This window comes from Mus caroli, unplaced genomic scaffold (assembly GCF_978045245.1).
Source record: "Mus caroli unplaced genomic scaffold, Mus_caroli_1 scaffold_7, whole genome shotgun sequence".
In the NCBI taxonomy this organism is placed as follows: Eukaryota; Metazoa; Chordata; class Mammalia; order Rodentia; family Muridae; genus Mus; species Mus caroli.
The window spans coordinates 24,364,551-24,502,012 of record NW_028227262.1 but is presented as its reverse complement, the minus strand read 5'-3'; the positions used below and the strand labels follow the sequence as shown (position 1 = coordinate 24,502,012).

The window sequence follows — 137,462 nt, the reverse complement described above, 5'->3', positions numbered from 1 at the left end:
TTTTTTAACCTTTATTTTTATTTCTGTGTGAGTTTTATTTATTTATGCCTTACCTTACTACATACCATGCGCGTGCAGTGTCGGGAAATGCCAGAAGGCGGCAGCAGATTCCGTGGGAGTTAAATGGCCTGTTGTGAGCCTCCTTGTGGGTGCAGGGGAATTGAACCTGTTCCCCTGGAAGGGAACCATTGCTCCTAACAGCTGAGCCATCTCTCTGGCCCATTGGACAGGCATTCTTTCCAGGTATTTCAGATATGCATCTCTTTTATGACTCCTACCATTGACTTTCATGAAATCACTGTTTTAAAGCATTTTCCTCCTAGGGCAGAAAGGCTTTCTCTTGGACCTCATGTTGTTGGGTCGAAAAAGTCACCAAACAGGTACTTTTTGTTTTCGTTCTAAGACAGGTTCACATTTATTCCAGGCTAACTTCAAACTCACTATGCAGGAAAGGCTCGAAAACCCTTGAAATTCTGATTCTCCTGCATCTTCTATTGGGTGCTGGGATTATAGGTACCACCACACCAGACTCTATTCTGCTTTTTAATTTCAGTCACTAACTATCATGACTTTAAGATCCTGAATGAGTCACTTGAATCCCAGGTCAGGCCTTCTCCTTTTTCTTCTGTGATCCTGTGTGTACGGTGGAATTTGCCAACCCAGCACACCACAGCTATGCCTTGCACTCACAAATAAGAGCTGGACTGCTCTGCTGCTCATGTGATGCCTGTAGGAAGTAAGTTCTATAATGAAACATTATTAGAAAAAAAAAACAGTCAGACCTGTTCCAGGCTTGCTCACCAGCCCATGGCACGCCTGAGAGACACTAAAGCAATGGTTCTCAACTTTCCCAAGGCCACGACCCGTTAATACACTTCCTCGGGTTGTGGAGACCACCACCTGAGCCAGAAAATTATTTTCATTGTTACTTCATAACTGTAATTTTGCTGCTGTTATGAGTTGCAATGTACATAATTTGGAGCTAGAGGCTTGCGATCCACAGGTTGAGAACCTCTATATGGGAGCCTTCTGACACCAGATCTTATAAGACAAAGTTGGATCGTGGGGCATGCTCTTCTGCTCTTTGCTCCAAGTGGGACAAGCAGCCTCTGCCACCACACACTGTAGCCATGATGTGCTGTGTTGTCACAGGTCCAAAACAACAGGGAGAAGTGACTGTTGCCTGGAATCTATGAGACCATGAGACAAAATCAACCCTTCCTTTAGATTAGTTGTTTATCTTGGGTATTTGGATTTTTTCCCTACCCTAAAGAATTGAAGCTTGAAAGGGGACTTAGAACGGCCAGCATTTCCACAGCGGGTGGGCCAAACCCTGTTTTCAAGATCCAAGCTAACCCCTTTTTCGTCTCATCATCCCTGGGTTTATCCTACCCCAGTTGAGAAATACATCTTCCTTGACATCAGCCCTACACATTTCTGAAACTAAGATGCTCATCAGAGCCAGATCCGAGGTGGTGGTTTCTCCAAATATCTTACAACTCACAAGCGGGGCTCCCTTACTCTAGTGACTGCTTATTGTGGCCTCCAGGGTGGGGAACACAGCCTGATGGGTAGAGTACCGTCCTGGCATGCCCCAGGTCCCGAGGTCAATCCCTATTACCACAGAGAAAGGAAAACAGAAACCTTTAATATGTCTTCATGATTCATTTATCTAACAAACAAGGTTCGTGATACTTCAGACTGAACCTAGGCTGCTCTGCCAAGCCCTGGACCACTGAGCACCTCCCTAGCCCTCTTTTTAATAGTTTGGAGTTTTTTAAGATGTTTTTATAGGGCTGGTGAGATGGCTCAGCATGTGAAGGCGCTCACTACCAAGCCTGATGACCAGAGTTAAATCCCCAGGACCTACTTGATAGAAGGAGAGAACTGACTCACATGGGTGTCCTCTGCCCTCTGCACATTCACACACATCTTGTACAGACAGACAGACACACACACACACACACACACACACACATAAATAATAAAATTTTTAAATTAACTTAAAAGGAATTTCTTTGCATTTTTATGTTAACTATGTGTGTCTGTATACATACCATATGTGTGCAGGTGCCGATGGAAGCCAGAAGAGGATGTCAGATGCCCTGGATCTGGAGTTATGGGCGGTTGTGAGCTACCCCATCTGAATGCTGGGAATTTGTTTTGCAAAATAATAAGTGTTCCTTACCTGCTAAGCCATCTCTTCAGCTGTCCCCCCTGCCCTCTTGTCTCCCGTCCCCTGATCCTATCCCTAGAGCCTTCTCCACACCCACATCCCATGGACTTTGTTGTTGTGTAGACAGAGTTTTTTGAGCTGCCAGGCTGGCCTTGAATTTATAGTCTCATGCCCTGGCCTCAGTAGCTATGATTATAGGCCCACTGCACCTACACTGTACACAGACATACACTGAGTGTCTCCTCTATACTGAGAATACAAACACAGGCAAAGATCTTCATTTGTTCCCTGCACTGTGTGCCCCCTCCTTCCCCAGCCTTATACTCAGAAGCAAAGAAAGCAAGCCAGATTAATGGTGCATCCCAGTACCCAACACTGAACAGGGACAAGGCACGGAAAAAGCACCAAGCCACCAGGACTACAGACACAGTCAGACCCCGCCTCAAAAAATACATTTTTTAAACGAAAAGAAACTTACTTTCTAGTGGGGAAAAAAGACAAAAAAAAAAATTGTGTGAAAGTTTAATGATAACACAGTGGGTTTTATTTTTCTGTGTATATGTGATTAGCTTTTCAATTTATTATCTTCTGGAGACGTAACCATCTGGTTTGCTTCTAAAAGTGAACATATTAGTCAGTTTTTTATTTATTAATTTATTTTGCTAGCCAGCTTTTCTTTTGAATGCACAAAACAAGATGACATATATAGTTGATTTTTTTTTTAAGTTGGGGGCAGGCTGGGTTGAAAAGATGCCTTAATGGTTAAGAGCACTAACTGCTCTTCTAATGAAGAGCTGAGTTCAATTCCCAGCAACCACACAGTGGCTCACACTCATCTGTAATGGGATCTGATGCCTTCTTCTGGTGTGTCTGAAGACAGCTACAGTGCACTCATATGAATATATATTTTTTAAAAATTTTTTGAGCTAGGTGGGGTTTTATTTTTGTTAGATGATATTGTTTTGAAATAAGATCTCACTCTGTAGCCCAGGTTAGCCACCAATTCCATGGCAATTCTACCATCAGCCACTTGAACACTGGGATACAGGTGTGTCGCCACACCCAGCAGTTTTTTTTTTTTTTGTATCATTTTGTTTTGTTTTATTGTGTTTGATTGGGTGGTTTGGTTTGGTTTTGGGTTTTTTAGTTTGGTTGGTTTGTTTTGGCTTGGTTTGGTTGTGTGTTTGCTGGTTTGTTTGGTTGCTTGCTTGTTTGGGACGTTGTTTGTTTGTTTGTTTGTTTGTTTGTTTGTTTGAAACCCTGGCTGTCCTGGAAGAACTCACTCTGTAGACCAGGCTGGCCTTGAACTCAGAGATCTGCCTGATGAGTACTGAGATTAAATGCTTGTTGTACCACCCCCACAAGGCCCTCATCCTCTGTGCACACCTGTGTGTGTGTGTGTGTGTGTGTGTGTGTGTGTGTGTGTGCGCGCACACACACACACACACACACACAACCTGCAGGAGTGGGCCCTCTCCTTCTACCATGTGGGTCCCAGAGACCGAACTCAAACAATCACTCTTTGCAGCAGGAGCCTTTCTCTATGAAGCCATGGCACAGGTCCAGGGGCTGCTCCACCCCAGCCTTCCTGCTTCCACCTAAAGGATGACCCTGCTGTAGTGATCAAGCTTTAACTCCCTTGGTATAAAACAGGGGCTTTCCAGGTTGTCTCTAGGGACCAGGGATGCATTGTACAAGCAGTGTTGAACTCCATTTTGAGTTCAAATGCAGAAGCAACATAACTCTGCACCTGGCTATGCATATAGACATCGCCACCTGCCCAGCACCAACCATGAGGCACAGGCTGATAAATTCATTCCTCAGAATTAAAAAGGCACTACTCTATAATCTTATCAAAATCAATGGGACCATATGAACATATCAAGAAAAACAGGCTAAGGAACTGAGCAAACACACCAGCCCTAAAAAGAGTGCCACACCCTCATCTGGCACCCATAAGGAAAAGGACTCCCAACCTCTAGGCCAATGGCCCTAAAGGACCTGTCATCTGATTAGCTGGGGACCAACAGGCAGACAACTGACTGTCCCCTTGGCTTCTGCTCAGTTGTGCCTATGGTTGACATGGCCGAATCAAATTTCCACCCATCCATTTGTCCATCTGCGCAATTGTTTGTCCTTCTGGAATGGTCCTATGCTTTGTCTCTGCTGGGTGACTCAACCCTGATGCTCAGCTGAACTGTAAACCTGCAAACTGCAGGCTTGGCTCTTTAGTAACCCAACAGTTGGTCATGTAATTGCCAACCATTGAAATTCTTGTCATATTACTAGGGTAGGGCTAAATACGTATGAGTGTGTGTGTGTGTGTGTGTGTGTGTGAGAGAGAGAGAGAGAGAGAGAGAGAGAGAGAGAGAGAGAGAGAGTGCATGCAAGTACTAAGGCATGCATTTGCACATCTATATAAAAACCAGAAGTCAATGTCAGATGTTTTCCTCTATTTATTTCTACCTTTTTTGTTTGTTTGATCATTGGTTGGTTGGGTTTTGGTTTTGGTGGTGGTAGTGGTGATTTTGGTGGTGGTAGCAGTGTTTTTGATGGTAATGGAGGTGGTGGTGATGATAGTTTTGGTAGTGGTAGTGTGGTGATTATGATGGTGGTAATGGTGTGGTGGTAGTGGTGGTGGCCTTGGTAACCACAGTTTGGTTTTGAGACAGAGTCTCTCACTGAGACCAGAGCTTGCTGATTTGGCCAGACTGGCTGTCCTGCAAGCTCCCAGGATCTCCCTGCCTGAGACCATGTCAAAAGTACTAAGATTAAAGAGGAACACCACAGCCAGGCATAGTGACACATGCTTTTAATCCCAGCACTCTGGAGGCAGAGGCTGCTGGACCTCTGTGAGTTCCAGGCTAGTCTGGTCCACAGAGCTATTTCCAGGACAGCCAGGGTTACACAGAGAAACCCTGTCTCAAAAAAAAAAAAAAAAAAAAAAAACCAAAAAACAAAAAATGTGCACCACCACCCTATTTTTTTACATGGGTGCTGGAGATCCAAACTCAGGTCCTCTTGCTTGTACAGCAAGCCTTTTACTGACTTACTGGCCTCCCTGGCCCTCTTTAGCATTTTTGTGTCCTTATCAAAGTAAATTGGAACCATATGGCATATTAAAATCATATCAAGAAAACCAGGCCAGAGAAATGATCAAACATTCTATACCTAATTAGAGTGTCATGCCTTCATCTGTATCCCATAAAGAAAAGGTCCTCAACATTGTGATGGCAATGACCCACCACAATGAACCTGTCATCTTCCCTCCTTCCTTCCTTCCTTCCTTCCTTCCTTCCTTCCTTCCTCCCTTCCTTCCTTCCCTCCTTCCTCCCTCCCCTCCTTCCTCCCTCCCCTCCTTCCTTTCTCTCTTCCTTTATACAGGGTCCTATATATCCTGAGAACTCACCATGCAGTAGCAGATAGTGTTAAACTTCTAATCCTAGCCTCTCCCTTCCAAATGCTGGGACTCCAGGCATACACAGGGAAATCAGGCCCATTCTCAAGTGCTTACCAAACACTGTACGATCTGAATTACACCCCCAGGCCCACTGTTTGGAGCCATTTTATAACTTACATATATACATATACATCTGCAATGACCATCAGGTACTGTGTGATCACAAAGTTAATGTAGTAATTAAGACTGAGTTCAGGGTTTTTATTGTTCTCTCTCTCTCTCTCTCTCTCTCTCTCTCTCTCTCTCTCTCTCTCTCTCTCTTTCTTTCTTTCTTTCTTTCCTTGACACAGGCTTTGTTTCTATACAGACGTGGCTGGCCTGAAACTCACTGTGTAGACCAGACTGGCTCTGAACTCACAGAGATCCCTCTGCCTCTGCCTCTTGGCCTCTCGGCCTAGAGTTCAGGAATTTAAGGTGTGGGACACCGTGCTCAGTCATATGATCAGAATAAAAGTGCCTGTGTGTTTTACAGTACCTATCTATCAAGGAAAATTGGGACTACTTGGCAAATGGCAGCCAACCAAACCCAAGTAGCTTGTAACTTTAGTGTTAACAAATATATGGTGAAGTTGTTCACATTAAAACATGTCTGTTCTGGTGTAGCCCCACTCAGGACACCTGCCTTGTTTAAGGAAATGTGAACAACCTCCAAGAAGCAGTTGCCGGGCAAAACAATAACTAGCTCCGCCAAGTCACTCCATCACTTCTCTCTGTGGCTAAATCTATATAACTCTAGTCCCAGCAGTCCTAAAAGGCAACGTCCAAAGGAAAACCAAAGAGAAGATACTCCATAGTCCACAAGACCTGAAATCCCAGAAATAAAGGAGGCTAAGCAGCATGACCCCGGGAATTGGAACCAGTACAGACAACATGGTGTGACTCAGTATCAAAACTAAAGAGAGGGGGTTGCTTGATGTCTAACCTATATGAACAGGAAATCAAAGCATCATGTGCAGAAATAGATATTGAGAGTATAGGTTAACAGCAAGAGACACATGAAGGGAATCAAGCCACCTGTATGCTGTAGGCCCACTAGGAATTCTCTGCTCCATGCTTCAGGGTGTTGCAAGTACTCCAGCAGTTGAATGAAACCTGGGCCACACAGTGTCCCTTAGGGAGTAAATCAGTGCTGGGTATGATGCTGCTGTGGATGTGAAGACTGCAAGTTCCAGCCTTTACTTCCCTGCAATGACTACAGACTGGCATCATGAACTAAAATCAATTCTTTGTCCCTGTCTTAGTTAGGGAGAATGCTAAGACTTCTGTTGCCAAGATAAGATGTCATGACCAAAAGCAACTTGAGGAAAAAGGGTTTATTTGGCTTACATGTTCTGAACACAGTCCATGGAGGGAAGCCAAAGCAGGAACTCAAACAAGGCAGGAAACTGGAGGCAAAGGCTGATGCAGAAGATATGGAGTGGGGCTACTTACCAGCTTGCTCCCCATGGCTTGCTCAGGCTGCTTTCTTATAGAACCCAGGACACCCAGCTCAGGGATGGTGCCACCCACAATGGCCTGAGCCCTTCGCTATCAATCACTAATTAAGAAAGTGTCCTCCAGAGTTGCCTACAGCCAGATCTTCTAGAGGCATTTTCTCTGTTAGGCTCCCTCCTCTCCAAGCTTGTGTCAAGTTGCCATAAAACTAGCCACACTCCCCTAAGTTGCTTTTTGTCAGGGTATTTGCTTACAGTGACAGAAACAAAACTAGAACACATGGCCTCAGACCACCCTCATCCAGATAATTTTGCACTGAGACCTCTTTCCCAATGACAAGAGATTGTACCAAGTGGACAATTAGACCTACCCATCACAGTAAATCACCTTGAGTATTCCTCCTTGCAGACACATATAGAAATATATCTGTTAAATATATGTACTTGTTGTCTCCCCACCCACTTTCCCAAGTTGGGAGTGTACATCCCAGGCACATGCCTATAATCCCAGAAAACTCAGGGAAGGTAGAGTCAGGGGAATCAGGAGTTTAAGATCATCAGTGAGTTTGAGGCCAGAGTAGGCTACATGAGATGCTGTCTCAAAATACAATATAGGAGCTAAGGAGATGCATCACAGGTTAAGAGCACTGGTTGTTCTTCCAAAGCCCCCAGGTTCAGCACCCACAAGACAACTTACAACATCAGTAACAATAGTCCCATCGAATCCAATGCCCTCTTCTGACCTCCCTGGCCACCAGGCATGCACTTGATAAACAGACATGCTTACAGGTTATTCATACACATGAAATAAAAATCAAACAAATCTTTAAAATATAAATATGAGTTATGAGGGGGTGGCACACAACTTTAATCCTAGCACCTAGGCAGATTTCTGTTAGTTCAAGGACAGCCTGGTCTACAGAGCAAGTTCCAGGACAGCAAGGGATACACAGAGAGTTTCCTGTCTCAAAAACACAAAACAAACAAACAAATTATACATATACATATAATACACCTGTGTGTGTTTGTGTGTGTGTGTGTGTACAAAAGCTTCTAGAAAGAACCACACCTTCCACTGACTTAGCTTTTTCGCCAGGCTGATTAACTGACTAGAACGTCAGTGGTTGTGGAGAGGGTGAGCATGGAGTTAGGAGAACCTAATTACAGTTTGTCTAGGACAATCCTAACACACACACACACACACTTCCTTCAAAAGCCATTCCTGGCTGACTGTGTCTGACTTAACATCCTTGTACCTACCTATCAGGGGAAACCTTTTGGAGAGTATTGACAGGCCACTAACTTCTACCAGCCAAAAATGCCAAGCATGTCATCAGACAGAATCTAAGGCCTCGAGCAGAGATTCCCCTTGTGGTGGTTTGAATATGCTTGCCCCAGGGGATGGCACTATTAGGAGATGTGTGGCCTTCTTAGAGGAAGTGTGTCATTGTGAGGGTGATGAATAAAACCCTCCTTCTAACTTCATAGAAGCCAGTCTTCTAGTGGTCTTCAGATGAAGATGTAGAACACTCAGCCCCTCTTGCACCCTGCCTGCCAGGATACTACCTTGCTCCTGCCTTGATGATAATGGACTGAACCTCTGAACCTGTAAGCCCTCCCAATTAAATGTTGTCATTTATTAGAGTTGCCTTGGTCATGGTGTCTGATCATAGTAGTAAAACCCTAAGCCACCCTTGCTTTGCTGTAGCCCACCTAGCTGATGTTCCCATTCCTGTCTTTAAAAAGTACTTTCATTTGTGGCTTTCTTTGTTCTATAACTATGAAGACCCACGAAACTGATACCTCTCATTGGAGCATGGCATTGTGGATAACCTGCATCAGTGTTCCTGGGCCATGGTCGCTCTTATTTGGTTCCAGAATAGAGTATCTCTTATTCCCCGTGAGGTGAGAGTTGTATTTGTGTGTCTGCAGTTATGGAATGAACCACTGCACACTGGAGCAATCACCCTGACCGGAGCAGGTTCCAGCATAAGCTCTTTGTGTCCAAACCTGACAGCATTATCTCCTTGGGTAGATTCTTCGAGAGTCTTTTCTGGAATTCAGACTTCCCTTGCTCAGTTGGCAGTCTGTTGTCTATTCTGAACTTCCTGTTTTAAATCCTACTTGTTGGTTACCTTTTTTTGAGAGTATGCTTTCCAAACACGCATAAGGTATGCTTTATTTATTTGGAAGCATTTTGGTTACTATCCATTCCTCTTTGTTTTGTTTTGGGGAAGGGTGTTTGTTTGCTTGTTTGTTTGTTTTGTTTTGTTTTTATTTGTTTTCAGGGCTCTGAAGTCATTTTGGTTTCTGACTGTTTGGTTTGTTAATTTGCTTCCATTTGGTCCACTTTGCCTTGGACACGCCTCCCAGATTTAAGGAAGGGGGGAAATGTTTGAAGGAAAAGATGATTTGGTTTAATGCTCGATGAGTATGTGAATTCAACCTGCCAGTGTTAAAAGGAGGAGCTTAACTAAAGGTAACTTGGCTCCACACCTTCCCCCAGTGGGAACATTTACATCTCGATTGCTTTGTTTTGGTGCTTTTACCAACAAATACCTTTAAAACATAAATTTCAAATCACTAAAAATATAAATACAAAAGAAAAGGAAAAAAGGAAGGAAGGAAGGAAGGAAGGAAGGAAGGAAGGAAGGAAGGAAGGGAGGGAGGGAGGGAGGGAGGGAGGGAGGGAGGGAGGGAGGGAGGGAGAAAGGGTAATACATAAGTATCAGAAAACTCCAGAAGATGGACAGACCTTCCATGCTTATGGATTGGGAGAACTAAGATTGTGAAAGTACCCTACCATCCTACCGAAAACAATCTACAGATCCAGTGCAACCCCAGAAGCAATTTCAGAGCCATTCTTTGAAGGCATAGGAAAAAACAATCTCAAATTTTACATGGAACACAAAAAGTCACAGCTAGCCAAAGTTGTTATATTGCCTAGTTCCTGTCAGCCCTTATGTGTGCATTCCTCTATTCTGTGTAAAGAGTCATTAAGCATCTGGTAACCTCAATGTACCTTGGCTGATGTGTCACCTAATTTCTTTGTTTTCTTCTGTATTATAAGTCTGATGTTTGCTTTGAGAAATTAAATCAGATCAACAACAACAAAAAAGAATGCTATGGAGGAGTCACCTCACCAGATTTCAGAGTCACTGTACTAAAAACACCATGGCGCTGGTACAAAAGCAGACATGGGATCAGAGGAAGCAAGAGATGACTCTGCTACTCGTCCACACATACAGCATACATAAAACTCAACTCCTAGCCGGGCGTGGTGGCGCACGCCTTTAATCCCAGCACTTGGGAGGCAGAGGCAGGCGGATTTCTGAGTTCGAGGCCAGCCTGGTCTACAAGGTGAGTGCCAGCACAGCCAAGGCTACACAGAGAAACCCTGTCTCGAAAAACCAAAAAAAAAAAAAAAAAAAAACTCAACTCCTAATAGTCCAAGGAGGACCTCGACTTAAGACCTGAAACTCTGCAACTGTAAGAGGTTCTAGTAGAGAGTGTCCCTCAGCTTATAGGCACAGATGGACTGTACAGGAGTATGAATAGGATTCCTGGATTGCAGGACGACCAACAATCTACACATGGGATCTCACTAAGGAAAGAAGCTTCTGTATGGCCAAGGAGACTGTCAATCAAATGAAGAGACAGCCCACAAAATGGAAGAATCTCTCGGCCGAGTATTGGTGTCTAGAATATACAATGAACTCTAAAAGCTAAATACCAAGAAAACAAACCGCCCAATTAAAAAAATGGGCTGTAGCAGATGGAAAGCTGGCTTGGAGACTGAGAGAGAGGACCAGAGTTCAGTTCCCAGCAGCAGGATGAGAGCTCAGCTCTATATCCTGTATCTATCAGACACCTATAGCTCAAGCTCCAGGAGGTCTAATGCCCTCCCCTGACACATGTGGTATATACATGGACAAAAATATATATTAAGAAATAAAAAAGGAATGGCTGCTTCCATACTTTCTCTAAGTCTGAAATCTAATGGTGATGTTTCTTTCCTTTCCTGCCTGTCTCTGCTAGGTTAGCTAGTTTTGTCTCAAGCTGACACAAGCTGGGGGATTCTCAGCTGAAAAAATGCCTCCATCGGATTGGCCCAAAGGTAAATCTATAGTGCCTTGTCTTACTTAAAGAGTGAGTGAGAGTCCATTCACTGTGGATGACACTACTCTTGGTCAGGGGGTCCTGGGGGTTGAGCAACCCATGAGGAGCAAGCCAGTAAGTAGCACCTGCCCATGGCCTCTGTACCAGCTCCTGCTCTGACTTCCATTGTGACAAAGTGTGACCAGGACATGTAAACCGAAATAAGACCTTCCTTCCCCAACCCACATTGCTTTGGATCATGGTGATTTTTTTGTCTTTGTTTTGTTTTTTATCACAGCAATAGGAACTCTAAGACATCTGCTCTCTGTAAATCAAATGCTTAGACAACTAGAATTCTGCTGGCTCCTCCCCTAAGATGCTCTGATAAAGCAGCTAGCTCTATTGACTTTAAAGGCCAAAATAGGGGAGTTTAGACTGGAAGTGTTTTCATTCTGTGAGAGGTTAAAAGCCCAGCTGCTGTAGGCTCCTAAGGCTACTCTAGCGTTTACTGCATGGAAATGGTGCTGAGCAGGCTCGCTAATTTCATCTACAAATTTATCCTGTGAAGAAAAAAAATTTAACAGCGGCTGCAAGTAAAGGTGCTTGCTGCCAAGCCTAACAAACTCCGTTCAATCCCTGGGACCCGTACGGTGGAAGGAGAAAACTGGCACCTGCCAGTCATCCTCTGACCTCCCATCTGTGAGCTAGGGTATGCATATGCCTGCCAGCATATACACAAGTATGATCAATAAATGAAATATAATAATTTAATGCGCTTAGATATCGCTTAGAGTAGAGCTTATCCCTATAGAATGTATGAGGACATCGATTCCATCTCTAGTCTCTCTCTCTCTCACACACACACATGCACTCACATACATAGTCACACACACACTCATATACACTCACATACATATTACACAGTCACACATACACACACACTCACACAGTCACACACATAAACACTCACACATTTGGGAGCACATGCACACTCACACACACACACACACACTTCTTAAGAAGCTAGAAGAGTGGGTAGCCCGGCATGGTGCTGCATGCCTGTATTTCTACCACTCAAGAGGAAGAGGCTGAGGTAAAGGAACCCCTGCAAATATGAGATCAGCCTGGTATACAGAGTGACTTTAAAGAACCTGTCTCAAAAAGTTTTTTTTTTAATGCCAGGGATGGTGATGCTGGCATTTGGGAGGCAAATGCAGGAGGATCAGGAGTTCATGGCTATCCTGGGCTACATAGTAAGCTTGAGGCCAACCTGCTGAACTACGTGAGACCCTGCACCCAAACCAAAGAAAAAACAGAGTCGTATTAGGTTATTTACGCAGTAGCCTTGACCTCCGGGGTTTTAAAACCCTGAAGGTTTATTTGTTGTTCAAGATAAGTCTGATGCCAGCTGGGTGTTTTGTCCCTCTTACAGCTGCGCCACACAAACCAGGTGGCTTTTGTAAGGTGAGAGGAGACAGAAAGTGGAAAGCACACTGACCCTTTACCATAAGCTTGGCTTAGAAACAATACACTTCAGTCTTGCTTACAGTCACGGCCAGAACTGGTTACCTGGCCTAACCACAAGGACGCAGAGGACATGTGTGGAAAGAAGAGAACAGCTGTCCCAGAGATTGTATTTCAGAAGTCTGATAGGGAGGAAAAGAAGAAGGCAGTAACTTGAGAGGTAGGGGGAGGGGGTGTCTTCCAGGATAGAAGCCCCTGAAGATGATACCAGAGAACAAAGCGTCAGTTGAGCTGATGTTCTTCGGTTTAACTGCGTTTCCCCGAGACTCATATGTTAATATGTAATGATCAGTGTGCTCATATTAAGAGGCTGGAGGCTGAAGATGTGGCTCATTTGACGGGGTGCTTGCCTCACAAACAGGAAGCCCTGGGTCCAGTCCTCACCACCAACCAGGCATGGTGTTACAGGGCTGTAATCCTAGCAGTGAGGAAGAAGTAGAGGCTTAGGGATCAGGAGTTGAAGGTTATCCTGGGCCATGGTATATTGAGTTCTAGGCCAGTGTGGGCTGCAAGAGACTCTCTCGGGTCGGACCTGTTGGGGATGATTAAATCCTGAAGTGGAACACAGAACTGTAGCTCAGTTTGCTTGTCCAAGATGTATAAAGCTCTAGATTCAATTGCCAACATCACATAAAACCAAGCGTAGTCTCACCCCCCCTCCCTCTCTTTGTCTCTCACTCTCTCCCTCTTTCCCTTTCCTTCTCCTCTCCCCCTTCTTCTCTCCCTCTATCTCTATCTCCCTACTTTCCACACCCACCACTCCTTCCTTCCTTCCTTCCTTCCTTCCTTCCTTCCTTCCTTCTCCTTCTTCACCGTGCTTAGATGTTTGGAGAACGTCCCGGAGTAGCCCAGGCTGGTCTGGAATCCACAGCCCTCATCCTGCCTAAGGCCTGACATGTACAGGAGCCTGGTTTGCTTTTTTCTGTATCAACTGTATGTAGCCCATGCTGGCCCTTCAGCCTCTATTTCACCAGTGCTTGAACTACAGGATTTTTGCCACCGTAACAAGCTCTAGTTTTATTAATATTTTTAAGATGTATTTATTTCATGTATATGAGTACACTGCCACTGTCAGACACACTAGAAGAGGGCATAGGATCCCATTACAGATGGTTGTGAGCCACCATGTGGTTGCTAGGAATTGAACTCAAGACCTCTGAAAGGGTAGTCAGTGCTCTTAGCCTCTGAGCCATCTCTCCAGCCTTAGTTTTATTAATTTTAAGATTTATTTTTTATTTTTATTTGTGTGTACGGGTGTCTGTTCCATACGGTGCCGACAGAAGCCAGATAGGGCCTAAGATCCTCTCAAGCTGGAGTTACAGGGGACTGACTGTGAGCAGCTTGACTAGGTTCTGGGAATAGAACTTGAATCCTCTGCCAAAGAAGGAAATGGTCATAGCCCTGGCTGTCCTGGAACTTGACCTGTAGACCAGGCTGGCCTCAAACTCAGAGATCGACCTGCCTCTGCCTCCTGGGTGCTGACAGTTTTATAGGCATGTTACCACCACTGTCCTAGAAGCAAATGGTCTATCTGCTGGACCATCTCTCCACAATCCTTAATTTTTTTTAATTTAACTTAATTTTATTTATCTGGGTTTTGGTTTTGTTTTGTTTAGGAACTTGAGACAAGTTTCCATGTATATCCCAAGCTGGACTTGAACTCAGCATAAGCTAGTTCCAAACTCTCAGCAATCCTCCTGTCTCGGCCTTCCAAATGCTGGAATTAAGGACATGTATCAACACACTTAACTTCCATCTTTGTATTTTAAGGGTCAATATCTAACGTAGTAAGTTCTTTTTTGTTTTTTAAAGATTTATTTATTTATTACATGTAAGTACACTGTAGCTGTCTTCAGACACTCCAGAAGAGGGCGCCAGATCTCCTTATGGATGGTTGTGAGCCACCATGTGGTTGCTGGGATTAGAGCTCTGGACCTTCGGAAGAGCAGTCGGGTGCTCTTACCCACTGAGCCATCTCACCAGCCCCCGTAGTAAGTTCTTAATGAAGGTGTTTAATTATAAGGTAAAATATATAACCAGCTGCTTGCTCTGGGGAGCACTCTCTTAAAATAAAGAAGGTGATCACACACACACACACACACACACACACACACACACACATTAGGAATCCCACAGGAACACCAAGCTACTCAGCCGTAACTCTGACTCTTTTGCCAACTTGTGAGACCCTTTTCCTCCCACTGGGTTGACTCATCCAGCCTTGATGTGACAATATGTGCCTGGTCTTACTTATTTAGCTTGTTATATAGTATTTAGTTGAAGTCCCTGGGAGGAGCAGAGGTGGATCTGAGGAAGAGGGGACATGAGGGAGAAAGACCGGGACAGGGCTGCAGCCAAGATGTAATATATAAGAAAAGCGGTTTTTGTTTTGTTTTTGTTTTTGTTTTTTTAAGGAAAAGAGGCCGGGTGGTGGTGGTGCATGCCTTTAATCCCAGAACTTGAGAGGCAGAGGGGGAAGCTCTCAAGCTCTCATTCTCTCTCTCTCTCTCTCTCTCTCTCTCTCTCTCTCTCTCTCTCTCTCTCTCTCTCTCTCTCTCTCTAAGTTTGAGGCCAGTGAAACCAATGAAGAAGAAGAAGAAGAAGAAGAAGAAGAAGAAGAAGAAGAAGAAGAAGAAGAAGAAGAAGAAGAAGAAGAAGAAGAAGGAGAGGAGGAGGAAGAAGGGAGGAGTGAGGAGGGGGAGGAAAAGGAGAAGGAGAAGGAAGAGGAAGAGAAGAGGGAGGGAGAGGAGGAGAGAGGACATGAAACATAAAATCAGTTATAGTGTCTTGACCAGCAATTTTTTAAAGATATATTTATTTATTTTATGTATGAGTACACTGTAGCTGTCTTCAGACACACCAGAAGAGGGCATCAGATTCCATTACAGATGGTTGTAAGCTACCATGTGGTTGCTGTGAATTGAACTCAGGATCTCTGGAAGAGCAGTCAGTGCTCTTAACCTCTGAGCCATCTCTCCAGCTGGTCAGAGGACATGTAGTCTGTGTTGCACATATGTTGAGTGTAAATAGATATGGTCAGAGGACATGTAGTCTGTATTGCATGTATGTATGAGTAGCACATGTTCTATTGTCTCAATATATTTGTACAGTAGATCTCAGTTAAGTTTTCAAAAAATATATTTTATGTAAATGGGTGCTTATTTTGAATGTATCACGGTATACTACTTGTGTGCCTGGTACCCTGAGAGGCCAGAAGAGGGCATCGGATCCCCCTGGAACTGTAGTTAACACATGGGTGCTGAAAATCAAACTGGGGTCTTCTGGAAAACAGTAGCCAGTTCTCCTAACTGCTGAGCCATCTCTCCAGTCCTGCACTTAAGCTCTTATAAAGTTTGGAAGCCCAAGTCCAAGAGAAACTCTTATTGTTGGTTAAGGAAGCAGCCCACTGTGGTACTGGTCTGCTGAGGAGACACAGGGAAACCTTGTCTCAAAAGAAAAACAAACAAAGAGAGTAGTACCTCACTCCTGCTTTCAGAGCCATTGCAACACACTGAACTCCACAGGCAGAGCCACGCAAGGGAAATCTGGCCAGACCCTGGGTGACTCCAGCCCTCCCTGAGGAAAAAGACCAAACACTGACACGGGAGAGGCTAAAATGCCAAAGTGGCGTCCTTTGCACACTTTGTGCAAACTCCCAAAGGAGGCTCCAGCAGCAGCACCTGAACTTCAGTCAGTGCCTCAGAGTTCTCCAAAAAGTACCTGGAGACGTGGGGGATCACCTCTGCCAAAGAGGGCGGGCGTGGCAAAAGAGGGCCAGCCGGCTTTGTTCTGCATGCTGCTACCAAATCAAAGAACAGTCCGGCCTATCCACTGTGGGTGAGGAACTGGGGGAGGTAGAATGCCCACCACAGGAACTCCAGGAAGCTAAGGATACTACTGTCTACAGAGGTAAAGTAATTGTTGGTGCCTCAGAAAAGAAAAGCACCAAGTGTGAAACAAATAAGAAAAGGAAGAAAGACCAACAGGAGAAGAAGGTGTGGTGGTGGTGGCGGCAGTGATGGACATGCTCAGTTCTTTTTTTTCACTTTTTTGGGTTTTTTGGTTTTTCGAGACAGGGTTTCTCTGTATAGCCCTGGCTGTCCTAGAACTCACTTTGTAGACCAGGCTGACCTTGAACTCAGAAATCTGCCTGCCTCTGCCTCCCAAGTGCTGGGATAAAAGGCGTGCGCCACCACGCCCAGCTCGGACACATTCAGTTCTAACACAGTTATTTCTTCTTTTCTATAGAGTACATAATTCCTCTCTACACAACTCATAAAAAAAGAATTGAAATGATTTTTTTTTTCTCTGTGTGTAGCCCCGGCTGTCCTGGAACTGGCTCTGTAGACCAGGCTGGTCTTGCCCGAGTGCTGCAACTAAAAATGTGTGCCACCACTGTCTGGCAAATGACTTTTTAAAATATGTGTCTTAATTAGGGTTTCTATTGTTGTGATAAAACAAAACAACCCAAACAAAAAACGGCCATGACCAGAGCAGCTTGAAGGGGAAAGGAGTTGTTTGTCTTCCACGTCCAAGAAACTCAAGTCAGGGCAGGAACTCAAGGTAGGAACCTGAGGCAAAATACAGCAGCAGAGGCTCAACCTGCCTTCTTCTGTAATCCAGAACCACCTGCCCACGCATGTTCCTTTAATCCCAGCACTCAGGAGGCAGCCACCGGAAGATCTTTTGAGTGCCAGGCCAACATGTTCTACATAGAGAGTTCCAGACCAGCCAGGACTACACAGTGACACCCTGCCTTAAACCAAATAATAATAAAGTTAAAAAGCCAGATATGAGAACTCACTTCCATAATCCTAGCATTCCTATGTCGGAATGGGATGTAGAGACAGAGGGATTGGCCGGAAGCTCACATATGCAGCCCTTGGGAGTCTGAGTCAGGAGAATCAAAGTTCAAAGCCAGCCTGAGCTGCAGAGTTCCAAAGTTCCAAGTCATCCTGGACTAGACCAGGTTGGCCTTAAACTCACAGAAATCTTCCTACCGCAGCTTCTGTAGTGCTGGAATTAAAGGCTTACACCACCATGTCCTGCTCACCTTTAAAAAAAATTATTAGTGTACGTGGATGAGTGTGTGTGTGTGTGTGTGTGTGTGTGGTGTGTGTGTGTGTGTGTGTGTGTGTGTGTGTGATGTATGTATGTTTGAATGTGGGGACAGGCATGTCATGATACATGTATAAAACTCAGAGGACAACTTTTGGGAACTGGTTCTCTCTTTCTATCTTGAGTCCCAGCAATCAAAGTCCAGAGTCAGCCAGGCATTTACAGCAAGCACCACCCCACCCCCCAACCTGCTGTGCCATCCCACTGCTGTGCCCAGAACCACACCTTTAAACAGAACTACCTGGTGATGAATATTCACATCAGTCAAGTGATTGTCTAAGATCTTCAGTCTCACATGAAGAAGGGGATGACATCAGAAAGGGATACATTTGGCTCTCTGTGCAGGCCAGTGGTTCTCAACCCATGGCTCTCGACCTCTCTAGCAACCCTCTATCTCCAAAAATATTTGCATGATGATGCATAACAGTAGCAAGATTACAGTTATGAAGTAGTAACAAATATAATTTTAGGGTTGGGGGATCACTACAGCATGAGGAACTATATTAAAGGGTTGCAGCATTAGGCTGAGAGCCACTGGTCTAGATTATGCCTTTTCTTAATCCAGGGAGGTTGTAGTCTGCACTTTTCAGTAGGAGTAAAGCAGTTCATATTTAAAAAGAATGGCAGTGCTGGCGGGCTGGCTCAGTGGTTAAGAAAGAGAATATTGCTCTTGCAGAGGGCCTGCATTCAATTCCCAGCACCCATATCGCACCATTCACAACTTCCTGTAACACCCAGACACCAGGGATAGGAAATCTTCATCTACACACCACCCACAGAGGCACAACCCTATAATTAAAAATAAAGTAAATCATTTTAAATTAAAATTTAATTAAAATAATTGCGAACCAGAGAGATAGCTCAGCGCGTTACAGCACTTGCCAGCACTAAGTTCAATCGTCAAAATCCACATGGCAAAAGACAGAACGGTCTCCTGCAAGCTGTCTTCTGGCCTTCATGTGTGTTCTGTGGCAAAAACTAGCCCTTCCTCCAACATACCCCAATATATACACAAATAAATGTAAAAAAAAAAAATGCTTTTAAGTAAAAATAAAAGGACATATGAAAAGGCAGGAGACATAGCTCAGTGGTTCAATGCTTCCTTAGCACATGTAAAACCTACGTTCAATTTCCCAGTTTAAAAAAAATGGGTGGGGGGGCTGGAAAAAAGTATAAAATGCCATGGAAGTGTAAACCATAGCTGAACTCTTTAGGACAAGAACTTGTGAACCCCCTTGTTACACACCCCATAGACTGTCACTTTCCCTGGGGTCATCAGTGGGAAGTGACACTGCATAGGAGGAAAGGGCTCATACTTTGCTTCATGCCTCTAGTGCTTGAACTTTCATCAGGAACATACATTACTTAAGCCGTGACAAAACTAGCCTAACTGTTAATTAAAACGGCAAGTGTTAAGTAGGTTCTTTTTAATATAAATAGGCATATCCTAATTTCATTGCCTCCGGAGAGAAGGTCCATTTTACTATAGAAAGGGAACTCTCCATAAGGACTAGGGTTGTAGCTCCGGCAGGAGAGCGTGCACGCGGCACCGGTTCGAGCCCCAGTACTTGAACAACCGAAAAGGACCCGCATCGGGAAGAGCTACGTAGCATTAAAGGGTATTCTTGGGTCCCTGGGCTCCCCCAGAGCCTCCAGGAAAGGGCTGGGAATGCAGGACCCCCGCTCTCCCCCCGCCTCCCCCGCCCCCGAGGAGGCACCGTTAGGGGGCGCTCGCGGGGTGGCAGCAGACATTCGCGCCGCTCCGTTACATGCCCCAGTAACCCCAGCGCCGGCGACCGAGAGTAACCTCGCGGTCTGGTGACGCCCCCGCCCCCCCCCCCCGCCCCGACTCTCGCCTGCTCCTGTCTCAACCAATGGGAAGGCAGCGAGCAAGCCGGCCGAACACCCGTCCGACCCACTCCCGCCCGGAGCCGTCCGGACCCAGTTGTACTGTCACCTCGCCTCGCGCTCCCGCCTGCTCCAATAGCAGCTGGGTCGCGATCGCAAGCCCCGCCCCGCCCCGCCGGCCCGGCCCGTTTCCCTTCCTCACGGGAGTCACCTTTGCCTTACAAACGCTCGGCCCCGCCCTCTTCCTACCTTGCTGCGCTCGGCCCCGCCCCCGGCTCGCTCGACCAATAATCGGGTGGGTCTAGAGGCTCTGGGCGGGCCCGCAGCCAATGCGCACGCCGTGGGCGGGCCCCCGGCCGGAATTGGGGGTGAAGCCACCGCGTTCTGCCCACATTCGGGGCGCGGAGCTGGGGGTCCCCGGGGGGCGCCCGCAGTTAAGATGGCGTCTACAGCGGACGGGGACATGGGAGAGACGCTGGAGCAGATGCGGGGGCTGTGGCCGGGTGTCGAGGATCTGAGCCTTAACAAGTTGGCGACGTCTCTGGGCGCGTCGGAACAGGCGCTGCGGCTCATCTTCTCCATCTTCCTGGGTAAGGACCCTCCTGCCTGTCTCTGCCCCCTTGTGGAGTCCCAGGGAAATGGGCAGAATGGGGTCTGGGGACAGGACCTGTCTGTCTGCCCCGAACCTGGGACCTAGGAGGGCTTGGGGGTGCGAGTCATCAAGCACACCAGCCAGCTATCGAAGAGAAGACAAGTCTGGTCTCGAGTCTGGGGGCCCGTACCCTCTGAACCTCTTCCCATTTTCTTTGGCCCATACTGTGCCCTTTGGCTCCTCAGTCACCTCCCGCCTTGTCATCGATATGCCGGACTGTGCCCTTGCGACCTATGTCTGACTGTGGCCATGAGTACTACTTATTTGTTATTAACAGCTCCCATCATGCGCTCTCCTTACGAGAGGCATAGGCCCGCGAACTTAGGATATTTTAGCCCTACGGGCCTCCTCTGCCCGATTATTTCATACTTGTGTCTTCTCGGTCTGTTTTGCGTATTGCCAACGTATAGTGTACTTTCATCACTTTTCTGTCCACTTTCTAGTATTTTCTTGTACCATATTGCTTTCCCCCTTAGCCGCCCACCTGTCATTTACTCCGGAATACATTCTTACCCTGGACTTGGGAAACAGCACTATTAACAACCTTTAAAACTCCATGCTTGTTCCAAGGGACTATTATTCATATGGTTCAAAGGATGTGATGTACCTGAGTTTATGTCGCAACAAGCAGTGTTATATATTATATATGTATTTTATAGTCTTTTTAAAAACCACACTCTTCGAGGTTTTTTAATACATGAGGTAACGTGGTATGATGGAAAAAGTGTGGACTTTGAAGTTAAAGGAGTCCCAGTCTTTACCGTTTGTGAGTAGTGACCACTCTTGTCGCTACTCACAAACGGTAGGACCCCCAGGCAAGCCATTTAACTGTTCTGCATCTAATTCTCTTATGAGACGAAGACAGCCGTGCTTAGCATTGGATCGCTATAAAGTCCGGTAAGAATTCATAGGTCAAGATCAGAGATCAGAGACTCGATTCAGTAGGTTTTTAAGTCGTTGGAACTTTTGGGGAAGACTGTATAACTTTAACCTGAGAGAGGCGTAAGTAGAGGGTTAACTGTAGGAAGTTTGAGATAAATTGGGTGTGGTGACTTATGCCTTTGAGGCTCAGTGCCCTGAGACTAAGGCAAGAGAACTGTGAGTTTGAGCCTGGGTTAATGGTTTGAGACCCTATCTAAAAAAAAAAAAAAAAGTTTGAGACGATTGGGCTGGGAAGAGTTTAAATTCGAGAAAGAAATGTGGAAGTTATCCAGGAGTCAGCTGAGACATGGACACATAATCACCAGAGGGTGTGGATCCAATCTACAGGATGACTGGAACTTTAATCCATACTGAAACCACCTTGGCTAATACCATTGTTATTTCATATCATACCAAGGTGATCTTCCTTTGCTCTGATAAAAGTTTTGCTCTTCCTTGGTAGGATCCTAAGATTTTAGAGATGGAGGGACCTTAGGTTCCGTGGCTGGCTCAATACGGTGTCACTCAAACATCACCCAAATTTATCAGCATCCCACATCTCTGGCTTTATGTACCACCGCAGCTTTGAGCTTGTGACTCTTTGAACCTTGCTTCTGACCCAGTTTGTTGGCGTTGGCGTTGGGGTTGGCAATTAGGAATGCTTGCTGTTCATTAGGTAGGAGGTTTCACATCTGTGTACTGGAAGTCTAAGACGGGACGCAGTGCGTCGTCAGGTCGGCCTGTTAAGTGGAAGGAAGGAAGGTTGGAATTAGGACTTGGAATTGTCTTTTGTGTGCTGACATCAAAGACCACCCGGCACTGCTGCTATGCGATGTCACAAAAGTAAGCCTGACTAGGAAATCATCTTCCCCATGTCCCATCCCCCTCCTTTTCTCTTCTGCCATGGCGACACATAATCAGAGTAATAAGTACATGGAACAACAGTCCCTTTTCCAAGCCTTCTGGCCTGTTCACACTAGCATTCCCATGGCTGCCTTCTCCATCACACGATGCTGTTCCCTCTGGTCCTTTGTAGGATTTCCCATTTTCAAATCAGTTCTGGGCTCCTCTTCCTTCTCCTTCCAGTACTGGGAGTTAAACTCAGGACCTACCTCATGCTAGGCAAGCCCTGGACCACTGAACTGCATTCCAACACAATTATATATCTATATAGGATGCCATTTCTGGGCCTGGGTTAAATATATACATGTAAATACAAACGCATACGGTTGGCCTGACTTGGAAAGTATGTTTTGCTGGTAAATACATTTTCCTTGAAGTGGTATTAGCCTGTGTAACTCCAGCCCTTGGGAGTGGAGGCAGGGGCAGCATGAGTTCAAGGTCATCCTTTCCTACACAGCACATGTGAGCCCAACCTGGACTGCCCAGTACCTGCCTGGAAGAACCAAAGAAAAACAAACAAAATTAGGGCTAAAGAGGTAACTCAAAGGTTAAGAGTTACCTTCCGGGGCTGGTGAGATGGCTCAGTGGGTAAGAGCACCCGACTGCTCTTCCGAAGGTCCAGAGTTCAAATCCCAGCAACCACATGGTGGCTCACAACCATCCGTAACTGACTCCCTCTTCTGGAGTGTCTGAAGACAGCTACAGTGTACTTACATATAATCAATAAATAAATCTTAAAGAAAAAAAAAGTTGCCTTCCAGAGGATGCAGGTTCAGTCCCCAGCATCCAAATCATGAGGCTCACAACTGCCTGTAATGCCAGGTTTAGGGGTTCTGGCACATCTGGCCTCTGTAAGCACATGCTCTCACCTACACAAACCCACACACAAGTACACAGAAATTTTTATTTTATTTTATTTTACTTTGGTTTTGCGAGACAGGGTTTCTCTGTGTAGCCCTGGCTATCCTGGAACTCACTCTGTAGACCAGGCTGTCCTGGAACTCAGAAATCCACCTGCCTCTGCCTCCAAGGTGCTGGGATTAAAGGCGTGCGCCACCACTGCCCTGCATACCAAGTACACAGAATTAAAAATAATAAAAGATAAGTCTTAAAGAAATCAGTGGTACTGCCCTGCAGTGGTGGCCGTGCACACCTTAAACCCCAGCACTCAGGCAAAGGCAGGGGGATCTCGGAGTTTGAGGCCAGCCTGGTCTCCAGTGGGAGTTCTGGGACTGCCAAGGCTACACTGAGAAACCCTGTGTCACAAGATCAAAAACAAAAGAAGAGAAAGCAGTGATAAGGCGCTGGGAACTGAACTCTAGCCTGGTTTTCTGCTTTCTCTCCTTAAGCTCTATGGGTTCAGCGTATTAAAACACTGGCTTTCTGATCTCCTTGCTAAAGACCTACGATAAGAGATCTTTCCATACTGTATACTTTCCATAATGTATAAATGTATTAGAAACATGTTTAGGGAAACAACATTGGCCCTTGCTATGTTATTTTTCATACCATTTATGTCCCATGTCCTATTAATGAGTTACAGGAAGCAATCTGGAAAGTCAAATGATAATTCAGAGATTATCATTTGAGAGAGGAAGGTAGGGAGCGTTGGGTGAACCAGGGTTTCACACATGAAACAAGCACTCTGTCACAGGGTCTTACTGTGTAGCCCTGGCTGCCCTGAGACTCGTTTGATAGACCAGACAGGCCCCAAACTCACTGAGATCTGCCTGCATCTAATTCCCAGTGCTGGGATTAAAGTGTGTGCCACCACCACCCAGCTCACCATCTTTAGTATTTAGTACCTAAGTTATGTTGCGTGCTGAGTACTTCCGACAGCCAGAAGACTGTGGATGTAGACATGTGTGTTGCGTGTGATTTCGAGGATGATAAAGATGAGTCTTGCTGTGAGCCCCAGTGCTGACAAGTGCCCCTGGGAAGCACCTCCCCCTTAACAGCTTGGGTTTTATCATTCCTTAACGTAATGTACAACATGGATTCTTTATAGAATCAACAAGGTATACCCGTTATGACAAGGACAAGCAGTGTTCTTTATGCCGCAAGGGCAGGAGCAGTAAGACTCTGTGTGTGTGTGTGTGTGTGTGTGTGTGTGTGTGTGTGTAATAAAGCCGAGCACTCGGACATTATGGGCTGTCAGTTTCGATAGGGATCTCATGTGACATCAATGGGCTGACCCCAGTAAAAGCCAGAAACCCAAATGACTACAAGAAGTCCCACGCATTATGAGGTTTAAAGATGAAGCATTCATACATAATGCACTTTGGAACCACAGTAAGTTTCCTTCTTTCGGCTTAGGAAGGACGCGAGCACTTAGGAGCCTGATGTAACGGGTAGGATCGTGGATCTGGGTCCTTATGGCTTGTAGGCAAGGTGGGTCCATTGAGGGGAGAGACAACTTTGAGACTTGAGGAATGCGGAATTGTTTGAAAGGCGGACTTTGAAAGTACCTTCGTCAACAAAGCCGGTGGAAACCAAAGACTCCACCTTGTCTCTTCGAGGTCACTCGAAGGGCTTCTGTAATCCCTGGCTGGTGAGCCCTTGTCTGCTCCAGCCTTGTTTCAAACAAGTGCATAGCCTCAAGCCTCACAGCCTTTCTTCCCTTCCTCTGGGAGGCTGGAATCCCTTCCTGCCCCTGAGCCTTTGTGCACACTAACCCAGCAAGTTCTTTGCTCAGTTAGACACCTGACGCGCCAAGCCACCTTTTGGGTCTCTCATCAAATTGTTGCTTCCTGTGAGCATTCTTTGCTGACTCCATCTGAAATCATGCCCCTGTCACGGTCCTATGCTGAATGAAGTCTTCTAACCATATATTACGTCTAGTTCATTATGTGTACCCAGAGTTCAGAGCACTTGACTCTGTAAATAATTGTTGATTAAATGAATGTATGAATGAATGATTTGGGAAAACAAAAGGAATTCCCCTTGAGAAAAAGACGAGTGGCGCATGCCTGTAATTCTAGCATCAAAACAATCATGAGTTCAAGGCCAGCCTAGACCCTAAACAAAGGACTGGGTATGTAGCTCAGTGAGAGAGCAGCAGTCCTAAAACTACACCTGCTTAAGGTGCACATGGTCTTCAGCTCCATCCTCAGCATAGCAGGGTAGACAAGAGAGGGACGGCCAGGACCCAACTTCCATCTTCTGCCTAGATAGCCCGGCACAGAGATAGAGAAAGTCCGGGACTGTTGAGTGCTGCTTTGTGATCTAGTTTGAGTCTTACTTTAAGTTCCAAGGAAATTTTAAGACCTGAGCTTGCAATCGGGTTTAGGCAGGGCTGGGGGGGTTGTGGGTCAGTTGATTTGAGCCTTGGATTTGAGCTCCAGGGGTGGTCGTTCACACTGTAATCCCAGCACCCAGGAAGTGGAGGAAGAAGATGCAGGATGGGCCTCAGCTACTGGGCAAGTTTGAGTCCAGCCTGTGCTGTGTTAAGAGCCAGGTGGAAGGGGGTTACTTATTAGTAACAGAAATAACTACCACTGTTTTCCTGTTTGGTTTTGGTGAGATGGTGTCCTTGGTAGCCTAGGCTGGCCTTGATCCGTCTACCTCTATCTCCCCCCAGTGATGGGATTACAAGTGAACACCACCACACTGGCTTTGTAGCTGCTTCACACTGGACATTGCCCCAAATGGTCCTCAGGCGATTCTCTGAAGCCTGCTAGTTATCAACAGATGATTACAGCACTGTTGTAATTTCCCCTGTTGAGTTTCTGACAGCTGGGGACTAGAAAGGCTAAGTTACTTAAGACCTCTGCCCTTATCTACCAGGAGTCTGAGCTCACGGCCATAGGGGATTGAGTGGAGCCTTATCGAGCTGTAAAATAAAATTCCTTCTATAATCCTTTCTGTCAACTTGGTGGTTAACCAAGGTGCAATCAGCACACGGCTACCTCAGTATCCAAAGTCAGAGCTGGCCAAATGGAACAGATGGCCACTCTGCCTACCGCAGGGTTCTGTGGGTGTGGTCATGGCCGAAGACTGCTTGCCTGGCTGCTCAAAAATTGCAGTTAGGAGTGAGCATTAGTTTCACTAATGTTAGTGACTTGAAAAATAAAAATCAAAAAAAAAAAAAAAAGGCGGGCGTGGTGGCACACGCCTTTAATCCCAGCACTCAGTAGGCAAAGGCAGGCGGATTTCTGAGTTCGAGGCCAGCCTGGTCTACAAAGTGAGTTCCAGGACAGCCAGGGCTATACAGAGAAACCCTGTCTCGAAAAAACAAAAGAAAAAAGAAAAATCAACCAAGCCCGTGGGTCAGCTCCTTTCACAGTCGGCCCTTCAGGGGAAAGGCTGTTCGTTGTCCAGCGCCGTCTTTCTTAGGGTGGCATTGACATCAACGATAACTAAATGGAACTTAAAATTGAATCACACTAACTAAACAGCTGGGGCTTCTGACTATGACCCACACTATAAAACAGGGACGTGTCCTGAATGACTTTCACGGGCCCTTCCAATTGTAAAAGTCTAGGAATAGTCTATTATGTCTGTGTTCTTGAACTTTACACTAATTCATAGCCACAGATTTTCCTCAGCGTCTGAAGCTTCTGGTCGGAGTGTGTTTGTAAGTGGCCCAGGGTGACCTTGATCTCCTGATCCTCCAGCCTCCACTTCCCAGGTGTTGGGACTGCTGGTGTGTGCTACCCCCAGACCTCGACTAGTTTGATATATGGGCTGATTAGATATTCCCCCGTATCTCAGGCCAGCCTGAAATCCACCTGCAGCCCAGGCTGACATCAGACGCACAGGGATCTGCCCTCAGCCACCTGTCACACCTAGCCTGCCACTTGCCACTTTTTGTTTAGTTTGAAACCAGCCTTGCTCTCTAGGCACTAGGTTATATGCATATCATTTGGAAGGCTTTGAATTGGTTCTTTTCTTGCCTCGGCCTCCAGAGGATCTGGCATCCCAGGCCCCGCAGCACCAAGACCAGTTGAGTAATCTGCTAGCCTTTGAGATTAGGTTTTATCTTCAGCCCAAGAAGTGTGTGGAGTGACTCTTGCCTCAGCCTCCAGGTGCTGGGATCCAGGCTTCCTCCCCACGCCCTGCTGTGATCACCTGTTCAGACACCTTCAGGTTACACTTGCTGCCCTACAGCTCAGGACTGTTAAAATCCTTTCATCATTTCTGTTATCGTACTTGATGTCTGCGTGCTCTCAAACTTTTTGAAACATCAGTGTATGCTTGGATCTTTGGCAGAGCAACTCTCTTGGATTCTTTAGGCTTAGTGTCCTCCACTGGCCAGCTAGTGTGCCTTGCCATTCTCTGTTAGTCATTTTGCTAAAAGATTATGAGCATAAGTGTTGTAACCATTACCATCACAGGAGCTCCAGATGACAGGGTCAGCCGCAGAGCTTCCTCATAACAGCATGGGACCAATGCTGCCTGCCAACTTTGCTTTTTGTGTCAGCTCGGCCATCTCGAGCAGTGTAGCATTTCCTTTTCCTTTGTCTGTCTGTTTTTCTAAGGCAGAGTCTCTGTGTAGTCCAAGCTGGCCTGGAACTCATGTGGCCTATAGGCTTGCCGTGAACTCAGAGCAGTGCCTTGTCGTTCTTCAAATCTCAGATTATTGAGTTGTCACTCAACTCATAACTTAACCGATGTCCCATTTATTAATACAGTTACAAAACTGACCTGTGGCTATGACAAGAACTAGGTCCCAGCTGCACCTGCCTAGGAAAGTTCTGTTGTTTGTTCTCATGCCTAAAGGTTTTAAATTGTGTGGGTGTCTGTGTGTCTGTCTGTCTCTCTCTCTCTGTGTCTCTCTCTGTGTCTCTCTGTGTGTGGTCTATCTGTCTGTCTGTCTGTGTCTGTTTCCAGCAGTTAAGAAATTAAAGACTAGAATGTTTAAGGCCCAGGAGGAGTTCTCTAGGTGAAGCAGAAGTAGCTCCTTAGAGAACATGAAAGCGTATCTGTTTGTTGTTGTTATGAGACAGGAGTTCATATGTAACCCAGGCTAGCCTGGAACTCACTGTTGTAGCCCAGGATAGCCTCAAACTCAACTCTCTTAGCTTCAGCTGGAATAGCAAGCATAAGACACTACACTTGCCCTGTCTCTTGTTTATTCAGAAAGTGTCATATGTGTTCTTTCCCTGTTTTAAAAACAAGAAAGGGATATGGAGAACAAAAGTAGAAAAACAGTAATTTCTAGGTGAAGGTTTTCTTTGGCTTGAAATGCACTGTTTGTAAGATCTCACTTCCTCCCCATTCAAATCATAGCTTTGAAGATCTGTCAGAAGAATGCGCTATGGGCACCTTGCATGTACTGTCCTATATAAGAATCACATAAGAGTAAATGCTAATAAAGGCATTGGGTCCCTGTGACATTGCAGAAGGAGAGGGAAGGCTCGTCAGAGGGGCCTAACTAAGTGCTCAGGTTTTAGTTTGGGCTCAACATGTGAAGGCTTTTTGGAGACAGGGTCTCACAAAGTAGCCCTGTCTGGCCTGAAATTCAGAGATCCTCCTGCCTTTAGCTCCAAAATGCTAGAATTAAAGGAAGGCCTGTGTCACCACACCCAGCAAATAAGATTGTCTTATCCTAGGTTCCCGAGGTTCCACCCAGCCTCGAACTTCTGCTTTCTACGGTAGAGGGACTTAACGAGCTTCTTGCTGTTAACGCCCCTTTACACACAAATCATTTAGGAATCAGATCAGGGATCAGAGGCCCCAAATCCTTGTGGCATCTCTGGCCTCTGGCAAGGAAGAGGCTGCCAAGAGGACGACAAAGGATGTTTTGGCTTTTAGCCAAAAGAGAAACTGGTTCCTTTGGAGGGTGAGGTGTCTTTTGACTGTCTACCAGTTGTTACCTCCTGCTTCTCTCATTCCTTCATCTGTGTGTGCAGTGTATGCGCGTGTGTACTGGCAAGTACCCTCAGGGGTCATGGGGTCCCCTAGAGCTGGGGTTGCAGGTGGTTGTGAGCTTCTGCGTGGATGCTGGGAATTGAACTTGGCTCCTCTGCGAGAGCAGCAAAGGATCTCAAGCACTAATCCATATCTTCAGCCCTGACAGAAAAAGGTGATTTTGTTTTCTTTTTGTTTGATTTTTCAAGATAGGGCCTCTCTCTGTAACCCCGTCTCTTCTAAAACTCTAGACCAGGCTGGTCTCAAACTCGCTCAGAGAGCCACCTGACTCTCTGCTCTAGAGGGTTGCGATTAAAGGTGTGTGCCCATGTGCCACCGTTATCTGATTTGAAAAATCTTGGCTTGAAAAGTCTAAAGTGGACTATTTAAATGTCTCATTCTATCTGCATGCTAAACTTAAATTAAGATTAAAAAGTCAAAGGGTGGTAGAGCTGGCCTTTAATCCCCACACTTGGGACGCAGAGGCACTCAGATCTCATAAATTGAAGGCCAGCCAGGGCTACACACACACACACACACACACACACACACACACACATACCCTGTCTCAAAACACCAAAATGACTAGACTAGAATAAAAAGGGTATGCCAGATATGGTGGTCCATGCCTTTAATTCTAGCACTTGGGATGCAGAGGAATGCAGAGGGTAGCCTGGTCTTCATCTGATTTCCAGGACAATGAGAGCTACATAATGAGACCCTATCTCAGAGAGAGAGAGAAAGAGAGAGAGAGAAAGAGAGAGAGAGAGACTAGAAAGCTTTTATCAATTAAAGGTGTTTACATTACCAAATAATCATGTTGTTATGGCATTTTCATAAGAAAACCATAAATGGCAGGGGGAGTGGTGATGTAACACATGCCTTGGGAGTCAGCGGCAGGCAAGATCAATGTGAATTTGAAGCTAGCCTGTTGAGTTCCAGGCCAGCCAGGGCTACACAGTGAGACCCTGTCTCAAAACAAACAAACCCATATGTGGCCCTGACTGCGCCATAAAATGTATGTAAAGTGGGATAGTAATTTTGGAAGTAATAAAGAATTCCCTATAAAAATAAAGGATTCGTCCACATGCAGATCTTGGTGTTCTACTGGCTCTCTGTTGCCATGCTGCTTTGAGAAGTGGCAGACCTGTAGCTGTGGGGAATGCTTTCTAGCTCCCGAGGTTCTCCCTTTGCTGTGACAGCAGTTCTAAACTAAGAACGCTGGACACCGCTCTAGATTACTGTCCATAAATAGGAAACTCCTGTTTCCAAGCCAGCAAGCAGAAGCCAACTGGAATGGTGCCCCTTAAGGCTCCTGGCACACACCTCCATCAAAAGCCGACAATATTGGGTCAAGTTAGAGTGTAGACGTGAAACCTTATCAAAACTACAGACCTGTGAGGCCCCCTAGAAGTGTTCATTCCTGTTTTTAGTCCACATTCGGTAGTTAGAGGACAGTCTGTCTCGCTTTGTTTTGATGTGGATTTTCTTTTAAGACAGGGTCTTACTAAGTTCCCCAGGCTGACCTGGAACTTACTGTCTTGCCCAGTCTATCCTCAAACATGCAGTGATCCTCCTGCATCAGCCTTCCAAGTAGCTGGGATTATAGGTAAGCATCAACAAACCTGATTGACTCCATTTTTAAAATTCTTCATTGATTACCTGTGGCAGCTTGAATATAAATGGCCCCCAAAGGCCCATAGGGAGTGGCACTTTAGGAGGTGTGGCCTTCTTGGAAGAGAGTGTGTCTCAGCCTGCAGATCCAGATGTAGAACTGTCAGTTCCTTCTCTAGCACCTTGTCTGCCTGCCTGCCTGCCACCATGCTTCCCACCATGGACTTCCCCCAATGAACTAAACCTCTAAACTGTAAGCCAACCCCAATTAAATGGTTTCCTTTAGGAGTTGCTGTGGTCATGGTTGGTGTCTCTTCACAGCAATAAGACCTGAACTAAGACATTGCCCATCTGGAAATCTAGGAAATGAACGGAAGCGCAGGGAGCCCCTGGGTAGTGAATGGTATTTCGCTTTGATTTTGTGACGCAGACAAACAGAACCCAGGGTCTTGTGGTGGACAAGCTCTCTACTTCTGCTCCATGCCCAGTCCACGTGGGTTTTGTTGACATAAGACAGTTTTGTTTTGCAGCCCAAGCTGACCTTAACCGCCCAGTGAAGTTTTGGAGCATTCGGCCTCACTAATGCCCTCAGTTCTGACCTGAACACTGGGAATGCAAGCACCATGCTCCCAGCCATGTGACAGCCCAAGGCACCTGTATGTCCTTTATTCGTTTATGCTGTCAGACAGCAGATGTACTGTAGGCCAGAGCTTGTCTCTCCCTAAGATCCTAAGGTTGTCAGGGGTCCCCAAGTCACCTTGTAAGAAGCCCCAGAGCTTTGAGTCTGAAGTTTTGCTGTTTTGTTTTGGGATTGGGACCTTTCTGGTATAGGGTGCAGAGTCTTGTGTGTGCCAGACAAGAGCGTGTCCTCTGTGACTGAGCTCTATCCCCAACCTTCTTGCTTATATCAAAATGTTATTTTTATTAATTTCTAAAAGGATTTTCTTAACATTTTCAAATTTTCTAGCCAAACTAAGTAAAATTGAAATGCCAGCATGGAAAGTAGCAAGTCATTGCTGACTGGAGCAGTCAGCAATCAGGTTAACTAACGAGCCTAATTAATAACTCTTGCACATCACAGGGTAGTGTCCTGAGAATGAAAAAAAGAGCACAAAATAGGAGAAAATATTTGTAAGTCATGTGTTTCGTGTCTAGTATACAGGTGTTGGGGGGGGGGAGGGGGTTCGTCTATGTATTCGGAAGACTTTACAACACAACTAAGCTTATAACTTACTGAACATCTATTGTGTACAACTGTGGAGTTCCACTAAGCTCTACAGTTAAAAAGCTGGGCCTGGCAGAAGCTGATTATCCAGTATGGGAGAGACAATCTGGAAAAAGATTCATCTTGACAAAATGTAGCAGAATGTCAGCTATATACAACTACACAGTGTGCATGTATATATACACACACACAAGCACACAATATTCTTAATAATAGAAAGAATCCAAGTGTCCAGGCACCACAAGAACACAGCCGACAGAAACAACTAAGCAGGGCTCATAGTGAATCACAGGCCCTGTACAGGTCAAAGCCAGGTTGTCTGATCTGAATATACGTTATGGTTGGGTAGCTTGGTCTTCTTCTGGGACTCCCAACAGTGGGAATGGGGAGTGTCTTTGACTCTTTTGCCTGCTCTTGTGACCCTTTTCCTCCTACTGGGTTACAGTCCAGCTATGATATGAGGGTTTGTGCCCAGTCTTACCGTATCTTGTTAGACAGTGTTTGTTGGATATTCCTAGGATGGCTGCTTTTTTTTTTTTCTTTTTAGAGAAACAGGAGGAGTCAGTCGGGGAGAGGGGTTGGTGGGAGAGGCTGTAATATATGAGAAAAGAATAAAAGTTAAAAGAAGAAAAATGCAAGTGAAGAATAGACAAAAGCTGCAGGTGCAGGGGCTCACACCTGCAGTCCCAGCACTTGAGAGGCTGAGACAGCAGGATTATCCCAGTCTGAGTGAGATCATGTGTCCAGAAAGCGGGAGAGGAGGAAGTTGCAGGCTGGTGGCACACACCTGAAACCCCAGAACTCAAGAAATTGAGACCAGAGAATCACCTCAAGTTCTAGTCCAGCCTTTGGGCATGTGGTGAAATTCTATCAAAAAAAAAAAAAGAACCTGGCAAGAGTGGTGTGTTGTGCATCCTCAGCTAGCCACCGAGTTCAAAGTCAACCTAGGGACTTGAGACTGTCTCAAAAGGCTGAACAGCAGGGTGTGTTAGCACACACCTTTAGACCCATCTAGGAGGCAGAGTCAGGCAGATCTGTGAGTTCAAGGCCAGACTTGTCTATGGAGGGAGTCAAGGACAGCCAGGGCTATTACACAGAGAAACCCTGTCTCAAAAAGAGAAAAAAAAAAAAAGTGTTACTGGCTCCTTTTCCAGAGGACAGGGTTCAATCCCAGCACCCACATGGTGGCTCGCACTTGACTGTAACTGCAGTCCCATGAGCTCCAGCGCACTCTTCTGGCCTCCGCAGGCGCCAGACACACATAAAATACAATACAGTAAAAGAAGGGATGACTCTGACAGTTGTGCTTCCCTTACTCTGAGATGTGAGGAAGAGAGAACCAGTCAGTAACGTGTATCCATGGCGTAAGAAGGAACAGTGTCTGAGCTCAGTAGGGTAAAGAACTAGAAACACCCTCCAACCTCTATGCACCACGAACAACACTACGGGGAAAGAAAGGACGGTTGATGCCACCTTAGAATCTTGTAAAACTGCAGTTGGTAGACTCTCTCGAGCCCAGTCCCCACACTTGTTTTAAGTCTGATTTTTCTCCTGAACCCTGCTCCCCTAACCCGTGTACTTAAGCCTATATTTAAAGACCTTAGTAAGATCGCCAACTCTCCTTCGTTAAACAAACACATTTAATGAAAATATTGAATTGGGAAATGCTTACTGCTGGTGTGCACTGGTTTTTAATTAGGCCAGTTTCATGTTTGTTATTTTAGGCAGGGCCTTGCTATGTAGTTCAAGATGGCCCAGAACTCAGGAAAATCCTCCTGGTTCAGCCTCCAAGAGCTGGGACTACAGATGTGTACCTCTGTCATACCCACTGTTTCTTTTTTTTTTTTTTTTTTTTTTTTTTTTAAAGATTTATTTATTTATTATATGTAAGTACACTGTAGCTGTCTTCAGACACTCCAGAAGAGGGTGCCAGATCTCGTTACGGATGGTTGTGAGCCACCATGTGGTTGCTGGGATTTGAACTCTGGACCTTCGGAAGAGCAGTCGGGTGCTCTTACCCACCGAGCCATCTCACCAGCCCCCACTGTTTCTTTAAAAGAGAGACACATTGTAAGGTTTTTTCCCTATAATTTTTTTACACTTATGGAATGTCTGTGTGGGTGTGGCGGTCAGGATGGGTTGTGGGAGTCGGTTCTCTCCTCCCACCCTGTGGGTTCTCCAGGCTTGTCCAGCAAGCACCAACTCACCAGTCCCAGATGTTTTTTAAAGATTAAATAATAATAAATTATATAATGTAATATGATATGATAATAAATAAGAAAATGATTACGTTGATTTATTTGTGCTTGTTTATGTGTGCACACGTGTGCCATGGCACCTGTGGGGGTCAGAGGACATCTTTGTAGACTTCCACTACGGAGGTCCTGAGGATTGAGCTCAGGTCGCCGGGCTTGGCCATATGTGTCTTTGCCTGCTGTGCCATCTCACTTGCCCAAGATTTTTTTCTTGAACTTCTTATTTATATGCATGTTTTAAATAATTTACTTATTTCCTGTGCTTTGGTTGTTCTGCCTGCGTGTGTGTCTGTGTGAGGGTTTCTGAGCCCCTGGGACCGGAATTACAGACGGTTGTGAGTTTTCATGTGGGTGCTAGGAATTGAACCAGGATCCTCTGGAAAAGCGACCAGTGTTCTTAACTGAGCTGAGCCATCTCTCCAGCTCTTATGTGCATGTTCGTATCAGCATGCAGGTGCCACGGAGACCAGAAGATGCTGTCGGATCCTTTGGAGCTGGAGGGGGTCATAGGTGGTTGTGAGCCACCTGATAAGGGTTCTGGGAACCAAACTTGGATCTTTCACAAGATCAGCAAGCACTCCTAACTGCTGAGCCATCTCTTCAGCCCAAAGTGTTTGTTTGTTTTATTGAAGTCCGTAGTGTGTTCATATTTCTCTGTTGTACCTTTTAATTTTTCCTTTTAAACAGGATCTCACAGTACCCCAGGCTGGTCTAGAGCTCACTGGTAGGCAAGGCTGGCCTTGTACTGCTCTACTGCCTTCATTGCTTGGATTACAGGCAGGAGCTGTCCTGCCATTGTAGGCAGTGCTGGGGATTGAGTCTAGGGCAGGCAAATGCTCTGCTATCCGAACTGAAGCCCCCCACTTGGAAGGTACTTTTATAGAACTCAAGCTCCTGAATTTACACTCGAAATCCTCCTGCCTCGGGCCTCCCTAATACTATGATTACAGGCCTGTACACCACACCACCCAGCTCCTCTTTATATATATAATTTTTTTTTTTTTTTTGAGACAGGGTTTCTCTGTGTAGCCCTGGCTATTCTGAAACACTCTGTAGAGCAGGCTGGCCTTGAACTCACAAGATCTGCCTGCCTCTGCCTCCCGAGGGCTGGGATTAAACACATGCACTGCCAGCACCACCACTGGCTCTCTTTGTGTTTTCTCTTAAAGACAGACAGAGGAGCAGAGTCCAACAGTTACGGATGCTCAGATTGATAAGGACCATTTGGATACCTTTTCTCCTGCTGGCATCACAGCTAGGCAGCACACAGCCTATTTTATTTGCTGAGACACCTGTTGAACAAAGAGGTGTCACCTGCCTTGTTTATATTTACAGCAGTTAGGTTTGACCCCAGTAATGGCAAGGAATCAGTAGAAGGGAAGGTTGGGAAGAAACCAGGTAAATCACAAGGCAGCGAGATCAAGCAAGCCTTGAGCAATCCTTGCCCGGAGCAGAGCAGATAAGACAGGAATGGACTTTCTCTCCCCTGGGAGCGAGGCCCACGTTAGACTTCTATGAGAGACTGCCATAGACATTCTGATAAGCAAGCCTTGGACATAGGGCAGAGGTGGTTCAGAGTCCTTCTTGCTCTTCCAGAGATCACAAGTTCAATTCCCAGCACCCACGCCAGGCAGCTGGCCAGTGCCTCCTCTGGCACCTGCACTTGGAGAAACATTCCCACACAAGCACACACATATACACACAATTAGAAATAATAAAGTAAATCTTTTGAAAATGGAATATAGCTGTTCCGAGAGAAAGACGAGGTGGTGCCATAAGATGTGGGAGAAAGATGAGCAAGGGGATGTAGACCTGCTTCCACCCACGTGGAGGTCCCCTTCTCCCAGGTGAGCAAGCTCGGGCTGCATGATCTCTACCACTATTTCCACCCCTGGCCATTCCCAGCCCCTGGCTGCTGAAATACATAGCATTAGTCTAAGAATTGTAGGGTCCCTAGACTCCTGCATCCCAGTGCCTTCTCCCTGCCTGCTGAAATTCTGGCTGCATTCTGGCCTCTGATATCTGGATGTGCCCTGAAACTTGAACACTACATATAAACATGTTAATGACCAAAGAGGAACCAAAGTTCCCTATTCTATGGAACGTTCCCGTGCTAAGCCCGGTGAGCTGGAAGTGACTGTTTATTCCAAAGTCCAGACAAACCATCCCTCAGATTTTCTTGGGAGGTGCCACCCACATCCCAGCTGGCTTCTCTGGGAGTCACAGTCCTGGCAATTTTCTCAGCCTGGCCTCTCCTAGGGCCTGATGCTGGCACAGGCAGCCAGCATCCTTCCCCACCTGACAGTACAGATTTGTTGTCTTGTGGGTGATTTTTTTATTTTTTTAATACTTGAAGGCTATACATGACAGTCTTGGGGCTTTTTGTTTGTTTTGTTTTTTAAGAAAAAGTGCCACCTGGCACGGTAGTGCACACCTTGATCCCAGCGCTCAAGCGGCAGAGGCTGGAGAAGTTGCTCTGTGGGTAAGAACATGTGCTGTTGTTGCAGAGGGTAGGTCTGGTCCCCAGCACATACATCAGGCAGTTAAGAAATGCCTGGAGCTTCAGCTCCAGGGAGTCTGATGCTCCTCTGACCTTCTCCACCTCCTCCTTACACACACACACACACACACATACACATGAATAATTAAAATTTAAAAAAGAAAATGGCTTTTTAAAAAGGAGCCATGGGCAGGCAGATTTCTCTGAGTTTGACATCAGGCCTGGTTTACAGAGCAAGCTCCAGACAGCTAAGGCTACAAAGAGAAAACCTGTCTTTAGAACCAGACAGACAAAAGCCAGGCATGCAACAAACGAATATTTTTTTAAACCCACAAACAAACAAACAAAAAAACTCACAAAATACAATGCAAGTGTGGTTGTGAATGCCTGAAATCCCAGCATTCTGCAAAGTGAGCAGGAGAGCCACCAGGAGCTTAAAGCAGCTCAGAGACTACCTGCTTCTTAAGAAGTTTGGCATCAGTATGAAATAAATATCTAGTATTTAAGAGTAGACATCTTCAAGTTGTTTAAAGTATAATCTCATATTCATCCATAGGGTTGCAGTTCAAGACTGAGTGAATTCCACCAAGCCTTCTATGTACTTATGTCCCCTACATACACGCTGGTAATAAAGTTTAATTGCTAAATTAGGTACATAAGGATCAGCAGTAATTTATAATAAAGGCACAATTATAAGATTGAACTATGATAACAGTTATACCATACGTGTGATAGATACGTACAAAGTTTGGATAGATAATATGCATGCATGCAAACAGAAACATCTTATTATACTCTAACTTTTTTTCAGCCACCCATAGTGGCTCTCACCTGTAATCCCAGCACTTGGAAGACCAACAGGAGGCTTTCCATGAGTTAGTTATAGACAGCCTTGGCTACATAGTGCATTCTAGACCAACCAGAGCTACAGCTTCAGGCAGACAGACAGACAGATAACAAAACAAGCCTTGCACCTAAAGGAAGCACTTGGCTTTTCTGGCACGGCTGAGTTGCTAGCATCCCTGCCCTCACTTTGGGGCCGTGACTGAGTAAAACAAAATTACTCTCGGGCTGGAGAGAAGTCTCAGTGGTTAAGAGCACTGACTGCTCTTCCGGAGGTCCTGAGTTCAATTCCCAGCACCCACATGGTGGCTCACAGCCATCTGTAATGGGATCAGATGCCCTCTTCTAATGTGTCTAAAGACAGCTACAGTGTACTCACATACATTAAGTAAATACATACATACATACATACATACAGATTACTCCCATGTGCAGACACTAATGTGGATCTGCCTGTGTGATGGCCAAGTGTTGAGTGATGAGCAGGCAGGTTGTGTGTCCAGCATGGATCCCCTGTGTCTGTGCAAGACTCATCCACAGCCCTCAGAATGCTGGATGAATTTTAGGACTTGTTTAGTCCTGAAGTTCTCCATTCAGTATTTTTGATGGCAAAATTTCCTTTAGTAACTGAAAGCAGTAAACACTGATTTTTTTATTTATTTATTTATTATTGGGGGCGGGTGCATAGCAGGCATGTGAGGGTCAAAGGACAATCTTGTGGAGCCTGGTCGCCCGCCACCTTTATGTAGGTTCTGGAGACTGTACTTAGGCCGTCAAGCTAGTGCAGCAAGGGCCTTTACTCACCAAACCATCTCTGCAGCTATTAGTCAGCAGGATGGCTGCCATCTTCCCTAGTTCAGAAATGGATAAGGTAAGGTACAAAGCTTTGACTTTCTCGGGCTGTAGATCTAAATCCTGACTGGACCACTCCAGTTCCAGAGCCCAGATAATCTGACTACCACATGCTGTAGTAATTTGCAGAAAATTAAAATGTGATTAAATGCCATTAGTAGCACCAGGTGGAACATTTACCTTTGTCAGGATGCAGATAGGGTCTCTCAGTGATGCCTCAAAATCAGTCCGAATGTCTGTTGTCGCTCCCCTACTGAAATGGAGAGATGATGTTGTGTCGCCCCTTGTATGTAGGGAATACTAAGGTCTGGATGTCAGGCACAAGGACACGTTCTTGGCATTGCTTTTGCCATCTGATTAGCTAGGAAGTGCTCCTGAGGGGGCATTCAGGATGACTTTCCCTGAACAAATAATAATAGTAAGAAGTTGGTGTTGGCCGGGCGTGGTGGCGCACGCCTTTAATCCCAGCACTCGGGAGGCAGAGGCAGGAGGACTTCTGAGTTCGAGGCCAGCCTGGTCTACAAAGTGAGTTCCAGGACAGCCAGGGCTATACAGAGAAACCCTGTCTCAAAAAACCAAAAAAAAAAAAAGAAGAAGAAGAAGTTGGTGTTGGGAGAGCTCGACTCCAGAGTCCACTAGTTCCTCATTCAGCAGTCCTAGCATTCATTCAGCTTTTGTTGATACTGGTTAGGCCGCCACATTCCTAGATCAGCCATTAGCATTGAAGTGGAAAGGCTGGCTTCCTAAGAGCACTTGGCTTCAATGGAGCAAGTAAAGCAACACTCTTGGCGGGGCTTTGAGAAAATCAGGGTTTAAGTTGTTTTGATACATTGAGGAACTAAAAACTAAAACAGGTCTCATGTCCCCTGGGCTGTTGTCAAAGGCTGTCCTGAAACATCTGATCCTCCTGCCTCTCCTCCAAAGCGCTGTAATTTACAGATGTACACTATCCATCTCTGGTGTTAAAAAATACTTCCTAAAATTCTTAGAAATGCTTTTCTTTTTCCGCTGTCCATCACTTCATCTGCTGGTACCCCACAGCACCAGGTGTGGTGGTCACCCCAGTAATCCCACAGTCCTGGCACTAGAGCGGCAGGAGGATCTGGACTCTATGAGTTGAGGGATAGCCTTGGCTTATAAGTTCCAAGCTCTACATACCAAGATCCTGTCTCTAAAATGAATAAGACAAGTCACTGTCAAATCCTCCAGCCCAGAGCTGTAGCTTAGTTACCACTAACTTGCTTGCTGCTGGCCGATTATGCCCTCGTTGCAATCCCCGATACTGTGAAATAGTCGTGATAAGACTATCTCCCTCTGCCCTTCATCCCTGGTCACTTTTGGACATTTGTCCTAGTCCTTAGTCCCTTATCACTGTCATCAAAATGCTAAAGAGACTCAAGCCCAGGACATTACTATAGAGTAGAGAAGGACTAGAGTCCAGTATTAGACAGACAGGGTGCAGGGAGATGCTTATGTGCAGCATTAAAATGAAATCATCCGGTTTAAGATTCACTATATATGTTACCCAAGCTGACCTTAAATTCCTGGGTTCAAACCATTCATATTCCCAGCTGGCTGGGACTACAGGCACGTGCCACCCACACTTCATCCACCCTAAAAGAAGATTTTTTTTTAAACATTTTTAAACAGGGAGTTAAGCATAAAAATGCATGAGCGTGTGCATTTGAACAAGAGCTGGATTTAGATTGTTGTCTAAAGACCAAGAACATAGCTGCAGCTTTACAGAGGAACAGTTAGTTATTAATGACTCCACTCCCAGGACACTGCAAAGTTCCAAGGCCAGTGGCGAAAGGAGTAGAACAGAATCAATCAGGCGCAGTGGAGTCTAATGTGAGCCCTGCTCTGTTAACTTCAGCACACCAGTCATCCCCTTTGGGGCCTAATGAAGGCTTTGAGTATTTGATCTCTAAGGTTTCTTCAGTTCCAGGAATCTATGACTCAGCTGAAGATATGCAAGGTTACCAGAGTGTAGAAGCTAGGGTGGCACCCTGCCCAGACTTCCAGGCAGGTTTAATCTAGACCATCAGAAGGAACCTGCCTTGGGCAGATCCAGAGATAAGCTACACCACTCCCAAACGTCCCTGGTCTACAGGCCTTGCAGCTATAGAGTGCACCAGTAATGAAGCCCAGCACTGAGCACTTAGCAGTAACTCATTTCGACACTTCAGCAGGTCCAGCCGGCCTTCCCACCTCATTTTGTGTGTCTGCCTTTTCTATCAGGTCTCTTACACGGGGAATTCCCATTGCTGGTGAATGAATGGAAGGGGGAAATGAAAGACTTTAAGTGACAAATCTTCAGAGTAAAGAAAAAAATGCTAAAATTACCATATGAAAATATTTGACAAAAGCAAACTGAAAATAAGTCATATCTGAATGTTGTGCATCTGTGCATGTGTGCACGTGTGGTGGTGCACACCTATGATGCCAACATTTAGGAGACAAATGCAGGAGAATGGCTGATCATTTAAAAAAGAAAAAGCTAGCCGGGCGTGGTGGTGCACGCCTTTAATCCCAGCACTTGGGAGGCAGAGGCAGGCGAATTTCTGAGTTCAAGGCCAGCCTGGTCTACAGAGTGAGTTCCAGGACAGCCTGGGCTACATGGAGAGACCCAGTCTCAATCCCCACCCCAAAAAATTTTATTTAAAAAAGACTGAATGTATATTTATCATGAGTTCAGGAATCCATAGCATAATAAAGATAGAATGGCTGACAGTTTGAGGCCAGCCTAGGCTACATATTGAAGACACTGCTACTATTAAAATAAAATAAAATAAAATAAAATAAAATAAAATAAAATAAAGAGGTACTAGAACTCAGGAAGCACTAGCAAGGGGTCTAACAGTTCCAGGTCAGCCAGGGCTCCATAGTAAGACCTTGTCAAAGGAAGGAAGGAAGGAAGGAGGGAAAGGGGAAGGAGAAGGGAAATGAAAAAGGAAAGGAGAAAGAAAGAAAGAAAAGCAGTGTGTGATGTTGTCTGCCTTTGGATTCCAGCTTTTGGAAGATAGAGGCAGGAAAATCAGGAGTTCAACGTCATGTTTGGCTAATATGGTAAGTTCTAGACCAGCCTGGGCTCCATGAGAACAGATAGATAGATAGATAGATAGATAGATAGATAGATAGATAGATAGATAGATAGATAGATAGCCTAGCAACAAATGAGCCACATTGCTCTGCCTTCCCGTGGCTGCTTTGTGAAGACTGGCAGATGTGACTGCAACCATATTTGATTCCGTTGTCTGAGGTCTCAGCTTCTATAGAGGAAAGGAAGGAAAGGAGAAAATAGCCTGCTTCTATCTTAAGTTCCTCTCTCCAAGAGAGAAGCGGGCTCTGGATGAGTAGCTCTATGGAGTGGGCTGCTGCCTCTCCTGCCCTGTCTTCTCCTGTTGCCCTGGAGGTGAATGTCCTTGGCTTGGATGTTCTGCCGTCCCATCCGCAGGGAAAGGTTGGGTGCCCCCCGCCCGCCCCCAAGTCCCCTTTTCTCTAGGTAAACCATTCCTGTGGCTTGGGTACTCGTGTTCTGCTCCACTTTTCTTCTCCCATGAAATATTTGGAACTTCTGTCTTAGAAAAGTTTCATTTCAGCCAGGCGGTGGTGGTTCACGCCTTTGATCCCAGTGCTCAGGATGCAGAGGCAGGTGGTTTTCAGAGTTCAAGACCAGCCTGGGCTACAGCATGAGTTCCAAAGAAACCCTGATGTAGAAAACAAAGAGAAAAAAAAAATGTTTCGTTTCCTCAGTAGCAAGTCCTTGAAGGAATTCATTTGTAGTCTCCCTTTCTACCTGTCCCCACCCTCAGGGCCAGCGGATCCTGTCTCTGTGCCCACCCATCCAGCTGTCAAGAACTTATCATGAGGCTCCGTAACAGTTGGATTTCCGCATTGGCTTTTACCTTTGGTGATATTTGACAGTTTGAATAACTTCATCTATCTGTCTGTCTATCTATCTGTTTTGTACATGGATATGTGTGGCATTCAGGTGGCATAGCACACATATGGAGCTTACAGGGATCCCCTTCAGGTCATCAGGTCACCCGTAGAGCCACCTCCATGGCACCTATGACAGCTGATGTGAGTGAGCGCTTCCCTATCTGAAATGACGTCTCTCCTCCTAGATGTAGTAGGTTTGCCTCCTTACTTTTCTGGGGCCTTTGTTCTTTCTCTGGCTCTTTGGCTTCCACTCCCTTAAATATAGGCATTTGCCAGCGTTCAGCCTTTTGTCTGCCCTTTTTATGATCTGCCTGTTTCTTTATCTCTCTTCCTGGTTTTATATATCACTAACAATACCACTGCAGCAGCCAATCTCTGTTTCCCTTTGAGTGATACCACTTTCTTCCTAACCAACGAGTCGTGCAGCCAGCAGCCTTGAGATAAGCGGCTTCAAGTCAAGGTACAAATAAGTGCCCAATGGCACGGGGACCTAGGAATAAACAGTGTTCCTAGCAATCCTGCCATGTGTATTCCTCTTAATGCTTAGCGCAGATCTGCATGGTTTGGGAGCTTTTGTTCTGTTGCTGCTGCTGTTTTTGGAGACAGGATCTCTCTTGTAGCTCTTGCTGGCCTGGCTACAGTACTCACAGCAATTTACTTGCTTCTGCCTCTCAAGTGCTGGGATTAAGGATGTGGACCACCACGCTCAGCTGTCTCAGAGGTTTTGAAGCAGGGTTTTTGTGATGTAATGTCACTGGGGTATGTGGCTGCAAGCAGTTACCAGTAGGAGGCCATTGCCACAGCTTATAGGTAAGATATTGGGACGTAACTGAAAATTATAGCACGTATGCCCTCCCCCCCCACACACACACACACAGCGGAAGGAAGGAAGGAAGGAAGGAAGGAAGGAAGGAAGGAAGGAAGGAAGGAAGGAAGGGAGAGAGACAGAGAGAGAGAGAGAGAGAGAGAGAGAGAAATGGCCTGGAGAGATGACTCAGCAGTTAAGAGCATTTGTTGCTCTTTCAGAGGACAGATTTTGATTCCCAGCACCACATGGCAGCTTTATAACTGTCTGTAACTCCAGTATCAGGGATGGGACATTCCTCTTCCGGCCTCCGTGAGTATGAAGCACATACATGTGCACATTCATACATGTGGACAAAACACTGTATAAGATAAATCATCTTTAAAAAGCATAATTAGCCGGGCGTGGTGGCGCACGCCTGTAATCCCAGCACTCGGGAGGCAGAGGCAGGCGGATTTCTGAGTTCGAGGCCAGCCTGGTCTACAAAGTGAGTTCCAGGACAGCCAGGGCTATACAGAGAAACCCTGTCTCGAAACCCCCCCCCCAAAAAATAAATAAATAAATAAAAATAAAAAGCATAATTGGCATAATTGTAATTAACAAAGAAGTCAAGAGAAGGCTGATTTAGGTAGAAAATCAGCTTTAGTTATACAGCATTTGAGAGAGTACGAAATGTCATACTAAAAATATCCAGGGAGGACCCAGGGGACACGGGACTAACATAGGGAAAGTTAGTACTGGCGTAGTTTGGCATAAAGATCATATTAAGTTGTGTGAGCATCAAGGAGTTTTCACAGAGGCAATACAGCAAAAATAGAGAAACAACTTTGAAACTTCTAGGAGCCAGGAAAACAGTCTTCAGTGGGAGTGTGGGGAAGTTCAGCGCTTGCCTAGTGTGTGTGAGGCCCTAGGTTCAGTCCCCGACATAGGGGTGGGTAGGAGGTAGGGTGTGCTGTAGAATTGATATCAACAGCTGGTTCAGCACATAGCACTTGGAATTCCACCTTCTTCCTCACATTTGACAAGCATAGCTTACTCTCTCTGACCCAGGTCCTTTGGTCTGCTGCCTGACCAAGTGGGGCCATATCATATTCCTGCAGAGTTCTTAAATGGCTAACAGGATGAAAGGCTAAGGGATGTATCAGATTTTAATGAAAACAGTTCACTTCTGTTTTCTTCAAGTGAAGCACCAAGCCCTTCAACTTCAAGATTAATGAGTAATTGTACAAGTGTACAGGAAATAAGGAGCTAACACTAACACAGGCAGTGTGATATCCCCGGTCCCAAACACAACTCAGTCAGAAGCACAGAGACCCAGGAATAGTCTCACTGTGCTGTTAACCCGCTGAACCTGGAGTCCCTGCCCCTAGCTGCAGCCTGTCAGTACACAGCACATCCTGGACTTTGCTCTCCTTAGAACGAGCCCTGTTCTAACAGGATCCTTGACCTAGGACCCCGATGCTTCACCAGCGATAACCTCCTTCAGCAATCAGAAAGAAGGAAGACTGAGTTCTACCACAGGTTCTCAGATCCTCTGGGCACCGATATTAAATCCTGTTTGGTGACATTAAACAAAAGCCAGTGGCCTGTCAAGCTCAGGATTCCATTCCCAGGGCCATCGTTAGGGTTTTAGTGGTACTGAGGCCTACTGCTCATAGACTTTGGTGCAGCTCATTTTTAAAGTCCATGGCCTTCCCGTTAGACTCTGGTGTGCAAGCAGGTGTCACGGTGCTTGGTGTTCTTGACGATTCGTAGGTGATGGTTGCCACTCTATCAAGCACCAGTTCCCACAAAGAAAGAATTAAGACTTGGAAGTAGCTTGTAGGGCACCACTCTCCCTAAAAACAGCTTCTCCCTGAAGGGGTGACCCAGCTGCCAGGCTGCCAAGCCTGCTGAGCTGGGCAGCAGCCAAGAGCAAGGTTCAGTGTTTACATACCCACCATGGGCCGGGGTTGTCACAGCAACTCACCCAGCACAGTTCGTCCCCTCCTTCCCTTGGCAACTTCCAAGCAAGCTTTGCCCTCACCTCTTGTGGTCTCGGTGGGTGTTCTGGGTAACCCCGCTTTCTCTGTTCTTTTGAATTTCCTGCCTGTACCTCAGCTTCTCACATACTCCCCAGTCTGCGCTCTACTGACCTGAGTGGGACCATGCAACCTGCACTCCTCCCAACTTCCCAAGCCGGGATGCAGCACACAGGTCCCCTGCAGCAGCCAGAACCAAAGCTAGCTGGTCTGTACAGCGTCTGCAGGAGCATACCCGAGACCCTGGCTCCTGCCATGCCTGCTTTCTTGGTCTTATAAAACTATGCTTTCTAAATTCCCTGGTAAGTTAGAAATTGGGGAAGGAACTAGGCTTGGCTGGCCTGTTGAAAGCTCAAGAAGTGACCCTTGACCCCAAAATAGCAAGGGAAAGGACAGGAAAAAACGTAAGAAGTGAGCACAAGAACTCAGAATTCAGGGCAGTGTAGGTCCTGCAGAGTTGAGGCAGCTTCCCACATCCCAGAGGGCAGGAAGACAGCGTGGCTCTCCTCTGAAATAGCAAGGTCCAGTATTATCGAGAAATGTTAAATTAGGGCTGGCAGAGTACAAACCCTGGGTGTGGCCCAGGCGGTAGTACAAGCCCTGGGAGGTGGGAGCCGGGTTAGGGATTAAAGGCCAGCCTCAGCTATAAAGCTAATTCAGGCAATCTGGCCTACACTAGACCCCATCCTTAAAAAAGAAAATTTTAAATTCTCTTCAACTGGGGGACAGAGAAATGCGTTGTGTTCTTTAGTTGTGGTACATCTCACATGCTTAAAGGTTTTAGTACTCAAAAAGATTAATTCTATCCATCCAGAATTCGTGAGCTCTCCCAGACAATTAGAATCTTCTGCCTCAGCCTCCTACCTGAATCCACCCCAGGACCCGTGTAATGGTGGAAGAGAGCAAACTCCAAAGTTGCCATTTGGTTCCAAACATTGCTGTGCACACATGTGTGCACACACACACACACTTATATACAATAATTTTTTTTTAAGTAAAAAGTTTTAGGTTTTGTTTGGTTGGTTTTTGAGGTACGGTCTCATGCAGCACAGACTGGCCTCTCACTTGCTATAAAGCCAGAAATGACCTTGAATTCCTGATCCTCCTCCTCTCCACCCCAAGTGCTGGGATTTCAGGTCTGTGACCACCACATCTGGTTTATGTAGTCCTGGGGAATCAAAGCAAGAGAGTGAGTTCCAGGCCAGCCTAGGCTATATAAAAACAATTACAAGGAACCAAGCATGGTGGCGCACACCTTCGATCCCAGCACTCAGGAGGCAGAGGCAGGAGGATCTCTGTGAGTTGAGGCCAGTGTGGTCTACATGGTAAGTTCCAGAACAGCAGAGCTACATAGAGAGACCTTCTGTCAAAACAAACCAAAACGGGAACTCTGCATTTCCGTGTAACACAGAACTGGGGTAAGGCGAACAAGTAGAAGGCCTATCTAGGCTGTAGAGATTTCAGGGTCAGCCTGGGCAGCTTCATAAGACCCTACCTCAAAACAATGAACTGTGCAGAGAGGCCTGGGGCTATAACACAGTGGTAGACAACTCTTCCAGCATGTATGAGGCTCGGGGTTCAGTCCCTCACACTGTAAATAACGACATAACTGAGCATTTTGTTTTATGGATTGACAGTTTTTAAGCCACTGGGCGATAATGGCGCACACCTTTGATCCCAAAACTGGGGAGGCAAAGGCAGACAGATTTCTGTGAGTTCCAGGCCACCCTGGTCTACAGAGTGAGTTCTAGGGCTAGAAACCCTATCTTGGGAAAAAAATAAGTAAAAGTAAAAATAAAAGAAATTGCAATTACCACACACTCAAAACTATATTGCCAATGGTAAAACTAAGAATATTTTTTTTATTTTAATTACTTTTTATATTGACTTATTTGTATGTGTGCACAAACACACACACTCATGTGCTAGTCAGAGGCCAACTGGCAGGAGTTGGCCCAATCTTTCCACTGTGTAGTCCCCAGGGATCCAGCTTGCTGGAGCACTCTTACCGGCTCAGCCATCACCCTGACCTTACATTTTATATTCTAAAAGCAAAAACTGTGGCAATTGTAAACCATGACCAACTCTGAAACACTGTACAGGAATAGAATAGGCAAGGTGTCCTTCTAGAAAACCAAGAGGAGACTGACTGTCCACGCTTGCCCAAGTGCAAGCATGTCAGCTCCACCACTTGATAGACTGTTGAGAACCAGTCTGCAGCGAGGCCATTGACTACGCTCTCTCTGACTTAGGGATACAATGCATTGGCCTCTCTGATTCCTTGAGCAACCCTTGGCAGTGTAGAACTCATTGCCCTCTAGGAGCTCCCCTGAGAGTTTGCTCACAGCCTGAATCATATCACAGTTTGGATCATATCCTGAATTAAGCTTGGAAGACATTTCTTAGTGTTCTAAAACAAGCTCTATAAATCGGTCGATACTCAAGCAAGCCCACCTCATAGCCTAGTGTTAATTGTCTTCTCAGAAGTCTGAGGGTGCTATCCTCACAGGACAGATCACAAAGTGTAAAATACTGTTTCTGAGCAGAGTGAACATCTTCTCTTCTTTGGTTTGGGTTTTTGTTTTGTTTTTGTCTTAGCTGTATGTGCTTTGTGTATGGAGGCTTCGTTCTCCATAGCTTGTCTGGCCTCATTCGGGTAGTAGATGATGTAACTTTATGAACTTCTGATCTTCCTGATCGCACCTCCCAGGTATCGGGATTATAAGTGTGCACCGCTGTGTCTGGTTTCATGTACTAGAGATCAAACCCAGAGCTTTGTGCGTGCTAGGCAAGCACTCTAACAACTGAGAGAGAGCCCTAGCCCTTGGTAGGTTTTTGAAACAGAATCTGCTGTGGATGCGAGGCCTGCCAGTACTCGCTGTGTAGTCCAGGCTGGCCTCAGACTTGAAGAATCTCCTGTCTCAGCATCTCGGGTGCTAAGATTACGGATGTTGGTCACTTCCTCAATAGTTGGTAGGTATAAATGAAAGAAAGTCCTGAGATTGCATCTTACGTTGTTGCCTCAGTTAAAAATACTTGAGTTCTAGCCAGGTAGTGGTGGTACATGCCTTTAATCCCAGCACTTGGCAGGTAGATCTCTGTGAGCTCATGGCCAGCCTGGTCTACAAAGTGAGTTTCAGGACAGCCAGGGCTGTTACACAAAGAAACTCTGACTCAGGAAAAACAAAATCACAAACAAAAACCTTGCAGTTCTAAAAGCGTATTTACAAACAGCAACAAACCACTTGATTTGGGCGAGTACTATTCTGTCTTCTCTTTTAGCATCCATAAAATGGTTGGTTGGTTTGTTTGTTTGTTTGAGTGAGATGACTCAGTGGGTAAAGCACTTATCAATTAAGCCTTCCAGAAGACCTAAATTTGATCCTTGGATCCCACATAAGGTAGAAGGAGAAAGCAAAGTTATGGTCTAACACTGTAGCATGAACGCACCCACACCTATACATCACACACACACACACAAACATGCACGCATGCGCGAGAGTGCACACAGAGGTTTTTTTAATCCTGTTTTTTCCCTCTCTGATGTCACCAGGCATGAGTAACCTCTTCCTCTTTTCCTCCCATCTAGGCTACCCGTTGGCTCTGTTTTATCGGCATTACCTTTTCTACAAGGACAGCTACCTCATCCATCTCTTCCACACCTTCACAGGCCTCTCAATTGCTTATTTCAACTTTGGTAAGGGAGTGGGCTCAGCAGGGATGCAGCCATGAGAAGAAACCTGGGGAGGGCTGGACCAAGGGGAAATCCCTGAGACAAGCTCTTGCGTTAGGAAGTGTTACCTCTTACAAAGCTTTCATCTTTACAAAAAGAGGACTCAGCCAATAGGAACACAACATCATTGTTCTTTGGTTTTGTTTTGTTTTTGTTTTTTTACATTTCCTACTGACAATAATATCTAGGGACGGGAAAAAATATTTGGGAGTCAGGAAGGGCTCCAGTTCAGTCTAGCACTCAGGCCAGATGGCTCAAAACCACCTGGGACTCCAGTTCCAGGGGAATGAGGCCCTCCTAGCTACACAGACACACACATGCACATGCCCACATACACTCACACACAGGTGAATAAAAATAATTATTTTCAAAGATGTGGGAAAACAGTAAATTAAATAATTCATAATAAGGTAACATATCAAAACTTCACTTGGTACCCCGTAAGTGTGTACATTTTATGTATCAGTTAAGAAGTAAATTTAGTGTTTGGCATTATGGTGCACACCTTTAACCCTAGCACTCAGGAAGCAGAAAGGGGCCAGCTTGGTCTATGTAATGAGTTCTGGGCCCATCAGGGCTACATAGTGAGACCCTGTCTCAATAATTAATAATAATAATGACAATAATGATAATTAGGATTATTTAGGAGATGGTGAGGTGGCTCAACAGGGAAAAACACAAGCTGCCAAGTCTGGTGACCTTCCCACCTGGTGGATGAAGATAACAAACTTTCTCTAGTTGCCCTTTGACCTCTGCACTTACCGTGGCACACCTACACATAAAATTTATTTATTTTGCGACAGTGTCATGTAACCCAGGCCGACCTTAATTGTGAAGAAGGTCACCTTGCTCCTCCTGTCTCTACTTCCCAAGTGCTAGGTGGCAAGCCTGGTCCAGCCTAGCTGGGGACTGACCCCAGGGCTTCCTGCATGCCGGGCAGGTGCTCTAACCACCTCCAGTGCTGCGTACTGTTCTCTTCTGGGAATCTCAGGAGGAATGGGCACCACGGTCCTAAACGCTGCTCTCTTCTCTGCACCCAGGCCACCAGTTCTACCACTCCTTGCTATGTGTCGTGCTTCAGTTCCTCATCCTGCGACTCATGGGCCGCACCATCACTGCCGTTATTACTACCCTTTGCTTCCAGATGGTAAATTTTTCTCATAGCAGCTCAGGTCACATCTGACAGGAGGTGTGGAGAGGGGCAAGGCAGGGGGTGGTAGCACAGTAATGGAGGAGACCTAGCTTGCAATCCCTCCTCCCAACACACAGCATCTGACTGCGGGCAGGTCACTCGGCACAGGCCTTAGGCAGGCTGTAGCAGTAACTCATTACTGGCCTCCAGTCTATGCCAGCAGGGTTCCTTGGTTCTCACCAGTTAGCCCAGCTGACCATGAGTTACAAGACTGAGCTGCAGAAGCTGTGCAGGCAAATGTCCATCCAATGCCCTAAGCAAGCCATTCCTCGCTGAGGTGGTAATGCCCCCATTTGTAGGATTTATTTCTTTATTGAGATGAGGCTCACTCTGTGACCAAGGCAGCTTCAAACTCTATAGCTCAAGCTGGCTTCAGTCTCTCTCAAGTGCCAGGATTCTAGGTCTGCACCAGCAGGCCCTGCTCATCGATAGGAAGGACCAGAAGAGAGGAAAGGGGAAGGGATACAGGGGATTGCAGAGCCAGGGGAAGTGAAGACAGACATGGTGGCACAGGCTTGGAAGGGTGAGAGGAGGGTTGTGACTAGAAGGCCATAGACCGCCCAAAAAAAAAAAAAAAAAAAAAAGGGTGGTGGTGGAATGTGAACGATGGTGAAGATGTCCCCTCTCCTAGGCCTACCTTCTTGCTGGATATTACTACACAGCCACCGGTGACTACGATATCAAGTGGACAATGCCACATTGTGTCTTGACACTGAAGCTAATTGGTAAGTGGGAAGAAAGGTACTGTCTTCCTCCTTTACAGGCGGTCCCCTCCCCACAGAGCCAAAATAAACCATACTGATGTCATGCTCCACAGAGCATGTCCTCATGTCTGCCCTCCCCTCCCCCCCCTTCTCTCCTTGCTCAGGGCTGTGTATTGACTACTACGATGGAGGCAAAGACGGGGTAAGTGTCCACGCTGTCAGAGGATAGGGACTAACCAGTGGGAAGGGGAAGGGCTGCTCTTACCAAGACCGATCCCCACCAGGGCAGAGCCTCTGCCTCATTCCCTAGCCTATGAGCTGTCTTCTGGCTGGGCAAGGCCGAGCCAGGGTAACTTGTCCAGGCTCCAGCTCTTGCACAAAGTCCAGAGATGAGTGCCAGCAAGGCATTTGTCACCACAGCCACAGGCAGCTGTTGGCTAAGCTACCCCACACATTTTCCCATGAAGCAACCTTCCACCTCCCATCCCACACTAAAGAGCTCCAGGCAGTGGGGCACAGGTTGGAATGCTCAGAGGGAATGCCTCTCGGGGTAAGATTCAAGGCTATCCTGAGCCGTACATTCTATTCTTGGCATAGAATTCCTTGACCTCTGAGCAACAGAAATATGCCATACGGGGTGTCCCTTCATTGCTGGAAGTTGCTGGCTTCTCCTACTTCTATGGAGCCTTCTTGGTAGGGCCCCAATTTTCAATGAACCACTACATGAAGCTGGTGCGGGGACAGCTGACTGACATACCAGGGAAGATGCCAAACAGGTAATCACACCGCCCTCCCTCCCCCCCCCACCCCCACCCCCGTCAAGACCTCCATGTAGGGATTCTACCTAGTAAAACCACTCTAAAGTGACTCTCCTAAAGGTCAGCCGTAGCACATTGGCCCGATTGTCACAGTGTCACATGGACAATGTCTACATGTTCCTCAAGCTAGACTGCCCCAGCCATTTAAGCTGACCCTAAAGCACAAATGTTTTTGCCCACAAGTTATGCTCCTCCCTTCAAAGCCTCCTCTCATAGAGGGAGACCCTGTTCAATATACAAAAATGTATACAGAAATATATACTTAAAAGATAATGCAAAAGCCACTGGAACTCCTTCACTGGGAACTTGTCCGCCTGTATGTCAGCGCGAATTGAGATTGCTGGTTGTTCTGCACATGGTTGTTAGCCTTACCACTGACAAGCTCTGGGCTCAGTAGCACTCTGAGGGTTAAAGCCTCCTGCACACTGCTCCCTCCTGCCCTCTCCTGTAACTGGGGTTTGTGAATAGCCAAGCAGAGAGAGCGGTCTCTCTGGGAAACAGCAGGAAGCCGTGGCCACACCCTGACATGCTCCTTTCCGTGACTACAGGTCAGAGGGTGAAGGGCGAGGCTCTGCTGTCTGTGACCCCACTTGTTCCTTTCCAGCACCATACCTGCTCTCAAGCGCCTGAGTCTGGGCCTTGTCTACCTGGTGGGCTACACCCTGCTGAGCCCCCACATCACAGACGACTATCTCCTCACGGAAGACTACGATGTGAGTGTCTGTCAGCACAGGAATGTGACTACTGCCTTACACAAAGGGATAAGCAGAGAGCCCTGTAGATGGCAGACAAGTGCCATCTCAGATGTGTGTGGGGTTTTGCTAGTCTGTGAGAGTTGGTATGTGCCACCCAGGCTATAACCTGCATGGACAAACCTTGGGCACGGGGGAGCTCCAGGTGTACTTTTGCACGCCTTGCCCTCCCTCTCTCCTCCTCCCCCCAGAATAAGCTCAAGAAGCTCTCCTTAGTGTTGTGACTTGGAGTGCAGCATCAGGTGGCTTTTTTCTTTAAATTGACAGACTTAGGGGTTTGTCCAGAGGTGGTGCTCCGAGAGGAAAGCTGCCTTTTGCCACTGCCCCTGAAAAGCTCACAGGAGCTCCCCATCATTCTGGGTAGATTTCTCTGCATTCCAGACTGCAGCTCTGCAAGGCCCCTCTGCTGATAACAAATGCCTAGGCCGTGCAGAGGAAGTGGATGCATATTGGCACCTCTTGGCTGGTTACAGGCAGGTGGGGGCTAGGCTGTCATGGCACACATGACATCAGAACTGATAGGAGTGGAGGAGCCATCCGCCAGTTTGAAGATATCATCTAGGGGACTGTGCCATGCCTGTACCTTCCCTAATGTTCCTGTGTTCTCTTCAAGAACCGCCCTTTCTGGTTCCGCTGCATGTACATGCTGATCTGGGGCAAATTTGTGCTGTACAAATACGTCACCTGCTGGCTGGTCACAGTAAGTAGTATGTCACATTTAGGCAAGCTGGGAAGAGGGGAGGCTGGGAGGCGGTGAGTGGCGAGAGCCCTAACCATCCTTCCCTTCAGGAAGGAGTGTGCATTTTGTCTGGCCTGGGCTTTAATGGCTTTGATGAAAATGGGACCGTGAGATGGGATGCCTGTGCCAACATGAAAGTGTGGCTCTTTGAAACCACCCCTCGCTTCAATGGCACCATCGCCTCTTTCAACATCAATACCAATGCCTGGGTAGCCCGGTAAGTATGGAGACCTGGGTCCAGGCTCCTCCCACACTACACTGAGGGTAGGGGTGTTGTCACTTCTGTCCATGTCTTACTTAACACTCTAAGCTTTTGTTCTCACTAAGGCCACCACCACCACCCCCAAAAAATAAACCAACTCTGTGGAAGTACCTCATTCTGTCCTTCCTCATGTGCTGTTTATAGTGTCCCATCACTGGGTATAAGCAGCCTGAGAACCATAGCAGCATTGCAGTGTTGGTGCCAGACCCTCAGGACTCAGCTGTACCTGCTGCAGCAAGCGGCCAGTCCTCATGTACCCACCTAAGCCCATAGTCTGTGTTGTGTCTGAACCATGACAGCTTTCCTCCATCTCAAGCACTCCATATTAGCACTGCTTCCTGTACCCTCAGTGGCCACAAGTGGGAGCCAGTCAGCACTCTACTCCTCAGGGCACCGGGACCCAGACACAGGAGTCAAGTTGAGCTGAGCTTCATCCTTACCCCACCCTCTTCTCTAGTTACATCTTCAAACGCCTCAAGTTCCTTGGAAATAAAGAGCTCTCACAAGGCCTCTCCTTGCTGTTCTTGGCCCTCTGGCATGGCCTCCACTCAGGATACCTGATTTGCTTCCAGATGGAGTTCCTCATTGTTATCGTGGAAAAGCAGGTAGGACTCAAGGGTGGGAGGAAAATGGGTAGGGAGGAAGACGGGACCGTGACCCCTCTCCTTCCACCCCAGGTCAGCAGTCTAATTCGGGACAGCCCGGCCCTGAGCAGCCTGGCCTCCATCACTGCCCTACAGCCCTTCTACTACTTGGTGCAACAGACCATCCACTGGCTGTTCATGGGTTACTCTATGACTGCCTTCTGCCTCTTCACATGGGACAAATGGCTTAAGGTAGTGAAGACCTGCAAGGCTTTGGGGGGTGGGGTGGGGTCACTAAAACCTCAAGTAGCAAGGGACAACCCACACCTCACATCTATTTCAGTGGTTTCTGTCTCCCCGCAGGTGTACAGATCCATCTATTTCCTTGGACACGTCTTCTTCTTGAGTCTACTATTCACATTGCCTTATATCCACAAAGCGATGGTGCCAAGAAAAGAAAAGTTAAAAAAGAGGGAATGATCTATGTCTTTCCCTGGTAAGTAAAGTCTGCAGGTTATAGGCAGGCTAGAACCAGACGAGAAACGCCACTGGAAACTGAGGCGGACTTCAGTGCAGCTTGTCCCCAAGGGCGTGCACTGTGGCTTCTGCCTTGCTAGAAGGGCCCAGGGTCACTCTGGCAGCCTTCTGAGCACACGCCTTGCCCTGCAGGTGGCCGAGAGCTGGACTGGTGCAGAAACTACTTGTCTCCCTTCTCACAGCACTCCTCACCCCAGCAGAGACGCCAGGAGCTGGAAGTCACAGCACTCCCAGCTGTGCCTCTGCGACAGCCAAAGGGGAAGCTCTTGTGGGAGGAGCAGAGGGGCTGCACCCCCTTTGGACTCCCCCATGCACGTTGCCTTATCTCTCCCCTCTAGCCAGGAATCTGTTGTTTCTCTTCTGCCAATCTACTACGATTGTATATGTGCCGATACCGCCACCCCCCCATGGGGGGAGGGAAGGGTACAAGGCCCTGCCTGCTCCACTTTTTCTATCTTGGAACTATACCAGATAAAATCACTTCTGTTTGTTCGGTTTTTCACTGCTAGCATCCCAGACTGCTTTCTTTCATACATAATTCTCCATGCTTGCTAAAGGTCATCACGGTCTCTTCCTGAGAGCCACAGAAATCTAGGAAATCAGGAACTCCTACTGTCAAAATCTGCAACACCAGAATCTAAGGGGAACAGTTTACCATGTACTGCTAAGTTTAAGAACCCTCAAAACAATCAGGTCTGAAAAAAAAACAAAATAAAACTCTTTATAGGAAAAACAAAAAACAACTATGCAGTGTTGCCTCCCCACTCTGCAGTCTTGGTACAGAAGATTATCTTCCAGCAGATCTTAGGAGCCAAAAGACAAACTGCCAAGAGTCCTGTCTGAGAACCAGGCACTGCTGGTCTCAAATGACACCCCATACTTCTTCAAAAGCTGTGGTGACTTTAGCACAGGTAAGCGCAGCAGAGAGTGGATAGTTGCTGATGGACACCATCTTTTCTGTGTACTCCACACTGACCTGAGGAGAGACAGAGCTGGTCAGATTCAGGGTAGAAAAGCATAGGCGCGCTATGTCTCAACAGCAGTGTGGTTCCTATCAAACTTGTACAGAGCTGGCCATCTTAGCTCTCTGTGTGAGAAACCGGCCTCAGAGTGAAGGCTGGGCCAGGTCTGCAGCTACCGCCTGTCTTAACCCATTTGTAAGAACGGGGATTCTCAAAATGCCAATTGCTCCTGGAACCCTGCACTGAGCTTCAGCTCCAGGAAGAACCTAAGTACACAGCCCAGACTGTACCTTGCCATGGGCAAAGGCCCCCACCACAAACACAACTGGGTCACTACTGGGCACCAACTCTCGAATGTCACTGATGTCTTCAACAGAAAAGGAAGTGCCAATTTTCATACAGCCAACTGGGAAGTGGTCGGACACTGGATTCTTAATTACCTAAAGACAAAAAGAAGAGTCAGCCCCAGAACTGGCCCAGAACCTACCAAAAGGTTTCTCCAGCTTACCTTCAATAGCTTCTGAGGGCCGTCGGCTGCTCGGACGCTCAGTTTATGTAAAAGCTGAACTGGGGGGGAAAGAGAGTTCAGAAGTGGGGAGAGAGGACACTCTTCCGCCTAAGCTAAGCACCCTGGGGAAACTGGGCCACGCATCCTTTACACCACACAACAGTTACGGATTTCACTACTACCGATGACAAGCTCAGAGAGCTTCAGACAGCAGGGGAGCTGAACTTCCCTGGACATGGAGAAATACCAGGACTCCGCCCTGCCAGTCACTCCCCACTGAAGGAATGGGTGTGTGATTCTCCAGTTAATTTAGAACTTAAGTCCTAAGGCTTCTCACCCATGAGGCCACAAAATCGGTCAAAGGTCCTAGGAATTCGAGTCTGGGGGTTCACTTCAATCAGCACGTTCTTCTGTGTGTGGATGTAAACCTGTAGCAAGCCAGCTCGGTTCAGGGGGCTGTCCATGAGCATCAGCAGGCTCTGAGAAAGGAAGAGGGAAAGGCGTGGTGAAGCCTGAGAAACAGCATTCGCTCAGAGGGTCATTAGCTCTGCCCACACAGATACCTGGTGGGTGATGTCTGGTCTGACTTCCCCTGGGTCCCGTCCATTCTTCAACAACATGGACTTGTGCCTGTCACAGTTGAGTAGCTCGTAAGTTTTCCCTACCTGCAGAACAGAACATGATGAGAGCAATGGGAATCCTATCACCTAGCCCACTCTAGACCTACACCAGAAAGACTAAGTAGGGCTAGAAAGCTTTTCAGAGGATTGCCATATGTCCACATTCACACACAGGATAACTATCTCACACAATAAAGGAGACGAGTCATTCCACATTAAGCTTTTAAGGCCTATGGCTATCAGTCAAGGTCACCTAAGTTCTAAATCAGACAAGAGTTCATGAACAAGACTAGTCTCAAAAGCAGCACGTATATGCTGAGGGACATGCCAGTCTAGGATACAGCAAGACCCTGCTGCCTCAATCAAAACCTGACATAAGCAAACCATTGAGAGAAAGCTGGTGGACTGCCGCTCAGCAGCAGAGGGCTTGGCAGGGCCTGACTTCAATCCCCAGCACTAGGAAAGGAGCATATGAAAAGTGGGAGTAACCCAGAATCTGCACAAGCAAAGAGCCTAGTGTCAGAAAAATGTGACACCATAGTGAGGTCTGCTCAGGCCTGCACTCAGAAAGAACTCATTTGCAACCTCAAATCTCAAGGGACATTAGAATGGTCAGTAAGACCAGGTCTCAACCTGACTAGAGAGAGAGCTCAGCAGACAAAGGTACTTGCCACCAACCCCAAAGATCTGAGTTCAATTCCCATGACTCACACGGTAAAAGGAAGGAAACCAACAAGCTGTCGTCTGACCTTCATACATGCCCAAGTATACACACACATACACACCACACAAAAGAACCCTGGGACAAGGCCTTTGACATGGGTCAGTAGGTAAAGGCACTAGTTCCCAAGCCTGACCTGACATCAATCCCAGAGTGCACATGGTAGGAGAAAAACCACCTCTACCACCTCAGGTTGTCAGTGATTGCACATACGTATGCTGGAGGGTTTGTGTAAATCTGAAAACATTGTTATATACAAACACTATTTTTAAGATTTATTTTATATATGTGAGTGCACTTTGCTCTCTTCAGACACACCAGAAGAGGGTATTTGATCCCATTACAGATGGTTGTGAGCCACCATATGGTTGCTGAGAATTGAACTCAGGAACTTTGAAAGAGTAGCCAGTGCTCTTAACCGCTGAGCCATCTCTCCAGCTCACAAACAAGGGTTTTTAAAAGTCTGCGTATCAGCCAGGCGTGGTGGCGCACGCCTTTAATCCCGGCACTCGGGAGGCAGAGGCAGGTGGATTTCTGAGTTCGAGGCCAGCCTGGTCTACGAAGTGAGTGCCAGGACAGCCAGGGCTACACAGAGAAACCCTGTCTCGAAAAACCAAAAAAAAAAAAAAGTCTGTGTATCACTAGAACTTTTTTTTGTTTGTTTTTTGAGACAGGGTTTCTCTGTGTAGCCCTGGCTGTCCTGGAACTCACTCCATAGACCAGACTGGCCTTGAACTCAGATATCTGCCTGCCTCTGCCTCCCGAGTGCCGGGATTAAAGGCGTGCACCACCACCGCCCAGCTTCACTAGAACTTTTTTTTTTTTTTTTTTTTTGGTTTTTCGAGACAGTGTTTCTCTGTATAGCTCTGGCTGTCCTGGAACTCACTTTGTAGACCAGGCTGGCCTCGAACTCAGAAATCCGCCTGCCTCTGCCTCCCGAGTGCTGGGATTAAAGGCGTGCGCCACCACGCCCGGCTCACTAGAACTTTTTATGTCTAGAGACAAAGTGACAATACACATTTCAAAATATTTGGGGGATATAATTTTTGGAATTAACCAAGTAGTTCAAACAATGTCAGAGGCCTGGAAAATGTCAGTGGTTAAGAGATATTAATATTACTCTTGCAGAGGACATGGATTTGATTTCCCACCATCCATGTCAGGTGGCCTGTAACTCCATCTCCAGGGGAACCTGAAAACTCGAGCATCCAAAGGCATGTGGTACACACACACATAGATAATTACAAATAAATACTGTCTGTATTCATGTAATCTTATGTGCATGTGTGCCTGCATGTATGTCTGTGCACTCTATGTGTATAGTGCCAGAGGAGGCTAAAAGAGGACACTGGGTCCCCTGGAACTGGAGTTACAGTTGTGAGCTACCATGTGGGTATTAGGAATTGAACCTGTTCCTCTGGAAGAGCAGCCAGGGCTCTTAACTGCTAAGCCATCATTTCTCCAGCCCCACATAAATCTTATTTTTTAAAAAGAGTCAGAGTAGGAGCTGGAGACGGCTCCGTGGTTAGGAGCCTCACTATGCTTGTTTTTCTTGCAGAGGCCCAGATGTAGGTCCCAGCACCCACTTGGTGGTTCACAACCACCCGGAACTCAGCTCCAGACAACTGGCCTGCACACACACACACACACACACACATATATAAAGATAAATCTTCAAACGGATGTCAGAGGAAAGCACATGGTCAGAAACTAAGTCCTTTGGATGCTCTTAAATGTAAAAGATAACAAACGTGGAGTGATCTGATCTCAACCCATTATCAGGATAAAAGTGGAGGTTTTGTGCTTTTAATTTAAGATGTATTTAATTTTACATGGATGAGTATTTAGCCTGTACGATACACATGCACCATGTGCCTGCCCAGTGCCTGTAGAAGTCAAAGGTAGGCATCGGATCCTATGGAACTACAATGACACAGCTGTGAGCCAGCATGTGGAAAGAACCACAACAGAAACCATCCAAGTGCTGCACTTAGAGCAGCGGAGAGAGTGGTTTGTGAAGCCTGAGTCTGCACTGATCTGAAACCACAAACTGGAATGACCAGAAGGAAACCATTGCCAGCAGTTCTCAAGAGTTCTTAGAAGTTACTAATGAGACAGGAGAAAGCTCAAGATCTCATACTCTGTCTTCATAGAAAGAGTAAACAATCTTGAGCCTACAAACTCAAGAACAGAAATGGTTCCTTAATAGATGAACAGGAAATAGACAAGTGGCATCACTCCATTGTCACCTCTGTACTCCTACCTCAGTCTGTGTGTGTATGTGTGCGTGCGTGCGTGTAGGTACCATGTGCTTACATGTGAAGGCCAGAGGTTGTTGTCTCGTGTCTTCCTCCATCACCTTCTATTTTCTGACCTAAGAGTTCCTCATTGAACCTGAGGTCACCAATTCAGCTGGGCTGGCAGGCCAGCAAGCTCTACAAACTCACCTGTCTCTTCAATGCTGGGATTACAAACTGAGCTGGGCCCCTCCCTTCTTTCCTTCCTCAAACTCAGAGATCGACCTTCCCACCTGTCTCGCAGTGCTGGGATTAAGAGCATGCCTAGCACAGCCTGGGCTTCTTACATAGGTGCTGGGGCTAGAACACGGGTCCCCATGTTTGTGGAGCGCATGGTAAGCCCTCCACTAAGCCATCTTCTCAGTCTGTGACGTAGCAGTTCTTTGGGCTAACCTCTAATAAATGAAGCAGCACCAGGTTGTGGTGGTTCGAAGCTAGCCTGGTCTGCAAAGCAAGTTCCAGAATAGCTAGGGCTGTTACTGGGAGAAACCCTGTCTGGAGATTTAAAAAAAAAGAGTGGCATCACGAGTTGGATGTGGGAGCCCACACCTGTACTCCCAGTGTTTAGGAGCCCACCAAGTGTCAGGCCAGGATGAGGTACAGGGTGAGACCCCAGCTCAGACAGTAAAATTAATCAGCAAGATACTCAATAACGAGCAGAACGGCCTCTCTCCCGTGTCTGCCTCAGTGAAACATTCCTTTTTGAGTCTGCCTTAGCCTTTCACACCTGTGTCCACTTTAAGGAAATATTCCTTCACTATTTGTCCCAGCAAAACACCACCCAACCAACTTTCCACAGAACCCTTAAGTTTCCACTTGAGAAGGTGCCAGGTATGTGTATATATATGTGTGTACTCACATATTACACACATACACATATATTTCTTTACTTTTTTTTTTTTTTTTTTTGGTTTTTTCGAGACAGGGTTTCTCTGTGTAGCCCTGGCTGTCCTGGCACTCACTCTGTAGACCAGGCTGGCCTCGAACTCAGAAATCCGCCTGCCTCTGCCTCCCGAGTGCTGGGATTAAAGGCGTGCGCCAACGCGCCCGGCCTATTTCTTGACATTTTATAGGTGTCTTGCCTGAGTGACTAGTTGTGCATCACACAGGTGCAGAGCCTGTGGTGGGCAAGGGGTCATCCGATCCCCTGGAACTGAACTTCCAGACAGCTGGGAGCCATACTGTGGGGGGTGGGAACCAAAGTAGGTCCTCCACAAGAGCAAGTGCTCCTAGCTGATGTCTCTGCAGCCCTGGGCTAGAAGTTTTAACATAACCTTTGACCTCTCAGGAAGTCACCTGGAACAAGTGATACTAACTTATTTCGAGTAGCAGATTTTATCCTAAACACACACGGTAACCCCTTTACTCTGTCCAACATTACAGTTATACTGATCTGCTGACTCGGGAACCTGTATACAGAAGGAATCTAGTGTATACAGAAGGAATCTGGTGGATCTACTTTCTGAAATACAGACACTGGGGCGGTTTCCACATTTGCGATTCCTAGTCTGATGATGTCAAAGTTAGCACTCAAAGAGTTAGTAGGCACCTAGGTGTAGTGGTGCAGGCCTTCAACCCCAGAACTCAGGAGGCAGAGACAGGCAGACACTAATGAGTTCTAGGCCAGCCAGAGCTATTTAGTGAGACCCTGTCAACAACAATAATGTCAATAAGGGCTGGATAGATAAGCAGTTAAGTGCTCAGCAGTTAACAGCACTGACTGCTCTTCCAGAGGACTCGGGTTCGATTCTCAGCCCCAACATGGCAGCTCACAACTGTCTGTAACTCCAGTTCCAGTGGATCTGACATCCTACAGCAATATACATGCAGACAAACCACCAATGCACATGGGAAAAAAAACCTTTAAACAATAATAATGATGGTGACTGATGATAGACAATCACTGAGGGAGGAACAGATAAAAGCCTGTAGTTAGGATGGAAATAACAACTAACTACAGAAACTTTAAATCTGATTAACTGATCACTTAATCCAAAAAAAAAGAAGGGGAGGGCACAGAAGAGATGGCTCAGTGGTTAAGTGCACTGACTGCTCTTCCAGAGGTCCTGTATTCAATTCCCAGCAACCGCATGGTGGCTCACAACCATCTGTAATGGGATCCGATGCCCTCTTCTGGTGTGTCTGAAGGCAGCTACAGTGTACTCAGAAAAAAAAAAATAAGTCTGGGGGAAAAAAGTAGACGGGGAGAAAACCAGTTTTCTATTTAGTGTCCATGAAGAATAGATGGGAAAGTCTCTCACCTCGGGTTATTGGGAAACACACTCCTTTTAAAGGACTGTCAATCCAGATCCTGTGTGGTTTAGTTAGTAAGGTTCACAACCACTTTACAAGGGAGAACAATCTTGTTTTCTCACAGTCACTAGGAAGGGGCTAAGGACCAAATTTAAGCCCAGGTCAGACCTGGCATGGTGAAATTCACCTATAAATATTCTAATATTTAGGAGACTGAAGGTGGAGAGTTCCAAGCCAGCCCGGACTGCATCCCAAGACTGCCTAAAACCACCACCCAGCAAGAGGTGTGTGTGTGTGTGAGAGAGAGAGAGAGAGACAGAGAGAGACAGAGACAGAGAGAAACTGAGGGGAGCAGGAGTTTGGGAGGGAACTTCTGGGCCTACACACTGAACAAGTTTAGCTCTGAAAGGCAAGACATAAGAAAGAAAGAAGAACCGGGGTCTAGCAAACACAGAAGTGGATGATCACAGTCAGCTATTGGATGGATCACACGGCCCCCAATGGAGGAGCTAGAGAAATTACCCAAGGAGCTAAAGGGAACTGCAACCCTATAGGTGGAACAACAATATGAACTAACCAGTACCCCGGAGCTCTTGTCTCTAGCTGCATATGTATCAAAAGATGGCCTAGTCGGCCATCACTGCAAAGAGAGGCCCATTGGACTTGCAAACTTTATATGCCCCAGTACAGGGGAACCCCAGGGCCAAAAAGGGGGAGTGGGTGGGTAGGGGATTGGGGGGGTATGGGGGACTCTTGGGATAGCATTGAAAATGTAAACGAGGAAAATACCTAATAAAAAATTTTTTTTAAAAAGAAAAGAAGGAAGAAGCCGAGCGGTGGTGGCTAGCGTGGTCTAACAAAGTGAGTTCCAGAACAGCCAGGGCTATACAGAGAAACCCTGTCTCGAAAAACCAAAAAAAGAAAGAAAGAAAGGAAGGAGGGGGCTGGAGAGATGGCACAGGGGTTATGAATGACAAACTTTCTTGTATAGGACTCAAGTTAGGTTCCTAGCACCTACATGAGGTGGCTCATGGCCACATGCAGACTTGCATGCATAAATAAAGGTAAAATAAATATTTAAGAGGGAGGATAAAAAAGCAAAGACGGAGGCTTTTTAAATAATCTGAACCAGACATACTTCAGAATAGGTAAATACAGAACAAGCTGCCAGTCAAGCCCCTTTTAACCAAATAAAGCATCAAGTCCTTGGTAGTAAAAGGCTGGGGAAGTCACTGGCCTTTGGAAACGTGGGAAACCTCAATAGACAATGCTCCCCTCATTTTGCATTTTATATCACAGACTCCGTGATAAATCAACTAAAAACAAGGCGAGGGCTGAAATGAGAGTCCAGAGCAAAAGGACTACCCCCAGGATGTCAACAGCCTGGAAAACTAGGTCATCCATCCAGAGCAAATTTCAAGGCTCCGCTTTTCCATGCACTCGGTGGCCCTGGTTCCCACGCAATCTGATCCATCAGTTCACTACCTCCACACTCACTGTTCAAAACTACCTTGACTGTCTCCAGACTGGCCCCTTCCAGCACCACAATGAGCCTCCGGCCTCCGCACTTGCTTCCTGCCCCAAGCCGGGGCTTCTTAGGCGGCGCACTGTCCCAGTCCTGCTCCTGCACTGAAAATCGCCGCTCACGAGGTTGAAAGCCACCACTGGCCGCAGCCATCTTGTAGGCAGACCGGAAGTTGCGCCTTAGTCCTTAAGTTAGAACTTCACGTCCGTCCTCACTGCCAACTTCCTTCGAACTGCCATTTTGAAAGAGGGCGCTCGAAGATGGCGATGCCCGTACGGAAGCCTCCCTAGGAGGGCACACCTCCCCCCGAAGAGGCGGGACTTCCGGATGCGCCATTCCTGTGCGCGGAGTTCCGGGCCGCCCGGACGGAGGGGGGCGGGTCCGGAGGGAGGCGCACTTCCGGTGCCCTTTCTCCCGCGAGCTCTAAGGCCGCCGATCCTCGTGTGCGAGGCGAGGTCTGTAAGCTGGAGCGGGGCAGAGGCTGGCGGGCACCCCCTCCTGACCGCTGGTGCCGCCGCCGCCGCCGCCTTCGGGAGGATCAGACATGGCCCAGAACTTGAAGGACTTAGCGGGACGCCTGCCCGCCGGGCCTCGGGGCATGGGCACGGCGCTGAAGCTGCTGCTGGGGGCCGGGGCGGTGGCCTACGGCGTCCGCGAATCCGTGTTCACCGGTGAGCAGCCTCCTTCCGCTGGCCGGACGTCCCAGTCCCCAGACCCACGGTCCTGCCATTCCCCCAGGTGTCCCCGTCCCACCTAGGCTGACCAGCACTCGGGCCAGCAGCCTGCCCTGACTCCCACCCCTCTCTCCGCAGTGGAAGGCGGTCATAGAGCCATCTTCTTTAATCGTATCGGTGGCGTGCAGCAGGACACGATCCTGGCCGAAGGCCTTCACTTCAGGTAATGGCGGGCAGAGCGAACAGGCCCTGACCCTTCACCCTTGACGGCTGCAGCCAGACTTAACAATTCGAAGCTGCTTTATCCCTTCCTCGCGCCTGCTCCTGAGGACAGTGGCTGCCTGAAACTCCAGCAATGCATAAAGGGCTGTTCTCGACAGGGAAGAGTCCTTGTGGTCGTGGGGAGGAACAGGCCCAAGGACGAGTGGTGAGGGGAACCATCAAAATCAATAAAACTGCAGTTTCCCAACTCCTGTCCCTGACCTCTCCTCTCCAGGATCCCCTGGTTCCAGTACCCCATCATCTATGACATTCGGGCCAGACCTCGAAAAATCTCCTCCCCCACAGGCTCCAAAGGTAAATGTGGGCAACTGGGAGCCTCCTGGCACGTGGGGAAACAAATGTAAATTGAGCCTGGCCAGGCTGCCAGAAATGATAGTGTTTCTGAGGTCTTGGTTTCTACGTCTGCAAAAGAGCCATGCCTCGCCGTTCAAAAACAGTACTTGGTATGCGTGCACGTTTTAACGTTACCTTCTGCCTAGCATAAAAGGGATAAAAGTTGCCTTTCTTCCTGGCTGCCTAGGTCCAAGTCTGTTTTTAAGGCCTTTTTTTCTGTTGATTTGTTGATTACATCCACAGTACACCTTGCTCTGGAGAAAGTGCCCCTACTCTTCACTAGCTGTTGCCTTGTAGACCATAGTTAGAAGCCCTGCCTTTGAGATTCCCCAAACCTGGGCCTCATTCCCATGTACACACTGAGGCAAGTAGCCCACAGAAGCATGCTTCTCTGTTGCTGTTTGCGGTGTGTGTGGTTTATGCGTTTGCTAAGCCAGAGGCCTTGGAAATAAACACAGTTCTGGTTCTCAAGGCCCTAATGGCTAGGGGGAAACCCAAGATTATGCTGCTTGGTGGAATCCACTTTGGAGGAGGAGTAGCAATTTATTTAAAAAAAAATAGCTGTACTAGTGGAAGGTCCATAGAAAAGATTCCACAGTAAACAAGGGTCTGCCTCGCCCATCCATGTTGTTCACATGCTCTGTGTTGACATGACTATCTTCCTGCTGGAGTGCTAGGCTGTACAGTAACGCTAGGCATGGTGGGAAGCACTCCTAGGAGAAAGCGCTGGGAAAGGGGGAATTTGGCCTTACCCAGCCACTGCTGACCTCTTCCCTCAGACCTGCAGATGGTGAACATCTCCCTGCGTGTGCTGTCCCGACCCAATGCCCAGGAGCTCCCCAGCATGTACCAGCGTCTAGGGCTGGACTATGAGGAGCGAGTGCTGCCGTCCATTGTTAATGAGGTGCTCAAGAGTGTGGTGGCCAAGTTCAATGCCTCGCAGCTGATCACCCAGCGGGCTCAGGTCTGACTCCCATCACTGTCTGCACGGCGGCAGCCTGTCTCTCTCCTTGGTCAGGGTTACTGGGTACTAAAAGAAGGTATTTCGGGATGGGGTGGGAAGGAGCTGTAGTTCAGTTGATACGTGCTTGCCTACCATGCACAAGCCCTGATTTTACTCTCAAGCATTGCTTAAACCAGGTGTGGCACATGCCTGTAATCCTAGCACTCAAGGTAGAGGCAAGGGGATCAGGAGTTTAAGGTTATCCTTAGCTGCATGGACTGTGGGAAAGCTGTGCTGTGACTATGGGAAAGGAAGAGAAAAACGGTAGAACCTGACACCAGTCGACCCTAAGAAGGAAGCATAGGACAGAAAGTGGCAGTATTGCCTTACATCTCCACAGAAGGTCTCCCTCAGTTGACTGGAAATTAAAGAGATGCATAAACTGAAAAGAAGAGAAGATTAGGTCTCAGTGTGATGTGGAGCAGTATGGTGCTGCCATGGCTGTCACAGGAAGAAATGGAACCAAGTTTTTTCTAATGAATGTTTGAGGACTTAAGTGGTGGGTTTGCTGCCCATATTCAGGAGCTCCAGTGTTCAGATGGTTACAGCAATGCCACCTCCCTTCCAGTTCTCTGATCACCTCAAACCAAGCCTCCCTTCCCCTCCTGACCATGCCCCCAGGTGTCCCTGTTGATCCGAAGAGAGCTGACAGAGCGCGCCAAGGACTTCAGCCTCATCCTGGATGATGTAGCTATCACAGAGCTGAGCTTCAGCCGAGAGTACACAGCTGCTGTAGAAGCCAAGCAAGTGGGTAAGTCCATGGAGGCAGGCACTGGTCGTTGGGCTTCTGGAGGTGGGAGAAGGGGGACTACATGTTCTTGGGCTTCTTACACCTCACACTCCACAGCCCAGCAGGAAGCCCAGCGGGCCCAGTTTTTGGTGGAGAAAGCGAAGCAGGAACAGCGACAGAAGATTGTGCAGGCTGAAGGGGAGGCGGAGGCTGCCAAGATGATATCCTTGTGTTGCACAGAGCTGGCCTCACCCCTGGGTCAGCCTGTTTCCCATCTTCCACCATGGGCCGGTTGATGAGACCAAGGCGAATGCGACTTGGCCTACTGACTCTTGGCTCAGGGATGGGGGTTGGGGGTGGGGGGAGGACAACTGGTGAGATCTGAAATCTTGGTGGGGGTACCTAAGGCCTGACTCCCTGCTGTAAGGCCAGATCAATAGCATTGGTGGCCTTGTCCTCATGTCAGCTGCCACCACAGTACTGGCAGCATCCTGTAGGGAGGCCCACAGGGGGTAGCCAACGTGTGAGTAGCCATGTGAGCGCAACCTTGAATCTGACAGCCCAGGGGATTCAGGGGCGGAGGGAGCTTGCCACCAATGTAACCTGGCCCAGAAGAACCCTTAACCCTGTCTGCTCACCTTGGAGAAGCACTGAGCAAGAATCCTGGCTATATCAAGCTCCGAAAGATCCGGGCCGCCCAGAACATCTCTAAGACGGTGAGTGGAAGGCTTCACCATCCAAGGGCTGCTGATTGAGGTTGAAAGTATTCAGCTACACAGTCACACAGTGGCATTAGAACTGGCTTGAGTTTCTACTTAAACAATGTCCTTGGGCACCCTTCCTCCTGCAGAGTGACCGACCCCACAGTGCTCCCCAGGTTTTGTTTATGGCTGTTACAGAGCTATGACACCAAGGCTTCTTGCATCGGGTCTTTGTACTAGAGCAGGAGCCTGTTCTGTTACTGTGTCTTCCACTGAGTGGCCATTGAATCAAAGACTTGAAGCCTCTGTTAATGCGTCTATTCCGTATCCTGTAGATCGCCACATCACAGAACCGAATCTATCTCACAGCTGACAACCTTGTGCTGAATCTACAGGATGAAAGTTTTACTCGGTAAGAGATCCCACTGTCCAGAAAGCAAAGCACCCGTCCGCTCCCCTGGACCCTGGAGTATCCAGTTACCAGGGCCGTGGACAGTTTCTCTGAACACCAGTCGGAAAAGTGGGTGTCGGTCTGGTTGGCAGTTCCTATCTAGCATCTTCTAGGACCAACTTCATAAAGCAAAGCAGGATGTCTTATGGGAAAGGCACTTTATAAATATTTAAATGAGAAGTGACAACTGGTAGCAATCTCACATGAGAACCAGCATGCTGCTGGGACTGCAGAGATGGTGGCGGGTCTGGAGCAGCTGGGCCTGCAGCTGACTAATGACTTATTTCTCTTTTCACATATTCCCTGCTCACTTCATGGCATGCTGGTTGCAGGGGAAGGTAAGTGGCTGCCTCCTTGCTATGGGGTCCTGGGGGCCGTCTGCTTCCTGGCCCTGCCCCTACACCTCCCCTTTCTCCCCATAGTCAGGCCTTTATTTAGGAAGAAGCTATGGTTTGGGGTGTTGTGCACCTCACACTTACATCCCCAATAATACTAGGAATGTTCCCTTTGTTCTCCAGTGACAGCCTCATTAAGGGTAAGAAATGAGTGTGGACATCAAGAACCCCACCACCAGAGAAGTTGGCACACTTGTCCAGCTTGGAGGAGCCAGCTTGGGGGTCAAGCACAGCCCACCCTGCCCCAGGCATCATGTGATGGACTTTTCTGTATCTGCCCTCTTGGATTAAGGAAGACTGAGACCAGCCCTTTCAGAGGCTTTCCTCCTTCCTGTGTTGGCTGGGAAGGGGGGTGGACAGTATGATTTCTCCGTGATTTCCTACAGCCTTGACCCTCTCCCAGAGTGGGGGAGATAACCACCATGCCAGGAATTCTCAATAAAATTTTTATTACTTAAACTAAAGCCAAAAATTTTGTGTCTGAGTGTGTACGTAGATTGCGAGAAGACATTGGTCACACATGCACCCTGGGACTCGGCCAGCAGAGGGCACAAGCAGTCTGGCCTGTGGCATTCTGACTGCCGCCGGGTCCTCAAAACAGGACCTAAGCTGGGAGCAGCCGATCTCAGGCCCAACTACACCCTTCACCCCACCCTCAGGTCTACCAAATGAACCCACAGACTTAATAACATCTTTTTAAAAGCTGAAGCAGCTGAGGCTTTGCTGAGCCAAACTAAAAACGTGATGACCCCAGGGGGAGCTGCTTCCTTGGTAACCAGCTCCTGGTTAGCTCCGGGAGATGGCGTGTTCCTCCCAAGGGTTTCCGTGTTCCGAAGTCCCGGTGTGCTGTTACTTAGTCACCAGGTCGATGAGCTATTTGCACTGAAGTTTCTCCCTGTGGAGGTGGCCTTCCCACCCCCACAGCCCTGGAGCCCAACTGAACCTATTTTCCACAGACTACCTTTCTTATGAAGACCGAGTCTCCAGTACTGGGGAAATCAAGCCGTTGCTCACGGACTTCGCTAGAACTGTTGCCATGTTTTTTTCCTTCTGGGCAGACAAAAATACAATAGGGGAAGGGGTGAGCCTGACTGGGCGAGAGGGTGCAGCAGAGCTTCAGCTCCTTGGGTTCTTAGAGGAAGTAGGTTTCTCCTGAAGCCTAAGATAGACCACCCAATGGACCGGAATCGTATCCCACGTTCCCCATGGACATTCAGGTTCCCAGGGTGAAAAGGCAACGGAAGCCAGAGTCTCGGAACCAAATGTGTTTCCAAATCTTGCTGCTGTTCTGAAGGCAGCCATTTTGTCTCTTTCCCATTGTTCCCCTTTGCCAAGTGACACACACACACACCCATCCAGAAGGTTAAAGGTCGGCGGCTGTTGGTCTGGAGGCCTAGGTGGTCTTCAAGGCTCCAAGGTCACTGCTGAAGGAACTGACCCGGGGGCCATCTTTACCAGACAGTGTTAGGAGCTTCATACTTCAACCATCCAACACTGCACTGGAAGATGGACCCAGAGCCAGCCAATATAAATTGATCTACCGCTGATCAAGCGCTAGAGGGAAGCCGCTGCTGGCTGGCTGACTGTGGCCTCTTGAGTGCGTAGACAATCCCAAGGCCAAGGTCTGCTTCTAGTAGGTTCTGGATCTACCAGATGACAAATCACACTGGGTTGGAGGAAGGGCTGGGGCCATTGTGTTCTTCCAGTGGGCAATCAGCCAACCCGAAAGCCACCCTTAACTCGGAAGAAGGGGCTTTCAGGCTATGTGTGGGAGGAATGGGTTGCTGCCAGATAAAGTGCCTAAAGCGATGGACGCGCAATGGACGCCGATGACACAGGGACAAGGGCCTCCATCATTACCCGGCAGTATTAGAGACTCCCAACCAGCACCCAAACACTGCTGGGTAAGACGAGGGCCCCTACCCAACCAGTCCACCTTCAAGATCAGCCCTAGCTAAGCCCAAGCCCCTCAAGAGTAGTGGCAGACCTCCTGCTCCCATCCCCCACCTCCGCGTCATTTGGGACACTTCCGGGAGAGCCTGGCTGCTCCCCACCAGGCGTACCCTGACTTGCCCATCACTGAGGCCAAAACCAGCTTTCTGCAGCCCCCCCTCCCCACCCCGGCCTCTACTGTCTGCCTGCGAGCCAGTCCCCCCAGACCATTCCACGGCCTGTCCCTGTCCCCCAACACACCCATTTACTGCGTTCTACCGTCGCTAGCGCAGTCCCAGGACCCCCCTGATCGGTGGCCTTTACCTGGCACCAGACCCGCCTGACCCCTTAGAGTGGTGCAGAAGAAAGAAAGGGGTACCAACGGCCCGGATTCAGCCGCCTAGAGCCGGCTTGGCCTCCACTCTCGCTCTTCCTCCTTCACCTGCCGGGCAGCACAGGCGCCTCACCTGGGCCCCGCCCGCCTCTGCCCTGCGCACAGGTGTGTCCTCCTGCCATAGGCTGCCCCCCTCTCCGCCTTAACCCCTTCCCTCCCAGCACCAGCCCTGGGCACCTCCTCTTGAGGCCTGGCTACCCCGCCAGGCCTCCCGCCCTTTCTGGCCGCCTTTCTTCTTCTACCTTGTACTTTCCCTGTTTCTAAAGGAATAAAGAAAGAGGCCATCTTTGGATCCCCTTCCAGCGGCTGCTTCCTCCCAAGCTAAAACACCTTCTTCTCTGAGACCTCTCCAACCCTGCCCTCAGCCAGAGTCAGAGGACCAGCCCTGAGGTCAGTGTGGGGTCAGCTAGGCAGACATTGGTCTGTGTCCCTGTCCAGGGCTCAGACAGGGCCGCGCAACAACCCCTTGAGATCTGGGAAGGGAGGAAGCCCCACCAGACCTGTGGATCGCCAAGCATTGCGCCTGATCTTTGGTTTTACCCTGAGATGGTAGTGCCTGCCCAGGCCCAAAGGCCTCCCTTCCCGAAACTCCTAGCCCTTCTGCAGCTAAACCAGGAGAGACGATCCTTGCAACCCACCTCTGATCTGCAGAGCCCTTTTCTCATTTGGCCCTCAAAGAATTAGTCCGGGGCAGTTAGTGGACTAGATCCTGTCTTTCTTCTGTGTGGTTCTGTGTTGCTGGGAGAGGGGCCCTGCAGGCACACAGGTGATGGCCCCACCCACGCACCCCCTGGAGGGCCATAGCTCCAGGGAGCTATCGTGTTCCTCAGTCCCAAAGCTGTCCCTTTCTTCCTCCTCTTTGTTCTCTATACTTTTCCCTTGTAATTTTTTTTTTTTTTTTTTTTTTTTTTTTTTTTTTTTTTTTTTTTGTGGACTAATTCTGGCCTGGTCTCCCAGACAGCTCCCGAGTCCTAGTATGATAAGCTTATCACTCTCAACTGCTCTCAGCATATGACCCTTGACACACTGGGCGTTCAGGCTAATCAATGTGCTACCCTTGGCCTTCCCCATGGTTAGAGCCAGCTCTTCCCAAGGTATGGCTGGCACACGCAACTCCACCAGGAGACTCAAGTTCTATATAAAGAACCCAGCTCTAGAGGGACAAAATAATAAAATGGTCTTTGGTGTTCAAGAAGATCAAAGTCTCAGAGCCCCGGTGGGTTCTTCCTGTGTGTTTTGGGAACTGCAGACTAGATCTGTCTCTCCTAAAAATCTGCCTGATTGGATCTAACCACCAACATCCAGTTCTGGGGTGGACCCTGCTGAGTCTGCCAAGTACTGAGGACTTGGACACTGAAGGCCAGGAGTCTTGTAACCTTGATCAAGTTGGTTTTCTGTGCCTCGGTTTTCTCCACTGTGAAATATTCAGACTAAGAGGTGGGGGTTGCAGTTCACTGAGAGAGCTATTCACTGCCTGCTGCCTAGTGTGTGAGAGGTCCTGGGCTTTGTCCGCCCCCCCCCGCCCCCACCACCACAAAAGAATAAAACAAAAACTACAGTGCCTAGAGTTAATTCTACAGCCTCTTTAACTAGTGCCTGGGCCTGTTGCCAGTGTGTACTGTGGCAGTGGCATTGTTCGGGACACAGACTCTCTCAGTGATCCTCACTTGCTGAGCCAGGGAAGGCAGGTGAGCCCACATCACCCTCTGTGTAGGCTGGGGCACTTGCCTACCTACCGTATAGGAGGCCCTCCGTTCCATCCCCAGCATGAATGAGAGAGAACACAGAGCAATCTAAGCCCTAGGGCTGCTATGGGCATCTAGCCATGTGAAGCCATATCCACAACCAGGTCTATATGATCCCAGCCACACATGGCATCCCAGCCCGTCCTGCCCAGAGTCCCTGGATACAAGGGGCACAGACTTGGAGGCAATACACAGTGGTCCAGGGAATTTATTTACAAGAATAGAAGGGCCCGGCTCTCCCTGGGGACTTGCTGGGCTATATACAGATTCAGATGACCACAGTCACTTAAATTACAAGAAGATGGGGGCGGTCCTAGGGTCTGGTGAGGGCCACAGGTCTCAGTCTATCCGGTGGAGGCCTCTGCAGGGATCAAGGCTGATGCTGCAAATAAAAGAGAGGAAGTGGATCAAAGGTTGTCTGGGGCCCGGGATGGGGATACAAGAGCTAGGGACACCCTGGCAGGGTAGCGTGAGACTGTGACCGTGCCACACGTCTGAACTGAAGTTGGGGAGATGGGGGCAGGGAGAGAAAGACCACACAGAAGGGGCCGCACCATGGCCACCTGCAGACGAATGCCCAGCTCACTTCCTCTTGAGAGAACCTTTGTTCTTCTCCTTGTCTGCCGACCGCTGCTTCTTTACTTTCTCTTCCTTCTTGCTCTTGCTATGCACATTTTCGTACACCTCCTCCTTGTGCCTGGGGTTGGAAGGGGACAGGAGGCATCTGGAGACTGTGCAGGGTGACCCAACACCAGCAGCCCCTCAGGAGAACAAGAGAACCTGCTCACTCTCTGTACAGTGGACCCAAATGGCCCGGGGACAGAGACGGCTTCTCACACAAGTCCATAGCACGGGCCCACATGGGGTCCTAACGGGCACTTCAGGGAAAATTTAAGAACAAAGGGAATAGGAAGAAACTTGACCTTGAACCAGGGTTTCTCCAGCCTCCACACTAATCCACTCCAAAAAAGGACAGTTAGGGCTGGGCAGTGGGGGATAGATCCTGGGAAGGCAAACAGAATCACTCACTTGGAGGAAGTACGCGAGGCTTTGGCGTGGGCACTCCTCACAGCGGGAGGGTACGTGATATTCCCATACTCCGACTCCTGGCCCTTTTGGGACTGTGGGCAAAGGTGCGGTGGGAGCATGGTGGTACCAGCAGGACTAGGTGATGCCCACTCTCCCCTACCACCCACCAGCCCCACTCCGGACACACTTGTATGATCTCCAGTTTCTTCTTGGTCGTTTCGATGAACTGGGCAATGGCCACGTAAATAAACTTGTACTGGGCCTCGGTCTGCACCATGCCGGAGCGCTGTGCTCGTACCATCTGGATGGTCTTCTGGATATCAATGTCACAGTCTAGTCCTGGACAAGGGTGGCAGGGGAACTTCAGGGTAGACAAAGGCCAAGGGATGGCTTGCCCCCCTCTCACACCCACACGCACTCCCCAGGGCTCCTCACCCTTGGTGGAGATGCTTTCCATAAGCATATCAATGACGATGATGGTGCCCGTGCGGCCGATGCCAGCGCTGCAGAGACAAGGTACCGCCATCAGAGGCCTGGCTCTCCCCAGGAAATGGTGAGTCTCGGGGTCCACCCCAGCACTAGACAAGGCAGGTGTGTGTGTGTGTGTGTGTGTGTGTGTGTGTGTGTGTGTGTGTAGAGGTCACTAGGGCAGTGAAGGAGGGGTTTGCCTCACTCTGTCCCCATGCTTCTGCCGGATAAACAAGCCGGGGCCTGTTTTGAGGTGCAGACACCTTTTCCCTCCTTCCAAGCATCTGTCCCCCACTCCTCACAAATGATGGCTGTCCTCCTCTCTTGGAGAAACAAGATCCACAACCTGCGGCCGGGCGTGGTGGCGCACGCCTTTAATCCCAGCACTCAGGAGGCAGAGGCAGGCGGATTTCTGAGTTCAAGGCCAGCCTGGTCTACAAAGTGAGTTCCAGGACAGCCAGGGCTACACAGAGAAACCCTGTCTCGAAAAAACAAACAAACAAAAAAGATCCACAACCTGCCACTGTCCTGCCTTTCCTCAGATACCTGGGCTTCTCCCACTCCACCCCCCACCCCCAGGAACTTTTTTTTTTTCTTTTTGGTTTTTCAAGAGGGAGTAACTCTTTAAAAATGGTGCTGTACCCCTTTAATTCCAGCACTTGGGAGGCAGAGGTTCAAGGCCAGCTTATTCTATTCTATACAGCAAGTTCCAGGTCAGCCAAGGCTACACAGAGAAACCCAGTCTTTACAAAAAAAAAAAAAAAAGAAAAGAAAAGAAAAAAGAAAGAAAGAAGAAAAAGAAAGTTATTCAATGATTATCGTGCAAGCAAGCATGCTTATGGAAAAAAAAAAAAAAACGCCTGGCAGAGTGGTCACAAAACCACACCACCAGGGGATGACAGGAGGTAGAGACAGCTCCCTGGTAGCCAACCTAGCTGAAGTGATAACCTTCAAGTTCAGTGAGAAACCCTCTCTCAAAAAGTAAGGTGGAAGCCGGGCATGGTGGTGCACTCTGTTAATCCCAGCACTAGGAGGCAGACACAGTGGACTTCTGTGAATTCAAGGCTAGCCTGGTCTACCTAGCAAGTTCCAGGCCACTGAGACCCATAGAGACATACGTAACACACACACACACACACACACACAGAGTTACATTTGGCTTAGGGGGTAGCTCAGTGGTAAAGCATGTACTTAGCATGTTGAAGGCCCTGTGGTTGCATCCCTAGCAACACAGACAGACAGACAGACAGACAGACAGACAGACAGACAGAGACAAAGAGTGACATTTAACCTTCCTCTCTGTGGAACTTGATTTCTCTTTTCTTCAACCTGGTGGAAAGGTAAGGGCTATCCCAGGACACACACACAGTGAAGAAGGTGCCATGGCGGGTCTCCCTTTGCCCAGGTCCTCCTCCACCACCCCTGGGCAAGCAGTTGGTGCAGACCCCAAACCCACCTACAGCCCGGTCCATACCACTGGTGCCACAAGCTAAGCTGTCGAATTTCAAACCCAGATTGTCAAAAATAACACCCCCACACCACTTCCTTCCTGTGATTTCTAAATAAAGGCCATGGGGATTTCAAGAAGTACGTGAATAGGGAGGGGTGCCAGACGGGTTCTTGGGGATGTGCCGCCCCAGGATGGCAGAGGGCCGGGCTTGGCCCCCAAGACATTGCGAGAGGGGTACTTCCAGCCCAGCTGCAGGTCAGTCATTAATGGGAAGAAGGAGGAGTCTGAAGCGATCACAGGCCTGATATTAGAAGGACAGAATAGGAAGAGGACTAAACTGCTTCCTGTTTCCCCATGTTGGACATAAGGAGCCATCAATGGCTCACACACACAGAAACACACATGCACAGATACACATAGAGACATACAGACACAGAAACTTTAAAAAAAAAAAAAAAAAAAGACAAGAGCTTTAATCCCAGCACTAGGGAGGCAGATCTCTGTGAATTCAAGGCCAGCCTGTGAGTATACCAAGCCGACTTCCAGGACAGCCAGGGAGTTACACACAGAGAGAAGCCCTGTCTAGGGAGGAGGGGATGGGAAAGCAAAAAAAAAAAAAAAAACCCAAAACTAGACAATTCTTCTTTGTATTGATGAGAATTCATGATTCTCCTGTCTCCGACACCCAAATGCTGGGACTATAGGCTTAGGCCACTATCCCCAGCCATGAGTAGTGGGAAGAGAAGCCCAAGGTCAAAAGTTAAGCACCGTGCCTAAGGTCACACAGCTGGTAATAAGCAAGTGGCCTCTGTCCAAGACCCCTTACTTGTCATCCCCCACCAATCAAGGCAAGGCCACCTCATTTTAGGACCTCTCCCCACGCTAACCTCTCAGCCAACCACCTCTTACCTAGCCACAGAGCCATAGATGGCAATGGGGAAGGTGGCGGGCCCACAATAACCCCGGACGGAAGTGACCAGGCCTGCAGGGTAGGCCGGGAGCAATGAGGGAGCCCAGAAGCTGGCGTCGGGGGAAGCTTTAGCTGAGTCCCTATCCTCGCTGCCACCAGCAACCGACAGTGCTGACTCAGCATCGTTCCTCAACTGTCAGTTTAACTTTACATGTGTGGGTGTTGGGCCTGCACGTGTGTTAGTACGCCATGAGCACACAGTGCCCTGGTAGGCTATCAGATGGTGTTGGATCCCCTGGGACTGAGGCTACAGAAGGGTGTGAGTCACTTTGCAGGTGCTGGGAATCAAGCCAGGTCCCCTGGAGGAACGGCTCAGAGCTCCTAACCTCTTAGCCACAGTTCCGGTAGCCCCCAGCCGCTGGGTTTTTTTTTTTTTTTACACTAACTCCACGTTATGCTCACCTGCAATGCACAATGATGGGCCCTGCATGAGGCAAACTTTCCTGTCGCTGATTGATCTGATCCAGAAAGCTGAGGACACCCCCAGGCTCACTGGGAACCCCATGGTCAGGCCAGCTCAGGTACTGGTAGTGCCATATCTCCCGAACCAGGTCCCCCTAGGTCAAGGACAAAGAGGTAAAGTCTGCTTCCACACAGTATCCTTGTCCTCCCTGCCCCCACCCCCCAGACTAGAAAATACACTAATGTGTGAGGCTTGGGGACACTCACATTGTCCAGTGGGCAGATCTGTAATGTTCGAAGCTTGTATTCTGCTGTGTCATGCTCCCTACTGTTGGTCACAGAGTAGAGCCCATAGACGCGCTGAGTGCCCACCTCGGGCCAGTATGGGACACATTTGTTCTGAAAAGAGAGCAGGAGACGGTAAGGCACAGAGGCGGGGCTCTGGGGCTCCTTCTGGGCCCCTGGACATAGGCCTGAATACTGTTTTTGAATGTCTACATACATATATACATGGGGGGGGAGGTGTGCATGTGTGTATAGATACATACATGGAAGGGTGGTATGCATATGTATATAGATACATACATGGAGGATGGTGGGCATGTGTGTATAGATACATTCATGAGAGGATGTTATGCATGTGTGTATCGATACATACATGGGATGGTGTGCATGTGTGTACAGATGCATACATACATGAGGGGACAGTGTGCACATGAAGGCCTAAGGACGATGTTGGGAGTCATCCTCCATCACTCTTCCACCGTATTCATTGAGATAGTGTGGGGTCATCAAACCCAGAGCTCACCAATACAGCAAATCTTGCAAGCCAGCTTGCTCTGGGAGTCCTCTGTATCCTCCTTCCAAAGCTGGAATTGTCTGTATACGCCCTCTGATACCCAGAATATACAGGGTTTCTGAGGATCCGAACTCCCAACCTCACACTTTCATGGCAAATTCTTAACCACTGAGCCTTCTCCCCATCCCTGACCTGAGGACACTTGTTAAAAGAACGGATGAAGCCGGGCGTGGTGGCGCACGCCTTTAATCCCAGCACTCGGGAGGCAGAGGCAGGCGGATTTCTGAGTTCGAGGCCAGCCTGGTCTACAAAGTGAGTGCCAGGACAGCCAGGGCTACACAGAGAAACCCTGTCTCGAAAAACAAAAAAAAAAAAAAAAAGAACGGATGAGCCAGCTCAGATCAGTCCTGGGATCTGGCCTCAGACTAGGTAGGATCTGGTCAACCATCTTACCTTATAATCCATTCAGTGACCACTGAAACTGTACTAACAAGCTGTGGCTCAAACTCATGTAAGAGGGCAGAGAGGATGGGGGCATGGGGAGGATGGATGAGGAATGCTCGCCCTGGCACACACTAAAGAGTGGGGCTGAGGATGGAACCCAGGGTTCATCCTGGGCAAGTGCTCTGCCGCTGGGCTATACCATCACAGCTGAGCACTCAGGAGGGCTGGGTGTCTAGGAGTCATGGAATAGAGTGGAGACTATCTCAGGCCTTAGTTTCCCAATATGCACTGGGCCTTTGTCATTGATGTCCTATTCTATATTGGCATCTGATCTTGCCCTTAAAAAAATTACATTTAATAGTTGTATGTGGGTGTGTGGGTGTGTATATATATGTGTATATGTGTGTGTATCTGTGTGTATCTGTGTATGTATATGTATGTGTGTATGTATGTGTATGTATATGTATGTGTATATTATGTGTATGTATGTGTGTATGTGTGTGTATCTGTGTATGTATATGTATGTGTGTATGTATGTGTATGTATATGTATGTGTGTATTACGTGTATGTATGTGTATAGTGTGTATGTATGTGTATGTGGCGTATAGACCCATAAACTTAGATTTACTTCTGTGTGACTGTATATGTATGTGTACACATGTGTTATGGCATGCATGTAACAGTCAGATCAGAGGATACATTGCAGAAGTCAGTTCCCCCCTTCTACCATGTGGGTCCCAAGGATTGCACTCGTGACGTCCGGCTTGGCAGCAAACTTGTTTAACCCTCTGAGCCGTCTCATGAGCCCCTGATCTTGCTTGTGTATGGTAGTGAACAAGGACCAAGGAAGAAAATGTAGGGGTCAGGAAGTTGGGGTTTTGCCCTACCCGGCCTTTTTCCACCTCTCTGGTAGTCATGACGATGACACGAGTGTTCTCCTGCCAAGCCATCTGCCAAAAGTCATTGACTGTGGCATCCAGACAGCCCTGGCTGGCGATGTAGGTCTTAGAGTTCTCATCTGGACCTAGCAGCTGGTTCTGGGTGCAAACAGAGAGAGATCCAACCAAGGACAGTGAATCCTTGGGCATTGGGTGTGCCTGTACCCCCCGCCATCACCCCCACATAAGATATCAGATCTAACCCCAGAGGCATATGTACCCAAGACACAGGGAGCTCTCAGAGATCAGCACCTGTTCCCACCTAGGTCACCCAACTCACCTTCACGTAGTTGGCATTGATGTAGTCAGAGCCTGGGATGTTACTGTCACGTCCCTGCAGGATCACTCGGCTGTGGTCAACTGGCATGAATAGAGAACAAACAGCTTGGGCCACTCCCTGAGGCAGACCTTTCCCAAGCCGACAGATGTTCTTGTCTCCAGAGCTACAGACTCATAGATAGGGCAGCAGGCAGGGATAAATGTGTCTAGGATGGGAGCAGAGGCTGTGTGGCCAAGGCGTGGCAGGGTGGGAATTACTGCCTGGTAGTTGTAGGAAGGCTCTTAGGAACTGAAGAAGAGGCCTCCTGGGGGAGGAGAGCTCTGCTGGACAGTGGGGATGGGATGGGTGGGAGTCTGTGGGAGGCAGTGAGGGCGGGCGGGGCTGCTGGGGCTCACAGGGAAGAATGTTCTTGTAGCGGTTCTTGCTCTTGTTCTCCGGCCGCTGCCCTTCCAGACGCTGGTGCAAGTTCTTTACCTCCTGCTTTTGTAGACTCTGAAATGTGAGAGAACTGAGTCCCCCGCCCAAGGGTGCATCCACGGGGGCAGAAGCCATAGGTCAGAGGCATTTAAAGAGGGCAAGGTGACCTCATCCATCCCAGCCCTGCTGTCCCCACCACACACCTCAAACTCCTCCCAGAAGCCAGCCTTGGCTGTGTCCTCCGACTCCTGCTTCTTGTTCAGTTCCAAGACCCGGTTCTCAATGTCAGCTGCGTTTACCCGAGTGGCATAGTAAGGCTGAGGTGAGGGAGGACAAGAAGTCAGCGGCCGAGAGACCTCAGAAAGCCACATCTCCGATGGCTCAGGGGAAGAGGCAAGCAGGTCGGCCCCTCACCTGCCGCAGGTAGACAAAGGCTCCCGAGGCCTCCTCAATCCCCGTCTTCTTGAAGTGCTCCACCAGGTCTGTGAGGCTGTCAAACGTCTCTGAGCCACCCACAGTATAGCGTCCACCCTGAAGGGACACCAAGTAGGGCCACCCCTCAGGGCTGAGTGCTCCCTCGTGGCACCCCCAGCCTTAAGTCCAACCCACTGGTGCTCCAGCATGAGGCCTTCCCCACAGCCTGGCTGACTCACCTCACACATAACCTTGATATGAGTGACCCTGAGCGGGGAACCTGGGCCAGCCTTGGGCTGGTCATTGAGCACAGAGAGTACAAAATCACCAGGTTGGCTGAGACTCTCACGCACAAGAAATGTCCAGGGCTCGCCCTTGGCCTGCAGCAGTGACTCTGCCTGCCCTCCAGATATGTGGCCATGGTACCACCTAGAGAAAGTACATGGCAAAGATGGTAACCAGGTCCCAGAGCATGCACAGAGGCCTGCTACCTGCCAGGCTTGAGCTACAAGCTTTCAAATCCACCACTTACATTCAGATCTGTTACTAACTCAGAAAATGCTGCGAGGAAAAAGATAGACTTTGTGTTATTACCCCAGCTTGGAGCTAGAATTCCAATTCCTTAGGAGACATGAGGATGGTTGTAAATTTAAGGCCAGCGGGATCTACACAAACATACCTTTAAGGCTCACCTTCTTCTAGAAACACATAAATGAATAAATAAATAGCAGACAACGACAGCTACTCTTATAACCCCAGCATTCAGTCGGCTGTGCAGAAGAACTGTCTCAATGAGGCTAGCCTGCTCTATGTGTTAAGTTTCAGGCCAGCCTGAGCTACACAGTGGGACCCTATCTCAAAAACAAAACAAACAGCCAGGCCTGGTGATATATACCTGTAATTACAGCCCTGGGTTGGCAGAAGCAAGAGGGATCACTGTAAGTTTGAGGCTAGCCTGGTCTACAGGGTGAATTCCAAGCCATCCTGAGCTAGAGGCTGTCTAAAAAAAAGCGAAGTTTCTGTCTCCAAAAGAGAAAGGAAGGGAGGAGGGAGGGAGGGAGGGAGGGAGGGAGGGAGGGAGGGAGGGAAAAAGGAAGGGCTCTAGCCAAAACCTAAATAAAGCCTCCCTTGACTGTTCACAAGAAACAGAAAGACAGTATCCAGAATATTTGGAGGGACAAAATGAAGTGTCCCCATGAAACAGACTCTGACTGAGTTAAAAGGAGGGACAGAAAAACGTAGATTGACCCAAACCACAGAAGGCAGTGGGTGCCAGAGGAGACACAAGTCCAGAAGGACTGATGGAAACCGCATTTGTGGGAGGGGGAGGCACAAATATCCCACTGAGGAGAGAGTAGTTTCAGGGTTCCAGAGATTCAAAGGGGCTCCAAGGAGCTCCGAGGGGCTGCAGGGCAGAAAGCAGAACTAAGGACCGGTCCGTGAAGCACCCTCTTCCCAGGAGGAAACTGTAGCCCCACAATGCCTAGCCTCACAGGAAACCACGTGATGGAAAAAACACAAAACTCCTTCTGGGGAGAGAGTGAGAAGTGAGGTTGTGAGGTTTCTTCAGCTCGGGGGGTGGGGGGAGAGCATTTTCCAACCGCAAGGATTGGGGGGGGGAGTGGAGTGGGGCTCAGTCCTCTTGGTCCTTCTCAACTCTGTCCAGAGGACACCATAGCTCAAGGCCCTTCAGAGGTTCCTACCCCAACCCAGGCCTCCTGGGCCATCCTAGCCCACCTCAGGAACAGGCCAGAGACCCCAAGCAATGTGAGGGGGCTCAGCTCCTTCCCTCAGGGACAGGATGAGGAAGTCTCCATGCAAATGTGAACAGACCACAGGCATGGAGTTCACTATTGAGGGGACAAATGCAAATTTCCCAGAAGAGGAGGGGCAAAGAGAGGAGCATTGGGTCATGGCTTCCACACACACTAAGGTTAGGGATGAGACAGCTTCTTCCCAGATGGCCATCCAAAGTGTCTCTTGGAGTCCTCCGCAGCCCTGTCAGAGTGTATCATCCACGGGGTGTCCTGTGCTTCCCCACTGCCCTGGCCTGTTCTCCTAACACCTGTTTAGCTCCCACCTTCTTCCCGATCACAAGGAACACAGCAGCCACCATTCAGCTGTACCTCCATGGTCTACTCTAGCAGGGCGCATCCTGGTGTGGGTCAGCAACAAAGAGAAAACAAGGGGCTGAAAGAGAATCTGAGAGAGGCCAAACCATCCTGAGGGCTGCAGGTAGGAGAGGAGAGGAGAGACAACATGGGGCAGGCCCTCCCTTCCCACTCACCGGCAGAAGGGGAAAGCCTTCTAGGGAGTGTCCTCTAGCTTCTTTGTTTGTTTGTTTGTTTGTTTGTGGCTTTCTTTGTGTTTTGGGGTTTGTTTTTTTTTGTGGGGGGGTTGTTTGTTTGGGTTGGGTTGGAGTTTTATTGTTGTTTTGTTTGGGGATTTTGGTTTTTCAAGACAAGGTTTCTCTGTGTAGCCCTGGCTGTACTGGAACTTACTTGATAGACCAGGCTGGCCTTGAACTTCCAGACATCCACCTTCCCCTGCCTCTTTTGAGTGCTGGGATGAAAGGCCTATGGTACCACCTCCACTCCGCTTGTTTTAGTTTTTTAAGTCAAGGTCTCATGGAGCCCTATCAGACCTCAAACTTGCTATGGAATGGAGGATAAACTTGACCTTCTTCTGATCTTCTTACCTCCACCCGGGCTCACAGGCACATGTCACCCACACCAGGTTTATGCACGACAGGGAATCGAACCCCCGGTGTTTAATGCATGGCAGGCAAGCACTCACCACCTGAGCCAGACCCTAGACCTCCAGTCCTCAGTTTAGTCAGTAACTTGTGAACAAAACTATTGAGCTAAGTTTGTAGGCACGAATCTCAAAACAGACTTTAAAACTGCGTGGAAGGTAGCTAGTGGCAAAGCGCTCACTCAACTCAGACAAGGCCCCAGGTTCGGGCCCCAGCAGAGAAGGGTGTGGGGATCAAGTTCGGAATCATTTCAACTGTAAATATACAGACACAGGACAGGAAGAGGTCAGTCCCTATGCTATACAGCTAAGAGGAGCCCCAGTGTAATGAATGAGGGACATTTATCTCCACAACCTTCCCTTTGCACATGCTCTGAGAAGACCACAGGAGAACAGCCAGCCCAGCTATGGGGGCCATGTCTTTGCAGCACTAATTGGGGATGTCCTGAGGATCTCCTTGAGTCAGATAAGCCTGGGCCCTTCTCTACCTGTGACTACCTCAGCAACCTTGCTTTCACCAAGCTCTGTCCGGTCCCACCTCAGTGTGATGCTGAGAGAAGTCCCTGAGTACCCCAGTACCAGTGGACCTCTAAGACCTTATTAAGACAGGGACCAACGGGCGTGGTGGCGCACGCCTTTAATCCCAGCACTCAGGAGGCAGAGGGAGGTGGATTTCTGAGTTCGAGGCCAGCCTGGTCTACAAAGTGAGTTCCAGGACAGCCAGGGCTATACAGAGAAACCCTGTCAAAAAAAAAAAAAAAAAAAAAAAATAGACAGGGACCTAGAGCCCCAGGCTGTATAGAGGGCTGGAAGAAGGCACCAGAGTTCCATGGAAGGACAAGCTTTCTAGTAATAGGGCCAACCTGATGAGAAACACCAGAGACAAGGAGTGGCCTCTCTGTTACTCTCAGGATGAGGTTGCTAGGCAGCAGGAACCTTGCAGGAAGGCAAGGGGAACCCTTCTCTGGCTTCCTCGGGGGACAGGAGATTGGTTAGATACACGGGAGTCATCAGCCTACAGAGGGAAGAGGCTCAGAACACTGAGAGAACAGGTGTGGAAGACCAGGGATGAGGAACGGACTGGGAACAGAAGGACACCCGGTCTGGATGTCCACTTATCTCAAGGGACAGGGCCAACCTGCAATGCCTCTCACCTCTCACTTGTAGGGTCCGAGCAGTTCAATGGGTACTTAAGGTGGATGATGGTGCCATCTCGGTCCTGCAGGATGCCCTGCTGCTGCGTGTAATACTCGACCAGCTCTGTCAGCGTCGCAAACTTCTCCCCTCCGTACAGGTCATAGAAGTCCCCTGAGTTCTGGATCCGAATATGAGTCACCTGATCATCCACCCTGCAAGGTACCACCAGGTAGTGAGATACATGAGCAGCAGCGGGGTGGCCTTGGGGGACAGATGTCTCGATGCAAAAGCACACAGGCACAGAGTGGACATAGACAGTTATGGGCACATGCTAGGGCTACAGGCAGGGACAGAAGGGAAGAAATGTATCATGAGGAGACAACACAACCCAGGGAACCCAGGAATGCTCGGGACCCACACAATGAGCTGCTCAGGTGCAGGGAGGGCCACCCACCTGACTGAGAGGGAGAAGTCACCCTGGTTCTTGCGGCTGGGCCGAGCCAGGAAGCTCCCAGGGACTCCCCTGCCCTTTAGCAGGGTCTCTGCATCAGGCCCGCTGAGGTCCCGGTGAAACCACCTAAAAATGCACAGGGCAGTGAGGGAATATCCCCAGGGCTCCAGCCACCCTTGTTTCCTATCTTCCATGGGTCCCAGGCCCTTACCTCACCATCCTGGGGTTCTCACTGAATTGGCTGCAGAAAATGTGGAGGGAACAGTTTGTCTGGGAAGGCACGTACAAACTCTAGAGATGAGCCTCAGGCAAGGCTCTCAGAGCCCAGGCCTCCAAAGCCAACCTGCAGCCCTGCTCCCGGGGCTACCACTCTACTGGCCTGGGGCAGCCAGCAGGGCGGAGACAGGAAGGGGCGCGGCCGACCCCTTAGGGGAACTCACTTGAACTTCTCTTTTCAGAGCGAGGGAAGAGGAGCTGGAGGGTGGCAGGGTGGGGGAGGGCCTGCCAACAAAGGCACAGGGCAAGGCTGTAAATACTCATGACTCAAGAGGTAAGGCACACACATGTGTGCCCCTCAGTCCCTCCAGGTCAAGAGTCACGCACAGTGAATATCCACATTATCAGGTCAATCCTTCCTCCTCCAGCAGCTGCCTCTACTCAGAATTATTCTTAGGCACAGTCTAATAATGATCGTGTGCAGTGGCACCGCCATTTAATGGAGTGTCGCAGCCTGCCAGACTCATTGCTACAGTGTCATTTTCATGCCTCCTGTGAGTTACAGGTCACCAGGGCTTCATTCTGCAGGCACTATCTTTATCCCCCCCATTTTACAGACAAGGAAACTGAGGCCAAGAAGTTTGAGGAATTGCCCCCGGGTCTTACCCTTAGTGAGTTGCACAACTCAGACCTAAATAGTTTCAAAGCCAATGACTTTTGAATCCTGCTTGCCAGCTCTCAGGACCCAAAGAACAGTAGTCAATAGACTCCTTGTCCAAAGGAGATGCTATCATCACAGCTGAGAGCCCCCACAAAGCAACCTTGTGCAGCACTGTCATCACGGGCCTAGGCCTCTTTCCTATACCCCGACTGTCAGCAGGGAGGGGTGGGGTGGGAAGGTATCTCCTAAAGGTTAGGGTTTGTGGCCAGGGTCCCAACAAGGGCAGACGCTCACAGGGAGGGCTTTAAACTTTAGGAACGCTCAGCCTTCAGGCTTATGGGACCTTGTGTATGTAATCCCCAGGATGAATACAAAAAAAGATGCAAATACTACCAAGCCAAGACCAGAGGGAAAACAAGCTGCCCAACTTATCTTCCTTAGGGAGGGACACAGGCTGCTGGAGAAGGGAGATGGGACAGAGCACCTTATATCCTTTAAGGGTTTTTTGTCTGAGGTGTTTTGATTGGTTAGTTTTGGTGTGTTTGTTTGTTTGTTTGTTTGTTTGTTTTGTAATACTGAAATTAGAACCCCAGTCCTAGCTGGGCATGGTAACCCATGCCTTTAATCCCAACACTTGAGAGGCATAGGCAGGCAGCTCTCTGTGAGTTTGAGGCCAACTTGGTCTATACAGTGAGTTCCAGGATATCCAGCACTATATAGTGAGAGCCTGTCTCAACAACAAGAACAACAAAACCAACCCAGACTCTCAGTCCCTTAAACACGCGTGAGGAGCATCCTTGGGCGAGCATCCTTGGGCGAGCACCCTTGGCCGAGCACCCCTGGGCGAGCATCCTTGGGCAAGCATCCTTGGTGTACATCCTCTACCCTATTTCTTTTCCTTATTCATTTGATTCCCTTCATACTTCTGCAGTCCTAGGGTTTGAACTTAGGACCTCAAACACGCAAGGCAATGGCTCAACCACAGAGTCACACCCCCTGTTAGTTCTCTTTTTACTTTTTTTGGAGATAGGGTCTCGCTAAATTGCCCAGGCTAATCTGGAACTCACTCTGTAGCCTTGAGTTTGTAATCTCCCTACCTCCACCTCTCCAGTAGCTGGAGGTAGAAGCATTGCCACCATATCTGGCTCCCTTACACTTCTTTAAAACTGAATGATGCGGCTCAATGGTAACATAAGGCCCTGTCTCTGCTCCAAGCCCAGTAGTTTCATGAGTGAGTGTATAGTTAGTTGTATGCTTAATATTTATTCACAGTGTATAGTCATATCTCAAAATATAGGAGAAATAAGAGACAATAAAACCCAAACATGGCTAGAGTGTGGCTCTGTGTAAAATGCTTGCTTAGCATATGAGTGGGAACCCCTGGCCTTCACCACCAACAGTCTTGCTGGATGCCATGTCACACATCTGTAATTCCAGCACATAGAAGACAGAGGTAGGGGGATGAGAACAAACCTGAAGCCAGCCTAGGCTTCATAAAGAGTTCCAAGCCAGCCAGGGCTATATAGCAAGCCCCTGGGGGTGTTGGTTTTGTTTTGTTTAACAGTCTACAACAAGTACTTTATCATTATTGAAAACATCAAATATCACTTAACCTTCCTGCCTCCCACCCTCCTTTTAGGCTTTCTCTTCTTGCTAATACCCCTGAAAATATGCATGCTTGGGTATTACATTAAGCAAGATCCAGAACTCCAATAGACTCAGCTCATCCCAAGGGTCAGGAAGACCATATACAAAGCTTGTTTCAGCAAAGGGAGATCCACGGAACAATATGAACTAACCAGTACCCCCAGAGTTCATGTCTCTAGCTGCATATGTAGCAGAAGATGGCCTAGTCGACCATCAAGGGGAGGAGAGGCCCTTGGTCTTACGAAGATCATATGCCCCAGTACAGGGGAATGCCAGGCCAGGAAGCAGGAATGGGTGGGTTGGGAAGCAGGCCAGAGGGAGGGTATAGGGGACTTTGAGGATAGCATTTGAAATGTAAATGAAGAAAATATCTAATTTCAAAAACCGGGGGGGGGGGGGGGTGTGGAATCTGCCAGCATCCCAGCTTGCCTCCATCCCAACCTTCAGGGTCGTATCTAGCTGAAGACTCATGACTTCACTTAAACAGACAGGATTACAAGTATGCACGCCCCGCACGCCGATTACTCTCTGCCAATGACATATCTTGTATAGAAGCACAACTCACACACACCCCACCATCTGGGTTCACCCCATATCCATCCCTTGCTGGGCAGATCCCCAACACAACAGGCACACAGGAAGGCCCATACTGCTTGGCACCATACTGACTGCACCAGTACAAAGACTCTCGTTCCAGAATGAAGCCCACTCTGTGGGAGGGAGCTCACGAGGCACCTAATACTCCTGACCCTGATGTGTATCTAAAGGATGTCAAGCCAGAAAATGTAGTGCTCCAATAAGACGGAATACACATCCTGTCCCCAGGCAGGAAAATAATAAAAAATCCTCCAAGAAGCAAGGCACGGGGCCTTTGACCACCTATGATGTTGGGATTTTGTCTTTGTTTTAAGCAGAATTAAGGAGGCTGACAGTCCTAAACATAAATGCCTGGTATCTAGAAGAGAAAGAGATTCCTTCGGGAAGCAAGGGATAAAAGAACACATCAAGGTCAATGGTGATGCAGGAAAGAGAGGCCCTGGGTACCTACCAAGGACAAAATACTACCATTATATGGTACTAGAGTTCTCTGGATCTTGGTATTTCTGCCCGATAAATGAACTTCACAAGGTTTCCTAAATTCAAACCTAAAAAGCCAATAAGGAGGCCAGGTGTGGTGGCTCGTGCCAGTAGCCCCAGTATTCAGGAGGCTGAAGCCTGGGACAGAAGGCTAAATGTGATGGTCCATGCCTGCCCTTGGGAGGTCTTCTTCGACCACATAACTGCTAAGTGGCATGGCTTCATGTCATCAGCTTCAACATTTTACCCTGGATTCTGTCTTCTGATTCTGCATCTGCAGGTTCAGCCAGCTGTAGACAGAAAGTATGCTTCCACTGGGTGGGCGCAGACCCTTTTCCCTAGCCACAATTTCCTCCATAACAGGATACAATGATTTGCATAGCATTTACATCGTACTCAGAGATAATAAAATCCACAGTAGTACAGGTATAGGTTCTATGCAAATACATTTGTATAGTTTGGTATCTTCCAGTCGCTCTGGAATTAATCCCCCATAGACTCTGGCAAGTGACTGTTTTCTGTTGCTGTGTAGCCTTGGCTGTCTTGGAACTCACTCTGTAGATCAGGCTAGCCTGGAAGTTAGAGACCCGCCTGCCTCTGCCTCCTAAATTCTGGGATTACAGGTGTGTGCCAGCCAACTTGGGGCTTTATGCCTGCTAGACAATAACCCTAATTTTTGTTTTTATTATTTATTTAGATGACATCTTGCTGTATGTGGCCAGGCTAGCCTCAAACTCAAGATCCTCCTACCTCGGCCTCTCCTGTCATCCTACACCACCCTTCCCAGCTGAGACAACTGTATCACTGTTATTGTAGCATGACAATCTTGTTTACTTGTGATGTGACGATCCCAAGTTTAGAAACAAAAGTGAAAACTGAAGGCTCGTTCAGTAACTTGCCCACAGTCACGAGGTTCCAGTGAGTGGGAAGGTGAAAAAAAACCCAAAGCTGTCTGAGGCCAGAGATCTGTTTGCCACAGCCAACTGCACCATCAGGCTTTAAGGAGCTGCCGGGTACAGAAAAGCCTGGAGATGGAGACGGAGAGGATACAGGTCACCCCCCACGGGCAGATGGACCAGGACACAGAGGTGCCATGGAAACCATGCACTTGGGTTGTTCGGTGTAAGCAGAGCAAAGCAGCTGAACCAAAGCATGCAGGGGCTGGACCCCCCCAAATAGAGGTCTTCCAAGTCCACGTTAAAAAACCAAGAAGGGTTCTATAATGGGAGATTCCTTGTCAAGGCAGATGGGAAGCCTCAGCACCACCCCCAGGCCGGCAGGGACAAGATACACACTGGAGGAAGAGTGTACACAGAAAGAATCGAATGAGTATGAAAAGCCAAACTCAGCAGGACCCCTGTACAGACCACCCACAGAGTCACCAGAACTCTCTGAGTGGGCTTTCACTACCCAAACCCCACCGGAAGTCTAAGGTGCCCATGGCTTTCTTCTTGGGTGAACACACTGTCCTTTGCCCATTTGTCCCCAGACATCACTCTGCTTAGCTCAAACGCCACCTCATCTGGAAGTTCTCCCTGTCAGCCAATTATGTCTCCAGAATACATCACTTGCTGCTTCTTTTCCTGCGTGTTAGTTAGTTAGTGCTTCGGCCATCTGAAATAATCCTAGTTATTGCCTGTGTATTCACTCGGTCATCTCTGGCTGGAATGCCTGCTCTCTAAACAGAGATCATGTCTGCCTCATATAGGTTCATATTACCAACAAACATCTTCATCAGTACCTGTCCACCATGTCTGCTCACCATTCATCTAGCAACGTTTGCTTCCTTTGGGGAACAGTGAAAGAACCAAGCTGTGTGTGTGGGTACATGGGGTGTCTAGGAATGGAAGAGCTTTCTCAAATGTGCCCTTAGACTGTCATGTCTGAGGTGATGTGAGCTACCCAAGGGGGAAAGAGATCCTAGACAAGAGGCAGAAGCAGGAGGACCCCAGGCCAGTGGTTAAAAATAAGAAAAGATTTGGGGTTGGGGCGGGGGAAGAGGCAGAGGAAATGAGCCTGGAGGTCTTGTATCTTGTGGTAAGGAGAGAGAGTTCACAGGGACAGGATGGCGACCCCAAGGGCAGGGGTATTGGTGGGGGTAGACTATTTTTGTAGGCCTACTTGTTGAGGGTGTGAACAATGTCCATCCACCTAGACAAACAGGAGTCTGTGGGACACACACAAGTGGTGGAGGGGACTTACCCGCGGGACAGCATCTCCCGGGAGGAGTGGGGAGAAGTCACAGGCAAAGGGCGACGGGGGCGGGGCCAATCGAGTGGCACAGCTGTTCAGGGATCCAGACCTTTAGGAAGAATATATTTCGTTTCTCGGCCACTTCCTCCTCTATCCAGCCTGTCAAACCAATGGGACTCTGAGGCCAAGCCCCTGGATTACAGGTCTCTGAGAGAAGGGCGGTGGGGCGGGGCTGGCCAGAGTCTGCCCGCCCACCGCGGCCAAATTCCCCAGAGGACTGCAGGAGTGCAGCAGGCTTCAGGCCTGCCCGGGCCTACTTCCCTGGGAAGGGGAGGAGCCACCTGCTGTTCTACCTGGAGCTCAAACTGCTGGAGCAGAAGGAGGGCGGTACAAGCAAAGCCCAGGAAGTAACCCTAGCCAAGGGACCGCCCTCGGAAGAGTACCTCTCTGACCGTGGAAAGCAGAGAGCCCAAAGAAGAGCCTGGGCCCGCTCCTCTAGGAGGTGCTACCTTTGTGAGCAAACCTCCCAGGGTACCAAGAGGCCCATCTTAGCCTCACACACCCTGGGGCTCATGAGAGCAGGGTTGGTCCCAGCGAAGAGGATAGAAAGGGTCTAAAGGAGGGGAAAGGCTAGAGGCGGCTGGGTGGCAACAAGAGGGGGTAATCAGGACTACAAATGACTGACACAAAGGTTTAGTCTCAAGTACATTTATTATCCTCTGAACACATGGGCCGCCTCCACAGCAGCAGCACACATAGGAGAACCAATCTCAGGAGGCGGCCACACTGCTTCCGGAAGCAGGCCCATGGGGCGGCAGTGTCATAGGTGGCAGGAACAGGGCCTTCAGCTTGCCTGACAGGCTGGCAATCTCGGGATCCTGGGCTTCGTAAGACTTGACCAGGCGGGCAAACTTAAGGACACCTGCAATCAGAAGCAAGTCAAGCCACACTGCTGGGGACCAGTGTGTGGAGGCAGCCAAGGGGGCTCCCTAAAGCAGAAGATCTCCTTTCGTCAGGCAACCATCTGCAAAAGAGGACAATTCACCCCGATGTCCTGCATGGCTTCAACCAACCCCGCCCCAGTTTTCACTAGGCACAACTGGATGCAATATGAAAAAGCCCTAAAACAGCTGGGCCTGCCCTTAATCCCAGCACTCGGGAGGCAGAGGTAGATGGGTCTCTTGAGTTCGAGGCCTGCCTGGTCTACAGATCGAGTTCCACGATAGCCAGGGCTACACAGAGAAACCCTGTCTCAAAACAAACAAACAAACAAAAAATAAAAAAGCATTATGCTTTCAGTCTCGGGTGAACCACATTCAGCAGCTTAGCCTCAAGCAGCCTGATATGAAAAAGACTCCCTGGTAGTCCTGGCTAGCTAACAAAACAAACAAACAAACAAACAAAAAATCAATAAACAAGTGTCCTTGGGAAGAGAGAGCTCAACCTCCCACACCAAACCTATTAGCCAAAAGGCAGACAAGAAAGAGTTCAGGTACAAGAGAAAGTTCAGGTTAGAGCTGGGCCCAGTGACTCAAGCCTGTAATATCACCTACTCAAAAGGCTGAGAAAGGTGGGTCTCTGGTTCAAGGCCATTCTGGGCAACTTACTGCGATCCTGACTCGGGGAGAGCTGGGAAGTTCGAAGGCCATAGGGAAACACTTGCCTATCATAAGGCTTTGGACTCTAGAGCCAAAGCTTGTTTTGTTTGGTGGGTTTTTGGTTTTTCAAGACAGGGTTTCTTTGTATAGCCATGGATACCCTGGAACTCCTCACCCTTCAGACCAGGCTGGCCTTGAACTCAGAGATCTGCCTGCCTCTGCTTCTCAAATGCTGGGATGAAAGGCCACTGTGGTCATGCCTGGCTTCAAGAGCCATAACTTTTCAGGCGGGGCTTAAGTCTAGTCCCTGAACTGTGAGTGGCAATGTTTGATGTGACTGCCGCCCTGTGGCAAGAAAAAGACAGATCGGGGAGGGGGGGGGGGAACATCATCATGCGTCCCACCCCCAGTCCATTTCTTCACCAAGCCCTGTGGGACCCACCTTCCCCGTCGCAGCTGAAGCCATAGGCTTTAATAACCTCTTGTTGGATCTGTGTGGCTACGGGCAGCACGAATTGCAGCATCTTGCCCATATCGTTGCACGCATTGTCTCTAGCCTCGTCCATGCGCACGGCATTCTCTGGGGCGGAGAACGCTTGAATCACCTCCGCCAAGACCACTGCGAGACCGAAGCATCCCAGAGAGGTCCGCGGAGGACGGCGGGCGAGCCCAGAGGAGGGAAGAGGCAGGGAATTAGTGGGCCGAGGCCTGCAAGCAACCCGATAAGCTTGTCCTCCCAACCCTTCGCCCTAATGGGCAAGGGCCCCACTTGGAGAGGGAAAGAATAGTACCGCGCCCTCCCCCCAGAAGACTCCCACGCCCAGACTAGGCTCCTTCCTCACCCTTGGCCTGCTCCGCGCTCAGGGCCGCGGGCTGAGCCGAGGCGGACGCCATAGGACGCCACTCGGTGCTTGAGTAGTGGGAACACAGAAGAGATCCGGAGAACCCTGCAGTCCGCCGCCTCCCCCACGGCTGCAGGCCAGTGGAGGCAGAAAGGAAGCGGGACCGCACAAGGCGGAAGTCTCTGAGCGTGGCTCTAGCACACACGCGTTTCCTAGGAAACCAGAGAAGGATCAAAGCCCCTCTGACACCAAGGGGACGGAGGCTGCTTTGCTTTCATTGTAGACCAGTAAAATTGGGAGGGGTTTTCCAACCGGAGTCAGAAAACCTGCTAGACAAATTCTAAAAGAGCTGTAACACTTGCGGAAGTGCGTCTGTAGCGAGCCAGGGAAGGACATCAACTCCACTTTCGATGAGGGTGAAATCAAGGTACCATTTTCACACCCCTCCACTGATATGTGAATCACAAAGCACAGTTCCTTATTCGGTTCGATAAACAATATTCTAAAAGACTATTAAAACCGCTCATTTCTTGAGTTTGTGACCGCTTGTAGAGGCTATGCAAATGAGTCAGTGCTGATTGGCTGGAAACAGCCAATCACAGCTCCTACGTTGTTAAGAAAAAAAAAAAAAAGCTTCGCGAGATTAAAGGCTTGGAGCTAAAACTGAAGTGAATCGGTCTTAAGTAGTGGCAGGCGATGTGGCCCGATGCCTTGTACTCTTATCCTTACAAGTTTTTTTTTTTTTTTTTGGTTTTCCGAGACAGGGTTTCTCTGTATCTGTATAACCCCGGCTGTCCTGGAACTCACTCTGTAGACCAGGCTGGCCTCGAACTCAGAAATCCGCCTGCCTCTGCCTCCCAAATGCTGGGATTAAAGGCGTGCGCCACCACGCCCGGCCTTACAAGTTTTTATTGCCCATCCTCTCCCCACACTGCAAAGACTCTGGAACATCAGGCCTGACCCGGCATAGCGCCACATTTCTGTGATACCAGCACAAAATCTGAGAAGTTCAAGGCCAGCTTGGGCTCCATGGCCCTGCTTCATTAAAAATAGAGGGGTTGCAAAGATGGCTCACCCTGCTTGGTGATTCCTAACTGCCCTAACTCAAGCTACAGGGGACCCAACACCTGGCCTCTTTTGAGGCCTTGCATTCTTAAGCGCAGACATGAACTCATACACCTAACTATAAGTAAATCTTTTACAAATACTAATCTTATTGGCCTCCTAGTTATACACCTTTAACTGTTTCAAATCATAAACTATGCTATGAGAAGGGATTCAGATGTCTGAAACTCTGTGGAGCACTCTGGTGGCACACTATGTCAGCGATGTAAGTACTTCCAAGGTTTTGATTGGCGTATGCTTGCTGTGCGCCTATTCTTGCTCTGAAGGCCTTAGGAGCCTGAACTCCCCAAGCTAAAGATCTAGGACAGGACCCCAATGAGTACAGCTGAGCATCCAAGGTCAAGAGGAGCCTTGTCAGGTTAAAGAGATGGCTCAGGGGGTTAAGAGCACTGACTGCTCTTCCAGGTGTCCTGAGTTCAATTCCCAGCAACCACTTGGTGGCTCACAACCACCTGTAATGGGATATGATATTCTCTTCTGGTATGCATGAAGACTCTTGTAAAATAAATGAGTGATTAAAAAAAGAGCCTTGTCCAACTCATAAGTTTCCACAAGAAAACCCCATTCATCCCTTCCCACTTCCCCTACAACAACCAGACCTCTCACCCTACCCACCCCAACACCCTACCCACTGCAACCGCCCTCCCCCAAATAAAAAAACACGTCACAGACATATTCCTGGGGAACTGTGAGGATGTTTTTGTTTGGTTGGTTTTGGTCAGGATGTTTTTTAAAGAGCATCATATAGATATTTATATATATAAATTATTAATGTGGGACGGGTAAGGGCACATATCGCCGAGGGAGGGGGTGCACACACAGGGATGGGGCGGGGCAGCACACAATGCTACGCAAAACAGCCACATCTAACAGATGAAAAAAAATCACACCAAAGGGTTAGGGGAGGGGCAGTGGCCACCAAGGATTTGGCATAGAGGAGAAGATAAGCAGGGGATAGGAGGAGGGACCTGGTCCAAGATACTGTGCACTTTCTGTCCCCACCCTTGCCACTTCCCACCTCTGCACACAACCCCGGGCCCTGACCTTGTCTGTCCCTTCTTCCCTCCCTCCCTCTGCCCAGCTGCAGGAGCTCTGCAAGTGGGCAGCACCCTCTCCTCGGCTGGGGGTGGGGTGGGGTCAAAAGGTTGGGGTGGTCCTCCAAGGTCTGGATGAAGGAACAGTGGGTGCTGTCTGGATCGCAGCTCTACAGCGGCTTGTCACTCTCCTTCTTCAGGTGACTAGATAAGAGGCAATGCAGAGATGAGACCGAGAAAGGGGGCTTCCCCTCCCAAGGGCTCGGTGTCCTGTTGGACCATGCCCAGAACCCACTTCCCCTTGTGCTCTGGGGGCAACCTGGAGTACCTGTAGTAGTCTTCCTGGGCAGGCAGTGGCACGCTGTGCAATGGGTGATGAGCATGTAGCCACTGCTGCTGTTCCAGCGCCAAGCGCTGAAGCTCAGCTGACTGTGCGTGCATGGCCTGCAGCTGATGAGCCGCTGACATTGGAGCAGAAAGGGAGGCCGGCAGGTCCCGGTAAGGGGCAGCTGTGAGAAGAAGGCACAGGAGTAAATGACTGCTGGATGGGGACAGTCAGCCACTTTCCAGACAGACAGAGGAAGCTGAGGCTAAAATGTGAAGTTACAGCACCTACCCTATGCTCTGTCTGTCGGCCTGTGGTGGAACGGAACGAGCCCTAGCACTTGAGGCTCCTTTAGAAGGGCCTCAGGTCTCTGTTTCTATCTTAGCTGCTCACATCTCTCTCCAGACTCCACTTGGCCCTTCTACCTCCCTCCCCCAGATCCTCTGTTCTGGTCTTCACTCACGTAAGCCTCCCCTCCTCCATCCTTACCAAAAAGCTGGTGACGAAGAACTTCGTTCTCGTGCAGAGGGTGAGGAAGAAGGGGATTGGGGAGGGTCCCAGCTGGGTAGGGGATCCGGGTAAGGTGAGACCCTGAGGCCAGGGGGTCAATGAGAGGGTGCACCGAGGCAGAGGCTGGAGGGCAGAGAAGAGGAAGGTGTCACCAGGAGGCAGGGTTGGGGACAACTATGCACTGGGGTGGAGGGATCTAGCTTGTGAAGAGACAGACACAAGGATCCAAAGCAGAACCAAGGTGGGAGAGAGGAGCTAGACCCTCTGAGATGACAGAGCAGCTGGAGAAGAGACACGGAAGACTGAAGACAGGATATTACAGAGCAGAGAAGCAAAGAAAAGACTGGACTACTCAGAAGAGATGAAGGGTAAGTTTAGGAAACACTTCTTTCTTGAGTTTAAGAAATATATCGGGGAGAACTATTAGGAGCTGGTACGAACATGAGCAGAGTGTGATGCATAAAAATGCTCAGAGCCCGAGTTGACTTGCTCTAAGGCCAGCCGGGCAGTGTTCTGGGCTATAAACTACAGTATATAAAACAGTATATATAAGCTCATTATTGCCTATGGCTAAGTTTCATGGACTTCCCTAAAAAGTTCTAAATCTACAGGTGGGCAGAAGCGCAGAAGACTCCTAGATGCGAGGAAAAGGAGACGCTGGCCCCAAACAAGCTTTGTACACAGAGAAACAGGCACATCGATGTGTGAAGGGCACGGAGAGGGATGAACACAAGAAAGGAAGGTGGTTCTTCCAAAGGCTCCATGTTGATCTGTTATCAAGGTTAGAGGGGCTGGGCTACGAGTAGGTACCAGACAGTGTGAAGGGAAGCCAAGGAAGCAAAGACTAGAACAGCAATCTCAGGAGATGGGAGTTCTGGCCAGAAGAAGGGAAGGACGTTATTTCACACTTCCAAGTAGGAAACAGGGTCTTACCTGCGTGGATAGCATCCTGCTGGTGCAGGTGAAGGTGAGAGTGGATGTGGGAGTGCTGGTGGTGATGGGGAGTCACGTTGAGCATCTGCAGCCGGGCTAGTGGGTCATTGCCCAGGGCTGCCACCCTTTCTGCATGCTGTCTTTCAGCTGCCAACCGCTCAGCATAAGACATGTCAGGACGCAAGGCTGGCCCAGCTGCCAGCGCTAGCCGTTCTCGTTCCAGGGGCCCCAGGCTCGGATGAAAAGGGAAAGGGTGCAGGCCAGGTGGCCCGGGCTGTAGAGCCAAGCCCCCATGTCGGGGGAAGGGATCCAGGCCTGGCCCGGGAACCCCATGTAGGGGTTCCAGCTCACTAGGTTTCACCTCAAAGCCAGGCTTGAGCCGGTCACGGAGGTCACGTTCACGGGCTTCCCGCTCCCGTTCTCGGGCAGCTGGGTCGCTGCTGTACAGGGCTGGGACATTGTAACCCAGAAGCCCCGGGTCCACTGCCCCCAAGGGCACATAGAATGGGTGGTTGCGATTGCCAGGAGACATGACATGAGGTCGGGCGTATTCACTGAGAGTGCGCAAGGCCGGAGTATCAGGACCCAGGTAAGGGGGCACTGTAGCCACAGCGCTGCCAGGCTCAAAGGGAGGCCGATGGGGCACTGGACCCAGAGACGGGCACTCCACTGGAGCACGGCCCTCCTGGGCCAGTTTCTGTAGAAATCAGACAGAAAGTGGAGTCAAAATAACAGACACGGGCACAGTTACGCGCCCCAGGCTGCCCATCGATCTCAGCAGTCCAAAGTCAAAACGCTTCATTGCACCCTCCCCCAGCCTGGAAACCTGAGCATTTCCGGGCTGCGGCGGCTCCTCCCGTCCACTAGGTGGCGGAGCGACCGGCGGCGTACGCCGGGGCCCGGGAGAGGCGCGGCGCGGCGCACCTTGTGACGCACTCACCACACTGCGCTCCAGCTCGCGCTCTTTCTCGCGCTCGCGCTCCTTTTCGCGTTCCCGCTCGCGCTCGCGCTCTTTCTCCTCGCGCGCGCGCTGCTCGGCCTCGCGCCGCACTTTCTCCACCAGGTCCGCGCGCTTCTTGGCCAGCTTGGAGCCCTCCAGCGGCACGAAGTACAGGTCGCTGCGCGCGCACGAGTTGAAGCCGCGGTCCAGGTGCTTATTGAACCTGCCGGGCGGGCGCGGACCTGTGAGCCTCAAAGGCAGTCCCCACCAGCTTGTCGCTCGCTAATCCCGGCAGCACGCCGGCCACGAACGCAGAGCCCCCTCCGTCTGCAGCGTACAGACCCACCCTCCCTCAAGCCCACCCCAGGGCGGCTCACCTGGCTGACTGGCTGGCATGGCTGGGCACGTCCACCACCTTGGGAGGGGGCGAGGGGCTGCGGGCCGGAGGCACCGGACTCTCGGGGGTTTCGTACTCTTCCGCCGGCTCCTGTTTGATCTGCGTGGCAGTCAGGGGCGGCCCTGTAGTCGGGGCCGCGGGTGGCGGAGGCAGAGATGACAAACTTGAAGGCCCCGCGGGTGGCAGGGGCCCCGGCCCCACGGTGGGTGAACCTGGCTTGAAGGTCCCTGGGCCTGCTGGCGGAGAGGTGCCTCGATAGCCGGGTGGGGTCCCTGTTCTGAAGGAGGGTGGTGACCCCGGTTTGTATCCTGGCGGGGTGGCTGTCTTGTAGGACCCTGGGGATGGGGCTCTCTTGCTGTACTGAGGGGGCCCAGGTGGCGAGGCTGTCTTGTAGCCTGCTGGCGAGGAAGCCACGGTGGCGATGACAGTGGAAAGGGTAGCTGAGGAGGTGGTGACTGGGGGGACTGGTGGGAAGGGGTAGGAAGCTCCTTGGGGGCCTTGGGATGAAGAGGGGTGTGAACATGAATAGGAGGCTTGAGAGGAAGACCCGGAAGAGTTGGAAGAAGAAACTGGGGGACCATTGGGACCTGCTTGGCTATAGGACACCTGGCCATGAGGTGGAGGCAGGTGTGCTGGCCCTGGGGGGTAGGGCCTTAAAGACCCCAGGGAGGGTGACATGTTGTAAGGGTGTGCATGATGGGAGTTACTGCTCTCTAGAGGGTGAGGATACGCTCCAGGTGGAGGGGGCCCAGAGTTTCCATGATGATGTTGTTGCTGTGGCTGCTGCTGCTGCTGGTGATGATGATGTGTAGGGGCTGCTGGGTGGGCTGTGGATTGACCCCCAGTAGGAGGGAAAGGGCCTGGATGGGTGTTGTTGTTGGCCAAGAGGCGGCCGTAGGGAGGAGGAGGAGGTGGACCCTGGCTCCACACAGCCTGGGATGGGAGAGAAGGCTGGGTGTACTTGGGTGGCTGATTAGAGACAGACATACTAGTTGGTGGGGGGAAGGAATGAGGATAACTGGGCAGGGCCTGGGAAGCCGGGTACTGGGAGGCAGAGGAGGAGGAGGAGGAACTAGAAGAGGCTGCGGCAGAGCTACTGGAGGATGAATATGGATATCGCATTGGAGGCCCAGGGGCAGAGGAAGAAGCTGGGGGCAAAGGGTGGGGAGATGGGGCCAGGGTTGGACCCTTCTCTGGGCCAGGAGGAAGTCCACTCATGCCCTGCCCCATGGCATGGGGGGAGGGCAGATGCCCAGGGATTGGCTGAGCCCCCATGCCAGGAGGAGAGGCTGAGGCATTGTTGAGGGGTCTCAGGGCAGGTGGAGGAGGCAGGTTTGGTGTCACATGGGGGAAAGAAGCTGGTGGTGGAGCAGAAGGTAAGCTCCCACCACCCACTGGAGCGCTGGGTGGCTTTGCTGGAGGAGCACCACTGGCCCCAGAACTTGATATTGGAATTGGGGTAGTGGGTGGCGGATGTTGCTTGCCTCCACCAGGGGCACCCACTGAGGAGGCAGCGGCTCCCCCTTTGGGACCCATGGGGGGTCCAGATAAAACACCTCCACTAGCATTCCCAGGGTAGAGCTGTGGGTGTGTGGGAGGAGCTCCAGGTGGTGGGCCCTGGAATAATCTCGATGTAGGGGGCTCCATCGGAGCATGATATCCAGCAGGCGGCACAGAAGGATGAGGTTCAAAGCCAGACTCTGGCTGTCGGGGAGTGCTGTCTGGTGGTGGTGGGGAAGGAGGGAAGAGTGGAGGTGGGTGGTAGGGGCGGGCGGGGCCCTGGGACAGGCCAGAGGATGAGTCTGAGTCATTTTCCACGCTGCCTGGGCTGTAGATGCTGGGAGATGTGCTTCGGTTGTCCTGGTCTATATCTCTAGGATCGCTGCTGCCGTCATCGTTAATGCTGCGCCCATCCAAGCTGTCCAGATCCGAGGGAGACTGCGGGCGAGGGAGCTCCTGCTGTTAGGGAAAAGGGCTGGATTTCCTCTTTTCCTTTCCCGCTTCCCAATTATTTCCTCTTCCTCCTCCTCTCAGGACTGTTGTGCCGCAGTGTGATGTGATGGGGAGGCTCGCTCAAGGTGCCCGTCACCTAGTACCTCCTTCTCCCACATCTCGGCTGCTCCCTAATAGTCCGTGTCTTTCCTTCCTTGTCCCTTCACAGCTGACTGCAGACCCTCGCTACCTCATGTGCACCCTTCTCATCTCAGGTATTCTTTGGCTATCTCCAAATGATTGGTCTGTCTGTCTATGTCTTCCTCTCTCTCCTTCTCGAGATTTGTTTTTATTTTATGTGCATTGGTGTTTTTTACCTGCATGTCTGACTGCATGAGGGTATTAGATTCCCTAGGAACTGGAGCTACATACAGTTGTGAGCCACCATGTGGGTGTTAGGAATTGAACCCAGGTCCTCTAGAACAGCAGCCAGTGTGCCCAACTGAAGAACCATTTCTCCATGTGCTCCCTCACCTTCTAGTCTAAAAACTGTGAGCCGGGCGTGACTGTGCATGCCTTTAATCCCAGCACTTGGGAGGCAGAGGCAGGCGGATTTCTGAGTTCGAAGCCAGAATGAGTTCCAGGACAGCCAGGGCCCTGTCTCAAAAAACCAACCCCACCCCTCAGAGAAATCATGGTTATCCTGTGGTATATGGTGATTTGGATATCAGCCTATCTTATCTTACAGTCTTTCTTTGTTTTGTTTTTCAAGACAGAGTTTTTCTATATAGCTCTGGCTGTCCTGGAACTCACTCTGTAGACCAGGCTGGCCTCGAACTCAGAAATCCACCTGCCTCTGCCTCCCAAATGATGGGATTAAAGGCGTGCGCCACCACTGCCTGGCTAACACGTACTATTCTTACTAAAGTTTCAATAGCTCTCCACTGTATTATAGGCGGGACCACTCAAATAGGTAATGGGACAGGGTTTTTTATCTCAGCAGAGAGCAAGCGGGAATGGTACTCAAGAGAAGTTTGCAGAAAGAGCAGTCAGAACATAGGCCACAACGGCTACAAGGTCTCTCACCTCAGTTTTGGTCTTTTTGGGTGCATTGGTCTCCTCGCTCTCACTCTCTGAGATCTCCTCGCTCCGGCCCTGCTTGTTGGCCTTTGGGGCAGAGGGCTCCTCTATCCGGGCCTTCTGTTAGAGAAGAGAACATTCCTTCTATCTCAAGTCTCTGCCAGACCTCAAGTGCCCCCACCCCAAACACCCCCTCAGCTGCAGTGCTGTGCATCCTGAGGGGACCAGAGGACAGAATACCTTGGCTGTCTGCCTGGACTTCTCAGCTTTGCCATCACTGCTGGATGTGCTGACCCCTCCAGGGGAGGCCCGGCCCCTTGATCTCAGCTCTTCCCGGGGCCCGGGGGCCTCTTTCTTCCGTCCACTCCTCATTGACATCTGAGAGCAGGATGGTACAGGTAATGTTTTCACAGGGCCCTAACTTTAGGCTCTATGCTGCCTGTGCTCTCCGCTCCAACTCCTTCCTCCTGGCTTCCCCGCCCCTGCCCTTGGTCTGCCATACTACTTAGGATATAGTTTCTACTCACCGAGTCTTTATTCTGTCGTGTCTTCATTCTTCAGGCTGTGGAGACCCCATTCTCCTCTGCCTGGGCAGCTGAATACAGAAACGAGTCTGCTGTACCCCGAGCTCCCCACAGCTGTGGCCTGGGAAGCTGGCAGCAGTTGTAGGCACGTGGTACTTGCAGGGTGTTTTCAGTGAATCTGTTAGGGAAAAACAGCATCTTCATATCGGAACAGAAACAGTGGGGCCGAGTAACCACCGTGAGTTGGGAGGCTGGGACTTGCTCCATAGGCTACAACAGCTAAGGGAAGGAAATTCTTACAGTATCATCTCTTTCATCTCTAGGGGTACCTATGAGCCCCAACCTAACAAACAGCAGGACTTTACCCTCCACAAGCCCTAAAGAGTATCTGTGGCCACCATGGTGTGGTGGCAGATGCCTGTAATGCCAGCACTCAGAAGACTGTATCATGGGCATCACACACTCAAGGCCAGCCTAAACTAAACAGCAAACTCCTGTCTAAAAGCCAAAACAAAACATTTGTCTACTCATGAGTTCCAGAGCCTTCCAAATTCCAAAGAAGCACAAAGAAATGAGATTCAAGCACTGGTTTACTGAGTATCTCCTGTGCCAAGCCCTTTACATACGATTTCAGTAACATCTCCAACATACTCTAAAATGGGCACAAGCAAGGGAACTGAGGCTCAAAGACTGACAGTGACCTGCCCCACCTTCCAAAGGGAAGAACAATGACCCTACAACGAAGCCAGAGCCAAGTCCTCCGCAATCCGACTTCAAAGGCCATGCCTGCTCTTCTAAACTTTGCTCAGAAGTAGGAGAGAATTCTAAGAAGACCTAGATCAGTCACACAGATAAGAATCTTTTTTCACATCAGATGATGTCAGAAGAACGTCCCATCTACAATACCGAGCTACACAGCCTCACCAACATCAACCCCAAATCTGGGCATCTTCAAAACTGCAGAATCTTTTAGACAGCCTCAAGATCTGGTAGTTGGCCTTTTCCACTTACAGGGTTTTTGTCCATACATTTAGCCAAACTGGCCTAACAGTATTTGGGAAGAAAAATTCCAGAAAGTTCCAAACAAAATTTGAATCTGCTACATGGCCACCACCTTGCTCCACCTATAAGAATGATATGCCAGGTGTGGTGGCAGGTGGATTTCTGAGTTCGAGGCCAGCCTGGTCTACAGAGTGAGTTCCAGGACAGCCAGGGCTACACAGAGAAATCCTGTCTCGAAAAACAACAACAACAAAAAGAATGAATGATATGTGGGCCCAAGTTGCTATAATGTCCCACCTTTTCACAAACCCTAAGTCCCTCTCCAGTATCTGCCATTCAATCACTGTTCACCTACTATGCATGGCATGTCTACAACCATTTGCAACCTCAGCTTTGAAGACGTCAACTTTATCAAACATTTACATGGAATTGGTTACTATACATGATCTACAGACGATTTAAAGAACATGGAAGAGTGTGTGCAGGCATGTACAGACACTGGGACTTGAGTATGTGTTCATTTTGGTGTGTGTGTAATGTACTAGAACAAATCTCCCAGATATCAAGGAATGACTATATTGGTGTTTCCTGTGCTTAAAAGATGTCAAAGCATTCACATTATCCAGACTCAAAATATACTGATTGACTGAGGGGAGAGGTGTGCAGATGCTATGATGTGTGGAGGTCAGAGGTCAACTTGTAAGTCAGTTCTCCCCTCTCACCCTGTGGGACCCAGGGGTCAAACTCCAGTTGTCAGACTTTATGGCAAGTGCCTTTACCCAGTGAGCCATCTCACCAGCCCAACTCAATTTTTTGAGACAAGAGTTTCTCTGTATAGACCAGGCTGTCCTCCAACTCAAGAGATCCACCTGCCTCTGCCAGTGTTGGGATTAAAGACATGCTCCACCACAGCCTAGCCCAACTCAAAATATTTTATTTTATTTTATTTTTTAAAGATTTATTTTATTTATGAGTACACTGTAGCTGTCTTCAGACACACCAGAAGAAGGCATCAGATCCCATTACAGATGGGGTCATGAGCCACCATGTGATTGCTGGGAATTGAACTCAGGACCTCTGAAAGAGCAGTCAGTGCTCTTAACCACTGAGCCATCTCTCCAGCCCTCAAAGTATTTTAAAACTACAAAGAAACAAAGTGTCAGTGAACATACAATACAGATTTACAGAGTTGAAGCCTGTCCTCTCACTCGGCACCAACAGCCTATCTATCTGTATCTAGCAGTACAAATACAGATATCATCGTCTATCTGTGTCTCCACAGCCAGCCATTCTCATCTGTACTTCAGCCTCCACTCCCCCAGTGCTGGGATTACAGGCTTACCTGGTGCTGAGCACTGAGCCAGGGCCTCAAGAGTGCCAGGCTAGCACACTGAACTGTATTTCCAGTTGCTAAGAGTCAAACTACTTCATAATACTACCCATAATTTTTTTTAGTTTAATTTTCTATGTATCAACGTTTGCCTGAATGTATGTGTGCCATGTGTGTGCCTAGTCCCTGTGGGGGTCAGAAAAGGACAGCAGACTCATTGGAAGTAGAGTTAGATGTGTGCACTATCATGTGGGTGCTGAGGACAGAACCTGCATCCTCTGCCTGAGCAACAAGTGCTCTAAACAACTGAGCCACCTCTCTGGTCCCCTCTCACTCTATTTTCTCTCTCTCTCTCTCTCTCTCTCTCTCTCTCTCTCTCTCTCTCTCTCTCTCTCTCTCTCCCTTTACCTCCTTCTCTGAGACATATAGACCAGGCTGGGCTTGAACTCACAGATATCTGCTTGCCTCTGCCTCCTGGGAGCAGGATGAAAAGTGTGCACCACCAAGCCCCAGCTTGTAAGATATTTTAAGAGTGAAAAATGCTATTGTCATGGTTTTCCTTTTTATACTTTTTCCTGATGTCATGTACACACATTCGGGGTCTTGCCCATATCTGAGACAGAATCACCCTATGCACCTTATGCCAGCTACAAATGCAGGATCTTCCATCTCAGCCTCACCCAGTCAAGTGCACAGTTGTCAAACCAAGTGAATGTCAGTAGATCTTTGTGGTTGTTATTGTTTTGTGTTTTTGAGACAGGGTCTCAAGTGCTGAAATTACGGGTTAATGACATTTTTACATGTACTTTCTCTAAGGAACACAAGGTGATTACTCTTTGTCCATCACCCCTGGGCCATACTGAGGCAGGCAATGAGGAACGAGTGAGTCTAACCTTTCCAGGAAACTTAACTACTTGTTCCTAAGGGGCACAAAATGGATGGGACAGAGCCCCAAGTCCAAACTTTCAACTGATGCTTTGCCCTGCAAACTAGTGTACTTCAACTATAGCTACAATTACCCTTTCTAGTTGGTTTGTGGATTGGTTTTTAACAGAGTATGCATTACCAGACACGGGGACACATTCCTGAAATCCAGCACTTGAGAGGTGAAGGCAGGACCAGCCACTCTCGGCAAATAGCAAGTTCAAAGCCAGTCTAAGCTTCATGAAATCCTCTCAACACATAAAACTACAGATGGAAAAACAAGAGGATGGAGAAGAAGCAAACGTCCAACAGTACTGAACAGAAGAGAATACGGTAACAAGTATAACAGAGATGACCACCTGTGGCTAGTTTCCTTATCAGGACCCCTAGAGCCTGGTGACAGTCTCCTCCCATCACAGAGCCTGGTCACCAAGCTAGTTTGGATCCTAAAAGACCCAAAAGGTCAAAAATTACAACAAAATTTGTTGGAGAACAGGGCAATCACCTTCTTACCTTTTTTAATCAGCTGAAATCTGAAAGAAAAACAGTCTTCAATGGGGAAGAAGTTCCTGGGATCGGCAGAGGAAGGAATGGAACTGGGAAGAGGTTGGGGTCAGATCATAGGTTAAGTCTAACACAGGTACAGTGGGACTCAAAAACCAACTGGCCACGTGGCGCTCCATCTTGCCTGTCTTGTTTTTTTGTTTGTTTGTTTTTTTTTTTTTTTTTTTTTTTTTTTTTTTGGTTTTTCGAGACAGGGTTTCTCTTTATAGCTCTGGCTGTCCTGGAGCTCACTTTGTAGACCAGGCTGGCCTCGAACTCAGAAATCCGCCTGCCTCTGCCTCCGGAGTGCTGGGATTAAAGGCGTGCGCCACCACGCCCGGCTCTCATCTTGCCTGTCTTACACTTAGACACTTAGAAGGCTGTCTCTGTCTAACACTTAGAAGCACCTACCATGTACAACAACACACATTTTCCCTCATTACCTATGGCAAAAGGAAAGCAAGGAAGACCAAAACTTGGAAGGCAGGGAAATGAGAAATCAGAAAAGAGTCCATGGGTAGGCAGAGGGAAGAAAACTAAGAGAAGCGGGTGTGGGTCAGAGGTGAGATTCCGAGAAGGCCTGGGTTAGATCCCTAGCACCTTATAAAACAGGGTGTGGTCCAGGCCTGCAATCTCAGGACTGCAGATAGAGGGAAGCTCAAGGTCATTTCCTTAGGCAGTGAGTTCAAGGACAGTTTTGGCTAAAAGCCCATCTCAAAAACAACAAACAAACAAACAGAGATTACTACTAAAACCAATGACCTGAGTTGGACCACGGAACCCACATGGTAGAGGAGAACCAACTCAAGTCACACTCTGACCTGCACATGTGCACAGTAGCACACACACAAAATAAATACGTGTAATTAAATTTTTAAAAAGTAAGGAGCAAATATGACAGGAATGTCAGAAGATGACCATGTCACAGACTTCCTGGGAAGAGCTTACAAGATGTATTTCAGGATCACCAACCACCCCAAATCCATTCTAGACCTGCCAGATTAACAATCAGGTGAAAATGACCAAGACGTCCATAAAGCACAGAGGAGCAGACAACAATGATGCCTTGTTAGAACCCAGGTCTGTTGCAGGCACTAGAGGCCATCTCATCACACCAAGAAGGTGAAGCGCAAAGACAAGAGAAGTGACTGGCCCAAGGTCACAGAGGGACATCAAGAAGTACACCTTGGTCTCCCAGCCCCCATTCCAGAGCATCCTGCTCTGCTCTAACCCCTCTCATAGCCCTCGCCCCTGGGCCACTCTCACCCAGACAGGCATGGAGAGCTATGCTACATTTGTAGGTTCAGAAAAAAGGCCAAAGATCAGTTGAATGAAAGGGTCACCCTGAGAACTGACAAAGAAGGAAGGGAGACCCAAAGAGGAATTAAAGGAAATAAAGTTGTTTAAAGAGTCAACCATTTATAAGACAGTAAGAGTGGTAGAGGCTGACAGAAATTGCCCGCGGCGATGTAACTTGGTTTTTTTATTTTGTTTTTGGTTCTGGAGCTCAAACCCAGGGCCTATTGTATGCATGCTAGGAAATAACACTGCTACTGAGCTACCCCCAGCCCAAGACAATATAGTTTGAACAACAACATTTTCATCTTCGCACCATACCCAGGTAGAGGCTTGCAGGAATGACCCGCAAGCAACAGGGTTACTTGTTCCAATAGACTTCTGGAGGAAAAGGAATGCCTCCTTAGGAAACCCTACTTGGGGCAACACCAGAAACATCTCCCAGAGACCCAGCAAGGACAAAGCTACAGGCTGAGTGAGGCCCAATCTACATACTGAATCCCCACCTATTGGACTTCCCACTGGCTCACTACCATGGCAACAAAATGGATTAAAAAAAAAAGTGCCCCCCAAGAGACCATCCCAGGGGTCCATCTGGCAGCCACTATTACCACCTTAGTTGCCAGAGCAACTCCAACCTTCTCACCGTACCCTCAGGAAAGGGAGCTTTAGGGTAACCTACCCCAGGCACAAAGAGATCTCTGAGATCAAGGCAGTAAGGAAGTCCTCCTATGGGACAGCCAATGCTCTGGGGGTGAGGGTGGAGGTCACAATTCCTTGGAATGCCTATATGATTGCCCAACCCTCTCTTCTTTCCCATCCTCCCAACCTTCCTAATTCTCCCTTCAGTATCCCTGCCTTTCTTATTCATGTTAGGAGGACTCACACTACCAAGACTCAGTGTCGTCGTCCCGTTCCCCCCCCCCCCCCGCCCTTCACGAAGTAACTAGGTCTGGGATTAGGAAAACAGGGTCAGAGGTGACCGGGATTGGGGAAAAGAAAACTGAGTCACAAAAGATATGGCCTTCCCATTTCCACCCCAGAAAACGTCCGTCTTCTCAAAGATGGGCCTCTCCCGGTTCATCTCCATTCCCCCCAGGTTCAATCCCCCCTCTCCGCTGCTATAACCCTCCTTTTACCACCTACCACACCCCTTTCCCTGTTCCCAATACCCGCAACCCTGGGTTCTGGAAACCCGGGGCTGGGCCTGTGGGGTTACTGGAGCCTTCACGCCCCACCTCGCTGCCATCTCTCCGATCCGTCCTGCCTTCTCCGCGAACCACCCGCACAGCATCCCCCGGTTTACCTCCGCCAAGTCTCCACCTCGGCGTTCCTCCCCTTTAGGCTCTGGTCCTGGCGACGCTCGGCCCCGTCAGCCCTCCTCCCAAGACCCTCCTCCCCCCCACCTCCCGAGCTCGCGACTCCCAGGCCCGCGTCCCTCCTCCGGGCGGCCCCACCCCCTGAGTCCCCAGCCTCGGGCCCGGTCGTGCCCGCAGTGAGGGAACGCGACCGGGAAAATAACAAATGGAGGCGGCGGCGGGAGGGGGGACCGGGAGGGGTGGGGGCGGGGAGCCGCGGGCCGGAACGGGGCGGCCCGGGCCGGCGGCAGCGGACCTTACCTGCGAGCAGCTCGGGACGGCTGGCTGGCTGCGAGTGCGGTCGGGCTCCGGCGCCTCCCGGGGACGGCGGCGGCCGCCACTCCCCGCCCCTCCTTACTGCGCGGCTTCAGTCGCTGCCGCGGCGGCGGCGGCGGCGGCCCCGGCCCCCCCGGAGGGCGGCCCCCATGCCTGGCTCCCCGCGCAGCCCCGATCGGCTTCTCGCGCTCCTCGCCCGCCCTCCCGCCCGGAATGCGCCGCCCGCGCCCGCCCCCGCCGCACCGCCCGCCTCCGCCCGCACTCGCGGCCCCGGCGAGGCCCGCGACCCCCGGACCCTCCCGCCGCTGGTGCCGCGCGCCCCTAGCCCGCCCCGAGGCCTGCCACCCCGAAACGCGTCCTGGCCCGAGGCCCCGGCCGGGCGCGGGGCTGCGGGCGGACGGACAGGCTGGGCGGCGCGTCCGGCGACTCGCACAGGAAAGCGGACGGCGGAGGGAGGGCGCTCGGGAGAGGGGGATGGGAGCAGGGAGGAAGAGGGAGAAGGAGGGAGCGCGGAGGAACGGAGGAGAGAGAGGGGCCCGGAGGAGACGCGAGGGAGGGAGCGCGCGGCAGTCGGGGGGCGGAGGATCGGGGAAGGGGAGGCGCCGGGCGAGTTGGCCGAAGCCGGCCGGGGCGCGGAGAGAGAGGGCCTCGCTACGCAGAGCGTGGGGAGCTCGCGGGCCCCGCGCGGGAGAGGGCTGGGTGGGAGGGGCTGTGGACTGCGAAGGCAGACCTGGGGAGACCAGAAGTTTGGGGACAAGAAGGGCTGTGGCAGGGGTGAAGTAGGTGGAGTTTGGGGAATACTGAAGTAGAGATTTTGGATAATGGGACTGTATTGGAAAGATGGAGAGGAAGGGCGAGAAGCTCAGGCTGGAGGGGTTTAGGGGCTATTTTGGAGAGCCTACGATGGAAGTTTGTGGACCTGGGCGGGAAAGGATGAAGACGTACTAGGAGAATGGGGTTTCTGGAAGAGATAAGCATTTAAGGCAGTCATTGGTGTTGAGAAGAATGCAAACCACAAGAATTTGGGAATGATGAAGGAAAGCAGGAGGCAAGTCCGAAGATCCCTCTATGGGAGAGAAGGCATGAGAAGTTTCAGAAGAGGGGTGGGGGGCAGAGAATGCCTATTCTAGAGGGAGACTGGGGTGGGCTGGGTTGGTAAAACTTGAACGTGGGGACTTCATTCGAACTAAGAACTATTTCCTTTGGCAAATAAAGTGGAGGAGAATGAATTAGAGAGGTCTGGAAGGAAACACAAGATAAATAGGGCCTTTGTGGCAACGTGGTGGGAGGGCCAGTGATGGGAAAAGAGAGGAGCTAGAGGCGGAGTGAGAACCCTGGAGTAGTGACAGACTGGGGTCCAGGCCCTAGTGTGGAAGAGGTAACTAAGAGGTGGCACTTCACTTTTGGGCCCTTCCTTTTCTAGAGTGTCCTGAACTAGACCTTCTCAAGTTTGAAGTCATTACTAGTAGCATCTTTGGTCATGGTCACAGAAGGGATGAAGTGGGGGATTAGGTGGAAAGGACCTACATACATTTTAGGGTGCCCAGGTTTCCCCATAACATTTGTTGTAATATGGAAGCAGTCCCCAGCACAGACTACAGCATGCTCCTCCCAACTCATCTCCAGTCAGCATGCCAGCCATGCCCAGCCTAGAGCCATGAAGTCAGCACCCCCATCACTCCAGTGGTGCCTTCTTCTGGGCTCCTTCTCTGGCCCCAAACCAGCAGCAACATCTCTCAGGACAAAGGACACTAGAGACAGGGTGATTTTTGGCAGCTGAAATTGGGAAGGCTAGAGAAAGGGAGGGAGGCAGTCTGGGAGCCCGGAAGAGCTGGAGCTGGAGTCTGGATTGGGAGCCCTTGGTAGTTCACCAGATTTGGAGGTGGGGGTAGGGAGCTTGTCGGGGGCCAGCCTAGCTGCAGACCTAGTGGGTGGAGTGGGGGACACTGAATGGTCAGGCTGCTTTTGTGGAAAGGAGGAGAACGGCTAGCCTAGTAGCCACCCAGTAGATCTTACACCACCATTCCTTAGGCCAGATTCAGCCAAGCTCTTGAACTTACCCAAAAGCTCTACACAGATTCCAAAGCACTAGGGAGACGAACAAGAATGCTTGGCTCCTCTAGGAACAAATATCCCATCACCCCACTGTGCTTTGCAGGGCCTCACTTTACCCCCATACCCATTTGCTTGTCCCCTTCCAGGGCCTCCCAGAGACCAGGCCCTGGACCAGGTCCTCTCCTGTGTACCCCTCACTTCTTTTCCTCTGTGCTCTAAGATAGACCCAGCTCCTTCCCTGTACCAACTAATTTTGCTCTGAGACTCCTCCTCCTCCCCCCTCTCCCCATAGCATTTCCTCTCTTTCCTTTAGTTTCCCACTGGACCTGGCCTAGGACCTTTCCAATCCTTTCCAGGCTCAGCCTCTACCCTTGTTTAGCCGCTAAGGCAACAGCCAAGATGGTAACTTATCTAAGCCTAAAAGAAAAATGTAGGCCTAGGGAAGGACAAGGCATGGAACTAGGAAAAGAAGCCAGCACTACACCTTCCAGTTTCTCTGGTACCCTAGACCAGGCTCACAGCTCAGCTGCTGGGAGCATCAGATATACACCCCACCCCCATCCTTCACCCCAGCTCCCTCTCTGGCCCCAGCCCCCTACAATCCGCTGGTCTCCAGGCAATGGCACAAAAGGAAAGTAGAGAGGGGCCTTGGAGGCCCAAGCAGAGCTAGCTGTAACCCAATCCAACCTGGTACCTGAAGGGGGCTGGGAATGTTGTCAGAGAAAGGCACCTAGCTAGGATGGAGGAAAGAAAAGACAAGGGTTAGGAATGGTGGCTACAGCCACAATAGCCCTGGCCAAAGCCTAGGAGTTTCTGAGAGAGCAGCCCCAGAGAAGTGTAGCGAGCCCCCGGGGCCATATAAGGGTGCTGGAAGGGGGAAAAAACGAGGAGCTTACATAGGAATTCAAGGGCACAGGGAAGGAGAGGGAGCAAGAAGTTCTTTGAACTGAAAATAGCTGGGGGATACTGGAAGATGGGTGGGGAGATGTGGCTCCTGGCTTCACCAGTGCAAGTTTCTGTTAGCCCTAAAGTGAGAAGGAAGTCTGAGGGAGCCTGGGACCAGAACTTGGGAGGATCCGCGGGAGGCGGGCAGAGGGTGCAACCTTGAAATTCTTCCCACCCCAACCTCACCTTGGCGTCTAGTAAGGTGTCCTGCAGAACTTGGGCTCCCCCTAGTGACCACAGCTATTCATGGGCAAATGCCTGCAAGCGTGAGCCCTAGTACCCTAAGGATAGTGATGTTAGGGGGATTGTCCCCCAAGGCGGACTGGGTGCTTCAACCTCACAGCCTCACTGGAGCTGAAAGGTTAAAGGGCCTCTGTCTACACACTGATATCCTCTCAGTCTGGCTAACGGGGAGGCTGGAGAGCACTTCAGGTGTGGCATCCATTTTACTGGAGAAGTGGGATTCCCAAGCTCCTGGTGCCCGTAATACTTCTTCTCTCCCTTTCTTCTTTGGTTCTGTATTCCAAAGGAATTGGTGGCCATGATACTCTCATTTCAAAGCCATCCAGAATTCTGTTGAGGACCAGTACAGGAGTGCTTTAGTTATTGGTCTACTGCTTTGTTCGGTCCAAGACTTTAGGAACCAGAAATGCTTTGTTCCTCACCCCAGATACACTCAATCCCTCATGTTTGAGTAACTCCAGTACCACAGGTTAAGAGTCCTTAGTTCAGCCAGGTGTGGTGGTACAAGCTTTTAATCCCAGCACTTGGGAGTCAGAAGCAGGCTAATTTCTGTAAACTTGGGGCCAGCCTGGTCTACAGAGTGAGTTCCAGGACAGCCAGGGCTACACAGAGAAACCTGTCTTGGGAAACAAGAACCCCACCGATCCCACATCACCAGCAATGCTGCAAACTTGGTCATGAGTTCAGTGGCTTGCCACTTTTTGAGCCCTCCCCAGCTCTGCTACCTAGGATCGCCAATATCCAGTCCTTTCTCTTCCTCCTCTCACATGGAGTAAGAGTCCTCAGACAAGGGGTGGTGCACTGTGATTCAGACTTTAATGGTGGTGGTCATTTCAAAGCCACGAGATGGTGGCAACTGTGGGACATGGCGCAGGGGAGTGAGGCAGCGCTCTGGTGCAGCCGGAGAAAAACCGAGGAGCCTAGGGCTGGGGAGAGGGTTAGAGGAGAAAAGCCTCCCCAGGTCCACAGCCCCATTCTGTAAAGTTCCGAGCTTCGGTTGGTGCACCAAATGAAGCAATTGCTAAGGCCCTTTTCTGTTCCCCTCCCCATGCTAGCAAAACCCCCCATCCTAGGTCATCTAGGAATGAAGCCACATGAAATACTGATGTCCTGTCAAGTTAGGTCACTTTCAGACTGGAGAGTTACAGGAGATGACTGACTGACTGACCAGCTGAGAAATAAATAAATAAATAAATAGATAAATAAATAAATAAATAAATAAGCAAACAAACGAACTGTGCTTGTGTATGTAAACACATACACTAAAGCCTCAACCAAGCATGACCACACATCCAGCACTCCCCAAACACCAGTTCTATGCATAGTTCAAGGCTTATACACACCATGGTAAGCACTGAAACACCCCTGCTCCGTGATCCCACTTTAAACACCCCAACACATCAATCCTGAAGCTCCTGTCAGACACTGTAGATTCTTCTGTGGACCTCCTTCTAATCTTCTTTTTTTTTTTTTTAAAGAGAAGAGAGAATAGAAGGGAAAATGGGAAGACTGAATCCCCCCAAAAATGGGGCCCAGAGAGGAGGAAGAGCAGAGAGAGCAAGGGGGTTGTGGAAGCCAAGAACAGCCGGAGCAGGTGAGTCGAGGTGTTCTGGGTGACTTGGGGCTCAGGGTATCAGAGTGACTATGGCAGGTCAGGTCGGGACAGCAAGAAAGAGGCTCCAGGAGAATGAGATGTTCCCGTGTTCAGGCAAGCGGGGCTGGGGGAGGGGGATCACAGCACACTGGGATTTCGGAAATTATGTCCCGCGAAGCGAGCTTCGTCCCCCAGCTCTTCCTCAATTCTGACAGATGATCCGGAAGGGGGAGCAGTCAGGGGAGAAGACGGGATCAGCCTTTCTCCCTGAGTCCCTCAATGCTCCCGCTTTGAGGGCTGCCCCCAAGGTGAACGGTCCCTGGCTTTCGTGGTCAGTTAGTGATCTGTCAATCCGACCATCCTTGAACCCACTTAGCAAAACTATTTTCTTGGCATCAACTGCTATCCAGGTCCTGGATGCAGGAGGTGGAATGGTGACCTAACGGGGTGTTTAGACCCCGGGTTTCGGGTTCTTGTTCTTCGGGGACCCTCCTCACCTCATGAGCTGGTTGTACTTCGCCAGACGTTCAGATCTGCATGGGGCGCCAGACTTGATCTGAAACATTCCAGGAGATAGGCAGCTTAAGGATTTCCTTCGCCTGATAGGACACCCCTACGCCCCCACCCCTGACACACACACACACACACACACACACACACACACACATACGTTTTTTTATTTTGAGACACTTTTATGAAGGTTGTCCTCTAAAGGAACAGGTTAGCCTAGAATTCCTCATCCTCCTGCCTCTGCTTCCGAAGTGTGGAGACAAAAGGCACGCACGGCCAAGTCCAGGTCTTTTTGTTTGTTTGTTTTGAGACAGAGTTTTACTATGTAGCCTGAGCTGAGCTGGAACTCCCTACATAGACTAAGCTGGTATTGAACTTATAGAGATCCTCCTGCCTCTGGCTCCTGAGTGCTGGGACTAAAGGCGTGCAATGTCATATCCTACTCCCCCCCCCCATTTTTTTTTAAATGGAACCCAGGGTCTTGCACGTGCTAGGCAAGTACTGTATAAATGAGCTGAACCTCCAACCCTGAAAGATCTGTATTTGTACTAATTAATTAATTATAAAAATTAATGCTTTAAGTTGTGTCTGTGTACACGTCTGTGGATCTGCTTATGCCATGGTGTGCACGTGGAGGCCAGAGGACAACTGGTGGGAGTTCCGTGGGTCCCACGAATCAGACTGAAGCTGAGAGTCAGGCTTAGGACTGGGCTGAGCCATCTCACCAGCTCAGAACATCTACTCTTTTTACTATTTATTAAGACAGAGTCCCTCGGTGTAGCCCTGGGTTTCCTGCTATACTCACTGTACAAACCAAGCTGGCCTTAAAGTCACAGAGATCCACCTGCCTCTGCCTCCTGAGTGCTGGTATTAAAGGTGTGTGCCACTATGCCTGGCCAGACTTCTACTCTCAAACTTCTCTGACTCTCAAATTTTCGGCAGGACAGTAACTACCTGGGTCTAGAACCCACCAACCCCACAAAGACCTCTCCCAATCCCACAGACTGGCTCTACTCACCTGGCCTGTACATAATCCAACAACGAGATCAGCAATGAACGTGTCCTCCGTTTCTCCAGAGCGATGGCTCACCATAACCCCCCAGCCATTCTCCTGGGCCAGCTTGCACCTGCAGGGTACGTACACCAGCACTGACCTGCCCCGAAGCACGGCTGCTCCCTCCCAGCCCCGGGCTTCACCTATGTCAGGAAGCACCTGGAGGAAGGTGACTAAGGGGCGAGAGGGCAGAGCGGGAAGTACAGAGAGAGACTAGACATGAGAAGAGTGTGAAGGGTTCGCTGGGATCCCTGGGCAGAATCCAGCTAGGAGGGCGCTCCCTAGAGGAGTCCTGGAGAAACGAGCACCAGATGGGCGGAGGCCAGAAGCCACTCACGCTTGGATGGCTTCTGTGACGGAGCCGATCTGATTGACCTTAAGCAGCAGACAGTTGCAGGCCTTCTCCTCCACTGCCCGCTCGATGCGCTTGGGGTTGGTCACCGTCAGGTCATCGCCCACGATCTGGATGCCGACGTTGGCTGTGAACTTGGACCAAGCTGCCCAGTCGTCCTGGTCAAATGGGTCTTCAATGGAGACCACTGCAGAGGGAGTGGAGAGGGGACTGGTTCTTCCCGGAGAAGCCTGCTCTGATGGAGGCCAACTGCCTCTGTGGAGCGGGACGGAGGTCCTTGGTGGCTGTGGGGAATCTGTACCCCAGTGAGACTCGCGCCCCACCTCCCCCAAGGCAGCCGCACCAACTCCATTCAGTATCCACCTTCATCAATCAAAGATACAAAAACCTGGCACTTTTCTGTCACATCCATTCATGGTTTTCCCATCCCTGGCTCCATCCAGAGCCCTCCCTAGGAACCAAGTAGCTCTCAGAGCCCAGGGTCTGAAACAGACAGAGGAGCCCCATTCTGTGATGAGTCCTGGGACTACATGCACAGTCACATGACACTCAAAGCGCCTCTCTGCAAGAACCTACTGCCCCTTCTCCTTGCTTCTCGGCTTCCTCTGGACCTCACCTGGCCCCAGACTCTGCACCCATAAAGTTCACCTTTGCCTAGCTCCGTCCTTTCCCTTCCCTATCTCCCACAATCCCTCACTCTCACCAGGATAGTTCCGGACAAAGTCCTGGTAGAGTACTCCCAGCTGGTCCCCAGTGATGTATCGAGAAGGATCAGCGGGAGACTTGAAATCCAAGTCATATTTGCCATCGCGGTAAAACTCAGAGGCAGCCACATCCATACCGATCACCATCTTTTCCGTGTAGCCAGCCTTGTCGATGGCTTCCTTCACCAGCTCCAAGGCTATAGAAACAAATCCAGTGAAATTGTAAGTCGGAGAAATAGGTGTGAAGGAAGGAGGGCAAGAAAAGCAATTCAGAGTGGAAGGAGGGGACTGTTGGGGGGGAGGTGTGACTAGGGTCTGTGGAGGGAGGCTATCTAGGGAGACAGAAGAATAGAATTGTGTTACTAATTACTAGTGTCCATCTCCCTCCCCCATACTGCACCACACATCATACTGGTGCTGGGACTTAAACCTAAGGCCTCGTTCATTTGAGGCAAGTTCTCTGCCACTGAGCCACATTCCTGTCCCTTTTTTCTTTCTCATTTTGAGAAAGTGTCTAAGCTGCTCAAGCTGGTCTCGAACTCACTCTGTAGCTAAAGCCTACCTTGAATTTTCAGTTCTCTCCCTCAGCCTCTAAATGGTTGGGATGCTAGACCTGCACCACCAGGCCCTGGCTAGTGTGTGTGTGTGTGTGTCCCCACGCGTGTATGTATATGCTCCATGCGTATGCTTGAACCCACAGATGTCAGAGAGTGTTAGATCCCCTAGAACCATATGGATGCTGTGAACCAAACCTGAGACCTCTCATGACAACCCTTATGCTTCGGCCTCCCAAGTGTTGGGGATCCCAGCCAATAACTCTTCAGAATTCAAATGTCCTTAACTAATAGCGGCTTTCTCTAGTATCACCTCATGCTAGCATTGTACATATATTATTTCATTTAATCCCCACTGATACTTCTAGAACTCAAATCATTCCTTCCCCTGCCACCCGCATTGTTTTGTTTTGAGACTGATTCTTACAATGTAGCCCTAGTTTCTAGCTCCAAACTCTCTGTATAGACCAGACTGGCCTTGAACTCAAAGATGTACCTGCCTCTGTCTGAGATAGAGGCAGGTACATCTGGCATAGAGGCAGGGATATACACCTCCATGCCCTGCTCAAATGCTTGGCTCTTAAAAAGACCACTTCTGTGTCTTTATTATTATCATTATTCTCTTTTCTTCTTATTATTATTAATTATTTTTTAAATTTATTTATTATTATATCTAAGTACACTGTAGCTGTCTTGAGATGCACCAGAAGAGGGCATCAGATCTCATTATGAATGGTTGTGAGCCACCATGTGATTGCTGGGATTTGAACTCAGGACCTTCAGAAGAGCAGTCGGTGCTCTTAACCACTAAGCCATCTCTCCAGCCTCCTAATAATAATAATAATTATTATTATTATTATTTTCTTTTCTCTTTTTAGACGGGGTTTCAAGTAGCCCAGGCTCTAAGCTCATGACAACCCTTATGCTTCAGCCTCCCAAGTGTTGGGGATCCCAGCCAATAACTCTTCAGAATTCAAATAAATACAAGTAGTCTGATTCCAGAGTCTGCATGAATGTATATGAATACGTGTGCACTTTCATGTATGTGCATGTATGTGCATAAATTTGGATGTGGTGCGGTGGCCTCAAACAGGCTGAGTAGGTGCTCTACCTCTGAGCCACACCCCTACCTAGTACTTTCACTGTTTGTTTGTTGGTTGGTTGGTTGGTTGGTTGGTTGGTTGGTTTTTGATACAGGCTTTCATTGTGTAGCCCTGGCTGTCCTGGAACTCACTCTGTAGACCAGGCTGGCCTTGAACTCAGAGATTCTTCTGCCTCTGCCTCCCACATGCTGGGATTAAAGGCGTGGGCCCCCACTGCCTGGCTAGTACCTTGGCTTTTAACCACTACCTTTATAGTTCTGGTTCTCCTGCAGCACAGGAAATATAGGGATCCTAGATACCCAAGGGGCTGGGAAGGGGATGGTACCAATGTGGAATTACCTCCCTGGGGCATGGTGTACGTCATCTAACGAAGACCGTGGCATTAAAGGATGAAATGGGCTTTGCCCAGACCACTTAACCAATATTCTCAGCCATCCAGTGAGGACCTATGCTAACTAACAGGTTTGGATGGGCAGGTAACAGACCAAGCTCCAAGGTCTATGAGTGAAATTGGAAGGCCTGGGAACCCACCCTAGGGAATGCTTGCTACCTCTTGAGATTTTCAGTGGCTCAAGGACCTCCCACCAGTACCCTGCAGGACCCACCAGTGCCAGCTTTCCCATCATGAGACTCAGAGCTGGAGGAAGGGCTCCGGGGCCTCACCTTCGCTGTTCTCCAGGATATTGGGGGCAAAGCCACCTTCATCCCCCACGTTAGTGGCATCCTTGCCATACTTGTCCTTGATGACCCCCTTGAGGGTGTGGTACACCTCTGCCCCAAGTCGCATGGCATCCCGAAAGCTCTCAGCACCCACTGGGAGGATCATGAACTCCTGCATGGCCAACTTGTTCCCAGCATGAGAGCCACCATTGATCACATTAAAGGCCTGGGGAGTCACAGATGGTCACAGAGTTACAGGAGAGTCAGAGCGTTTTCCTCCTGCCCCTGAGAATGCTAACCTGAGATGCGCAGGTGCCAGGCTCAGGTCTCAAGTTCCCATCCTTTCTCCTTAGCTGCCTGTTCACCTTCCTCCCTCATCCCTCACCTGGTCGCATGCTCCCTCCTCCCCTGGGAGAGGCTGGGCAAGTACAGCGCTCACCGGCACAGGCAGGATGAGGTCGGAGTTCCCAGCTAGCTGAGCAATGTGGCGATAGAGAGGCAAGTCCCTCTCAGCTGCCCCAGCCTTACACACGGCCAGGGACACACCCAGGATGGCATTGGCCCCAAACTTGGCTGGGAGGCACAGAGGAAGGCACTGAGTAAAAATGTCCACCTCTCTTGTAGCCCCTGCCTCCACCTAGGAGACCTCCCACCCCCCGCCCATCCCCAACAGCAATTCATTTTCTACTACTAATATTGGGGGTTGGGGACAGAGGTGACAAGAAAGGGAAGACCTCGCCTCTTCCTAAACATCCCTTAGACTACCTCATGCCAACTCCTGTCTTCATGCTTTGAGAAGTTCTTCCTTCTGTCTAATGTCACCCCCTCCCACTGCCATGTGGCTTTGGGTGAAGGAGGAGGAGAGTCTCTGACGGTCTAAGTGTCCCCAGCATGGCTCCTCAGTTCTTGTGCTTACCTATCCCTCCCCGCCCAGCCCCTGCTTACATTTATTCTCAGTCCCATCCAGTTCCAACATCAGGTTGTCCAGTTTCTCCTGCTCCACCACGGAGAGACCCTGTGGGCAGAGCCAAGATGGAGGATGAACCCAAAGGCAGAGGGTCCCCTATTCACATAGCCTCAAGTCTGAGCAGGGGACCACCAGATTCCTGTCCTGCCAGCTTTTGGAACCTTGAGTTCCTGTGGGGGAGTAGGGGGCAGTAAGCAGTATTTTTCCCACCCTTGCAGTGTAAAAACAATTCCTAAAGAGTGGGGGGTTGGGGTTGGGGATTTAGCTCAGTGGTAGAGCGCAAGGCCTTGGGTTCAGTCCTCAGCTCTGAAAAAAAAAAAAAAAAGGAATGGGGGGTGGGGTTTGGGAGGATTGTGGGTTGTTGGTTTTTATTTGTTTGGTTGGTTGGGTTTTTTTGCCTCCCCTTGTCCATCCCTGGATCCAAGATTTCTCCTAGGATTCTGTCGTAGCAGCCACCATCCCCACCCCCCACCCCCGAAAGAGCGGGCCTCACTGAGCTGATGAGGGCTGGTGCAATCCTGCTGTTGATGTGGTCCACTGCCTTCAGGACACCTAGAGAAAGGAAAAGGGGGCTGGTCAAGCCAGGAGGTGGGGGTGGAGAGTGAGGAGGGACAGGGGACTGGGGCATGTTAGGAGAGGAGAGTCATCCATCACCTTTGCCTAGGTAACGCTGTTTGTCCCCATCCCTTAGTTCCAGGGCCTCATAGATGCCGGTGGAGGCTCCACTGGGGACTGCAGCCCGGAAAAGACCTGGAAGAAGACATGCCGTGAGGAAGGAGGGAGGACCCTCTGGGGCCTAGGATTCTCTGAGCCTTCTAGTCTAAACTCCTGCCTGCCACATCCACAAGGTTCCCTGACACTACACACAGATACACGCACTCTCACAGACACCGTGCCATCTGCACAAGCCGGGCCACCTTGTCCGCCCACTGAGGCCTCATAAGCACAAGTGGGAGGCCTCAGAAACAGGGCTATGCTAGGGGCAGAGCATGCGTGCTCCTGTGCTCATATAGGCAGGACCTTTCTCACGCTGAACTAGAACACAGACCCACCGAGCCTGGATCCACGAGCCAAGGAAGATCAGACTCCACAATCCAGCCTTGGGAACTTGGCCTAGCACCCCCGGGGCTCCTGGATTTGACCCAGCATAGGGGGAAGTAGGAGCTAAGGACAGTCCATGCTCCGCCCATCACCTTTGGCAGTATAGAGATCCACCTCCACGGTGGGATTCCCACGGGAGTCCAAGATCTCTCGGGCCCAGATCTTCTCTATAGACATGATGGCTGGGATCTCCTTGGGTGGAAGTGGAGGAAGGAGAAAGATAAGAGGCTTAGAAGGGTGGAGCCTGAGGCCAGTGGGAGGGGCCAGAGGCTGGGAGGGCTGGCAAAGAGGTTACTGCAGTGGGTAGGGGGTGGGGAGGAGCGGGCTGCAATCAGGCACTGTAGAAGGGGTTCTCCCTTCCTCGTGGAGAGAGGAGAAGGTCAATGCAGTGAGGAAGGGGAGGTCACTGCAGTAGGGGCGGAATACATCTCATGACAAGATGGGAGAACACCGCAGTGATGAGGGGAGGGGCAAGCAGCGATTTCTTCGCCCCTCAGCAGCTTCACCGACCAGTGGGGTTCCCCTAGATTTCCCCAGGCGGGATGGCTGCCAGACTGGCATTTTTTTCCTTGGATCTTGGGACAGAAAGAAGAGGGATTGTCTGGGCAGGCGGATCCCCAACTTGACAGCCCATATACACAAGGTCTAGACAACACTCCGGGGTCGTCACCTCTCTCCCAAACACGAGTTCCTCATTTCAAGAGGAGTCTGGGGACAGCGTCCTGAGACCAGGCCTCCAGTCCCTAGGGGCTACAGTGGGGAATGGTGAGGTAGACCCATCACTTTTCTACCCTCGGACAAATTCCCCACTCCTCCTATCCCTCCCCCAAACATCGGAGAAAAAGAAATGTCAGAGAGAGGGGAAGAGAAGGAGGGGCCAAAGGACGAGTCTAGAGCAAGTCTGAAGCAGCCAAGGAAGGGTGAGAGGGTATCTTCGCAAACGCAAAAGAAAAAAGGACGTGCCAGGAAAACAACCGCCTCCTGTGGAGACATCGAACTTAGGAAACAAATCGGCAGGACCCTACACGAATACTGGCGCGGGGAGAGGGGCAGGCGAGGGTGGAACCGTGCAGTTAGAGAAGCGGATGCAGAAAGCTGGTACCTAAACCAGGAGGAGGTGACAGCCAGAAAGCCGGGAGCTGTCCGGGAAGGCCAGAGATGGAGGATGCCAGGGAAGGCAGGTGACAGTCAGGTATGCAGCGTCACCCGCCCGGGGCGCTAAGCCTAGGACAACGGGGAGTGGAGGCGGCAAGGAGCGAGTAAGGGGATGCGGCCCGATACCGGCCTCACCTCGAGGACTGCAGACTCAGTCGGTGGCGTTGGCGGTGGCGGTGGCAGTGGCGGTGGTGACGGCGGCGGCGCAGAGAGAGCAGGAGTGGCGGTGGCTGCGGCTCCCAGCGCGGGCGGGGGGGTGGGCAGGGGGCGGCGCCTATAGAGCGGGGCGGGCGCATGTGACCCGGGGGCCCCGATGAGTCAAGAGCTGCAGGCGGAGACGCACGTACGAGCGCGGGTGGTGGTGGGGAACCGAACGGGTGGGGGAAGGGCCGGGGCGATCCAGGACCAGGCTGGCAACCCCTTAAGCACACGGATGCTCATAACCCATGTCCAGCCAACTCGAGGGAAGCAGGCGTCGCCTCATTCCAGTACTGCGGCAGGTACTAACCCAGACGGGCGGAGAAACCCACCCACAGGGGTTCAGGAACTCGGTCACACACAAGAATATAAAAATGCCTTTTTATTTGAAACCTCAACTGGCCCATCACAGCCTACTTCCTCAGCGCCTCTCTCCAGACAACACCTACTAGCATCCTAGTTACCCCAGACCTGTGCTTAGGAGTTTAGGCCCACAGAACAAGCCACACAGACAGATGACTGCCAAGGAGCCTTGGGATGTGATGGATTTCCAGTCTGGGACAAAAAGGAACATCTCCTACTTCCTGTGACGGGGCTATGAATGTGGTGGTCCCCCACTGGAGTCTTATCAGTTCTTGGGGCCAGTGTCCATGGCTTCCTGGAAAGAGAGAAGAGAAATAAATCAATCGTGTGCCCGACTGGAATGCCCACATCCCCAGGCCTCTCAGTCTCTGCCTCACTCTGCCCTCCTTTCGCCTCCCCACCCTGGTGTTCTGTTATTTTTAGCTTCAGATTTTGAGTGCAGGATCTTTTCCCTGGCCCAGCTACATCCTCCATACACCACTGGCCACCTCTTTCCCTCATGAGCTCCTTCCCACCAGTGGTCTCTACCAGCTATATCTATACAGCGGTCTTCATCCCCCCCCCCATTAATTCTTCTCTCTACTGTGGTCTCCTGTGTCTCTTATCACTTTCTGGGCCCCTCTCATCTTTCCTTCATATCTAAGCTACCTGCAGCCCCTAACTCTGGCCTCTCGTCCCGTGTGCCCAGCCTTTGACCTCCTGGGGCTTGTCTTCCTGGCATCACCTTTACTGTCCCTGCAGGCTGGAAGAGCCACTAAACTGGTGGCAGGTATGGTTCCATGTCCTGGTCCGGATCGAGATCTTGATCCTGTTCCTCCTTCAGCCTCTGACGGATCTCCTCGGCCTCTGCCCGGTCTTCATCCTCATAGAATTCTTTGTCCAGGCGCTCAAGGTGCGCCATCTGCACCAGGGCCTCCTGGCGGTAGTCGGTCTCATCCGCACATGGGTTGTCCAGCAGCACCAGGGCTCGAAGCTTGGGCAGGTCCCGCAGTTTGGCCAGCTCTGCCAGGTCACTAATCATATTGCTCCTGTGAATGGGGTCGGGGAGGGGTTGACTCTCAGGAAAATGGGCTTTGATTGTCAGCTAGGATTTGGACTGTCTTTGTAAGACTGGGCTGCCCGGAAGCAATGATGGTTGAGGACCGACTTGGCAGGATGCATTTCCCTAATCCCTACGCTTCACAGAATCCCTAAATGCCATGTGATGTGTCATCATTGGGGCCGGGCAGTGGTGGCGTATACCTTTAATCCCAGCACTTGGGAGGCAGAGGCAGGTGGATTGCTGAGTTCGAGGCCAGCCTGGGCTACAGAGTGAGTTCCAGGACAGCCAGGGCTACACAGAGAAACCCTGTCTCGAAAAACAAACCAAAACAAAAAAGTTGGAGCAGCAAAGGTAGGCCTCATCCCAGCTTGTATTCGGAGAAGAGGGGCAGATGTCCCTTGTGGGAGCAGACATTTTGTGTCAGGGGTTGGAAGGATCAGGCGAGCAGAGGAGGAGCTGGGATCCAAGAGTGGGGTGCTATGGGGTGGGGGCGCTTCCTTCGGGAAGGAACAGAGAGCTAGGGATGGATTGGGCCTCCCAGCTTGAGTAAAAAGTCTTCTAATGTACTTCTTTGTATTTTTTTTTTTTTTTTTTTTTTTTTTTGGTTTTTCGAGACAGGGTTTCTCTGTATAGCCCTGGCTGTCCTGGAACTCACTTTGTAGACCAGGCTGGCCTCGAACTCAGAAATCCGCCTGCCTCTGCCTCCCGAGTGCTGGGATTAAAGGCGTGCGCCACCACGCCCGGCTATGTACTTCTTTCTAAAACTGCATTGGGATGGCCATGCTCCTGCTTTCAAGCATTTATGAATCCACTCCTAAGCATCCCAGACTGATCTCCATAGATGCTCTGGGCTGGAGCGTCCCCCACTTTGAGCTCTGCTGGCATTTTGTTAGGCTCGATGATCAAGTACGTATTTCACATGCACAAGGCCCTAGGTTTGATGGATAGAAAACAAAGAATTGTCCATCAGGAACAGGAGCTTAGAGAAAACTCCCTCCGATCATGTGTATGTGTGTGTGTGTGTGTGTTGGAGGGGCTGACAGATGACAGAGTCTGACTCTGCAGCCCAGGTTGGCCTCAAACTCACAGAGATCCTCCTGCTTCAGCCTCCTGACTACTGGAATTACAGGCATGAGCCACCACATCTGGTTCTTTTTGTGGCTGTTACTGTTTATTTGTTGTTGATGTTGACAGAGTCTCACTATATAGATCTGCCCCTCCCCTCCTCAAACTTGCAACAATCCTGCCTTTAAATCCCAAATCCTAGGATTATGGGCATGTGCTACCACACCCAGACTTGAAGTTTATTTCTTCCTTCCTTCCTTCTTTTTTTTTTTTTTTTTTTTTTTTTTGAGACAGGGTTTCTCTGTGTAGCCCTGGCTGTCCTGGAACTCATTCTGTAGACCATGCTGGCCTCGAACTCAGAAATTCACCTGCCTCCCAAGTGCTGGGCTTAAAGGCGTGCACCAACCACACCCAGCCTTTTTTTTTAATTATTATTAGATATTTTCTTTATTTACATTTCAAATGTTATCCCCTTTCCTAGTTTCGCCTCCAAAAATTCCATCCCCTCTCCTCTCCTCCTGCTCTCCAACACACCCACTCCTGCTTCCTGGTGCTGGCATTCCCCTATACTGGGGCACAGAGCCTTCACAGGACCAAGGGCCTCTTCTCTACTACATATGCAGCTACAGCCATGAGTCCCACCGTGTGTTTTCTTTGATTGGTGGTTTAGTCCCAGGGAGCTCTAGGGGTCTGGTTAGTTCATATTGTTGCTCCTCCTGTGGGACTGCAAACTCCTTCAGCTCCTTGGGTACTTTCTCTAGCTCCTTCATTGGGGACCCTGTGCTCTGTCCTCTTTCTTTCTTTTTCCAAGACAGGATTCCACTATGTAACCCTGACTGTCCTGAAAATCACTCTGTAGACCATGCTGGCCTCGAACTCAGAGATCTGCCTGCCTGCCTCTGCCTCTGCCTCCTCTCTGCCTCTGCCTCTGCCTCGCCCTCTGCCTCTGCCTCCTGCCTCTCCTGCCTCTCCTGCCTCTCCTGCCTCTCCTGCCTCCCCTGCCTCCCCTGCCTCCCCTGCCTCCCCTGCCTCCGCCTCCCCTGCCTCCGCCTCCCCTGCCTCTGCCTCTGCCTCTGCCTCCTCTGCCTCTGCCTCTCTGCCTCTCTGCCTCTGCCTCTCTGCCTCTCTGCCTCTCTCTCTGCCTCTCTGCCTCTCTGCCTCTCTCTCTGCCTCTCTGCCTCTGCGCCTCTCTGCCTCTCTGCCTCTCTGCCTCTTTGCCTCTCTGCCTCTCTGCCTCTCTGCCTCTCTCTCTGCCTCTCTCTCTGCCTCTCTGCCTCTCTCTGCCTCTCTCTCTCTGCCTCTCTCTGCCTCTCTCTGCCTCTCTCTGCCTCTCTCTGCCTCTCTCTGCCTCTCTCTGCCTCTCTGCCTCTCTGCCTCTCTGCCTCTCTGCCTCTCTGCCTCTCTGCCTCTGCCTCTGCCTCCTGAGTTCTGAGATTAAAGGTGTGTGCTGCCACCACCCTCTATCGGACTACATCTTGTGTTTAATATAGTAGGTAAAAGGCTGTCCTTTTCGGGTAGTGCTCAGTTCAGGAATAAAGAGACAAGGAATGGAAAGGGTAACTGGGGCCTAGGAGAGGGAGAAAGTCAGTTTACATTTACATAGGATACAGCCAGGAAAAGGGCACTGGAGTCAGACTGTGAATCACTTAAAAACAGCCATAATGGCAGAGACCTTTAACCTGTCAGCATCCAGGAGGCTGAGAGACTGAGGCCAGCCTGGAGAACATTGAGAAACCCTTATATTTAAAAGTGAAAAAGAAGCTCAGCAGTGGTGGACAGTGGAGGTGCACGCCTTTAATTCCAGAACTCAGGAGGCAGAGGCAGGGGGATCTCTGATTTCAAAGCCAACCTGGTCTACAAAGTGAGTTCCAGGATAGCCAGGACTACACAGGGGAAAAAAATTTGAGAAAAAAAAATAGAAAAGAAAGAGAAAAAAAAAAAAAGAAAACAGACTACTTCTGAGTCTTTTTGGTATCCCTAAAACACAGAATACGCCCTACTAAATACAGGATAGTCTTATTCACTATAAATTGAATTAATATAAGAATCTGGAGCTCCCAGGAAGATCTTTGTGTTGGTCTTTGAGGCAAATGCAGAAAAAAGGACAGCAGAGGGCAGGATTAGAAGGACAAGGTGAGGACCCAGTTGGGAGTTACTGGGAGAGGACCACGGACTCAGGACTCGGAAGCTGCTCGTGGTGATGGACGGGTGCGAGGTGGGTCTTAGAGAGGATGCACACCCATACCTCAAGTTGAGGTACTGCAGCGACTTCATTTCCTGGGAGAAGCCGTCCAAAGTTTCAATCTGGTTGTCTCGCAGATGCAGGGTGGTCAAGGTGCTCAGGTTCTCCAGGCCCTCTACCTTCTTCAGCAGGTTTTGAGCCTACATCCCAACATATGGTAACATTGACACAGGGTGGGAAGCAGAGAGAGGGAGTTGGAAAAGGATGAAGCCAAGAAGAAATCTGAGTAGCGTGGGCATGGAGAAGGGGGGTGGGGACAGATGGTGTGATTAGAGAATGAAGGAGTGCAGACGTAGGTGTGGTGGCCCATCCCCCAAATCCTAGTATTCAGGAGACAGAGGCAGGAAAAGTGTCATGGCATAGAAGCCAACCTGGGCTACCTCATAAACTCCAGGCCTGCTTGGAGTACAGTGTTAGACCCTATCTCAAATGGCTCTCCTCCCCCCCCCCCACCACCACCACCAAAAAAAAAAAAAAAAAAAAAAGGACAAAGGGGCCATTAGGATTACTCAGTGAGTGTTTGCAGGCACACCAACAGCCTGAGTTCATTCCCCTGTTCATTCCACACATGGTGGAAAGAGAGCCAGCGCTCAAGTTCACCCTCAGGCTGTGCTGTGCAGGACCCACACACAAAGACAAACATAATTGTAAAGTGATTTTAACTAAAAAAATGAAAAGAAGGGTTGGGGCGATGGCTCAGAGGTTAAGAGCACTGGCTGTTCTTCCTGAGGTCCTGAGTTCAATTCCCAGCAACCACATGGTGGCTCACAAACATCTGTAATGGGATCCAGTGGCCTCTTCTGGCCTGCAGGCATACATGCAGGCAGAATGTGGTATACATAATAAATATTTTTTTTAAGAGAAAGAAGCCCAAAGACTAGATTTCTCAGAACGACAACAGCAGCAGCAGCAGCAACAACAACAACAACTCTGTCAGTAGAAACTGGAAACCCATCATTGCTCTGGGCGAGGGAGGAAGTTTTGGTGGCAGAGCTCTCCTATAGCACCGCACCGACCAGCTATAATCTAGTATTTTTGTTTTATGTGTTTATGTCTGTGTGTGCACACACTGTGTGTGCATGCAGGTGTGCATCTGTGCACTTGGGAGGCAGACGCAGTTGGATCTCTGAGTTTAAGGCCAGCCTGGCCTACAGAGAGAGTTCCAGGATAGCCAGAGCTACACAGAGAAACTCTGCCTTAACACAACACAACACAACACACACACACACACACACACATGAGGATTATAACAGTAAATACTGGAATCCTAGCACTTGGAGAGGTGGAGGCAGTTCAGGTCAACCTGGGCTACATAAAACCCTGTCTCAATAAACAAATGAATATAGCAGTGGCCTTCTTCGCCTGTTCTCTGTACCTGAAAAGCGCATCTTGCAACAACCTATATCAAAACATTTTCCGTGTGCATTGTTCACACAACATATACTGTAGTCCTGCTTTCCTCTCCCCTCTCCCCTCCTTTCCTCCTTTCCCTCTGAGAGACAGAGTCTTCTCTGTAGCCCAGGTTGGCCTCTAACTCCTCCTTACCCAGCCTCCCAAGTGCTAGCATTATATTCATAAGCTTGGACTTATTGTTTTAATTTTATATTTGCACAGCATCAGGTACCATGAGAGGCCTTGTCACCACCATGGTACTGGAGTTACCAGCTATGCTCCCTTCCCTATGCCACCTGAGGGCCCCGTGAGCTACCAGGTAGAGATTCTTCAGCTTAGGAAGGCAGATTCCCTTTGTGGATTCCAGCTGGTTCCCCCGAAGCTCTAGGGTGTGCAGGCTTGACAGTCTCTCGGGGTCCAGACCAGTCACCTGGTGGATGCGATTCCCTGTCGGAAAAGAGGGAATCGAGGACTCAAAGGCCCATTGCGAAGGTTCAGCAGGAGACATGGTGGCTCCCCTACATCTTCTCCCACTCTGATGCGGGGTGGTAACACCTTTGGAGCTCTGAGGCAAGTGGACCAGGGTTTGCCCACCTATGCTCTGAGAGTGAATTGGTAATGCCCGAGCAACACTCATGACTGACGTCCTTCTCTCCTGCACATCTTTGGTCAGGTGGTATTTCCCCTCAGCAACCAGTTTGAAAGTGTCATCTGTGCCTAGGAACCTGAAGCAGCAGGGTCACAAAGCTATGGCCTTCCTGGGTTACTACTGAGTGAGTTCAAGTCCAGCTTCAGAAATTTATCAGACCCCTTCTCAAAATTAAAAGAAATTTTTGGGGCTAAAGAGATGGCTTTTAATGGCTCAGAGCACTGCCTGCAGTTCCAGAGGTTCTGAGTTCCATCCCTAGCAACCGTGTGGTGGCTCACAGCCCATCTCGGGTGGTTTGAATATGCCTGGCCCATGGTGTCTCTTCACAGCAATGTAACCTTAACTGACACAGAAGTTGGTACCAGGGACTGGGCTGATTGCTGTGATATGCCTGACCATGTTTTTGTTTGGAGAAATATGGACTTTGGGACTGTGGGGTATTACCTTAAAGAGACACCATGACCAAGGCAACTCTTATAAAGGACAACATTCAATTGGGGATGGATTACAGTGTCAGAGGTTCAGTTTGTTCATGTCTGAAACATGGCAGTCTGTAAGGCAGACATGGTGCTGGAGGAGCTGAGAGTTTTTGATCAGAAGGCAGCCAGGAGGAGATTCTGTGTCACACTGGCGAACTTAAGCATATATATGAAACCCCAAAGTTCCACCTCCACAGTGACACACTTCCTCTAACAAGGGCACACCTCCTCCAATAAGGCTTCACCTCCTAACAGTGCCACTTCCCATGGGCCAAGCGTATTCAAACCACCACACAGCATCTATAATAAAACCCAGTGCTATCCTCTGGTGTGCAGGCATACATGCAGACAAAGCACTCACTCATCCATAAAATGCATAAACCAGCTAACCTTTAAAAATCTTATAAAAATAAAATAAAAGTTATAATAAGGGCTGGGATATGGCTTGGGAGAAGAGTGCCTGCCTAGCATGCACAAGACCCTAGATTCAGTCCCTTGTACGAGAGAGAGAGAGAGAGAGAGAGAGAGAGAGAGAGAGAGAGAGAGAGAGAGAGAGAGAGAGAATCTTCACCAGATCCTTTTGCAATCTTTCTCCAACCTATTTTTCTTTAGAATTTATCTCCTTTTTGAGTTATGTTTTCTGTTTTGTTTTTTAGACAGGGCCTCACTCTGCAGGCCAGGCTGACCCCGTTCTACCTCCAGTGCATCGGGATGATGGTTTGAGCCTCCCTCCACACCTGGCTTGTATTTGCTTACTATGCTCACGGTTATCTGTCTATCATGCTAAACTAGAATGGACTCTCCATAAGAACAGAGAGCTTTGGCTTTGCTCATTGTTGTGTCTCCAGCATGGAAAACTGTCATAAAGAATTTTACGAGGGGCTGCAGAGATGACTCAGTGCTGAAGAACCCTGGTGGCTTTTCTCAGAAGACCTGGGTTCAGTTCCCAGCACTCACATCAGGCAGATCGCAGGAAGCTGACATTTTCTTCTGGTCTTCTGCAGACACCTGCACATACCCGTGTACATGTAGTTAAAAATAAATTTTAAAAAAGAATACAATTGGCTGGGCAGTGGTGGCACACGCCTTTAATCCAAGCACTTGGGAGGCAGAGGCAGGCGGTTTTCTGAGTTCGAGCTCAGCCTGGGCTAACCAGAGAAACCCTGTCTCAAAAAACCAAAAAAACAAAACAAAACAAAAAAAAATACAATTGATTTTAGTAAGCCTCTCTCTCTCTCTCTCTCTCTCTCTCTCTCTCTCTCTCTCTCTCTCTCTCTCTCTCTCTCTCTTGCTAGGCCCGGTATAAATATATAGACAAGGCTTTATTGCTGAGTTGTATCCCCAGTCCAGCGTGTGCCTTAACAAATGAATGCCTGTATCCACATGGCTGAGTGGCTCAACCACCAAACATGTACTTCCTGCTTCTGCCAGCTCCATGCTAGGAAGGGAAGGTCTGTGTATCTCTTCCTAAGGACCCACCTTTGAGATCCAGGCTTCCCAGACGGGGATGAAAGATGCCTTCAGTGTCTATGATCTGGTTGTAGGAAAAGCTGGCGATCTGCAGGTAGGGCAGTTCATTCATCCGGGCACTCCGAAGCTGATTGCCATCGGCCTTGAGCCACAGGAGGTGAGTGAGACTGTTGAGCGGCGATATGTCTGTAATGTGGTTCTCAGAAATATCCACATAGCGAAGATGGATATAGGAGCGCAGTAAGGAGATGTCTGTGAGGTCCCTAGGAAGTGGGGGGTGGGGTTGGGGTAGACATCCACCAGAAAGGATAAGAATCCGGCGAGAACTGGCACAGGTGCTAGGACAGAGAGCAATGCAGAGAGGCCTTGCACTGGGATGACAGAGACGGAGGGGAAGAGGAGGCAAGTGGGGTTTTCTTCTTGTTTTTCAGTGCAGAGATTAAAACTAGTGCCTTGCACATGGCAAACGACCTTTCATACTACTAAGCTACATCTCAGAGCCAAGCAGAGACTTCCCACAGAAGCTTCAGTGTGTTGTCTTTGGTGCTGGGGATGAACCTGGAGCCTTGTGCATACTAGGCAAGTTCTCCACTGCTAAGCTACCCTTCCAGTCACGGAACAGTCCCGGACGGACGTTCTGAAAAGCGAAGCCCACCATGTCTTCCCATGAGCTCTAGCCCAAACACTCAGGAATGAGAAAGGGAAGGCACGAGATGCTCCCGTCTCGCAGTCCTCACCTGTCCTTAGCCTCCAGCTTAATATAAGCGTGAGCCAGTCCACTGCCAATCTTGCAGAGCAATGAGAGCCCTTCCTTCATCATGGCCTCCGAGATGGGGGTGGGCAGCCACTGTAAGAGGTGAGGAATACAGGCACCCCTCTCCAGCTCCCCTCTAGTCCCGAGCCCCGGGAGCCCTCCTGAAGCAGGCTCTCACTTCCTCAGAGGCTTCTTCTGTCTCTTTCCTGTAGTCTTCCCATTCCTCTATCTCCTTGTCACTTTCCAGTTCATCCTGTTCTGCATCAATGTCATCCACGTCATCTTCATCCGACATCTTTCTCCGACCTGCGCTCTGGAGTCAGATGAAACTCAGTCCTGGTTCTGAGAAAGAAGGTCTTAGCTCCCACCCCCACCAACCCTCCAGTCCCTCATCTCCAGCTACAGGTGCCTCTGTCACCTCTGAACTCCCACCTGAGCATCTTTCCTCATGCTGGAGACCGTCTTTGGACTCCCAGTCTCTGCTCGGAGTCTCCTCCCCACTCCACCCCTGCTCCCTTTGGGACACTTTCCCACACTCCCAGACTGTTCCTGCTGTCACTTGCCTCCAACAGTGTCCCAGTAGCCCAGCGTCCTCCTTCCTCAATTCCCTTTGATACAGTTCTACATGTCCTCCTAAAATCTCCCCTACCTACTCATCCTCCCCTTCTTTACCCACACCTCACCTCCGGGTTCCCTTCCACCCCAACCCCTCTTCTAATACGGTCTCTTTGCTTAACACCACCATTTCCCTGACACGAAGTCTTCAACCCTCCAACCCAATTCGCCTTCAGAAGTGGGCGCAGACCCTGACTCTGCTCCTCTAGAAGTAGTTAAGGAGAGGATCTTTGTGCTGAGACTCCAAGACTGTCTTTTTTTTTTTTTTGGAAGACGCAACGGGGTAGCCGGAGTTATATATTGTTGTTATGGCAACAGGGGCGGGACGCTTAGCTTTGCAGCCAGCTTCCGTTGAGAGCTTAGAGTACCTCAACCGCAAAGCAAAAACTCTAACGCTCCTATTTCCACCCTCAGCGGGTAGTTCAGTGGTTGCCAGGTTACGAGGCCAAATTTCTAATCCCAGGAACCTGGAGGAGGCGAGAAAAGAGTGTCAAGGAGTTAATTGTCGGCGGACATAAAACAATGGTCCAATATTAACAGCAGCACTGAGAAGCGGGAGGGAGGAGGGACTGGCCATTAAGTCCTTAAAGCAATTAGATGTCCGTATGCAAAGGAATTGGGCTTTAAGACTATCCCTAAGAAGCAAAAAGGAGATGGATGAGGGGGGGAAAGGCACGAAGAGAAGCAAGAAATACTAAGTTATGGGATTTGTTGCTGGCCGGGGTCAGCTCATTTACTTCGAAGGTGGCCTGGTGGTGCAAACCTTTAAGACCCAGCTTTGCGACCCCTGCGACCCCCTCTTGCAGGAGAGATGACTCAGAGATTAAGGGCCCTGGCTGTTCTTCTAAAAGACCCAGCTCTGTTCGAGCACTCACAAACCATCTGTAACTCCTGCTCTAGAGATCTGATGCCATCTTCTGACCTCTACATGCACTGGACATGCACATAGTGTGAGTACCCACGTACGTACATACGTAGTCAAACGAGCATACACGTAAAATAATAAAATTAATACATCTAAAAAAATAAAAGGTCTGGCTTGGAGTCTTGGTAGATCTGCAGATTACTAGCAGTTCTCTAGAATTCTGTAGAATACATGTAACGTTAAGAACTGGGAGGAGTCTGCTGAGCTACTCTGCGACTTCGCTGTTGCTGTTTTCCTCTGAAGCAGCAGACTTTCTATGTAAGCCAGGCTGCCTCGAAGTCACTCCTTTCCCAGCCTCTTAAACGCTGGGATTACAGGTGAGTGCAACCATGCCCAACTAACACTATCTTGTGGAGTCTAAGGGAAAGAGAATGCTTGATACAGGAACACATGGGACTAATTGTTACCTGCTTTATATAAAATGCAAATTGGAGGCTAGAGAGATGGCTCAGGGGTTGAGAGCACTCGTGCAATTGCAGGGGACTCGGGTTTGGTTTTCAGCACCCACAGAAGGTGGCTCCCAACCATCTAGGACTCCATCTCCAGGGGATCCAATGTCTCTGGCCTTCATGCACACACACACACACACACACACAACCATACACTTAGGTAAACTAATCTTTTTAAAGATTGCAAAGTGGTCTGATGGAATGTGTGGGCTGGAAGTCAGGAAGTGGTCCTTTGGATCAGTCCAGCTCGGGGAACATAATAGACAAATCTGTTCTCTTGGTATCAAGGAACAGGGGGCTCTAGCAACAGCGGTAGCTTTAAAGCATAAATTCTGGGTTCCAAACAGCTCTGCTACTCAATAGCTGTGTGTTCTTCAGCCTATATCATCTATAAATATATTGCTGAATTATGCTTGGTGGCACACGTCTGTGAACAGCAGCTGTCTGTAAGCTGAAGCGGGAGAATGTTCCGGGCTAGCTAGTTTCAAAATGAAACACCGTTTATCTCAAAGAATTAGAGAGTTTTCAAAAAACAGTGTAAGTGGTTTTGCACTTGGTTGACCCATAGTAAACAAATCCTTGCCCCTGCCCCTGCCCAGCCCCACCCCAGTATTCTCAGTACTGAGGTTATGGTGAGAAAATAAATTAAAAATGATATTTTGAGTCAGAATGTCACTGTGTAGCCCAGGATGGCCTGGAATGTCACTGTGTAGCCCAGGATGGCCTGGAATGTCACTGTGTAGCCCAGGATGGCCTGGAATTCACTGTGTAGCCCAGGATGGCCTGGAATGTCACTGTGTAGCCCAGGATGGCCTGGAATGTCACTGTGTAGCCCAGGATGGCCTGGAATGTCACTGTGTAGCCCAGGATGGCCTGGAATTCACTGTGTAGCCCAGGATGGCCTGGAATGTCACTGTGTAGCCCAGGATGGCCTGGAATGTCACTGTGTAGCCCAGGATGGCCTGGAATTCACTGTGTAGCCCAGGATGGCCTGGAATGTCACTGTGTAGCCCAGGATGGCCTGGAATGTTACTGTGTAGCCCAGGATGGCCTCAGCCTTCCAAGTACTGGGATTAAGAGGCAACAAGAATAAACATTAATGGGCCCTGAAAGCTGGAAGTGCTTTGCAAGTGGAAGTGTGTTAAGTGACACAGTCTTGTAATCCCAGCACTTTGTTGCTGAGGCAGGAGGATTGCTTTAAGTTCAAAACCAGCCTAGAAGCCACAGTAAGTTCAAGCCTTGTCAAGAGGACAAGAAAGGAGACACCGTGTCTGTAGTCTTGTGGAGTACCACAAGAGCTGTCAAAGTGGCAAACCCAGCTTTTGTGACCCCAGTCGGTGGCTGAAAATGGCGGCTCCTGTGAAAATAAATAATAGATAAATAAAACCCGCGACTCCTCCTCAGCCTGCAGCCTCACAGGAGCTGTCCAGAGTGGTGCATCTCCTTTCCCGCCATAGCCTACAGCCCTTGTGAAATACCAGTGCAGGAGCTGTTCACGGTGGGAACCCTTCCTTTCCAGCTTCCCCAAGCAGCTTAGCACCTTATCCAAAGCCTCCAGAGGCTGGGAAGGTTTTCCCATCCCAACCCAGGGGCCCAATGCAGGAAAGGTGTGTGTGTGTGTGTGTGTAAAAAAAGCTACCAACTCCTGAGCAAGAAAACCAGTCCCTGAAATTCACATAAAACCCACCAATCCCTAAGCATGAAAATCTACAAATTCCTGAACAGGATACCCATCAATTCCCGAGCTCCCCAAGGTCAGGACTTGAAGTCCCACCAATTCTCAATCTGGAAATCCCTGACCCGAGAAGCTCCGCCCCCTAAGAAACCCGATATAAGCCCTGCCCTTTGTTCAATTCTCTGCTGCCCAGGAGCAGAGGGCAGTCATCCCCGGATTCCTCCCTCCACTTCCTGGACTCTCCAGAAATTACTTTTGTGAGATTTTCTGCCTGGTTTGAGAAGTGGGGCAGGGCTGAGGCTCCTAAGCTCGCCTGGGGATCCCCTCCCCTAGGAGCTGCAATGCCCTCTGCTGAGAAGGCTTCCTCTCAGAGCTGTGTGTGGTTCCTGGGATTCCAAGTCCCAGGATATCCTTCCATCCATACAGGAACACTCACACGGCCATTCTGCCACCCTCACCAGTCTAAGCAATTCCTTTAATCCCTTAGAAATTCAGGGACCACAGGTCAACCCAGGATCCATGGCTTCAACAGAGGTAGCAATTGCAGGCTATCTCATGAAATCTCAACAATATGGCTGCCTAAATTAAACCAGAACTGAATAATGACAACCTCAACTGATGTGCCAAGGTGGATGAGAAACATCTCACAGCCCTAGATGAAGAACTGAGAGAGAACCAGCCTTCCCCAGGATGAGTTTCCTAAATGGTTATTCAACACCGAGTGGTCCGCCTAAGAAAACACAGGTAAAAGTCACACTAAGCAGACCCAGAAGCTAGCATTTACATATTTATTTGCATGTGTGTGTGTGTGTGTGTGTGTGTGTGTGTGTGTGTGTGTGTGTATCAATACTAATTAGAGAAAGAGGGCATAGGAGAGGTGGAAGAAGAAATAGAAATCATGTAATTATATTTTAATTAAATAAAAAAATTAATTTACAAAAGAATTTAAGAGCTAGCCAGGATGGAGTTGGATTTTATTTTTGAAAGATATTTGAAGAAAGGGAATGGCTGGATGCTACATCCACTCTAGTAGTGACCCATGTGACAGGCCGAAAAGCCTGGACACGGTCCTGAGGCGAGAAATTCACAGAAACATCGTCTTCTGGAACCATGGCATCCTGTGATAACAAATGTTCCAAATCTGTCTTTGCTTTAGTCGGTGAACGGATCTGTGTGCTTTCCCTTAATATTGCTTTATTATAAGTGCCTCTAAGGATTGATTTTGACATATAGCTAAGTTAGATTCCTCACCAGTCCTAGGCAGTCCTTGAGCCGACCATGGGCTTTGAATTCAGTAAGAATGTTGCCTAGTCAGTGACATTCAGAATTGTCTCTAGTATTGTAAGAGAGATAGTGAAAGAAATCAGACATTACTATCTACTACACAGAGTTAGAAATCTCAGGGCACGCTACTCCCATATGCAGGAATTTGCCATTATCTAGGAAAAAGGAAGGTTGTGGTCTAGGGAGGAACCAGAGTAGATACTTAGCACTATAGATAGCTGAGTTATACCCATACACAGGAATTTACAATGGCCTAGGGGGGAAGATGGACTATACAATAGACTAGAATAGGAACTGTGGCAAGGGCATGAAGCTCTTGCCCCGGACTTCTAAGATTAAGCTGACTTTAGGTGGGGCTGCTTTTGATCCCAGTTGTTAACATTGAATTTTATCCCAGCTGGTTCCTGCCAGTCCTTTATAGGCATTCCTCTGTTTTGTGTAAAAGTCACTTATAAGACTGGTGCTCACTTTGAGAAAAACACATTCAGATCCACACTCCCTTGTGTCATGTCTGTTTGTCACACCCTTTTCATCACCAACTCCATTACCCACCTGTCCAGAACCCCAAGTTCTCCCACAGATTGAGGGGGGCCTGACTGAGGCTGGTCCATGTCAGCTGGAGAGATGGCTTAGCAGTTAAGAGCACTGGCTAGGGCTGAGAGATAGCTCATTCACTGTTCCTCCAGAGATCCTGAGTTCAATTCTCAGCAACCACATGGTGGCTCACATCCATCTGTAATGGGATCCAATGTCCTCTTCTGGTGTGTCTGAAGACAGCTACAGTGTACTCACATACATGAACTAAATAAATCTTGAAAAAAAGAGAGCACTGGCTAGTCTTCTACAGCTATGATTCTTATCCTGTGAGTCATAGCCCCACAGGGGTCGAATATTAGATATTCTGCATAGAAGGCATTTACATTATGATTCATAACAGTAGCAAAATTAGTTAAAAAGTAGCAACAACATAATTTTATGGTTGAGGGTCACCACAACATGAGGTATTGAAAGGCCACAGCGTGGTGGCACACACCTTTAATCCCAGCACTTGGGAGGCAGAGGCAGGTGGATTTCTGAGTTCGAGGCCAACCTGGCCTACAAAGTGAGTTCCAGGACAGCCAGGGCTATACAGAGAAACCCTGTCTCGAAAAAAATCCAAAAGAAAAGAAAGGAAGGAAGGAAGGAAGGAAGGAAGGAAGGAAGGAAGGAAGGGAGGGAGGGAGGGAGGGAGGGAGGGAGGGAGAGAGGGAGAGAGGGAGAGAGGGAGAGAGGGAGAGAGGGAGAGAGGGAGAGAGAGAGAGAGAGAGAGAGAGAGAGAGAGAGAGAGAGAGAGAGAGAGAGAGAGAGAAAGGCCACAGGATTAGGAAGATTGAGAATCAATGTTCAGAGAACACAGCCTAGATTCCCAGCACGCACGTTCCAACTCACAACCACAGCTCCAGTTCCAATGTACTCGACGCTCTCCTCTTGCCTTCTTCAGTACCAGACACACATGAGGGACACATATAAACATATGTGCAGGTAAATCATTAATGCACATGAAAAAATCCAAACAATGAAAGTTTGGTCTGGAAAGTCGGCTCCGTGGGTAAAGTGCTTGTGGGGTATAAATGAGGAGCTGAGTTCAAATCCCCAAGGCCCAAAAGTCCAGGTGTGGAGTCCACCCGCAGTTCCAATACTGTGGAGGTGGAGACAGGAGGGTCATGGCCAGCCAGTCCAATCAACTCATGAATTCTAGGTTTAGTGAGAGACCCTGTCTGAAAAAATGAGGTAGAGAACAACAGAGACAGACACCTGAAATCAAGCTCTGGCCTCTCATGAGTATGTGTATGCACACACACACACACACACACACACACACATACACACATACAAACACACACAAGGACTCTAAACATGCCAGTTAAGAGAGGGAAAGAAGCATTTGAAAAGAAAGTTAAGCCCACCTGAGAGCCCCCCCCCTTTTCTCCAAGAGTGGACCTCATGGTCTTTATCATAATCATAGATAAAATGTTGGTGATTTGAAGCTATTTTCTTCAAAGGGTCAACAAAGAAGCTAAACAGGTGGTTCTTGCGGGCACCGAAGGGCATTGCAGTAGACAAGATTCCACAGGGATCTCTACTGCAAACCAAGTTGATAGTCTAGTCTGAGACTCCCAGAAATTGTTATCTCTGAGTCAACAAAATCTCTACAGAGAACATCATCAACTGTCTTCAACGCGAGTAAGGATACTTCTCTGCTGGTGAGAGAGAC

The 137,462-nt window shown here is 49.3% G+C and overlaps 8 protein-coding genes and 2 non-coding genes across 19 annotated transcripts; 3 read left to right on the top strand and 7 right to left on the bottom strand.

The window, feature by feature from the left end:
• Nucleotides 1–20,006: 20,006 nt before the first annotated feature.
• Lpcat3 (lysophosphatidylcholine acyltransferase 3) lies at nt 20,007–54,868 on the top strand. The gene is made up of 13 exons (XM_021164593.3): nt 20,007–20,247; nt 48,635–48,742; nt 49,819–49,925; nt 50,602–50,695; nt 50,839–50,876; nt 51,272–51,450; nt 52,097–52,205; nt 52,858–52,944; nt 53,034–53,200; nt 53,703–53,850; nt 53,923–54,081; nt 54,193–54,325; nt 54,499–54,868. The coding sequence occupies exons 1-12, from the start codon at nt 20,097–20,099 to the stop codon at nt 54,307–54,309; spliced, it is 1,464 nt and encodes a 487-aa protein (XP_021020252.1). The 5' UTR covers nt 20,007–20,096; the 3' UTR covers nt 54,310–54,325; nt 54,499–54,868.
• Nucleotides 54,869–55,060: 192 nt separating this feature from the next.
• Nucleotides 55,061–63,511, bottom strand: Emg1 (EMG1 N1-specific pseudouridine methyltransferase). The gene is made up of 6 exons (XM_021164595.3): nt 63,238–63,511; nt 56,400–56,501; nt 56,174–56,315; nt 55,837–55,895; nt 55,619–55,768; nt 55,061–55,342 (listed from the first exon to the last, which is right to left on the bottom strand). The coding sequence occupies exons 1-6, from the start codon at nt 63,403–63,405 to the stop codon at nt 55,229–55,231; spliced, it is 735 nt and encodes a 244-aa protein (XP_021020254.2). The 5' UTR covers nt 63,406–63,511; the 3' UTR covers nt 55,061–55,228.
• A 137-nt stretch (nt 63,512–63,648) lies between these two features.
• Phb2 (prohibitin 2) lies at nt 63,649–68,293 on the top strand. Its single transcript, XM_085839933.1, has 8 exons — nt 63,649–63,923; nt 64,065–64,149; nt 64,423–64,502; nt 65,321–65,505; nt 66,166–66,295; nt 66,392–66,495; nt 66,913–66,990; nt 67,311–68,293. The coding sequence occupies exons 1-8, from the start codon at nt 63,797–63,799 to the stop codon at nt 67,389–67,391; spliced, it is 870 nt and encodes a 289-aa protein (XP_085696059.1). The 5' UTR covers nt 63,649–63,796; the 3' UTR covers nt 67,392–68,293.
• LOC115031443 (small nucleolar RNA U89) lies at nt 66,563–66,833 on the top strand. The gene has a single exon (XR_003837068.1). It is a non-coding gene; the product is annotated as a small nucleolar RNA U89 (small nucleolar RNA).
• A 3,789-nt stretch (nt 68,294–72,082) lies between the features above and the next one.
• Nucleotides 72,083–89,948, bottom strand: Ptpn6 (protein tyrosine phosphatase non-receptor type 6). 3 transcript variants are annotated; one of them, XM_085839931.1, is made up of 16 exons: nt 89,650–89,948; nt 83,850–83,972; nt 83,413–83,607; nt 79,744–79,933; nt 79,505–79,621; nt 79,294–79,407; nt 79,069–79,165; nt 78,674–78,753; nt 78,343–78,492; nt 76,479–76,610; nt 76,212–76,366; nt 73,357–73,424; nt 73,109–73,260; nt 72,922–73,013; nt 72,456–72,589; nt 72,083–72,274 (listed from the first exon to the last, which is right to left on the bottom strand). In XM_085839931.1, the coding sequence occupies exons 1-15, from the start codon at nt 89,661–89,663 to the stop codon at nt 72,475–72,477; spliced, it is 1,794 nt and encodes a 597-aa protein (XP_085696057.1). In that variant the 5' UTR covers nt 89,664–89,948; the 3' UTR covers nt 72,083–72,274; nt 72,456–72,474. The 3 variants fall into 3 exon arrangements, with proteins under 3 accessions (XP_085696057.1, XP_085696056.1, XP_085696058.1); XM_085839930.1 differs by having other exon boundaries at nt 72,447–72,589; nt 89,650–89,946; XM_085839932.1 differs by lacking the exon at nt 89,650–89,948 and adding an exon at nt 84,058–84,237 and having other exon boundaries at nt 72,447–72,589.
• A 384-nt stretch (nt 89,949–90,332) lies between these two features.
• Nucleotides 90,333–92,443, bottom strand: CUNH12orf57 (chromosome unknown C12orf57 homolog). The gene is made up of 3 exons (XM_021165183.3): nt 92,081–92,443; nt 91,681–91,857; nt 90,333–90,562 (listed from the first exon to the last, which is right to left on the bottom strand). The coding sequence occupies exons 1-3, from the start codon at nt 92,130–92,132 to the stop codon at nt 90,411–90,413; spliced, it is 381 nt and encodes a 126-aa protein (XP_021020842.1). The 5' UTR covers nt 92,133–92,443; the 3' UTR covers nt 90,333–90,410.
• LOC115031355 (U7 small nuclear RNA) lies at nt 92,379–92,440 on the bottom strand. Its single transcript, XR_003836996.1, has one exon. It is a non-coding gene; the product is annotated as a U7 small nuclear RNA (small nuclear RNA).
• A 1,437-nt stretch (nt 92,444–93,880) lies between the features above and the next one.
• Atn1 (atrophin 1) lies at nt 93,881–107,805 on the bottom strand. Of its 4 annotated transcripts, none has more exons than XM_085839926.1 (10): nt 107,595–107,805; nt 100,884–101,058; nt 100,597–100,734; nt 100,363–100,476; nt 97,325–99,303; nt 96,948–97,170; nt 96,008–96,704; nt 95,054–95,197; nt 94,568–94,748; nt 93,881–94,443 (listed from the first exon to the last, which is right to left on the bottom strand). In XM_085839926.1, exons 2-10 carry the CDS (start codon nt 100,908–100,910, stop codon nt 94,410–94,412), a joined length of 3,537 nt encoding a protein of 1,178 aa, XP_085696052.1. In that variant the 5' UTR covers nt 100,911–101,058; nt 107,595–107,805; the 3' UTR covers nt 93,881–94,409. The 4 variants fall into 4 exon arrangements, with proteins under 4 accessions (XP_085696052.1, XP_085696054.1, XP_085696055.1 ...); XM_085839928.1 differs by having other exon boundaries at nt 97,325–99,300; XM_085839929.1 differs by having other exon boundaries at nt 97,325–99,282.
• A 3,839-nt stretch (nt 107,806–111,644) lies between these two features.
• Eno2 (enolase 2) lies at nt 111,645–120,847 on the bottom strand. 2 transcript variants are annotated; one of them, XM_021164902.3, is made up of 12 exons: nt 120,742–120,847; nt 119,544–119,643; nt 119,005–119,100; nt 118,844–118,902; nt 118,329–118,398; nt 117,823–117,956; nt 117,387–117,609; nt 115,066–115,263; nt 114,348–114,549; nt 113,975–114,083; nt 112,944–113,002; nt 111,645–112,654 (listed from the first exon to the last, which is right to left on the bottom strand). In XM_021164902.3, exons 2-12 carry the CDS (start codon nt 119,626–119,628, stop codon nt 112,585–112,587), a joined length of 1,305 nt encoding a protein of 434 aa, XP_021020561.1. In that variant the 5' UTR covers nt 119,629–119,643; nt 120,742–120,847; the 3' UTR covers nt 111,645–112,584. The 2 variants fall into 2 exon arrangements, with proteins under 2 accessions (XP_021020561.1, XP_029334854.1); XM_029478994.2 differs by having other exon boundaries at nt 120,554–120,826.
• Nucleotides 120,848–121,171: 324 nt separating this feature from the next.
• Lrrc23 (leucine rich repeat containing 23) lies at nt 121,172–131,314 on the bottom strand. Of its 4 annotated transcripts, none has more exons than XM_085839924.1 (8): nt 131,244–131,314; nt 130,439–130,573; nt 130,244–130,353; nt 129,516–129,769; nt 127,225–127,355; nt 125,520–125,656; nt 121,892–122,195; nt 121,172–121,462 (listed from the first exon to the last, which is right to left on the bottom strand). In XM_085839924.1, the coding sequence occupies exons 2-7, from the start codon at nt 130,553–130,555 to the stop codon at nt 121,922–121,924; spliced, it is 1,023 nt and encodes a 340-aa protein (XP_085696050.1). In that variant the 5' UTR covers nt 130,556–130,573; nt 131,244–131,314; the 3' UTR covers nt 121,172–121,462; nt 121,892–121,921. The 4 variants fall into 4 exon arrangements, with proteins under 4 accessions (XP_085696050.1, XP_085696051.1, XP_085696048.1 ...); XM_085839925.1 differs by lacking the exon at nt 131,244–131,314 and adding an exon at nt 131,066–131,222 and having other exon boundaries at nt 129,516–129,673; nt 130,439–130,602; XM_085839922.1 differs by lacking the exon at nt 131,244–131,314 and adding an exon at nt 131,066–131,218 and having other exon boundaries at nt 130,439–130,602.
• Between the last annotated feature and the right edge of the window lie 6,148 nt (nt 131,315–137,462).

Bases quoted from the DNA above. Each gene is read 5' to 3' on its own strand.
- Atn1 (XM_085839926.1), bottom strand. From the start codon at position 100,910: ATGAAGACACGACAGAATAAAGACTCG. The intron at 97,171-97,324 runs GTGAGCCGCCCT...CCCGCCCGGCAG, and splicing joins CATGCCAGCCAGTCAGCCAG to GTTCAATAAGCACCTGGACC. The intron at 94,749-95,053 runs GTAAGGATGGAG...TTCTTCTCACAG, and splicing joins TCTTCGTCACCAGCTTTTTG to CTGCCCCTTACCGGGACCTG.
- Phb2 (XM_085839933.1), top strand. From the start codon at position 63,797: ATGGCCCAGAACTTGAAGGACTTAGCGGGACGCCTGCCCGCCGGGCCT. The intron at 66,296-66,391 runs GTAAGTCCATGG...CACACTCCACAG, and splicing joins TGTAGAAGCCAAGCAAGTGG to CCCAGCAGGAAGCCCAGCGG. The intron at 66,991-67,310 runs GTGAGTGGAAGG...CGTATCCTGTAG, and splicing joins CCCAGAACATCTCTAAGACG to ATCGCCACATCACAGAACCG.
- Lpcat3 (XM_021164593.3), top strand. From the start codon at position 20,097: ATGGCGTCTACAGCGGACGGGGACATGGGAGAGACGCTGGAGCAGATG. The intron at 48,743-49,818 runs GTAAGGGAGTGG...CTCTGCACCCAG, and splicing joins AATTGCTTATTTCAACTTTG to GCCACCAGTTCTACCACTCC. The intron at 52,206-52,857 runs GTGAGTGTCTGT...GTTCTCTTCAAG, and splicing joins TCCTCACGGAAGACTACGAT to AACCGCCCTTTCTGGTTCCG.
- Ptpn6 (XM_085839931.1), bottom strand. The intron at 79,166-79,293 runs GTGTGTGGTGGG...CTCACATTTCAG, and splicing joins GCTTCTGGGAGGAGTTTGAG to AGTCTACAAAAGCAGGAGGT. The intron at 78,493-78,673 runs GTGAGTTGGGTG...GTTTGCACCCAG, and splicing joins TCAATGCCAACTACGTGAAG to AACCAGCTGCTAGGTCCAGA.
- Emg1 (XM_021164595.3), bottom strand. From the start codon at position 63,405: ATGGCTGCGGCCAGTGGTGGCTTTCAACCTCGTGAGCGGCGATTTTCA. The intron at 55,896-56,173 runs GTGAGAAGCCTT...TTTCCCCCCCAG, and splicing joins CCGATTTTGTGGCCTCATGG to TTCAGCTTTTACATAAACTG. The intron at 55,343-55,618 runs GTACAGTCTGGG...GTCTCTCCTCAG, and splicing joins GGGCCTTTGCCCATGGCAAG to GTCAGTGTGGAGTACACAGA.
- Eno2 (XM_021164902.3), bottom strand. From the start codon at position 119,628: ATGTCTATAGAGAAGATCTGGGCCCGAGAGATCTTGGACTCCCGTGGG. The intron at 119,101-119,543 runs GTGATGGGCGGA...GTCTTCTTCCAG, and splicing joins GGATCTCTATACTGCCAAAG to GTCTTTTCCGGGCTGCAGTC. The intron at 118,399-118,843 runs GTGAGGCCCGCT...CTCTGCCCACAG, and splicing joins CACCAGCCCTCATCAGCTCA to GGTCTCTCCGTGGTGGAGCA.
- CUNH12orf57 (XM_021165183.3), bottom strand. From the start codon at position 92,132: ATGGCGTCCGCCTCGGCTCAGCCCGCGGCCCTGAGCGCGGAGCAGGCC. The intron at 91,858-92,080 runs GTGAGGAAGGAG...TCGGTCTCGCAG, and splicing joins GAGCGCGGAGCAGGCCAAGG to TGGTCTTGGCGGAGGTGATT. The intron at 90,563-91,680 runs GTGGGTCCCACA...TTCTGATTGCAG, and splicing joins CTTCAGCTGCGACGGGGAAG to GTGTCCTTAAGTTTGCCCGC.
- Lrrc23 (XM_085839924.1), bottom strand. From the start codon at position 130,555: ATGTCGGATGAAGATGACGTGGATGACATTGATGCAGAACAGGATGAA. The intron at 130,354-130,438 runs GTGAGAGCCTGC...CACCTCTTACAG, and splicing joins CAGAAGAAGCCTCTGAGGAA to TGGCTGCCCACCCCCATCTC. The intron at 125,657-127,224 runs GTAGCTCACGGG...GTTGGGATGTAG, and splicing joins AGCTGAAGAATCTCTACCTG to GCTCAAAACCTGCTGAAGAA.